General features: G+C 51.6%; 2 protein-coding genes and 1 long non-coding RNA gene across 6 annotated transcripts; 2 read left to right on the forward strand and 1 right to left on the reverse strand.

Annotated features, from left to right (window-relative positions):
• The first annotated feature begins 3,725 nt into the window (after positions 1-3,725).
• On the forward strand, positions 3,726-57,763 carry TRPM8 (transient receptor potential cation channel subfamily M member 8). Its single transcript, XM_037521939.1, has 25 exons — positions 3,726-3,842; positions 6,116-6,189; positions 7,561-7,717; positions 8,587-8,764; positions 11,142-11,314; positions 14,762-14,936; positions 16,153-16,220; positions 18,531-18,728; positions 21,365-21,467; positions 22,526-22,644; positions 25,524-25,814; positions 27,351-27,446; positions 28,220-28,349; positions 28,854-28,999; positions 30,283-30,395; positions 31,388-31,604; positions 35,933-36,024; positions 37,634-37,775; positions 38,808-38,979; positions 40,989-41,166; positions 49,131-49,321; positions 51,372-51,471; positions 52,478-52,511; positions 54,919-55,011; positions 57,713-57,763. The coding sequence occupies exons 1-24, from the start codon at positions 3,726-3,728 to the stop codon at positions 54,967-54,969; spliced, it is 3,315 nt and encodes a 1,104-aa protein (XP_037377836.1). The 3' UTR covers positions 54,970-55,011; positions 57,713-57,763.
• Positions 57,764-61,571: 3,808 nt separating this feature from the next.
• On the reverse strand, positions 61,572-63,048 carry LOC119254892 (uncharacterized). Of its 4 annotated transcripts, none has more exons than XR_008553688.1 (3): positions 62,863-63,048; positions 62,596-62,717; positions 61,572-62,504 (listed from the first exon to the last, which is right to left on the reverse strand). It is a non-coding gene; the product is annotated as an uncharacterized LOC119254892 (long non-coding RNA). The 4 variants fall into 4 exon arrangements; XR_005127406.2 differs by having other exon boundaries at positions 62,596-62,722; positions 62,846-63,048; XR_005127403.2 differs by having other exon boundaries at positions 61,572-62,290; positions 62,421-62,504; positions 62,596-63,048.
• Positions 63,049-69,922: 6,874 nt separating this feature from the next.
• SPP2 (secreted phosphoprotein 2) lies at positions 69,923-87,308 on the forward strand. Its single transcript, XM_037522169.1, has 7 exons — positions 69,923-69,989; positions 70,073-70,197; positions 76,201-76,323; positions 77,320-77,427; positions 82,511-82,565; positions 85,246-85,349; positions 87,255-87,308. Exons 1-7 carry the CDS (start codon positions 69,923-69,925, stop codon positions 87,306-87,308), a joined length of 636 nt encoding a protein of 211 aa, XP_037378066.1.
• The last annotated feature ends 54,095 nt before the right edge of the window (positions 87,309-141,403 follow it).

Consider the following 141,403-nt stretch of genomic DNA (forward strand, 5'->3'; position numbering starts at 1 on the left):
CCTGTGAAGACAATAGGGGTTCAGGGTTCCTAGGAGCCCCCACCTGCTCCTTATTTTAGGGGACTCTCAGCAGACTCTCCTGCCTGGAGTGGGGGTGGTGCACCAGCATGAATGACATCAGGAGCCTCCAAGGTTTTCACCATTTTCCCAGTTCTTCCCCTTCTAGTCAAACTTCAAAAATGTGGCAGTTAGGAAGCAGGAGCCTGCTGCTAACAGAGCAGGTGTCAGCTCAGGTTTGGCGTGAGCCTGGCTGCAGGCAGGGTACGCGTCGCCCCTGCAGGCGCGGTGGCTCTGGCACAGACCGTGGCCACGCTGCGCCAGCCCGGGAGTGGAGACTTCTCAGTATGGTGTCATTTGTCGTTGAAGAGCCTGCAAGTGTCACACTCACCATTATAGTGAATAATTGATGGGAACAAAGTGTGGAGCTGGCCGGGCTGGTGTGGCCCCCTCGGAGCAATTTCCTGAGGGTGAGAACAACTTAGTTCCCATCTCATCCAGGGTTGCACAGACAGAAAGTCACAGTTACTCTTTCTTTCTTCATTTCTTTCTCTCTCTTTCTTTTCCCCCCTCCCCCCATTTCACCACAAGAAGACTCATAAGTATTCACTCTGCTTGAACTTGATGTCTCAGGACTGGGTAGAACATGGTGACTAGCAGGTAAAACTGCCATTTTTAAAACACGCCACGCGCCACCCCGCGTCAGGACAGAACAGCCACGTCTTTGTAATTTTCTCTTCGTTCTTGCACCAGCTTACCGGTGCTGCCATCAGCTACTGTTAATGGGTGACTTCTAGATTATTTAAAATTATTCATGAGGGGCCTCTCAGGAGGCACAGGGGTTAAAGTCTCAGTGCTATTGCCATCAAGCTATTGCCAGCCTCTGCAGCCTGAGTTCGATCCCTGGCCAGGGAGCAACCCACATGGCACAGCAGACCCCTCCTGTCTCGCCCGCTGCTCCCCTCAGCAGTGGATTTCAGTGGATCTGTCTGTTCTGCTCCCCACTCTGTCTCTGGTGAATCCTTTCACCCTCCCACACCTCTGGCCTACACCCCTTCTTATATGCATAAATAAATAAATCTTTAAAAAAATAAAATTACTCATGAACATCAACAATAGGAATAATATTAAGCCTCTTCCCCAGTAAAATGAGGTCTGTCATCCTTCATTTCCATTTTGACAGTGTTCACATGTGAGAACGGCCATGTAGTTTTTCAGGGGCAGGGTGAACGTGGCACCAGGCAGCTGGCTGTGTGAGGACTGGCTCCCGGGCCGGGCTGCTGGGTTGGAGTCCCGTATCCTCACTGACCAGCTGTGTGACTTCGGGAAGTTGCTACATTTCTCGGCATCTGGGTCTCCTCATCCATGTAAGTGGTGAAAACAGTGATTCATGTCACTCACGGGGGGACTGAAAGCGTGGCCATGTGTGAGGACAGCAGCAGGCTGGCCAGGACAAGTGTCCCCGCGGACGTGCCGGGCACCCGCTGGCCCCTGAGCCTCATCCCGGCTGGTGAAGGTGTGTCCTGAGCCTCTTGCTCATAAATTCGCGTGTGACGCCCGAGGGCTGTGAAGCCAAAGTCAGCGTCGCGAGGGCTCTTAAGCATCTTGTCAATCACACGCTGTGTCCGAACAGGACTGACGCCAGGCTCCAGGAGGACGGGCGCGGCTTTCCAGGAGGTGCTCACGGGCGCCTTCTATAGCCCCAGGTTCACCCCCGGGCTGTCCACATGGGGTCCCCACAGCAGGGTCAGCAGCACCTGGGACCCACCTGGCGCTGCAGAGTGCGGGGTCCGCTCGGCTCAGCAGACTTGGAGCCACCGCTCTGATTCCAGCCAGGCCTCCGGGAGGCGGCCGGCTGAGAGAACGTGTCTTTCCCGGGTGGGAAGCCGGAGGAGCTGGCAGTCTTTAGCTTGCTATCTGGACATGCTTGGAAGTCCGTGTCCTCCCCAGCTAGCGTGACACTTGGAAAAGTGTGAATAGAGTTTCAGAGACATTTTGATTTTAACTTGTGCTGGTCCTCCTCTACTGTCCTTTCTTGAGGTTCCAGGGGCCTCTCCCCTCACTCACTGGCCCTCCCTGGGGCCCTCTTCTGCCCTGGGTCCTGGCCCAAGGTCCAGCCTGTGCTCACCTGTGTCCACACCAAGCCTTGCAACCCGATGTGTGTGGATGACCCACAGGGGGTGCCCCTGAAATACGCCCCCATGAGGCGTGAAGCACCCCCACCCTCGTTAGGCCACCACAGTGCCGCCCTGCCCAGAGAGCCACTGGGGCACGGTGCCCTCGGCCTGGGGCCAGCACCGGGCTCGTTGCACTGCTCAGGTGGTTTTCCCTTCACTTGCTTGACCGAAAGGTGATGAAAAAGCTAAAGGCCACTTTTCCATGGCAAGGAAATGTAGTTTTTCATTGCCAGGCAGATGAAATGCTTCCTGGCCAGTGCTGCCCTTTGAGGAGCGATTTGTTGCATGGAGCCCGCGGCCAGAACCTGGCAGGATGGGCCTGCGATTTGGTTTGTGATAGCGCAGGGGAAGCGCCTCTCTGTAACTGCCTGGGGAGAGGTGAAGCAGGCCTCTTTGCCTTAAAGAGCTGGGTTGGCTGCCCTGAGCGCTGAAGCAAGCCAGTGTGCCCCCAGCTGGAGCGGGTGGGGGTGCTGGGCACAGGCCACCCACACCCACCCCAACCTGGGCACGCCAGGCTGCTCCCCAAGGAAGGGCTGTGTAAGCCGAGGCCTGGAGGGTGAGAGCGGGCAGCCTCATGGAGAGGGTTTGGGGAAGAGGGTCCAGACCGGGGCTCTGGCAGACAGAAATGCTGGGGCCACGTGCGGAGCAGGACTCGGAGCGGGAGAGGGCGCTGTCAGGCCGGGGAAGCAGCAGGACCCCAGGGGCTCACTGGAGAAGCTGGAGAGGGTGGGGAACGGGGGGGTGTCACACGGGGGTGGTGGAGATGGGGTGGGAGGGGTGTCGCAGGCAGGTGGGGACCTCAGTGCTGGAGGAGACATAGAGAAGATGATGCTTTTCTTCTAGAAATAAAGAATTTATTGCGTCTGCCTGGCGCATGGGACGCGTGCGTGTGGGTGGTTTATGCTGTAGCTTGGGACAAGGGTGTGGGGACCAAGTGGGTGCTCCTGTCTTGTGGAAAGGGAGGGTCTGGCAGAGCAGGAGGGCTGCCGGGGGCATCTCCACGGCAGCTGGGCCTGCGTGGTGTGGGCTAACAGCCTGCTCCTGAGCCTGGGGTGAGGGCGGATCGCGGGTGTCCTTGGAGCCCACGTGCCAGCTCTGAGTCTCCCGGTGACTCAGAACACGGGGAACCTCAGGCCCAACTCACAGCCACGTTCGAGCTGGATTGGATCCGGGAGGGTCTCCTCTGTCCCGCCAGAGGGCTGCGTCTTGTAGCTCCCCAGGCTGTCAGGCTGCAGATACTCCGTGCGCTCCCTTTCCGCCAAGCCACCCACAGAAGCAGCCACTGAGCCCCTCCAAGGCGTGGCCCTCGGTGGCACGGCGAGGCGAGGAGCGCCCGGGCCCTGCGGGGCCGAGGGGCGAGGGCCGCTGTGCCGAAGGTGGAAACTGGAGCGGACCCTGCAGGACGCAGAGGCACGAGGGGGAGCCGGGCACGGCAGCCTGGGGGTGGGCGGGGCGCGCCGACGAGCAGGTGCGAGGAGCGGGCTGTGACCAGGTGAGCATGAAGCCCTTTCGCAGCTGAAGCCCGACCGCCCCGCCCCACCCGCAGGAGCCATGTCCTTCGACAGCGCGCGGCTCAGCATGCGGAGCCGGAGGAACGGCACCATGGACAGCACCCGGACGCTGTGCTCCAGCGCGTCCCGCAGCACCAGCGTGTCCTACAGCGAGAGCGTAAGTGCGCGGGCCTGGGCTGGCAGCCCCCCTCCACCTTCCCGCCCAGGACACCCCCCTCCACCTCCCCCCACACCCCTTTCGACGCAGCGCACCCCAGGCCGTGGACGCTGGCTGGCTTGGCGCAGCGCCTTTGCCTTCTGGTCGCCAAGAGGGCAGCGGTGACCTTAGCGGTCCAGGACCGCATTTCTTAATGGACTGTCATGAAAGTTAAATTCTGCGCTGCACGTGTTCGCGTCGTGTTTGTTGTTGGCGTCTTGCTTCCCGCCTTGTCAGAAGCCACTTGAACATTTGTTCCCCAGAGGACTCTGGTTTGCAGCATTAGACGCCGCGTGTGCACAGCCCTCTGTGTCCACACCTGTCCAGACCGCCCTGGTCGCCCCGCGAGCCCCCCGGGCCCCCCTGCCTGTCCTTCCACACAGGACCCCTCACCCCACACCCTCCCCTCCCCTCTGCGCTCGCAGCAGCGGTTCTTGCATCCAGGTCCTCAGCTGCACACCTGGGGCTCGGCTGGTTTCACTTTTTATTGTGCCGCAGCTTCTCGCTGTCTCTCCTCCCAATGCAACAACCACGTCTCCCTCCGGGCCTGAGACACACCCAGCCCCGCCTGCTGGACAAGCCAGACAGGGGCAGGGGCTTGAGGCTGGGGGATGTGGCATCAGGGGGATGGAGGACAGGGCGGGAGCACAGGCTGGGGAGTGTGGGATGCAGGACCAGGCAGGGGTGTGAGGCTGGAGGGTGTGGGGTTGGGGGGATGTAGGACCGGGCAGGGGCACAAGGCTCAGGGGTGCAGGACTGGGGCAGGGGTGTAGTTGGCTTAGGGGTCCTGACTGCAGTGGGGGAATGTGCCTGCTGAAGGCACTTTCCTGGTGCCTTGGTGCCTCCCACATCCCTGCTGAAACTGGGGTGCCCCACATGTTTTCTGCTCACTCTCAGGTCATTTTAAAAGATCCCCCATGAATGTGGTGTGAAAACTTGGGAGAGCGAATGGAAAGAAAAGGGATTTGGTCTGACGGGCTGGGTTGGTGGCACATCAGTGGGCTGAAAGGACAAACAGGCCGGCAAACCTCCCCAAAGGGGTGCCTGGTGGAGCAGCAAAGAGACACCAGACACACCGTGGGCTTTGCTGCAGGGGAGGGACTCCCCCTCCATTTCTTTTTTGTGGGTGCATGACTGGTGAGGGCTCTCGGGGGCCAAGGAGTCAAGACTGGCTTTGGTGTCAGCAGCCTGACTTGGGGGTCAGCAGCTTGAAAGGCCCCTGGTGACTTGAGGGAAGCGGATTTTCTGCTGGTGCTGCCTCCTGGGACAGGCCAGCCTCTAGTGCTGGGAGCCCATGGCCAGGCCCCTTAGCTTGCAGGTGGGCCCGGACACCCAGCGCCTCTCCACAGGGGCTATTTCCCAGGGCGTCGTTTTCTGGCAAAGGCGGCAGCTTTCTAGAGGGGGTGCGCTCATCCCCCAGAGCAGTCATGGGCTCTGCGGTCCCGCGTCAATTATCTTTTAATTTTTCCATCCTGGGTGTGGGTCGTGGGGTTTCTTTGTGGCTTTATTTTGCATGTGCCTCGCTGTGATGACTGTGGTTGCTTCTCCTGCACGATGGGCTACCTGTGTGTCCGCTTTCACCCCGGGCTGCCCCAGGAACATTCCCTAGTCCATCGCGCGGCCTGTTGTGTTCTCTGTGATTTATCATCCCTTGTATTCTCTGTTTACTGATCCTACGATGATGAACGCACACTGCCAGTATCTTCTGGGAGCCGAGGCACTTCCGAAACACTTTCCTTCTGTTTCCAAGTAGTTTGCTTCCCCAACTTTCAGGAAGCCTTGGGCTTAGCAGGGATTTGGGTTTGTCAGAATCAGGTGGCAGAAGTGCCTCACCACCTCACCTGTGGGGGACTTTTGGGGACATCTTTAGAGGAACCTGCTTAAGAGGAATGGAACTCTGCAGCAATACATTATTTATGCGAAACTGTCAACAAATGCTTATATTCCCTGGGCCGCGAGATGGGAACGCATGATTTATATGTGTATAATGACATTTATACAGGAAAACGCCAAGTAAATTGTAGAAAAAATTGCATTTAGTTATAAAAATGTTAACGCATGTCTCTTTTAAAGAACTTCATGTACTCTCAACGCTTAACAGATGCTGACTGCTATGAATACGTGGTAAATTCTTAACCCCCTTCAGCTGGTTTAGGTCATATTTAATATCCATTGACAATAGCAGGTGTTGTGAATAAATTAGTAACGGGTTGTCCAATGCTCTTTCTCCAAAGGACTTGGTGAATTTTATTCAAGCAAATTTTAAGAAACGGGAATGTGTCTTCTTTACCAAAGATTCCAAGGCCATGTAAGCAACTTTTTAATCTCTGTTTTTGCTTCTATGTTTGACAATAAATTATTAACAACCATTACAATAACAAAAATCAAATGTTCACTAGTTCATCATTAAAATTGTTTTCATCCTGCAATTCTCAGAAATGATGGGAAGCAGGAAGAATCTGGTATGTGGCCTGTAGCTGGTCCCTAGAGAAGTAGCATTTAGAGAATATTTTTAGCTCTGGTAACAGTTGGTAAAGGCACTGAGAGGTTGTTGCTCCCTCTTTATCTCCGAGAGCCTGGGGGTCCACCTAGTTGCCGTGGCAACAAGTGTTGCTGTCTGATGGTGGTTGGCAGGCAACACAGGTGTGCCCAGCTCCTCTGCCAGGCTGTCCTTCCCGGTAGCTGACTTTGGGTGTTCCCCAAATAAGATCTTCACCTGCTCAGAGTCTTCATGAGTTCGGGAACAGTAAGGCTGAGTCCCAAAGGCGTGGGGAGCCGGCACCAGCAGCTTAGATGTGGGAGATCCTGGTGGATGTTAGTCCTTGAGCACGTGAGGGTGTGGACCCGTGTGGAGCTGGGCCCCAGAGGATGCACCTAACAAGGTTCAGCTCTGTCACCCTGGCCTCTCTCTTGTTCTTCCTTGCCCTTCCTCTTTTGTCTGCTGGTGATGGGAGCACCAGGCCATTAACTGGGAGTTGTTGCCGTGGTTTATAATTAAAGCACCGATGCTGCATTGAATGGAGCAGGGAACCCAGGAGGAAGAACGGGCCGAGCAGGCAGGAGCACTGGAGTCAGCCCTGGACTCCCCCAGGGCTTGGGTGTCTGCTCGCTGCAAGACCTGGAGCCAACTACCCCCTTTTCTGAACCAAATTCTCTTCTCCTACAGCAAAGTGAATATCATAGATTTTTGTAAAGCTACAGTGGGGTAACATAAGCCCTCCTGCCCTAGAGCCTCAGAGCACTGGCGCTTCTCAGTAAATGGGCTTTCTTATTTTGTATGAATTTGAAAAGGAACATCAGAAAAACCAAGGGATTTCTATTTTGTCATTGGCATAAACTGCTTCATTCTGAGTTACTCTGAGGGCGTATCAACCCCGCGAGCAGTTACTTATCCCCACATGTTTCACTGGAAGAGCTTGTCATGACTCTGTTTGGTAGAAAACACAGTTTGGAGTCCCTCATGCAACAAATATTTAGGTGTTGACTGTGGCATGGGGGCATTAAATACCTGATTGCCAGTTCTGCGCGGGCCCCGCCAGGCAGCTCTCGTTATCATTTGCCGGACAAGCCACGTGAGGGCCGGGGGGAGGGGTGCTGGGCAGAGCTAAGAGCATGCTGGGGAGCGCGCTGTTCACTTGGCCTGATGGCGTCTCTTCCTCCCACCTCCCCACCGCGCCAGAGAGAACGTGTGCAAGTGTGGCTACGCGCAGAGCCAGCACATAGAGGGCACCCAGGTCAACCACAACGAGAAATGGAATTACAAGAAGCACACCAAGGAGTTTCCCACCGACGCCTTCGGGGATATTCAGTTCGAGAGTCTGGGGAAGAAAGGGAAGGTGAGCGACGCTCTCTGCGCTGACCAGCCCAGCCCCGTGCTCGCGGCTCTCAGGCCGCCTTGGGGTACCTTGAATTTGCCAGCAGAGGTGGGCAAGATGGCAGAGAGAGAGAGAGATCCTGGAAAAAGCAAAAGCTGTGATTAGATCACGTGCAACCAGAAGCTGGACAGTTAACCGTCTCTTGACCCAGCAGCCTTTGACAGAACAACTGCAGGCACTCACCCGGCATCCACCTCGGCCCGCCCTGCCGCACAGCCCCCCCCCCACCAAGCCTTTGTCCCCCTTAGTCTGGTGGGTGATTTTCCGGAGGATACTTATGGTGCTGAATGAGGAGTCTCGTCCCGCTACACACCACACTGCCCACTCCCCGCTGGCTTTTGCGAGGGTGCCTAATGATTGTGGGGAGCAGCTCCTGAATCCTGCTGTGTCCTGGGCCTCAGGGACCGAAGCGTCCTCAGGTGGTGGCACACCTGGGTCCTGCCTCATGTGCCCAGGCGGGTCCTGCAGCCCTGGAGGTGACCCAGCTCTGCTCTCTCTGCCCCGGGCCACCAGGATCTCTGGTCTCCCCACAGCTCTCCCCCCGCCCCCCTTGCTCAGGGCCTGTGGTCCACATGGCTGGAGGCCTCCCCAGATTGTAAATCCCAACCCTACCCCACAACGGCCCCCTTATGGACAAAGTCCCCAGTTGTCCAGCAGGCTCAGCCGCAATCTCAGGCCCCCCCACTCTCCTGCTTCCCTTCCCCTTCCCGACTGGGCCTGAACACAGCCGTGGGGGACCCTCCCCGGTGGCCATCTGCTCCCCTCGCCCTGCCACGGGAGCTGAAGGGCCCACATGTGACCCCGACCCCTGCCGCGCCCCTTCCCCGCAGTATCTCCGGCTGTCCTGTGACACGGATGCTGAGATCCTCTACGAGCTGCTGACCCAGCACTGGCACCTGAAGACCCCCAACCTGGTCATCTCGGTGACCGGGGGCGCCAAGAACTTCTCCCTGAAGCCGCGGATGCGCAAGATCTTCAGCCGGCTGATCTACATCGCACAGTCCAAAGGTGCGGCGGGCCCTGGGGTGCAGGGGGAGTTGCTGACGGGCCCTGGAGTGGCAGGGCGGGGAGTGGGGGGAAGCACCCAGCCCCCAAGTTATTCCCTTCCTGCGATGCAAGGTCTTCCCAGTCTGAATGAAATGCCCTTCCGCTGCCCATGCGTGGACTGCAGATGCTGCAGGGCCGGATGGTAAGTGCCAGGCAAGGTCCTTAGTGATGGACAGACGGGCGCTCTCGCTGGCGGCTGGGGTTTCACCAAGTGACTTGAAAATCAGTGCTAAGGGGTTTCCTTAATGGGTAATTTTATGGTTTTTTTTTTTTTAACTAAAGATTTTTTTTCTTCTTCTTCTGTTTTCGTTTTGTTATTTCTACCCATAAAATTTCACCCAGAATATTCTGGTGAATCGAAAGGGTAAGTTTTATTGGCTTACTTTGTAATTTTGAGATCAATGACTCACTTTCGGAAACAGCGATTGTCTGGGAGGCTGGAAGCACCACGGAGTGCTTGAGATCAAAACAGGTGTGGCTTTGGAACTTGGGGTATTCACCTAGCGTTCGTTTTGCTTTTAACTTCGTGGGATAAAACATTTTATACCTACAGAAAAGTTCTAAGAACAATCCAGGGAACATGTGCATACACTCGGATTTACCAACTGTTAACATTTCCCCCACGTTTGTCTTATGTGTTCCCACAAGGGTCGCGCACTGCGATCTGGGGTGGGGATCTCTTGAGAGTAAACAGCGGGTGTCATGACGCGTGGTCCCTAAGCGTGTCCTCCTGGGTCTGCTTGGAGCAGGGGTGGCCCGTGACCAGGACCGTTCTCAGCCACCAGGAGGCATCATTGGCCAACGCGTTATCTGCATCATCTGAAAAAGCGGTCCGCGCTTTCATTTTGCTATTTTCCCTACCATGGCCTTTACAGGAAAAAATATATTTTTTTTCCCACCTGGACTCCAAAATATTTAGCTTTTCATATCAAAACAAACTAAAAAGCTTTCTTTCATTGGAACTGCTGTTGAGTCTGTCTTCGGAAGACTTTTAAAAGCATAGGCAGATGTCCTTGTAGGCTGGCCCTCGGTGTGAGCCTGACTGTTGTTTCCTCAGCATGAGATGCAACTTATCGAACACTTGCATTTATTTTATCAGTTTATCTAAACTTAAGATTGAAAAACTTCTATATTAAGAAAATTAATTGGATCTCCCTGGTGGCGCAGCGGTTGAGCGCTGGGTTGCGAAGCTGCCGGCGCTCTCTGTGGCGCCAGTTCCATCCCCGGCTGCTCCCCGGCCACCGGAGGAGGGTCCCACATGGCGCGCAGACCTCTCCTGCCGCCCGCTGCTCCCCTCAGCAGTGTCCTCCGGTCCTTCTGCCTGCTCTGCTCCCCGCTCTGGCTCTGGTGAATTCTCTCCCCCTCCCGCGCTTCTGACTGTACCCAGTGCTTGTATAAACAAACAAACAAACAAACAAATAAATAAATAAATATAAAAAAAAGAAAATTAATTGGCTGGGGCCTCCCTGGTGGCGTAGGGGTTAAGTCTCAGTGCTGTCACCACTGCGGCCTGAGTTCAATCCCCGGCCAGGGAGCTACCCACATGGTGCAGCAGACCTCTCCTGTCTCCCCACTGCACCCCTCAGCAGTGTATTTCAGTAGATCCACCTGTTCTGTTCCCCACTCTGTCTCTGGGGAATCATCTCACCCTCCTGCACCTCTGGCCTGTACCCCAGTTCTACACACACACACACACACACACACACACACACACACACACACGAAAACCAGTTGGCTAAATAATGTCTTATTTTAAATATGAACTTTTCCTGAAGTTCAAGAAGTAACTGAGGTCCCCCCACCCCCGTGTATGCTTCTCCATTTCCTGACCAACCAGAGGTGGCCATTTTGAGGCCAACCAGAGGGCAGTTACTTTGTTATGAAACGGAGCAGCTCAGCTTCCTTAACACACATCCTTCATTCATTCAGCAGTTGCTTACTGCCGCGTACCTGCTGAGGCCTGGGACTGCTGTAGCCGCTCTGTTGGTGCAGGGGCAGCTGTCTTGGTGTCCCTGGGGCTCGCACAGCTGTCATGAAGCAGGAGAGCTGCTTCCGGCTGGCTTCTGCGTGGGTGGCCTGTCAGACTAAGGTCATTGCCAACTTTACAGTCTGTTATTTACTTGCATCAATTTGAAAAACTAAAACAGAATCCCTGCAAAACCTTTGAAATTGAGGAGATCGTCAAATATGAACCTTAGATCAACAGTGTGCAGTTTGTGTAATAGCAAAGCAATGGTGCATTGCAGGCACCAGGGTCACGTTGGGAAGATCCCACCTGGGGTCTGTGAGCATAGGTCCAGAACCTTGCTCAGGACCGACTCCTTTCCCCTGTTGGCAGGTGCTTGGATTTTCACCGGGGGCACCCACTATGGCCTGATGAAGAACATCGGGGAGGTGGTGAGAGATAACACCATCAGCAGGAACTCTGAGGAAAACATCGTGGCCATTGGCATAGCGGCTTGGGGGATGGTCTCCAACAGGGACAGCCTCATCAGGAACTGTGATGATGAGGTATGGGGTTGGGGGGGGTGGGGAAGGGGTCTCTGAGGACATGGGAGGAAGACCACAGCCCAAGCTGCAGCCTGAGCACAGGGCCTCTGGGATGGAGCCTGCTCCTGGGGAAGTTGGCCTGCCCAGGAATGCCTTTGGGACCTCAGAATGGAGACCAAGAACGCCATAATAGAGGAGCTCCTGAGAAGGAGTTGCCAATACAGGTGCTTGACATGTTAAAATTTGGTCCCAGCAATATCGTGTGAGAGCCAGGCTCTTTATTCTTCACAGCCATGCCTTGAATCCATCCCGAGATGGCTGAAGCCCTGCCTGCCATACCTTAGTTGCTTGGCCACACTTGTAGGAATTAAAATCACTGCAGTGATCCCTGGCATAGAAGAGGGCTTTGAGCACCCCCTGCTGCAGTAATCAACACATGCAAATGTTTGAAATAAAAGGTAGACTTATAGGGTAGACCTGTGGGGTAGACATGTGGGGGATTGTCTAGTTGAGTTGCATACCTCCTTAAGCAACAGTTGTTTTTTGCCCAGAACTTTGGACCAGATGCTTAGAAATCCCACTTTAATTTACACCTTCCACCTGGCGCTCCTTGAAGTTTAGATAACTGTTAAGGATCTGGGGATTACTGTGTTTCTTTTATTTTTAAAATGATTTTACTTTTGTGTCTGTTACCATTTTTGAGGTCTGTGAGGGGCAGGGAAGAGTGGGGAGGCATGACCTCTGGTCTCCAGAAGGCGGTGTGGCAGAGGGGGTGGAGGACAGGCTTTGGGAAATACTGGGGTTGAGTCATGCTCCTTTTCTATCTGCATGGTTGCGAGCGAGTTTCCTTCTCTGAATTTTAATAACTGCAAACTTGTATTATTGTGGGCAGATTGTGGCACAGGACGAATGGCAGCTTTTATTGACATCTGGATGCTCTGTCATGGATGGCAGAATGGTCTCACATCACATGCCAGCCTCAGGGGTGACAATGGCCTGGGGGTAGGATTCTGAGCAAGTGGCAAGTTGGGTGGGAAGGAATGTGCCTTTGTCTGTGAGAGGTGTTTGGCACAGGCATGAAAGTCATCGTCACTGTCGTGGGTACATTGTGCATATTAATTCATAGAATCACAAAACAACTCTGTAAAGTAGATATTTTTGCCCCTGAGTTGGAGAAACAACAAAAAGACTCGATTACATCCCAGGTGGAAAAATAAAGGGCTCATTCTAAGTCAACAAGTGAAACCTGAAATGAATATATAAAAATTTAACAGAAAACTTCAGTCACTTGGAAACTCAGAAGCAAATAAATTACCTTGTTAAATAACTATTGTTCAAAAACGAACTTTTAAAAATATAATCTCAGTTACTTTGAGAACAAGGAAAATGGAAACACTGTAAACTGTAGTGGGACTAATGAGGTGTGGTCAAAGCTGCACTCAGAGTGAAATGCATAGCCATTTACGTTTGTTAGTAAAAATAAAAATATAATTCAATAATATGAAAATAGCTAACATTTATTTAATGACACTTATGTACTAGGTGCTATTCTAAGTGTTTAACATATATTAACTCACTTATTCTTCACAATAGTCTAGGAGAGGAATAATACTCAAATTATAGAGCTAATTGTTACTCCTTTGTGTTTCTGTGAAGGGAAGTGCCAGGACCACCTCTAGCAGCTTTGTAGCAAACACATGATCTTGTGGTCTCTGCCCTCTTTCTTCTCGATCTTTTCAGAGCAAGTTGGTCTTTCACATAAGTTGAATGTGGTGATGGTTCATACTAACTCTGTTGGCCAACCTTCTTAAGTGGTTCCTATTTGGGGTCCCAAACCCCATCCCAGGACTGTCCTGGGACCCAGATTTATCTGACTTGAGCCACGACCACATTTCACCAACATTAAAGTTTTATGTGATTTTGAGTTCTTTTCTCCTCTTCCATCAGTTTTATTTTTCTGAAGTCAGGATTACATTGTTGCTCTACAACAGCATTAGCAGACACAGCCCAAGGCGCCCCTCCATTTCCTTATTATTTATGCTTTACATCCTTCCGTCCAGGCAAGACAAAACAATACAATAAACAAGACGAGGCAATGCAGTAAAAGTTCACACTTACTGAGTGGAACCTCATTAAAGCTATAGGCTGATGCAGAGAAAACTGCAAGGGTTAGACTGTCAAGTCCTCTCCAATGCCATGGTATGTCCGTGTCTCCCAATTTATGCAAGTCTGTGTTTTCAGGGAAGTTATTTAAGCCATGTGTTTTTCACACATCTATTTTCTGAAGATTTTACATTGTTATTATTGTTGTGAATGGGGCCTTTAGTCAAGGTAATTTTTGAAGTGGTTTTTGCTTGTCTAGATAAAAGCAGTGATTTGTCTGCTGCTCGGAATCACACTCTGCGAGCTCTTTCTCTTGTCACAGTAATTTTTCAGTAGATTCTCTGGGTGTCCTATGTTTGCAACCACATCTTTGATAAATAATGTTATTTTTTAAAATGGCTCTTTTATCGATGTACTCTGCGCTTTTTGCTCATCTGGTTGCCCAGTGTAATGTGAATTAACAGTGACGTTAGCAGCTACAGGCGTTCACGTACCACAGCTCGTGGGATTAGCCTCCCAGCTCAAGCTATTCAGAAGGATTTGGCTAACTGTTCAATAGATGTGCATAGTTTTAACAATATCATAGGGCATCATCCTTTTATTTCTAGCTTAAAATTTTTTAATTCAAGAATGAATACTGAGTATGAAATATATTTTTGCTTCTATACTGCTGTTATTTTTCTCCTGTGAGCCATAATGTAATGGACTGCAGCCTGGAAACAGCGCTAATTGCTCAGCAGTAATCCTGCTCGGTGTAGTATACAGACCGCATCTCCTTGGTCCACTCATCTCTCTTTAGACCCACTTTTTAACTCCAAGTCTTGGCAGATTCCAGGTGAATATGTGTGTCTAGGAATGTCTACCCCGCCTGTAGCCACCCAGTCACAAATACACACATGTATGTGTAAATACACACACACACACGTCTTTGTGTGTGTGAATATGTTTGTGTATATACTGTCCTTCCCTGAGTGCTCTCAGTTTTGATGAATTCACTGAACAGAGCCAAGGGAGATGAAATGAGACCTGGATTGGGAATCTGACCCTTACACTGTTGCTGGCCATTAGGGAGCTCGCTCTCCGGCTATTTTTTTCCTGAGTCTTTCCTCGTTAAGGTTTTGGAGTCAGCGCTCTGCAAGGGAATACAAGAAGTGGGAGTTATTTGTGACAATGGTCAAGTGGTCCTTGACCTTCATTTCTCCCTGTTGAAAGTGAAGGCCTGTACGTAAGAACTCTGCGACCCTTCTGAGCTGGGGAATCTGGGCGAGGCATCCATGGAGTTGAATCTGAAGCGTTTACCTTACTATGAACACGTGTCTTGGCCGACACATGGAGTCTCAAGGCCAGTTTCTCTGTGCTTTTCAGGAGTACTTTTCTGCCCAGTACATTATGGATGACTTCAAGAGGGACCCTCTGTACATCCTGGACAACAACCATACCCACCTGCTGCTCGTGGACAATGGCTGCCATGGGCACCCCACGGTTGAGGCGAAGCTCCGGAATCAGCTGGAGAAGTACATCTCCGAGCGCACTATTCAAGGTCAGTGTGTAGGACATGGCCGTTGCTCAAGCATGATGAGCCCACCTCATCGGCCCTGACGCCGAGGAGGGGCTGTTATTCCTCTTCTTTACGATAGCAGGAGTGTTCCCGCCAGGGTCCCTGAGCCCTTCCACCTGGGGGAGCGGTGCCTTGTCCCTCTCAGATTTGTCAGGTTAGAAATCCGTTGGCTCTTCTTAACAATAGTTAAGAACAAACCCACCCATGGAGCCAAATCTGGGCTCACGAGGGTAAGAAAGTATGAGAGCCAACACATGGTCTAACGGTTGGATGGTTCGCTTCTGTGAATCTTGTGTATCAGAGAAGCCCCCAGAACATCTGTTTCAAGGGGACAGTGCAGCATTCAGTGACAGCCTGACACTCTCTTCCTGTGTTCAAATGGTGTTGAGATGGGGCCTGTGTGGATCCAGAGTCTCTCATGCTCTCAGGAGGGGCTTGTTGGAGATGTTCTCAGCCTTTCCCTTCCACAATGGGATGTGTGTGTGTGTGTGTGTATGTGTGTGTAGATACAGATGCACAGATATTATACATGATTTATGTGTGCACACATGTGTACATGCGCAGATATCATGCATATGTGTGTGTACAATGATCTGCCTTGAGAGAACATGTACTCATGCTAATTTTTCATCCACGCAAGAAAGCTGGATTGTGCGGGCCTCCCCTGGTGGCGCAGTGGTTGATCACTGGGCTGCAAAGCTGCCCGCAGCCTCTGCAGCGCCGGTTCGATCCCTGGCCACCGGCGAGGGTCCCACATGCACACAGACCTCTTCTGCCGGACCCGCTGCTCCCCTCAGCAGTGTATTTCGTTGGTCGGCCTGTTCTGTTCCCCGCTCTGGCTCTGGTGAATTCTCTCACCCTCCCGTGCTTCTGACTGTATCCAGTGCTTGTACAAATAAATAAATAAGTCTTTAAAAAAAAAAGAAAGCGGGATTGCGCAATTGAGAAGGATAAACTGAACCTAACCTGAGGTATATTAGCCAAAGTAAATCATTCGCAGATTTCACTATGATTTGACCTGACTGGGCCATGCTGCTGCAGGGTTGGGGCACAGACATGCATCCTCTGTGGCCAGTGAGTAGACAGTCAGGACCCCACACCCTGGACTCTGGGCACAGAAGTTTCTGGCCCACCTCTTCCTTGTGGTAGGTGAGTATTTTGAATGAGCCCCCAACATTTTTTGCTTTATGTTTTCCAGATTCCAATTATGGCGGAAAAATCCCCATCGTGTGTTTTGCCCAAGGAGGTGGAAAAGAGACTTTGAAAGTGAGTCTTGGTTTTCTAGAGGCTCAGTTACCGTGTCTACTCCGCACACTTATATGTTCAGGGCTGTGGGGCTCACCTAACCTGGTCTGACTAGTTTCTTTCGATGAAGCAAATAGGGAACATTTTCTCACCCACCATCTTCCCTGACAGGCTGACGTGGGTGAGACCTTGCAGGGTCACGGCTCGCCTGTCCATTCGGTGTTGATGTTGGTCATCAGCCTGACCTTGAGACTTAACCAGCACATACTGGAAAACCATGGCACCCCACCTCTTGGAGAGGTGGTCGCACACTCAGGTTGCCCCCAAGTAGGGGTTCACAGCCCATCTGAGCCCCTCTGTGTGCTCTAGGGCACGCCCATGAAGGGGTGTCAGGCCCTACAGGATTCTGAGACTATGGAGAGTTCCTTGAGTGGTCTGTGCCTGCCATGGGTGACTGAGTGGGAGCTCAGCCTCCTGCCCACCCGCGGAGACTCTGGGGTCACTGAGCTCTCCCTGACATATCTGGGCTGTGGTTTGACTTGTTAAAAAAACCCCCTCGTGACTGCCTTCTGGCCTGATGTGAAGGCTTGAGTGTCACGTTCAAGATATCATTTTTCTAGGAATAAGACATTACTAGGCAGTGATTTTTAACTTTATCTTTTAACTAATTTCCATGTTGACTTGCAATCTCCCACCTCCACCCCCTGTGCCTTCTTAACTCGCAGTCCAGGGTCAGATTATAGGTACATTCCTGCTCATCGCCACTGACCAGCGCAACCCCCGAGTTCCCGGTAACTCCTGATAAAGTTCTGCGAGTCATACCCCAGCATTTCCCTTCACTTGTGCCTGGATCTACCAGGGGGCTCACCCCCTCCTCCACGCGCCGGGCATGTTCACCGAGCCCCTGCGCTGCGGTCTGTTCGGCTACTGTTAAACAGAAGTCATCTGGGGAAGTGAACGATTTTTAAAATGTGACATTGTCAGTGTGCAAAGGCTGGAAGAAACAGCCACGTCAACGAGGAGAGAAGGCGCGAAGCAGGTGGCGGTGGCTGCGTGTCAGCGCTGTCGCATCCTAACTGTAGAATTAGGGTTTCCAGAGAGCTGCGGCCGACCCGGGACTCGCGCCGACGGCATTTCCTGCAGACGTCTGTCCAGACACTTGCACCCGGGACGCGGGCGGAGGGGAGAGGGAGGAGGAGCAGCTGCCGGCCTGGTCTCCCGGCTCCCCGCGCCTCCCTTTGGTCCCCTCTCATCCCACCCCCGCTCCCACCCTGAGTGACCCACACGCACCTTAGTGCAGGTCGCAGGGTGTGGCTGGACCCCAGCACCGAGCCCTCCACTCCCCTGGGATGGCGGCCGCACCCTTGCTGGGGACACCCCCTCGAGAGCCTTTGCCCTGGGCCAGGAGGGAGGGCAGGGGGTTGGGAAGGGGCCTGATCTTGCTGTCAAGTGGCCAGAACTGTTCAAACCTGATTCCCCTCCACGGTGTCTGGTTTCTATGAAGGCAGCACAAGCGTGGGGGTGTTCACCCAGGAAGCAAATGTGTATTTATTTTCTTCCATGAAAGGAGGTTGAGAAGGGAAATGTGTGAGTCAGAGTAATGCAAAATAGGTGAGCGCTGCTCGGACTGTGTTTTCATGCCTCGAAAGCGCGAGCTGTTGACTTCCACCAGCTCTCAAGGCTGTTGAATGTGGCCTGAAGGGGAGTCACTCAAATCTGCAATGCCAGTATTTGGGGAATCGCTTTTATCCAGGGGGCTGGGTTTTTTTTTTTTTTTAAAGATTTATTTATTTATTTATTTATTTATACAAGAACCGGGGTACAGGCAAGATTCATGGGAGGGTGAGAGGATTCACCAGAGGCAGAGCGGGGAACAGAACAGGCAGACGGGCCGAAGACACTGCTGAGGGGAGCAGCGGGCATAACAGGAGAGGTCTGCGCGCCATGCTGGACCCTCGCCAGCCGGCTGGGATACATCCGGTGCTGCAGAGGCTGCGGACAGCTTCACAGCACGGTGCTCAACTGCCTGCGCCACCAGGGGAGGCCCCAGGGGGCTGTTTTAAAGCATTTATTTATGGAAAACCTAAGCTAGTCACATGTGTCCTTATTCTGGAAGGCGCTGCTAGCCCAGGATGCAGTGCCGCCGGCTTTCTCTTTCTAAGGCGGTGGCTAACATCTGGCTTGCTGCCGATTGAAGAGAAAAATGCACAGGAAGCAGAGCAGGGCCGTGTCCACGTGGCCTGGTCACCACTTGCTCGAGAGCCTGGTCCTGAGCCGGGTTCCGCGGGCCACCAGTGTCTCTTCCATCGCCCACTCTGTCCCCTTCTCCAGGCCATCAATACCTCCATCAAGAGCAAAATCCCGTGTGTGGTGGTGGAAGGCTCGGGCCAGATCGCTGACGTGATCGCCAGCCTGGTGGAGATGGAGGACGTCCTGACCTCGTCCATCGTCAAGGAGAAGCTGGTGCGCTTCCTGCCCCGAACGGTGTCCCGGCTGCCAGAGGAGGAGATTGAGAGCTGGATCAAGTGGGTGAGTCTGACGGGGGCCTGCAGGGCCCAGAAAACGCGCCAGGTGCAGGGGAGGGAGGACACCTCACAAGCGGACTCCACCAGCGCCTCTGCGTCTCCGGCATTTTCTTGACAACTTTGGGAGGGACTCACATGATGTTTCTCGCTGGAAACTGGAGCTCATGCATGTGAACTGATCTGCAGAGTCTCTGTCCCCCATAAGGGGCTGACGTGGGTTTAAACTCCCTCTGCCTGTTCGCAGAGCTGGTGTCCTTCTTTTGCACCGTAAGGTCCACCGTGTTTAGCTTCCGTGTTTTGCCTCTCAGGGGCGGATAGGAAGGAAGCCCTTGGTGATGATGATTCTAGTATCTTTAATGGAGAAACTGTTAGGACAGAATAATTGCTTTTCTGTTTTTCTTTTTGTGTGTGTAGAAGAACTGGGGCATAGCCAGAAGTGCGGGGGGCGGGTGGTGGTGAGAGGATTTCCTAGAGACAGAGCGGGGAACAGAACAGGCGGATCCACTGAAATCCACTGCTGAAGGGAGCAGCGGGGAGACAGGAGAGGTTTTTTTTTTAAGATTTATTTATTCATGCATACAAGAGCTGGGATGTAGGCCACAGGTGCAGGGGGTGAGAGGATTCCCCAGAGACAGAGTGGGGAGCAGAACAGGCAGGCTGACTGAAACACACTGCTGAGGGGAGCAGCGGGCGAGTCAGGAGAGGTCTGCTGCACCATGTGGGTTGCTCCCTGCTGGGGATGGAACTCAGGCTGCAGCGGTGATAACACTGAAACTTAGGCCACCAAGGAGGCCCAATAATTGCTTTGCTACGTTAACTGGCCTGTGATGCATTTGGAATCTCTCACCTTTCTCATTATTTTCTCACGAGATCATGTAAGCTTTTGCTTTTCTTGATATTCTGCAAGTGAGTGAAATCGTACTGCATGTGTCTTTCTCCTTTTGACTTATTTCACTTAGCATCTTCCCCTCAAGGCCCACCCATGTTGCTGGCAATGCCATAGCCAGTGTTCACTGAGCAACCTCCCAGGGCAGCTGTGGGCTGCCTCCCGGGTGAGGTGGGCAGCCCACCCCAAACTAGGCTCCCGGTTTCTCAACCTCTCCAGGCCATCCAGGCTCCTGCCGGGACCTGTGCTCTCCTGGTTACCCCCCTGAACCTACTTGTTCCTCAGCTTCTCAAGAAGCTGACCAAGCTACCAGCTAACCTAGAGACCATTCATTTCAAACTCTTTCATCTTTCCACTTACTCAGTTGCTATCTCGTGAGCACACGAGTAGGCTGGGTGCTGAGCAGGGGCTTCAGAAAGAGCAGTGCCACCACAGAAGATGTCCTTGTCCTCCCAGAGAAACCAGAAGCAATGGGAGAGTTCATGCTGAGTGACCACGATAGGACACATTGTAGAATTTCCAGCTGACATGGGTGTCGGGAGGAAAGGTGATGTGGGAACTGGAGGCCATGAGCCGGGGCAGCCTGGCCGGGGTGGGGACCTCTCAGAAGGGAGAAGAGAGATGGGATCCGTGGTCTGCAGGACGGGCTGAGATGGTGATGGTGGCAGCAGCATGTGCAAAGGCCCTGAGGTGTGAGGCAAATATGGCCCACAGGGCAGCGAGGGTCATTATGAACGGATGCTGAGGCTTCTGGAGGCAGCCCGGGAGACCCTCCAGTGCCATTTCAAGGTTTTGGTTTTGTTTAAATGCATTGGAAAACACGGCGAGAATGTAGTCAAATGTATGTTCCAGAAAGCTCTCACGGGCTGTGGAAGGGAGCGGCCTCAGGAGGCAAGTGTATGGGGGAGGAGAGACCGCCTGGGGTCCCCTGCCGTGTCTCTGGGCCCCCCAGTTGGCTGCGTACTCACTGTCTCCTTCTTCCTTTTCATTTCAAAGGAAATGATGTCTCACCCTCTCCCCACGCTGCCACCCCACGTGTGCCCCTGAACCTTGGCGCCTCGGCCCTCCCTGCCTGTCAGTTCCACCTGCATCTCTTTCCTTGTTTGAACCCAGGCTGCGGCTTGCTGAGGGAGGGACCTCCGTTCACACGGCCAGCCCCTCCACGCGCGCCGGCGGCCTCCCCAGCAATTTGATTTAAAAAGGTTTTTTTACATTCAACATTGCAGAACACATTACAGAGCGAAGCTTCACAGAAAAAGCACATGACGGGAAAATCTGAGGGCAACACATCCAAGTCCTCACTTCGCTGCCCTGTCACCAAATCCACTTATGTCCTGTTCACATGGAGCTTTTCCTTCCTTTTCTTCCTGTGGTTTTCTGTTGCCTGTTCTTCATTTACTCACTCATCCAACCACAGAGCACCCAGCACGTGCCAAGCTTTATTTCATGCATGCGTGTACACACACACACACACACACACACACACACACACACGTGTTCCCGGGCAGTGAGGCGCTCAGCTTTTTGGTCTGTGTCTCCTCTAACCAGTGCTTCACTCTCTTTGTGGCCAAGGACTCATGATTCCAATTTAGACATTAGACGTCACAAGTCCCGGCGCTGCGGGCGAGGGATGGTCTGGAGCAGCCCTCCGGGGGGCTTTTTAGATGTTGAAAGATTCAGCCCCCAAAGAGAAGTTTATGCTCCTCATGCCGAAAACCTGCAGACTGGTGACTTTGTTCTCTCGCTGTTGCCAGCTCAAAGAGATTCTCGAGAGTTCTCACCTCTTAACAGTTATTAAAATGGAAGAAGCCGGGGACGAGATCGTGAGCAACGCCATCTCCTTCGCGCTGTACAAAGGTGAGCGAGACCCCGGGGGCTGCTGGGCCTGCTGTCTGCGGGTTTAATGACCAGCATTTATTTTTTTCAACAGCTCCATCTATATCCAATCTTGCACTTAGTGTTGGTTTTCAGAGGTTAGAATGTCTGTTCTAAACCTGCTGGGTTAAGTCTTCTGGGCTGTGTATTTTTAATAGAAGATGAATTTTATGTCATTCCAAAGACTAATCAAATGTGATCAGTGATCTCTCCATGAACGGATGCCAATGCTGGTTCGAGGGGTGATGAAACAATGGACTCTTGTCCCAGAATTCCTCACGCACATTCACACGTGCGTGCCCACACACTCCACACATGTAAATAATTTGCATTCCATTTCAGGGACTTGGGGTCACCTGAAGCTTGTGAATGAGCGTCAGGTTGTCAGTTCCCATCTCTGATCTTTGCTGTCCCATCAGGGTGGCTGTTACCTGAAGAAAATAGATCCTTGGCAGAGGCTGGCCTCCAGAGCTGAGCTGCCAATCCGTGCATGTGAGGGTGCACTGAGGGGTGAAGCCCCAGCCAAGGTGGCTTAAGCATTATCTGTTTGTCAGACTCATTCTTACTGTGCTTGCCAGAAATTTGCATATAAAGATATTTATTAAATGGGATTCTATCTGTGAGCTACACAGAAGCAGGAAATATTAGCACTGGGAAGGGCCAGTGGAACATTGTTATCATGTGACTCTTATTTCATAGATTTAGGTGCAGTATCCATCAGATGAAATATAATATCGATAGATATAAATGTATTTATTTATCTGAATTATGGGAAAATGTCAACATACTGCAGTTACACTATAAAGAAATGAAAAGATACTATCATTGCTTGGATTTATCCTCATCCTGTCCTTTGGGACATCCAGAATCTGGGTAAGAATGGGTGAGAAATACAGTGACATGACAGTTCTGCGTGTTTGACTGCAAGAAGACATGTTAGAAACTCCTCGACCAATGGTTCTGCTAGTTGGCTACACCAATGGTTCTAACTCCTTATTTCTGGCTTTTAGGCGAGTTGACTTTTTCCTGATCTCTCACAGCCTTTAGCACCAACGAACAAGACAAAGATAACTGGAGTGGGCAGCTGAAGCTGCTGCTGGAGTGGAACCAGCTGGAGCTGGCCAGTGACGAGATTTTCACCAATGACCGCCGCTGGGAGGTAAATAAGAAGCCCTCCGGGCGATTTCAGTGCCTGGCTAGACAAGGGCTGGCCCATTTCTGGAGAGGTCTGCAGACTGAGTCGTGGAAGGACTGTCCCTTGTGCCCCTTGTCTGTTCCCTGGGGTTATAGCTTGGGTGGTTGGGTTGTTGTGAATAGAAATAAAAATAAGAGCACCCGTGTAAGTCCCTAGTCATCTACCACTGCCACCCAGAGCTGTAGTTCTTCAGCCTTGATGTAGGGGTGCACAGCTCCTCTGGGGAATGGACGGGCAGGAATTTGGGGGAAATGCATGCACCGCGATTGGAAGGAGGTTTGCAGAAACAGCCTGACCGAAAATCAAGACAGCAGTGCTCGTTTTTGCGTCCTGCCCCTTCTCCCGGGCAACGTCCCCATAACGGAATTGTCAGCAGTAGTGAGATTCATAAGGAAAAATGGGAGCAAGTTGATTGAAGACACACAATGAATGTCTTTGGCTAATAACCACGCTCCGGGTCATCTGAGCACCTCCGACATGGAAGCTATGTGTGCAGCTGGGCCGCGTCCTCTTGGGACACTGGCCTCGCTCACTTTCAGGTCGCATTTGTTAAAAAGCAGCATCCTCTTGGGCATGACTGAAGTGAGGTCGGCCTGAGCAGCTGTCTCGTGGGGGCAGCTACAGCTTGTCACACTCACTGGTACCTGCAAGGCCTCGTGCTTCTCTGTCCCTTCCTGGGCTGATTTCAGTCATGTGGGGGCAGCGAGACTTGGCTTCACCATGTGTGTCTGGAGCTAAATGCGTGTGTTGGTTGGAAAAACAGCAACTGTTGTCCTTCTGTGGTGCAGAAAACACTTCTGGCCCATTGTGCATAACGAAGGGCGAAGGCTTGATTTCTGTTCACATGGGATCAGTTTTAATAATAGAGGCAAATAAAGTAATGGCGGATGGATTTTTAAATTATTCATTCCTTTAGCAAATACTGACTTGTATTTGGTCTTTGCAGTGTAATGAGCCCGATTACACAGGCGAGCCTGCAGTGGGGAAGTAGAATTACAAGTAGATCTCGCTAATTGATTCGTAAGTGAATCCCTGTGCGAAGTGCTCTATCTAAGTGAGGTCAGACGGTGCAAATCGACGTGATCTCAGGCACATATTGAACATGCACTTAATTTTATGAACTCAGCTAGAGAGAGTTAAGGGTGAGGGCAGAATGGTTAAGAGTCTGGAGTCAGGTCAGCCCCTGCGTGTGATTTAACCTTGACAACCTACCTAAGCTTTCTCTGCCTCCATTCCTCATCTGGTTGTAGGGAGAGCTAACAGTGACATTTAAAGATGTTGTGAAATACAGTCATTACTTAAAATTAAATTATTTAGACTTAGAACTAAATCTAATTGATTAAAAACAGATAATAAGCAAGAATCATGACTTTCTAATTATTTTACTGCATTTATGATTAGATGCAGATAAATTATTTATTAGATTTAAATAAATTATTTACTAGATTCAAAGAAATTATTTATTTATTTATTTATTTTTAAAGATTTATTTATTTATGCATACAAGAGCTGGGGCACAGGCCAGAGATGTGGGGGACAAGAGGATCTACCAGAGACTGAGTGGGGAACAGAACAGGCAGATCGATGAAATACACTGCTGAGGGGAGCAGCGGGGAGACAGGAGAGGTCTGCTGCGCCATGTGGGTTTCTCCCTGGCCTGCCGGGGATTGAACTCGTGCTGCAGAAGCTTCGGTTTGCTTCATAGTGCGGTGCTTAACCCCTTGCGCCACCAGGGAGGTCTGAAAGGCAAAAAGATTTAGAAGGAAATGTGGAGCTCTGGGCACAAGACCCTTGCCTTTGGGACTGAGGAGAAGGTGCCCCCTTCCAGGACAGCCACCTCGTCCCCTCCCTTGCTCACCTGGAAGCCCTGGGTGGGAACTCAAGGCAGCCTTGACAATTCCCTCTCTAGGCGGTTGTGTGAGCCCATGAGCCTCGCTAGAAAGTGCTGCCGCTGTCCTGGAGGGCACATGCTCTGGAACCAGGCCCGGTGGGCAGCCGGGGGAGTGCAGGGACACTGGGGGCTGGACAGTTGGGCCCCAGAGCCGCTGCCTCTTGGTTCCCGCTGACGCTTCTTTGTGTTGTCAGAACAGCTGGTTTTCGTTTAAATCTGGATTTTAATGCTGGAAATGTTGATTTTATGAACTTCATCCATGTTGGCCACTGAAGCGTATTGTGAGCGCTGTAACAGGCTGTCGGCGTCGCTTGCAAGGAGCTCTGTTTAGAACGTATCCTAGAGCAGGCGGGGTCTGTAGGCTGCCGCATGGACGCCAGACGGTGTCTGCAGGACACTTGATTTTATTCAAATTCTCAATAAGCTTCTACGGATATGTTTTATTGGGAGCCTAGAAAGGAGATGAAGGTGAACAATAACTGGGGCGGAAGGTCCCGGGAATGTCAAGTAACACAACCTGGCATCTGCTTGGTGGCATGTGGCCTGAGGGCAGCAGGGGCCTGTGGCACAGAGGGGAGAGTTGGCCGGGGCCTGGTTCACATCGGTGCCTGCTGCAGGCCTCGAGAGCGGGCGCGGGCAGCAGGCCTCCCGCACGTGATTCTCCGCGCGGCGCGGGTCATCCCACACGGATGAGTAGCAGGAGAGCCCGTCACGCCCAAGCCCACATCCGACCAGCTTCAAAGAGTCTACCAGGTTGCTTCTGCCACCTAGAAGTTTGACCTACAATCCCACACCCCAGGGAAAGACATTTTCTTTCGAAGCAGAACCGAAGGAGCAGCTGAAGATGCTGTTGTCTTGGGGCTGGGGTGCGGATGTGATGTAGCTGAGAGGGAAACACCTGTGCTTGCTGCGCCGGCCTCGGGTGAGTCCTCTCTCTGCTCTTTCTCCCTAGTCCGCTGACCTCCAGGAGGTCATGTTCATGGCTCTCATCAAGGACCGGCCCAAGTTCGTCCGCCTCTTCCTGGAGAACGGCTTGAACCTGCGCAAGTTCCTCACCAACGACGTCCTCACGGAGCTCTTCTCCAACCACTTCAGCACCCTGGTGTACCGGAACCTGCAGATCGCCAAGAACTCCTACAACGACGCCCTGCTCACCTTCGTCTGGAAGCTGGTGGCGAACTTCCGCAGGGGCTTCCGGAAGGAAGACAGAAGCAGCAGGGAAGACTTGGACATAGAATTTCACGTAGGTACCGGGATAGCTGTCCCCCTAAACTCCCTGGTCTTTTGCGGGCGCTTTCAAAACATATCTCTGCCTCCATCTCGCCCTGCCCCTACCTTGTTGCTGTAAAGGAGCTAAGACGTTGGTTAAATTTTCCTGCTGCCTTTCCTTACACACGGTGAGAGGCCTACCCAGGGGCTTTCCTGATGTCTTGCTTTGTGCTCTGACGATCATTCAGACTAGTTTTGTGTTAACTGTAAAGCTTCCTGAAGGCATCGGACAGGGACAGAGGAACGGCTCACGTCTTAGCCTTTTGCACATGGCCTGCCGAGTGTTGTTCTCTGCTGTCGGGCAAAGCACAGAGAAGTGCCAGGCTTTTGAGGCTCAGAAGGGCAGTGAGTGTTTCCAAAGGAGAATCCAGGTTTGCATTTGAGAAGATGTAGCTACAGTGCCTGGATCTCAGGCCCTCGGCTGAGTCTAGGCTCGCCCAGGGCCCAGTCGCACGTATTTGCAGCCCTGCTAACCTCGTCTTGGCTCAGATCCCCGACGGCTGGAGTCTGCGAATACACACCCCAGCTGCCTCCCTCTTGAGGAGATGGTTCCGAGGTTTCTGTTCTCTCCTGGGCTGCAGAGGGTTGTGTTAAGCTCCAGTCACCCACCGTGACAATCGCTGATGCGGCCCCTTTCTGGGCTCTCTCTTTTGGGGTCTCATTCCCTCTCTTTTCTAGTGGCTTTTGTGGGATCACCTCTCACTAGAACTGCTTGCCTTGAATCCTTGACTCGGGATTGCTTCAAACTAGCTCATGGTCTTTCATCAATATGTGATTTACAGTGTGTGTGTGTGTGTGTGTGTGTGTGTGTGTGTGTGAGTGTGCACGCACGTTGCAAAAATCTCAATCAGCTAGATGCGGAAAGGGATTGGAAGTGTTTCGAAAACTTCTGCCTGACACTATTTATGTTAAAACCCTGGCAGTATCCAGAACTATGCCTGAAGCAGTTGGAGCTTGGTAAACGCTGTTGACATTTAAAAGGAATGTATACGTTGAATTCTTTTCTATCTGAGAAGCTTCCCCTGGAGGCTATGGGATGTGGACTGGGAGCTGGACTCTAATTGATTGAAGCTTCAAGTGACACTCCAAAGAAATAGGCCCAGACGTGTGTTGTGCTCACTGAACTTAATCTGCAAGAAAGTGAGAATTGGGGCTGTACGATTTTTCCAGATGAGACTCGGTTTTTGTGATGAGAAGAGATAGTTTTCTCTTTGGCCTGTTGGAAGGCATTCAGTTTTTAAATTGCTATCAGCACGTTTTTCACCCTTTATATCGCTCCATCTAATAGGACGTTGTCTTTTATGGCAGATGAAAGATTTTGTGTCAGATTGTACCACCTGGTGAGTCGCAGACATAAAAATCACTTCACTGTGTTGTTAAAATGGATCAGACCCCAAGTTGCTGAGTCCTGTGACCATGCGGTGCTCGCCCAGGGCATCTTGAACCCCATTTTCATTCCGAAAATATGGCTCCCTGGCACGCGCTGACCACAGTCTCTTCCTGCCCCCAGGACGTATCCCCGATTACCCGGCACCCCCTGCAAGCCCTCTTCATCTGGGCTGTCCTTCAGAACAAGAGGGAGCTCTCCAAGGTCATCTGGGAGCAGGTAAGCGGCCCAGTGTCGCCTTGTTGCAGGAGTTGCGACCTTCTCAAGACTGACACCTCCCCTGACACACCCCAGATAAAATGGAAGGCCTGGGACAGCCAGACGTGGCTGCTCCTCTGCCTCCACACCAACACAGGTGTGTTTGGGTGGGATTCCCTGGAAGGTGGCTGCCTGGTGTGCACCTGTAGGCACCAGTAGGTACCTGCTTCTCAGGTGTGTGATCATTTGCCAGGTGGATGGGGTTTCTGTGTTTCATTAAAAACAATGACTACCTGGCTCTGTTGCACATGAACAGACAGTAGGGCTTGTCCAAAATTCTTACTGAGATTTTTTCATGTGAATCATCACATAATGGTTTTGTCAGTGATCTATGTGGGTCCAAAGGAGGTGACATTTGCCATTTTTAGAGCATAAGGTTGGATGCTGGATATGGAGTTGGCACACCCGGCCTCACCGACTGGCTGCCAGGCCTCCCCCCTGGCACCCACCCCCGGCCCCGAGTCCTGGGCTCCCTGCGTTGCTGTCTGTTTCTCCTGGCATGTGTCTTGATGATCCCCTTTAATAAGCTGATTCCATGTCCAAGCCTGTGTGTGCGTACGTTCGGGTCCAAGACGGCTGGGGTGTACTGCAGACTTTGCTCTGAATCTTTGTGCGCTGCTCAGACTTGACCATTTCCTGCTTTCACCATGAATTTGTCCTTGACTGACATTAATGCTGATGCGACCGCTTCAAGGACGACTCATTGACCTTGACATTCTGCACCCCTCTGAAAGACCAAGGGCTGCACGCTGGCTGCCCTGGGGGCCAGCAAGCTCCTGAAGACGCTGGCCAAGGTGAAGAATGACATCAACGCTGCCGGGGAGTCCGAGGAGCTGGCAAATGAATACGAGACTCGTGCCGTTGGTGAGTTTCCTGGGAGGGAACCCCACGCGGGCACAGGTGGGTCAGGGGGTGCACAGGCTGGGTGGCAGGGGTCAGTGGCATGTCTGGGCTTCCCCCTGGCCTGATTGAGGCTGCAGCTGAGGCCGAGGGCCTCTGGGGTGGGCAATGCTAGAAAATATCAACATGCAAATAATGGTCAAAATAGTCAAGGCTTATGTTAGTGAATTCAATGATTGTACATGAGATTTTTAATATTTCATTTATATATATATTTTCTTGGGTGGTGAAGTACCACCGTGTTACATTCTTGTTAATACTGTGGGCTCCCCCCGCTGCGGTCCCCTGCAGTCCCCGAAGGTCTCCTGCCCCCAAAGTGCCCATAGTCCTCCACCTCAGTCCACTGTGCAGCCCCCTCCTCCCCCTCCCCCCCCAGTGCTCAGCTCTGGCTCAGCCTTCAAGGCCTCGGCGTGGGCCGGCCTGGGCGCCGGTGCCAGTGCCTCCTCCGCCCCTCTCTGGCGCCCGCAGAGCTGTTCACCGAGTGCTACAGCAATGACGAGGACCTGGCGGAGCAGCTGCTGGTCTACTCCTGCGAGGCCTGGGGCGGCAGCAACTGCCTGGAGCTGGCGGTGGAGGCAACGGACCAGCACTTCATCGCCCAGCCCGGGGTGCAGGTAACAGCGCCGCCCGCACGCCAGGCCAGCCGGGACACAGTGGCTGCCCAGCACCGAGTGCTCCGATACCAGAAACACGCCTCTTTGGGACGCGCCCGCAGGGGACGCGGGTGAGGTCACAGGGGTGGCGGCCTGTAGGCCTGGGCAGAGACGGCTTTAGGAGACAGTGCAGGAGAAAGAATGTTCTTTGAGTTTCTGCCAAGTAAGCAGTCCTGCGTGCAGTGATGCGCTGGGTCTCTGGCCCCTGGTGGGGTCTCCGCCCCGTCTCCATTGCCCTATCCTGTGGGCCTCATCCCACGTGAGTGCCAACCTTGGCTTCCTCAGCTGCATGGGGCATGTGGGGCCGCAGGGGTTGCTGTAGGACTCAGCGTAAGGAGAGGTGCCTGCCCTCCCATCAGCTCTTCCTGTTGCAGTTACTGCAGCAGCAAGAACCTTGAGAAACCGCAGGAATGGGCCAGGCCGGGCAGGGATTTTCTGCAGAGTTAGGTGACTCCATGGCATTTCAGGACCTTGCGGGGAGATCTCCACCGTGACCCCAGCTGGAGGTGGGGGCATCTGGATATGAAGGATGTTGGGGTTGGAGCGAGAGGGGCAGGTGCCCGCCATGGGTGGCCACACCCTTTATGAGGTAGTCACATTTCCTCTTCTCAGCTCACGAGGAGGACTCTGGAGCTCATGCAGGTTCTGGAACGTTCCTCAGGGTGCATTGTTAGGAAGCAGCAGTGCTGGTAACTGATCTCACTATGGCTGCCCGTCACAGGGACTTCCCTGTCATCCTGTGCAGCCAATAATTAGCCCAGTGCTTATGAAAACACTGTTTGATGCTGTAGCTCAGCTGGCTGGGAGGGATGGCCATCCCGGGCTAGGGCGCCTGGGCCTCGCTGTGCTCTGTGTTGGCCTCTGCACGGTGGCAGGATGGAGTGAGGTGGCCTGGGATGGGATGGCTGGGAGTCTAGGTGCCAAGCTCTGCTCACAGCTTCTTAGGCCCCTCAGCCCATCGGCTGGTCTCCCTGAGCTCTGGGTGCGGGGAGGCTTCCAAGGCTCCTGCCCACGTTCACCAGGCCTGGGGTGTCATCCAGATGCGGTTCATCAGCGCGCATGGAAAAATCTGTTTTCCAGATGTGTGGAATTTTAAGTTTTATCAAAGCCCCTCAGGTCCAGGGAATGAATCTAAATAGAGGACCTTTATTCAGAGAATTCCTTATTTGGGGAGGTGCGAGGGCTGGGAAGAAAGGCAGCACTCCCTCCCGAAATTCATTGTCCTTTGTCTCTGTTTTCCATAGAATTTTCTTTCCAAGCAATGGTATGGAGAGATTTCCCGAGACACCAAGAACTGGAAGATCATCCTGTGTCTGTTTATCATTCCTTTGGTGGGCTGCGGCTTTGTGTCATTTAGGTATGAAACTGAGGCACATACTGGTGTGCAAGTGTGTGCACATATCCCTATGTGTTTATGTGTGTGTACATCATCCTATGTATGTGTGTATACACAGAGCCATGTATGTGCATGTGTGTACATGCACCCTTGTGTGCGCACACATCTGTGTGTGCATGTGCCCCTGTGTGTGTGCATGCATCAGTGTGTGCATGTGTGTGCACATGCCCCTGTGTGCATACCCCCCTGTGTGTGCATAAACATCTGTATGTGATGTGTACATGTGCCCCTGTGTGTGCATGTGTGTACACACATCCCTGTTTGTGCACACGTCGGTGTGTGCATGCACCCCAGTGTGTGCACACATCTGTGTGTACATGTGTGTGCACTTGCCCCTGTGTGTGTGCACACATCTGGGTACTCCCACGTAAATTACTCTAGACCTGGGGCGCAGTTGGTTGGCTCTGTGCCCACACATCAGGTCTGGGCTCTCCTCTGGCTCCCCGAGGATTCGATTGCCGACAGGTAGAGGTGGGGGTGTACCCTCATTATCAGGACAGAATTCCCATCTATGGGGCCTCTCTGGTGGCACAAGCAGTTGAGCACAGTGCTGTGAAGCTGTCCGCAGCCTCTGCAGCTCCGGTTTGATCTGCGCTGGCTGGTGAGGGTCCCACATGGCACAGCAGACCTCCCCTGTCGCGCCCGCTGCTCCCTTCAGCAGTGTATTTCGTCAGTCTGGCTGTTCTGTTCCCCACTCTGTCTCTGGTGAATCCTCTCACCTTCCTGCACATCTGGCCAGTACCTCGGTTCTCATATAAAAATAAATAAATCTTAAAAAAAAAACCCAGAATTCCCATCTGTGGATCAAAACGCCGAAGGCTATGTTGGGCTGCCTGGACCACCCCCATCTCACCATCCCCCCGGGTGGGGCCCTGTTAGGTCTGCTAAGGAGGCGCTGCCCCCTTGAGTGCCGCTGGCAAGGTCGGCCATGGGGCTCTCTGCTCTTGGGGCAGGAAGAAGCCCGTGGACAAGCACAAGAAGCTCCTGTGGTACTACGTGGCCTTCTTCACCTCCCCGTTCGTGGTCTTCTCCTGGAACGTGGTCTTCTACATCGCCTTCCTGCTGCTCTTCGCCTACGTGCTACTCATGGACTTCCACGCCGTGCCGCACCCGCCCGAGCTGGTCCTCTATGTGCTGGTCTTCGTCCTGTTCTGTGACGAAGTGAGACAGGTGGGTCCCCCCCAGCATGGTGCCTCCCCGCCCCCTCCGAGGCCAGCATCCTCCTGAAGCCAAGGAGGAGCAGAAGCGGCTCTTGAAGTGTGGCCATTGGTTCCCTCCAGGCAGACGCCATGAAGTGGGCATCCCAGCTGAGTGAGAGCCCCCTGGGCACCAGGCTTGCGCTGGCTGGCTCCTAATTCTGTTCACTGCTGGGTGAGCTACTGGGGGTGTGTATCCAGAGAGCAGCAGACCTCAGCTGCACATCTGCCCAGTGCTCAGGCCTGGTTCCTGCCATCGCCACACCCAGGGAGAGGAGCCACAAGGGCCAGGGAGTTGGGAGGACTTGGGCGCTGAGAGCACCGTGGTGCCCGCCCGTCAGTGACAGCGTTGGGAAGTCGTTGGTGTCCCTATGGACTGCAGGGAGTCGGTGTGAATTATCCATGGTGTTTTTCTGCAGTTTCTTAGTGTCTGCATTTTAAAATGTCCTCCCCCACTACTGAACCAGCGCTCTAGCCCCAGCAAGGGAGCTTGTGCCGTGAGTCGTTGAACAACTGTGGGCGAAGGCAGTGCTGTCCCTAAGCTGTGAGGGAAAGTCGCCCCGGGAGTGGTCTCTGACTTGGTGGGTCACGGCTTTCTTGAGAACTACTGTGGCTGTCCTGCTGCTTCCCTCATGAGCCCAAACCACCAGCGCAGCACTTCCATCATGCGCTGGGCTGGCAGCTCGTGAGGCCTGTGCCCAGGGCACCGGGAGGCTCCAGGAGCAGGGAATGCCCTTCTTGACCTCAGAGAGCCACTGCCAAGTATAGGAATCCTAAGCTGGTCTCAACATCGTGCTGATTCTGGTAGCCCGTGTGTGGCAAGCCTAGGTTGAGAGAGATTCCGAGGCGCTGCCTGCTGTCTGTAGGAGGGAGTCTTGATCGATTAGTGATGCCGGCCCCGAGTGTGAGGGGCCGGAGGCGTCCTGGCCCCAGAGCCCTGAATCTACTTCCTTTGCCTAGGAGAGGGGAGGTCCCGCCAGGGGTGGGGGAGAATAGGACAGATGACGCGAGTCAGTGTTGAAGGTAGACCATGATCACAATTTCTGTCCATCAGCAACTCTTTCCCGGGCAGAGTCCTGTTGACATTTGAGAATTTCTGTGACTCCAGATCATAGAACCAATGGCCCTGCTCTGGCTCACAATCTGCCAGGCCATTAGCTTGATGGATTCTGCTGGGTTAGTTTGCTGGATTCCTCTAGATTAATTTGCTGGATTCTTCTGTGTTAATTTACTGGGTTCCTCTGGATGAATTTGCTTGAATCTTCTGGATTGGTTGGCTGGATTCTTCTGGATGGGTTTGCTAGGGCTCCCAAACAAAACATCTCCAGCTGGGGGGCTTAACAACAGAAGTTCATTGTCTCATGGAGACTGAAGTCCAAGATAAGGCGCTGGTAGATCTGGATGCTTCTGAGGCTGGGAAGGGAACCCTGTTCCAGACTCTCCCCAGCTTCTGGGGCCGTGCCAGTGATCTTTGCTTCAGCTCATAGGTGCGTCGCTCCCCCTGTCCTCATGCCCACGTGGTACTCTTCCATGTGCATGTCTTTTCTTCTTCTTGTACGGACACTAGTCACGTTGGATCAGGGCCCTCTACTCCGGTGTCACCTCATCTTGACTAGTTACATCAGCAATGACCTCATTTCCAAGCAAGGTCACATTCTGAGGTCCATGGGGTTTAGGACTTCAGTGTCAAGTTTGGGGGGGACACAATTCTACCTGTAGGCCCTCTACAGCTGCTATTTTTTTACTTGCTAGTTCTCTCTTTCTCTCTCTCTCTCTCTCTCTCCCCACTGCATGTCAGCAGCCACGGGTGAGAATATCCTGGGAAGCAGAGAAAGGCAGCAGGCTGTCAACCTTTAAACCAGGATGGGCCCCTCTCCTGAGAAAGAGAGGGAGCACAACTGTTTTCATGGCGCCTCCCTGGGCGTGTCTCAGGGGCTGGGCCCGCATGGGGTCCTACACGTCCCTTTCTCCTAAACTGGTCGTGTCTGGCCTCTGCACCCTCTCTCCCCTCCCCTGCAGGGTGGGCTGGCCACCTTTCAAAGGCACGTGTGAGGGCAAGCTTGCATTGCTTGGTTTAGGTGGGTATTAAGTCACACCAGGACTAGGGTCAGGGGGAGAGATGGGCTTGGGGTGTGGGTGAACTCAAGTTTAAGATTAGGGTTAGGGTTAGGGTTTGAGTTAGAGTTAGGGTGAGGGCTAGGGTTAGGGTTCGGGCTGGGTTAGGTTCTGTTCCATGAGCCAGCGCAGAACGCGGTCTCAGAGGTCCTTGTCATGACAAGAATTTGACACTTGGGGTCGCTGTTCCCCTTCTTGTGCGCAGACAGGCGCCTCTGGCGTCCTCCCTTTGGCTCCCGGGAAAGATCAATTCTGCGGCTGGTGCTGACCTCATTAACCCCATTGGCACTTGCCAAATCCAGCTAGCACGTCCCCTGTCTACGCTGTGTCCCGGTGTCGAGGAGGGTCTTCCTCCGCGTGTCCCTAAGGCCCCTCGCCCGGGGGCAGATGCTGGTTTGCTGAATTGGCATTTTTAACCCAGGCAGTCAATATGTGCAAATATAATTGTTAAAAACTCCTCGGTCCAGTAGACAGAGTGCGGATGCTTATTTCAAATACGTTGCGTCTCTTTCACGGAGAGCGCTGTTCAGTATGCAGGACCCTTGGGCCCCCGTGGCTGAGAGAGCTGATGAAATACGGTCTTGGTATATTATGACTTAGCCCATCCTGGGGCTTCCATTCAGAAAAGAGGCCCCTATTCATTAGGAAAGTGTTGGCTCACTGCTGTGGGGCCTCTGAAACTCAGAATTAATCGATTTCGAGTCCTCCCATCACGGGGGTCAGGCTTCTGGAAGTTTTGTGAGCAAAGAGCAAGCTGGGCTGGGCCTCCCCACGGGGCTTCAAAGGGGGGACGGCCGGCAGGCAGTTGGGTCCTGACCTCTTCTTCTTGCAAATGGCTCCCGCGGGGTGGTGGTCAGCATCCCAGGGACCACCCAAGTGGACTGACCTTGACTGCCTTTGGGTTCAGCGGATTGGAAGGGAGGCGCATCAGCCTGGGGGTGGTGCTTGGCCTCGCACTGGCGCCCCCACTCTGTCCTGGTTGCTGCTGGCTTTTGCTAGTGGGTGAAAGGAAATGCTTCTTGAAAAACCCATCATCCTTCGGGAATCCCTTCCGCATCGCAGATCGGAGGAGCTCTGCAGGATCTGAGTATAAAATACAGTCCTGGTGTATCATGTTTGATGGCGCGAGAGTGAAGAGTCAGAAACCTGAGACCTGGTCCTTGGGCAGTTTTTCACCCCCAAGCCTTGGCTTCAGGAAATACCAAGCTAGGAAATGTTACGTCATGTAGCGTCCGACGACTGGCCGGAGGGAGTCAGGCCGGTGAGGTCAGTTAGTGGAGCTGGGCAGCGCCACGTTCCTACTGGTTCTTCGTCCTCACCCTCCTGTCTTTCACGAGTTAGCCTGGAGGCCTCCTCACCTGCCCTCGGGTGTGCTTCGTCTGACTCCCCCAGCCCTTGTCAGGCTTCATCTTCCACACACACAGTCTCTCTCCATGGTCCTTGGGTCCCTGGAGAACCCGCATCGCCCGGGCTTGTGGTGTCCCGGCTCTCCGCACATGCGTTTTGAGAGGATGTGCAATTAGGGGTGGATGAGCCACCATCCCCCCCACCCCGTGTCGCCCAGATCTAGTAGATGTTCCAGAGAAGCTGGTCAGGAACAGCTCAGGAAATCCTGACTCGCTTTCTTCCCATTCTTTGTGCGACGGATACGTACAGAGCAAGGGGACGCCATCACGGAGGCTTGCCATTCCGGCCAGTCGTTTCTGTGACCCCGTCTGTCCTCACAGGTGCCGCATACAGCACCTATGGGCCATTTGAAAACAGAAAAACAGGTCCTTTTTGTTGAAATGTTTCACTGCCATCTACTGGAAAGATTTTTCAATGGATGCACAAATCTGTGATGGCATCAGTGTGGCTATCACCCTCCAGCGTTGTGCAGTGCGCAGCCTGCACCACCGCACACGGCGGCCTGGGGGCCATACGGCCCCCTCGATGGCCCTCTCTCTGCGGCTGCACCTTTAAAGAACAGTCAGGAGACACGAACCCTTTCTCTTGGTTTTGTCAGCAACACACAATAACAAGGGCAGCGTGAGGCTGCTTTCCCTTCTCCCTGGGGCCGCCTGGGTGGGGCTCACTTGCCCATCCTTGCTCAAAATGGATCCACAAAGAAACGTGTGAGCATTAAACAGCCCGGTGGTGCTGCCGCGGCGTGCAGCGGCTCACGGCCCCCCGCCCTCTGTGCTGCAGTGGTACATGAACGGGGTGAACTACTTCACCGACCTGTGGAACGTGATGGACACGCTTGGGCTTTTCTACTTCATCGCGGGCATCGTGTTCCGGTAAGTGGTCCTCAACCCCCTCCCCCGGGCTCAGGTGTCTGGGGATGCTTGGGCGAAAGAGTGAAGAAAAGACCTTTGATGTTTCTAGTCCAAGAGAAGCCCCTCCCTCCCCCTGAGAAACGGCCACAAAAGCCATGTGGACCCTGCCTCTTAGAGGCCCAGCTGGGCTGGCCGAGGGTGGTGACCCCTCGAGAAGTGTTGTGACCTGCCATCGAGAAGCGGGTCTTCATGGTGTTCCCCTTTGTGCGTCCTTGTAGACCTGGGGGAGATCAAGCAATCAAGGTGAGTACAGAAGGACGAGGGTGTTTCTCTTTTTTAACAAACCGAAGTTTTCTTTGTTTCTTCAAACAGGAACATGATGCTCATGTAAAATAGACAGAAACAGGCAAGAATCAAAACACAGTGCACAAAACACAACATGCAGGACCGTGCACACCCTCCCCAGCCCACTCCCCCCCAGGGATCCGACCCTCACGCAGACCCCCCAGCTGAGCCAGCACTAGCAGGGAGCCCCAGCACTGAGCCAGGAGAGAGAGAGAGGACAGGGGACGTCTCTGAAAAGTCTGTGCACAGGCCGTGGCGGGAGACGGACGTGCATTTCCCTTCAATGTCAAAAGCGTCCTGTCAAAGGTTTCCAGTGATTGCCACCGGTTCTAGAATCCCACCCCATGCCTGCTGGTCCCCTGCCTGGGGGATGGTAGTGTTTAATATTGCATTGTACTTCATCTTGGGCCTTGTGACCTCCTCAAATACCTTAACTCACACATGGTGCGGCTTGGAGCCTGCCCTCCCAGTTTCGAGCCCCTCCACCCCAGGTTCTATGTGACTCACTAGAAAAGGCCATCTGAGTCACAGCTGAGGTGAAAGGGGACATGCAGACCAGGTGATAGAGAAACTGAGGCAAGCCCCAGGCCCGGACTGATGCCTCATAGCTCTGCGTGCTCACAGCCGCCTCCCCACGTGGCTCTGGGGTGAGGCAGGGGTTCTGGTGAGCCCAGTTCCTTGGCAGAGGCCCGGAGGTCCAGGACTGTATCTCCTGGGGATGGGGTGGTTCTCAGTGAGTGCTCCCTTATGGCTGGAAGGTTGTAGGACTCCGTTCCCTCCTCGATTGCCCCCTTTTCTGCTTGGGTTAAAGCCCAGCCTCTGATTCAGAGTGGGCTGGCCTTCCAGAGCATTCCAGGCAGGCAGTGCATCTGGCTTCAGTTAGCACCTTAGCAGGTGGCTAGTTCATCTGCTGAGCTGGTGTGAGCCAGGTAAGTGATGGGCCTCCTGGAGTGGTCAAGCTCCCAGCGGGACCAGGGTCATTTCAGAATCGTGAGCCAGGACGTTTCGAGACTGGGATTGGGTCCCCGCATAGCGTTTGAGGGAAAGCAGAGGGAGCCCCCGAAAGCTCAGTTTTGTGTGACTTGCTTGTCTCTCCCCGAGACCACGAGGGCAGACATCCATGACCTTCGACCATCAACGATGCAGGGGTGGGATGTCTCCCTGCCTGGTCCGCTCACGCTCGGGTCCTCAGCTCTCTGTTTCTTCACACTGGTGATTTTTAAAACAAGAAACTTTGAAAGCCTCTGGCCACAGCTCACGCCTGCTGCTTCCTTTCTTCGCATAGGCTCCGCCATTCTGACAAAACCTCCTTGTATTCCGGACGCGTCATCTTTTGCTTGGATTACATTATATTCACGCTGAGGCTCATCCACATCTTCACTGTGAGCAGAAACCTGGGCCCCAAGATTATAATGCTGCAGAGGATGGTAAGGACACGGGCGCTGAGCCGCGCGCTTCTGCCCCGGCCCCTCCCCGCGCGCGCAGGCCTGAGGCGGATGGACGGTTGCGTTGCACAATCAGCGAGGTTTGCTTTCCTAGCTGTGCTTCCATCAGGGGCCTCTCCCAGGTTAACATTTGACGCAGGATGACCGCGAGGCGCCGGCAGTAACTCGGGGCCCGCTGATAAGAACCCGTGTAATAAAGGCCCTTATCAGCCCACTCAGAGTTTGCCCTGCGCTGGGGCTTTCCCCTGAGTCCTAACAGCCCACTCCGAGCGGGGCAGGAGAGGGGCGTCAGGCCCGTTTCTGAGATGAGGACAGTCAGGCCCAAGGGGGTCAGTGCTTTTCTAGAGACTCCGGGGAGCCAGGAGCAGACGAGGATTGGGGGGGTGTCAACCTTGTAGCCTCAACGCGGTGACGGGAGACACTTCCCCACTGTGTTGTAGAGGCGTTTAACAGAAAGATGGTTACACGTGGACAACGTGGCTTTCCTCAGCTCACTTTCCAGACGGCCAACCCCAGCGCCGCGTCTGCGTCAGCCGCATGTGGACGCGCTCGGGGGCGGCCCGTGCCACGCGTGTGCTTTTCATTCAAAGCATGTTGAGGCACAGGTCCCGTGAAGTCATGCAAAATCCAAACAAGTCAGACTCTGCCCTCGCGTCTACTAAGCTCCTATTTTCCTTAAAAAAGAGAGAAGGAAATAATCTCAGGCTTTGGAGTGGGCATCCTGACCGGGGAGTGGGGTGCCCTCCTGTGAGTCCTTCCAGGACTGCCCTTCCTCGCTCCCAGGCAGGCAGACCTTGTGGTGAGGCGTCCTCCCGAGGTTGCTGCGCTGGCCTGGGGCCTGCAAGCAGGAGTGCCCGCCAGTCTTAATTCTGGAAGATGGAGCGTAGACCCGGGGGCTGGTGATGGCCTTATTAAGAATCAGCCCACGAGTGCGGGTGACTCTGGCCCTGCCCGACCCCGCCGTCTCCGGCCAGCCCGGCGCAGAGCTGACCCCGCCTGGTGTCCCCTGCACAGCTGATCGACGTCTTCTTCTTCCTGTTCCTGTTCGCCGTGTGGATGGTGGCCTTCGGCGTGGCCCGGCAGGGCATCCTCCGGCAGAACGAGCATCGCTGGACGTGGATTTTCCGCTCGGTCATCTACGAGCCCTACCTAGCCATGTTCGGCCAGGTGCCCAGCGACGTGGACAGTAAGCCTGGCGTGGCCCTGGGTGGAGGCAGCGCAGGAGGACGTAGTCTAGGACCAGCCCCCAGGGTCCCTGCTCTGTCCCGCGGGTGACCCCGGGGTCCCAGGGAGCAAACACACCCCCTCCAAACCTTTCCTTCACTCCCGAGCAGGGTTTTCCGCCTGCCCTGCCATGCCAGCCTGCAGCCTGCAGTTTTGGAAGCTTTTTAATGTTTCTCATCTTTTCAACAGCAACAAGCTGTGGACAGAGTAGGCCCTGTCCTATGTGCACTCGGTGTGCGCTTGTTAAAAAAGAGCATTACTGAGGATTTTCCACCGGAACCTGGAACTTACAATCCCGGGGGTGGCCACCACCTGTGCTTTCAGACGCAGCTCCTGGGGCACAGGTGGGGTTCATCTGCCCTTGCCCAGTTTCCAGGAGGAAGGTGGGGCGTGTGCAGACTGTGTGTTCTCAAGTGAGCAACCGCAGCATCTTTATGATACGGAGGGTGTCCTGGGCTGTGTGTCCTATCCTGCCTCGAGAAAATGATCACAGTGTTTTCTCTGCCCCGTGGGACCATTCGTCAGCTCCCTAGTGTTTTCTGGATCGTTCTCCCATCTTCTGCGGTCCCCCTGGTGCTCCTGCTGCAGCTTCTCCCACCATTGTAGAGACAGCGCCTCTGCCGCAGCCTTGGGTGGCACCTGGTCCTTACCGCTCCGGCCTGCGGGCCTGCCCTTGTGCAGGGGGTGCCTTCGCCCCATGGCAGCCCGGCATGGAGCCATGTTAGTCCCACAGGAGCAGCTCCCGAGGCCTGAGTTGTGGCAGGCGGTGCAGGAAGGCGCCGTGTGCCCTGGGAGGCGCTGACTCGTGTGCGCTCTGTCCTGTGTCAGAGAAACCAGGTGCACGTCAGCCGCCCAGGTAAGCCCAGGGCAGGCACTTACACCCCTGCCTTCCCCTGGCCGGAGACGCCATCCTCTGGGCTCCATTTCTTCCCAGACCCTCCACTCTGGGAATTGCGTGCTGTTTACTTGTTTATTTTTAGAATTCCCGCCCACACCGTGCCTGACACCCCACCCCTTCCTCTCGACCACAGAGCCCTCATGGTGCTTACAATGTCCCCTAGTTTTTCTCAGTATTTTACTTTATCAAATTATCGGCTGTGAAAATGTTCAATATTTGTCATTCTGACTTGTCTTCCTGTGTATAATTCTCTTGAACTTCCTCCATTTTGGTGTCATCGGCAACCTTCCATCTTGCTTTGTGACCGAGCAGCATCCTGTGGTGTGGACACAGCATCTTGGTCCCGTCCTCTGTCAGCGGGCGCTTAGGGTGCTGCCATCTCCGTGGCTCTGCATTGTAGCCTCCACATGGTGCCCCCTCTGGCTCCTTGTGACCTGTGCTGTGGCCAGAGCGATCTTTCCATAAAGAGGCTCTGCTGTGGCATTCTTCTGCTGGAAACAGTCTACCCCCATACCCACTGGTTTTAATAAAAAGATAAAAAAAATTAGCATGTGGTTACCACTCACCTTATACGCCACAGATGTTTCCTATCCTCCTACCACGGGGCCTTTGCATGTGCTGTTCCTTCTCTGGATGGCTGGGCACCATCTTGCCCCACTTCTCATTTTTTTTTTTTTTTCAGTTTCCTTCTGGGGAAGCTGTTCCTGGATTAACTTCAGCTTCTGCCCATGGCGCACAGACTGTGTGTATCCTTAGTGCTTCTCAGGTGCTGAAATCATACACTTGTGTGGTTGATTGTCTTCCTACCCAAAGATACTGGAAGCTTCTTGAGGACAGTGACCATGTCTACCTTGCCCTTCCTTTCAGCTCTCATCCCACTGAGGCCCCCGCTCACAGTAGCTGCTCAATAAATACCTATCGAGCAGGTAATTCCCCAGCTATCGTGTGTTAGGATGCAGTGCCGTGGACCAGCATCCACACATGGCGTGGCCAATGGCCATTGTCTAGTGTCTCCCCGGGGTGCCCAGACAGCCCTCCCGGGATGCCTCACGCTGGGCTTTCTATATCTGCAGGTACCACCTACGACTTCTCCCACTGCACCTTCACTGGGAATGAGTCCAAGCCCCTGTGCGTGGAGCTGGATGAGCACAACCTTCCCCGCTTCCCCGAGTGGATCACCATCCCGCTCGTGTGCATCTACATGCTCTCCACCAACATCCTGCTGGTCAACCTGCTGGTCGCCATGTTTGGGTACGTGCTTGGTCACAGCTCGCTGGGCGGCTGCTGTGTGGACCCCACGCCCTGTGGGGCTGGAGGGGCTGGAGCAGAGCGGCAGAGGTCCACCTGGGAGGCGCTGGTGTCGGGAGTCTTTTGGGGCCTGGAGGCCTGGAGGGGCGGAACCGTACAGGGTCCAAATTCAAAGTACTAATATCAGCTGTGTGTCAGTTCACTTGTCACCGAAGACAAGTTCCTGGAAGGCCCTCAGGACACTTGGCTGCACAGTGTGCACCCACTAGGCCTCTCCAGGCCCCGTGAAGGTGGCTGGCGGCAGCTGCCTTGCCCTTGAGCGCATTGCTAGGACTTGTTTTCCATGGGACTTGGTGGGATGGGTTTGAGGACTTAAAGGACTCAGAAAAGTTAATTGAATGTTTCAGTTTAAATACAAATCACAAGGGCAGAGTGAGGAGAGTGTATTTCCTCTGGGCTCACGCCTAGCGAGGTGGGAGGATAGGGTGGCAGCTAATGTATCTTTATTGCCTTTGACAGTTCTCTTTAGTACACTCAGAACATCATGTTTATCACCCCCCACACACCGTCATCTTTCTTAGGGGGGTTTCAAACACCCACTGGGTGGTTTTAGTGGGGACACCCTCGCTTATGCTGTTCCTTTCAGAGAGGTGGTCACTGCAAGTCCGGGAATGCCGGCACAGACAGACAACACTAGAGACAAAAGACAAATTGACAACAATGGGGCATGGAAGAGAAACCCTGCATCAAAAACCAGAAACCCAGAAACCATGACAGACGAAATAAACACATTTGCTATCACAAAACAAATGCTTAAGACAAAGGGTCCCTCCGGTGATGTCACATGACACACGATAGAAGGGGTGGGTATTTGCATCTGAGAAACAAAGGCTTTGCATTCCAAACACAGAAAGGGACACATTGAGGAGGATGGCCTGAGAGGAAACTGGCAGAAGAGTGGACGAGGCAGTCTGGAGAAGGGGCGTTCACGTGGCCAAAAACCAAACAAAAAGAGCTTCAGCCTGTGGACTGGAAAGGCTCTGTGAAAACTACAAGCAGGTGTGGTTCAGGACCCACATTTGTGGGACGTGGGATGTGGGGCGAACACCTGGAGGAGGAGCCCCTTGTGTTGAGGAGGGTGCAGGGACGGCGAAGGCCTCTTACTCTTTAGAAAGAGATAAGAAATTAGATTGTAAGAGAAAAAACACACAAACCTTTGACCCAACGCTCTCCCATGTGGGACTCTACCCTGAAGATGTGTGCACGAAGACACGTTGGATCATAGAGTGACGCCTACCATTAGGGGAATGGCTGAATAAAGCGTATTATAGCCAGATTGTGGACTATGACGCAGCTCTTAAAAAGAAAAGTTAGCTCTGCTTTTGTTGATTTGGATGGATGATCACACATCACTTGCATATTTTAGGGAAGAAAATAAGAAAAAGACAGTTGTCCCATAGAGCCTGAGTTTCCAAGAATGACGAGGATTGTAGAGGAGGGCCATTTGTCGGCCAGAGGCTTCCCTTGTGCAGGATTGGGTGAGGACACAGGCCCCTGAGAATGTCACCACCCTAGGGGCTGAGCGGCGAGTCATGAGGTTGTCTTGTGGTGTCCAGAGATGTCCTCCCCTGTCCCACAATGCTGTGGCTAGTGTGAAGTTTCTGAAGTGAATTCACTGTTCTGCTTAAGCTTCTGGAAGGTTCAGATTCTCCCCATTGTGTTCAGGGTAAATTTCAGGCTCCTCCACTTCCCCACAAGGTCATCTGTGTCCTGCTTTGATCACACCTTCAGGCTTAGCCCCGGCGACTGGCGTCCAGCCGCCACCCACGTATCTGTTGCTGAACGGGTTGCTCTGTCATGCCTGTTCCATCCTGACCTTCACCTGCCTCATTCCTACTATCATTTCAAGGAGCCAAGCATCACCCTCACCCAGGTGGTCCCCATGTCCCCCCCACTTTGCATAGAGGCTCCTGGGATCCGTACATAGTGATCTGACCATCTGTCTTTCAGGACAGTAATCTCCAGAGGGCGCTGCGTCTGTCTCAGCATCTGGCACTTGCCGGGTTTGTTTGATGAGTGAAAGAACAGGTTCTTTCCCATTGTTAGTTCCTTATTCAGTTACTGGTTAGGCGCTTTGTTCCTGGTGTTACGTCATTTACTGAGAAGCATCAGTGGGGAATAACAGATAAGCGGGGGCTTATCACTGAGACTCATCATGTGCTCTATGCGGGGCCTGGGCCCAAGGGATCAGGTGGTTGTTGGTCTAGGGGACCTTACAGGTGGAGCCTGCCATCCTCTGACCCACTTGAACAGGTGGCCAGGGCAGGATTCAGGGATCAGGGAGCTGAACAACACCATGCCACCAGCGGTCGCCAGTCTGAGTCTGCAGAGAGAGGTGTGTGGGGAGCTAGGGGGATGTGGCCATGTGATGGCGAGAAGGGAGCACAGTCTCCGAGTTAAAGCAGGTGGGGAAGAACTGGAATGATTTCGGTTCTAGCTCATGGTGATGACACATCCATCAAGCTTTACATCCATCAAGCTTTACAGCCAGCCATGCTAAACCACACACGCCTGTGACCAGTCATATCACTGGACCAGAACTGCAATGTTTATGTCCACTTCCTGGCAATAACCGATCACTAATATACTTGCTACAGAAACCGAGCAAAGAGGCTGACGGCCCCCAACGCCATGATCTTTGAACTAGTTCAGTATATCTGGGCGAGACCAAGAGCGGAAAAGGACTGGGGCCTGCCCGAGGCATGTGCTGGGAGCTGTTCCCAGAGCCCTTCTTCAGGACCACGGCACAGTGGGGATCCCTCCTCTGTGTCTTTCTTATGACCTGATGGAATCCGAGCCCGGGGGCCTGGGCCAGCCTGTCACTGTCAGGTTCGGGATATGAAAGTCTGGCAGCTCAGTTTTGGTGGCCCTGGTCACATGCGGTCTGGCCTGCCAGTGTCCATTCGAGGCTTGGATACAGGTCTCCTCCCCATGAGGCCCTGGCCATGGCGCCCACCCTGCCACCCTATTCAGTGAGTGAGCATCACAACTTGGGAACATGCCTTCCCTGGGGGAGTTTTCCAGAAGATTCTTTGCTCATGTCAGTGGCCCCTTGCTATCCTCAGGCTAAACTGGTTCTGACAGTTGTTCTAGATGTCCTCGGTCAGCCCTGGAGCTGGAGCCTCAGTGTGACCCTGTCTGGCTCCACATCAAAATACTCAGGTAGAGGCCTCACCACACACATCAGAGGCCTCATCACACACAACGGAGCCTCACCAGACACACCCTAGCTTCATGCACTGCTGCACAGTGTACACTGGGGATTTTGATGCACCAGCAGAGTGCTGTCAGGATGGCATGCAGCAGGAGAGGAAGTAGATGCATATACACCTGCGATTGTTCAACATTTATGGTGCTGATCACGGGCCAGCGTGCTTGTCAGTAAGTGACTCTGGGTCGTCCTAACATGGAGCCACTTCCTGAAGATAATCCACCCTCTGCCCTTTGGAAAAGAACTCCTCCAAAGCCCCCATCTAGGACTATTTCTAAGAATCAAATGTTGTTTCAACCTTAGGAACAATGTGTGCTTATTATGAGTATGCAGCAAAGTAGAATAAAGGTCATCATCACCTGATACAGCCCACAGATTTGGGTGTTGCTGCAACTGTCTACAGGAAGTGATTGAAATAACAGGCAGAGAGTAGTTAATAGAATACTAACAGTTACTATAATAATCATTGACGCTTTTCCTTGTGAGGCACACCCAGTACTTTCCTCGTGTCCCCTCATTTAGTTATTAATCATGTTTGGGTGGGGAAGTCTTTATTATTATTATCATTTACAAGTCAGGAGTTGGAGGCAGAGACGTCAAGAAGGGAGATGGGCATATAAACATATTAATATAATAATAATATGATATGTGTTATAACTACATATATATGTACACATTAATGAAATTATTCTTTTCCTAATTGATCAAAATAATTCTATTACATATAGAATTGTAATAAAACAGGTGACACTGTAATACAATCAGCATGAAAGGCTCTTTATAAAGGGCCATGGTGCACAGAGTGGGGGGTTATTGTGACTGAGTGTTGGGGTGGGGTCAGGATCTGCAGCAGCCAGTGGAGGTGACATGGGTCCCCTGGACCCCAAGTTTGAGGTCCGAGCCTGACCAGGATGAGAAGTGGGAGAGCTCGAGCTGTTCTGGGGAGACTCCTGAGTGCAGGGGGGCGCTCGGGTCGGCAGGGGCCAGCCTGGGAGTCTTTCATGCCAAACTTGAGATGCCTGCATCTTCCTGTGGGGGCAGAAGGTGTGGGGGCCTTGCCTCGAGGTGAGGCACCATCTTTGTTGAGTTCTCTGGTGGGTCCGACTCAGCTGAGCTGTCCCGTGATGGAGACTGCGTGGGGCTGGCCGGTCGACGGTGTCGCTGGTCATCTCTGACTCTGGCTTTGGGCTTGCTGTTTGGATGCTGGGAACATTTGAACAAGACTGCTGGGCTACTTGGGGGCAGAGAGTCAGGAGCCAGGGGTCATGGGGGTATAGGCAACGGCCGGTGTGCTGGGGAGGGACTCACAGTGGGAAAAGCATGGAATCTGTGAGCAGCCTCGAGCTCGTGCTTCCCGATTCAAATCTGGCAGCTAAGTTCCAAGTATTTTCCGTTAATTCTAAAATTTTGCCATTGTTTTAGCATCTTCTTTGTGAGTTTTTTGCAGACTTTTCATTCTGTTCTGTTGATGGGTCTTTTTCTATTTTGGTTTTTACTACCAAATGGCTTTAATTACTGATTTTTTTTTTTTTTTTATCGTGTGAACATCTGCTGCATGAGTCTCCTCATGATTCTGATTCAAAACTTTCCAGGCTTTTCTTGTAGATTTAATCACAGGGAGGGGTCCAGGGCTCATCTTCTGAAATCCTTTATTTTCCCCCTCGCCTCCCCCCATAAATCTCGTGAATCTTGTGAATTTTATTGTGATGATGTTAACTTTGTGGAGCCATTTAGGGGAAGCCAGCAGCCTAAAAAAAGAGTCATCTCAACACGCGGAAGATGATGTGATTCATAAATCTATATCGTCCCTCAGTGAACTTTTATGGCTTTATTCACACGGAGCTGGCAGGCCTCTTTTATATTTTTTTCCAGCCACTGGTGGTTGTGAGTGAGCGGGTTTGTCTACGATGCGTTTTATTAACTGCTGTTTGCTATGCAGAGACACTCGTCAAGGTTTTCTCAGTTACTTTGGAACAAGTTTCCCTCCTGGACTCTCTTTTCCCCTCTTTTGTGTCTCTCACATCTTGGAAGGGTCCTCCTATTATTTATGAAGCTGTTTCTTCTTTTTCTAATCAAAAAAGGATGTTGAGTGTTGCCAGACTTTCTCAAATGATTGAAGTGATATTTTCCCTTTTGATCTGTGATGTGAGGGCGATGACTCAGCACGCCGCCCTTCTGCTCTTCGGCCCTGCGTCCGCGCTGCTGTTGTCTGTCGTTCAGGCGCGAGGAAGCTGAGCCCAAACATCCGTGATCTCTTGGCAGCATCTCCAAGTTCAGCAAATTTCTTGAAGTCTCTCTCGGGAGGGGGGTGCTCCAACGCCTAGCAAGTTCCTCTCCTGTCCCCCCCCCGCCCCCAGGGTGCCCAGGCGGCCTTGGCAGCCCAGGTCACCACCATAAAATTCATAAGCTTCACCAGTGACCGCTGCAAGTTCCCCGCCCGCTGGGTGGCTGCAGGGCAAGTCCTCTAGGGACACGATCGCTGGATCTGCAGCGTCCATCGCGGGGAGGGGAACACTGCAAACTCCCCCAGGGGCGATTCTATAGATGGATGGGAGTCTCGGGGGTGAGTGTGGGTGGAGAGAGGGTCTCTGAGCTGCCCAGGTTTTGGGTTTGCCGAGGGATGTCTGTGCCCTTCTCTGCAGAACTCAGCCTCTTCTTGACCGAAATGGAAAGCTGTCTAGAGAACATAAAAATTATTTTGCAAAGTGGTCCGAGGCAGCGCTCGATGACCAGCCTTTCCTGGATAACCATTTGGCTAAGTCCAGACTGATTTGAGAGATAAAGAACAATTTGGAAGCTGTTGTGGGGAAGGTGGCTCAGTAAAGGAAGCGTTGGGGCGTTGATGATCAGTATCAGCCCGATCCCCACCTGCCCGGGATGTTTGCCCAGGAAGGCACGACTGCTGGCTGGGTCTACCTGCGCCCTAGGTGGAGAGGAAGAGGGGAGGGAGCCTGTGGCAACCAGATTGTCCTGAAGAACCCCCGGGGCAGCGCTTGGAGGCAGGGTTGTGGAAAACACAGGCAGGTACGAGCACCAGCCCTTGTTGACAAGCACTGGTCTAAACAGCCAGATACACCATCTTCTCTTGGCTCAAGAGGGTCAAGCCTTTAATCGCAAAGTGCCAAGAACAAGCCTGACATCTCAAAACAAACACGTCCAGTTTCTCTGCTGGGCCACCTCTTCTGACCTCTATACGATTTCAGAGTTTGGAGAATTGAACGCATCCCCACTTAGGATTTGCTTACAGGAGACTTCAAAGGGCTCCCTGCTGCTTCTTCGGCTCCCCAAGGGCTGTTTTGCTCTTAGTGAGTCCAGGGTCTTGGCTGGCTGAGCTTCACAGAGGGTGAAGTGCTTGGTAGTTGTTTTTTACTAAGTAGCCAACCAAATCTTCCAAAATACAGCAGAGCTGGAAGCATTCCACACTCTGCTCTGCGAAGTGCTGGTGGGTAGTGGCAAGCAAGGCGATGCTGGGGGGGGGGTGCGTTGGGCTTCACCCCTTTCTGGTTGGGGGACTTGGACAAATATATTTGTCCTTGCTGTGCCTCAGTTTCCTACCTGTTCATTGCAGATGACAATGGGACTTGCATTCTACTGAGAGTTGTTTTCAGAGTTAATTATTATAAGTTGACTGCTTACAACAGTGTCTGCTGTATAATAAGTGTTAGCTCTCTCACAGGCTTGGTTTAATTGGTAACGGATAAATCAGCAGTATATAATTGGACATTTTCCCAATCGATAAGCATTTTTCTAATTATGTAAGTCATTCATGTTCGTTGCACAATGTTTGGGAAACAAATAGAAAAATGACTAAGGGGGGGCCGTGGCGTGAGGCCAGAGGGCCCTCGGAGGACGGGCGTCTTCCCCACGAGTTGTGATTGACACAGCGCCATTGTCTTCTAAGTATGCGTGTGAGCCTAATTATTTTCACTTAACATCTATTATAAGAATGTTCCCTAACATATAAAAATTAGTCATAAATGTAATTTTTAATGGCTGAATAACATAATCATATCGATTAGCTATAATATGGGATCCATTTTCTCAACGTTGAATATTTTGGTTATTCTATTCTGTTGGGGTGGACGTGAGGGCTGCTGTCAGGGTGCTGTAGTGAACGTGTGTGTGTGTGTGTGTGTGTGTGTGTGTGTGTACATCCAAGTACTTTCTCTCCTCAGTACTTCCTCAGTCTTAGGTTAAATTTCCAGAAGTCACCATTGATAGTCAAAGGGATGAACATTTTTAAGGCCCTTGATAAATATCAACAAACTACTTTTCCAGCCCGATTCCAATCCAGCTCCCCCCTCCGCCCCCCAAGTATGCATGAGGGAAAAATTCTTCTTGAGAGTGGACGTCTTGGGCCTCTTTGTATTTAACACAATAACAGATTAATGAAAAAAGAGAACCCTTGAAAGGTCTTGGAATGAAAATGCTAAAGTTCCTTGGATTGTGTGTGTGTGTGTGTGTGTGTGTGTGCGCGCGCGCGTATGTGTGTGACACGTGAAAACAACAACCACATGAACACATGAAATGAAAGCCAGTCCGGTGTGGACCCAGCCTGGGGTGAAGTCCCGGGCTGGGTGCTCCTGGCCTGGTGTCAGGGGTGGCTCCCCTTCCCCTAGCGGGGCCCCATTACTAGCTTAGCACTGATGCGGTCGCGCTGGTGACGAGCGACGCGCTGGGCTTCTCTCCCTGCCAGCTACACGGTGGGCATCGTGCAGGAGAACAATGACCAGGTCTGGAAGTTCCAGCGGTACTTCCTGGTGCAGGAGTACTGCAACCGCCTCAACATCCCCTTCCCCTTCGTGGTCTTCGCTTACTTCTACATGGTGGTGAAGAAGTTCTTTGACTGCTGCTGCACCAAGACGGACACGGAGTCCTCGGCCTGCTGTGAGTGGCTCTCATCGTGCCCAGCCCGATGCCCCGAGGCCCCCTCCTAGTGGCCCCCTTAGGTGCCTGGGCCCCAGGCCCTGAGGATGTCAGGGGAAGGCGTGTGGTCCTGTCCCGACAGGGCGGGCTTGGGTGACTTCACTCACCACTCCCGTCTGTGTGTCGGGCTCAAGAGAAAGGGAAGATGCAGCGAGTGTTGTCGGGGGGCCTGGGGAGCCTTGTTCTGGGCAGAGCTTCTGGCTGATGTGGCAATAACGTAAATGAGATGTGGAACAAGCAGGACTGGGGGGCGGGGTCAGAACAGGCCTTTGGCTGCCCTCATTGCTTCATTCATTCGTTCGATTCATTCCGAAGACGGCGGCTGACTCCAGAGGGCCTGTGGGTGGTTCCTAGGAAAACAGAAAACCATGCCAGGACCCTGCTGGGCGCAAGTCTCAATTTAGAAACTGGGGCGTGTGGTTCGTATATTAACCAGCCCACCCACCATCACTCAGACGGGAGACCCCACTTCGTGTGCTCCCCCTCAGACAGGAGGCTCCCCAGGCAGGCGGGCCGCTTCCCCCCCTCACTTTCTTCCTGCCTCTGCCCACTCGCCAGCTACTGCTACTGACCCTCCATGGGCTGGTGCACAGGGAGGAAGGCGGGACAGAGTATAAGGTCCTTTCTAGAAGCCGAGGCATTGTCCTGAGCTGGCTCCATGCCCCCTGGCCTGGCGCCTGTGAACTGGGCCTTCACGGACTGGACGCTCGGTGGGGCTTTCAGTGAGGGGCTCTCCGGCTGACGCCTCTAAACACAGCTCCCAGGACCGGGCAAGGATTTCTCTGGTGGCTGATTGATAGGTTTTTTCCCAGTAAATGGGAAGCCTGTTGACCCGCACTTTGCCAGCATAAGAGCTGGTGGTTATTGTAGACCCTGCTCGTTTCCCACTTTCGTTGGTGAGCATGCTGTGCCGTCCTTTCAGCCAGCTTGCCCGGGCCGTGCAGAGGGTGAGCGCTGTTCTCGTCTCTTGTCAAGCTTGCCTTTGCCCCTCTGTGCTCAGGAGTGTCTGTTCTTTCCTGGTTGGCTCTCGGGACGCCGACGGGACGTCTGCGGACATTTTAGTTTGAAGAAAAGTCGTTGCAACTGACTTTAGTAGGAACAATGAAAGGAAAGAATTCCAGTTATTGTTTCCGAAAGTGCACGGCCGCCATTTAAAAATTCATCCAGATTTGCTTCAATTCCACCACTTGCCTGTTGGCCCTGTCTTTGTCCTCCAATGAATTCTTTTGAGATCCAAGATGATCGTAGCCCTGTTCTTGAACTCTAACATGCCGGTGAGCACATTTGCAAGTCAGAGCACATTTCAAATCCCGAGTGGACACCTGCACCACATCTGGGCATCTCTTTCCTTGTGAATTTGCGCAGGGGATTGTTCTCTGGCTTGCTTGCCTTCTGAAGGCGAAGGCACTGTACAAAACCCAAATGAAGACTCTTGCAGGAACATGCGGCCCACCACGTTAGCATCGAGTCCTGATGTGGGTGAGAGGAAAAGATTAGGTGTAAACATTTACCTCGAGGGCCACCCCCAGGCTGGAAACGTCGGGAGGGCAGGAGGGATGGAAGTCCAGAGCACCTTTCCTGTGGTCTGCTCCTCCAAAGCTCCCGCCCCAGCTTCGGGTTGCGGGTCGGCAGTCCGCCTGTTGGGACACAGCCGAGCGGCTGGCTGAGCGTTCTGCTGTCTTCACAATGGAAGGGGAAGACCCGTGAAATGTGAGAACCGAATTCATTAGTGAGATGATTTGGCTAAGCCGCGGAACACGCGGGCAGGCTTAGGATGGAAATCTGCTCAGAATGCAGATTGCACGCCTGTTTCACGCAGGCAGCTCCGATTCCACGTGGGTTTCCAGATGTGCATTAATATTCCCTCTCCCTGCGGCCCCATGGTGGGGTCTGGGGTCAGATCAGGCCACTCTCCTGGCCCCAGAGCCTCACTGAATACCTGGCAGGGGCTGACTTAGGACGAGGGGCAAGTGAAATAGTGTGATCGCTTGTCTTTGTTTTCTTGCTCAAGGTTTCAGGACTGAAGATAAGGAGACGCTGGCGTGGGAGGGTGTCATGAAGGAGAATTACCTTGTCAAGATCAACACGAAATCCAACGACACCTCAGAGGAGTATGTCAGCCCTTCATTTCTGCTTTGCCGGGACCCCCAGCCCCGACCCTGGACCCACAACCCGGCAGAGTGTAGCAGCTTATCTGAGCAAACTCCCTACAGAGGTTTCACAGCAGGGAACCACGGCAGCAAAAGGCAGCCTTCCCAGAGGGCAGAAACCGCCCACCCGCCGCCCCCTTAGTCCTTCCAGACCCTGGGGGAGACAGAGGGGTTTGATGCTTGCAGTGCAGGCCTGGGAAACAGGTGAAGGTGCCCGGCCCCGCCAACGCTGCGAGGCGGGTTCCAGGAAGCCCTGTGGCTCGCTGGCTCCGGCTGGTGCAGGTACAACTCACCTGTCTCTGTGATTAGGAAGTAGAGTGATCTGGCGAAACCTTTGGTTGATCTGTTCTAGACCCTTCCTGCGAGGCCCTCCCCATCATGTGTGAATTGCACGGGATTGTCCAAAACATCCCACTGAACCAGAATAATCCACTAGAGCCTCGGTCCTGCCAGCCACGTGGACTGGACTTGGGGGGCACGTCCTTCCTACCCTGGGGGCCCACATGGTTGGTCAGCTGTGAGGCAGGCAGGGCCCCCAGCACGACTCACAGGTCACGCCAACGAAGGAAGAGTAAATACAGGCACAGCAGGTGCCCCCCACCCCCAGGCCCTGCATGTCAGAGAACACTGGGCGGCTCCTTCTCTTGAAGTAACGAGACAGCCCCGAAGACCCCTGGGTGCTGGGCGCTGAGATCCCGGCTGGGAGGGAGGGATGGGCCTTCCAGGTTGTGTCCACCACCCTGGCAGCGGAGGTAGCCTCTGTTTGCTGCACTTCTACCTGCTAAGATGGACTCTGTCCCGTTAGGAAGGAAGCAGAGGTGCCCACAGCTGGTGCTAATTTAGGTGACAATGAAAATGATCTGTATTTTGTTCTTTCAAAGACTGTAAAATCGACTTAATAGCCGTCGCTGAGCGCCTCTCCCTCTCTCTCTCTCTCTCTCTCTCTCTCTCTCTCTTTCTCTTTCAGAATGAGGGTTCGATTCAGACAACTGGATACAAAGGTACAGTTCTGACTATAGATTGGAAACATTTTTTAAGTCCCTTTATATTATCTTTGAGTTTTCAGCCAGTGTTTGTGATCTAAAAATAACAGAAGTTTATTATTTTCTTAAAAAGATATATTCCGTTCCATGTTCAGCGTCTCCATTCCTGGACCACCAGGAGGGCGCCAAGGGAGCCCGACAAGTCGCTCTGACTTGTTCCCTGCTTACTTTGAAGGGCGCAGGGATGCATGCAACACGTGGGCACCGTGCAGAGCGTGTGCCCACCTCCACCGAGCCAGGCAGCCAGACCATGACGAGGTCTGGCAGAAACTGTCATTGACTCACAAGTGCCAGATACCTGTTAGGCTCTGAGGAGGAGATGGTATCTGACATTTTACCTTGGCATCTCCGGGATGGCACCCTGGACACTGGCATTCATGTTCCCTGCTGCTGTGCTGTTTGATAGCTACACAACACCCCATTGGCATGGTGGATCGCTGGCACCAAGGAGCTTGCCCACAGTAGGGGCTCAGCGAATGTTTGTTGAATGAATCCGTGAACAATAGGAGCCCCATGTGGGGTTCTTCCGTGAGAAGGTGCCCATGTCGTAATCTTTAGTAGATTTATTCGTGTGTTATTTCCTGCCAACATTAAAACAAAATTGAGACCATGTTTTTCAGACTTGAAAAACACTGGACGCTGGTCCTGGACACTGGTCCTGCGCAGGACGATGGTTCGGTGCCTGGCACTTCCTGCCCAGGAGCAGCTCTCTCCTTCCCAGTCTCCCCACCTTGCCTCTCCAAGGGACCTGCCCTCCCTGCTCCCCACGCTGGCATTTTCAGTGCTGACAAAGGAATGTTTTAGTGACAATTTGCTCTAGCTCCCTGCTGCTGTGTAACAAAGGGCCCCCCTACTTCAGTGGTTCCAAGCAACCTGTCTAGTGATCTCTTGATTTGGGGAGTCAGGAGGGGGCGGGCTCGGCTGGACAGTTCTTCTGCTCACGTTTTCTCAGCTTTACAAGGCTCAGTTGACTGGGCTGGTTCAGTGGTGGCGGGGCCAGGACCTGGCACTTGGCGCTCCCATGTGATCTCTTGTTCATATCGCGCAAGCTGGTCACAGCGTGGTGGTCTTGGGCAGTCCCCCTTCCTGCATAGTGCTGGCTTTCACAGGCGAGGAGGCAGAGCCCACCAGTGCTCAGAAAAGCCGGGCCAGGATCTGACACCGTGCAGCTGCCCGATTCTATGGGTTCAGCCAGTCCAGCGCCAGCCTCCTTCAGGTGTGGAGGCCGTAGATGCCACTTCTTGATGTGCAGGTGGGAGAAAGAGGTGGTGACAGCCACGCTAGGAGACTCGCTATCACACAATAGAACTGCTTGGCACCTCTGCTCTCAGAGGTCACGGTGAGGTTGCTGTTTTCTAACGAAGAGGCTGGAAGACCCTCTGTTAGTGGAGCTGAGTCAGGAACATGGATGACTGTGCTAGGATCCATAGAATGATTAAGGTTAGTGGAAGGAAAAGAAATGTGTGGGGTATTTTTAAAGATTAGAGAAAATTTAAGGAATATTAAGAATGTAGGAAAGCAACAAGGGATGGTATTGTAAGGTTGGCTATTATACTAGATGCATAATATATAATATATAACCTACTTGATAAACTCACTTTTCTCATGTCGCAGATTTGTGTGTAGATGTAGTGTCTGCTGTGCTGACAGCTGGGGCTCTGCAGCATGTACTGTTTACTGAGTCCAGCAAGCTGGACAGAACGTGCCCAGTGCCCACGAGTGTTTGTCAAGGATACCAAGAGGCAGGTCATTTAAGATGAGCCTCATGCCTCTTGTAATAAACTTGCAAAGGATGCCAGAGTCAGAATAATTTTATTGTGCTTTTACTTAAATGGCTTCACTATTCTGTTTCCAGGATTCTGAGACAGAATTGACATAAGTGACACTTAAATTTAAGGGGTACTACATAATTGTTTTGCTTATCTATGTGGATTTTTGTTGCAGGAGACACTTTATTTAAAAAACTTGATTTGTGGGTATCATATTTTATTTTTATTTGTATTATATTTTCTTCAAAGCAAAATTATATTGGTATCTTACAAGTTTGTTCCTATTAATTACATGGAACATTATTATTTCTATAGATTATTTCTTGGTGTTGTTAAATTCTATCATTTCTATGTGGGAGCCACTGGTGATCTGCACTGGAAGAAAGTAATACTTAGCAGCGCTAATGATCTATTGCTAGTGATATGATTTTAGAAAGTCAGCAAGGGCAAGTCTGGCAATTGCATGGATCACTGATTCCACCCTGTTCCTTCTTCACATAGATGTCTGTTTCATAAAAAAGCCATAGAGTGTGAATTTCCAATTCACAGTTGAAAAATTTATCTTAAGTCCAGCTCTATTCTTTCTCCTTTGCAAGCTCAATGATCTGAAAGGTCTTCTGAAAGAGATCGCTAATAAAATCAAGTAAGACCTCACGAGCTCCAGTGGAGAAAAATCTAATTACAGCAAGGTAAGTGATGCTAATGGATTTCTTCTGCACTGAAAATCTGCCTATTTCGAGACTAATTGAAGATGGTGATCTTTTCCTCAGTTATTCTGCTGTCACATATCACCAGCCCGGAATGTCATGCATGTGCAAACACTTCCCCTGCAGCAGAGGGATAGGAAGGAACCCATGGGAGCTTCTCCTTGCCTTACCTTACCCACCGCTTCCTCCCGAGCCAGAGGTCAGCCCCTCAGCCGGAGTGTGCAGCTGCCCTTTGACTCTCTGAAAAGCACCTGCAACCTGTACCATTTGGGCAGTCGCTGACTCAAGACGCCGCTGTCCCAAGACTTGGTGTTTTCATTCCTACACAACTCTGTGTCACGCATGTCTTTACAGATCAGTGTCTGAAGCACGCATCTTGCCCTCGTCATGCATCATTTCATTATTCCTGCTCTTTGCCGTGGATGCACAGAGGCGTGTTGGTCATCTTGCCACGACCACTGCTGTTTTAGTGGCGCAGCTAAGGTTTTAGCGACAGCTCACTTGCACAGTAAAAATGTAATTCAGTTACTGCAAGACTGAACCCGGGGCTTTGCGTGATGAACTTGCCATCCGCTTTAATTGCCCGTCCTGGGATCAAACGTTAAAATGTCACTAGGATCTGCAGAGCTACTAAAAACCAGCAATGGGCACCGCGTCCCCTGGACTTTTCAAGAAAGTGATCTGCAGGGAAAGGAAACAAAATTCTTCTCCCTCTCTTGCCTCTCCCACTCTCTCCCGCTTCCTCCCCTCCCCTGCCTCCCTCCGCCTCTCCCCTTCCACCCCTTCCTCTCGACTTCTCCCTCCTCCTGCCTCCCTCTGCCCCCAGGCCCTCCTCCACTCTCCCTCCTTCCCCCCTTGCCTTGAATAACTCCATATCGCACATGCACTTACAGATCAATGCTTCCTTCCCTGCCCTTCATTATTGAGTTATTATTAATCTTTGGGGGCTCACTAGGTGCTGAGAGCTCTGCCCTGGGAGCTTGGAGGGGAGGCGTGGATCGCTGCCTGTGCGTTAAAGACTCACACTGGAGTGTCTACTCATGAGTGATTGTGCTTTCAGACTCACCTTGTTGCACTGGGTTTCTTTTACTTTGGTAACGCTATACCCTTTTTTGGGCAATTATAGATCCTATTAAAACCCCTCCATCATGGAGGACTTTGTTAAAGCAAGATTGATGCAGAGTTTACATAACCTGAAAGGCAAGTACAGCCTCCCCATGAGCTCAAGAAGATGAACCTTGCATAGTTAGGAAGAATGTATTTCACTTCTTTCATGTTTAATGAAAAAAAAATTCAACCTTGCAAAAATTAAAATTTGAGTTTTGAAACACTGCCATTGTGTTTAATTTATGAGCTGCAATATAGGAAAAAACAAGCAGGAAGAGATGAAACAATTAAAGTAATTTTAAAAAAAACCATAAAGGTGTAATAATCAGAAAAGAATCAAAATGAGATGTGCACATTCACTTCTTAAAGCTCTAATCTCATTTCTCATTCTTTTCCCAGTGTATTGACTTACACTTAAACTTTTATTAATCTATGGTGAATTAATTAATTGGTGAGTGAAAATGGAATGGGAGAAGGTCATACTTTGTTTCTGCATGGGTCATCCATGAGGAAGGAGAGTTAGAGCACATCAGACAACAGGTGTTTCATAAATTCTTAACCTCTTTTGTGTTTAGAAACAATGAATTCAGTATGTCCAATTTTTTTTTGGTATAATTTTTTACTGCTGGATTTAAAATGCAATTTCTTTTTTTTTTGATGGTGGTTGTCTGGCATATCCTTAAGAAATTCACCAAAAATGTGATTTTATAGGAAACCAGGTACTTGCTGTTAAAACATTTTTCTTCTAGTGCTTCACTAATACATCTTTCCCTGAGGGGTGAGGGTGATCTTTCCTGGAGGTAAGGGGACGGAAAGAGAATGCCAACCCCAGGTGGGTGTGAACAAGCACCACTGGAGGTAGGGCAGGAACTGGCATTAGGGGCAGGTTATTAATTTATTAATTTATAATTAATTTGCCCATCTGGGCTTTTCATCTCTGAATTAGTCTTCCATCCACTAATAGGGATGAACTTATCAGAGGAGTGTTGTATATTTTTCTGTTTCTCACACAAAGGTTGGAAGGCGGTAAGGACCAGAATGAGAATAGAGCCATTTGTTTGTTCAATTTTCACACTTAGGAGTTTGAATCTCCCCGGAGGACCATGGGAAAAGAAGGGTACTGGAAATTGGTTGATCTGTACATAGTATTTAGTCTTGTATTTGCTGCACTTAAATTCTAGTTCAGTAAAGGATTGGAAGTTCCTTTGGGAGTCATCATGACAATTCATCTCAATTAATTATTGCAGCTTTTAACTTTGCTATCCACTCTTCAATTTATGCAGAACCCAAACCCACTCAACATAGAAAGCATGCACCAACTTTTTGGGTCTCAAGCTAGATTGAATGAGGTGAGCCTTGACCATTCAGCTTTAGTCATTCAGTTCAAATTGGCAAACCCTCAGAAGCCACATATTGAAGAGAAACAATTCCGAGCCTCTTCAATACCACAAGCAAACCTCTCAGTTCAGAATATCTGGGTCCATTATTTGTATATTATCAAATTCTGAAGTAAATCACATCCTGAGAATGAAAGGAGGGAAATCCATTCTTTACATAATGTTCTTTATTTTCACAGGTGATATTAGACATGAAGATGGAAAAGACTCCAGGAACTCTGAGGAACACTTTTGGAACTTACTACTAAGTTAGAATGGTCAGATCCCTGTGTGCACAGAGGATGGTTTTAATCATCCCATGTGTGTGCAGATCTGACAATAAAATGAGTGATGGAGTTCACATGAGCAGGTGGATAGAAAGGAGGCCTGTTTCCCACAATGTGCTTCCCCCACGCCTGTCCTATTACTTTCTGAGTCTCCGTGGCTAGGCCTTGGTGTTGACACCAGCTTTGGTGTTGGCACACTGCAGTCCCTTTTCCTTCACTTCTTTTATTTTTTGACCCTTGCGTATTATGGAACATCTCCCTTAGGAATAAGAATGGTCATGCTTTTTCCCCTTGTATTGTTATTTTGTTTCTGTCTTACTGATTCTTTACTATTTCCTTTTTTTTTTTTTTTTTTTTTTTTTTTTGCATTATGTGACAGATGCATCAGGCTTATTGTTAAAAGTCTCCTAAATCAAAAATGAGAGTCTAACACATGTCCTAGCAAAAAGACCCTACCATTTTCAGGAGAAACTGTTTTCATTTTTCATGATGCCTTTTATTCTGAAAGGGGGTGAAAAAGCAGCATATTTCCCTCTCGCTCTTCCAGGAACTCCAATCCTATCAATGTGAAACATCATCCCAAAGTGGAGCCTTGAGGTGGCAGAGGCTTTGTTTTCATTCGGTGCTTCTCTTTAGTCTCTTTGTTATTTTCCCATTGAAGATAATTCATGGATATCATTAAAAATGTAGACTACATCAGAATGTAAGAATATAAATAGTCCTACCGTCTGAAGATAGTTAACATTTCAGGATGTTTTTCCAAATCTATTTTTTTCTAGGCATGCTTTACTTCCCTTTTAAATTTTTACATGATGTCAGCATGCCACATTTACAATTTTGTATAAGCTTTTTCACTTAGGACTTTATCAAAGATGTCCTATTTATATTCACGATCTTCTTAAACATTAGGTTAGTGTTTGCATCATCAATCCACCTGCTAATGACGTCATCATGCTGGGCCTAAAATGTTGCTTGTGATTGGTCAGCGGAATGAGCATCTTTGCACATGAATCTGCTTCAGCATTTGGGGACATTTCCCGTGGCTTGCTTCCTGGGAATACCCACTGATTACCAACCCATTTATACGGCTTTTCCATAAATATCTAGCAAATAAGAATTATTATCCTGAGCATAAGCTAGGAGATACACGAACTTAGAACTCTTACTATAAGACATTCTATTTAATCCTTAGTTTTAGAATGAAGCCAAGATACTCATTTAAATAAGGATGGTGGAGGCAACAGCATAGAGCTGGAGAGGTTACCTTATTGAACCCCCTAGTCCCTACTTTCTCTGGAACTGGTGGTAGGTATCTTTACCCAAAAGAGATGTGCTGGACATATCTTAGGCAATTTCAATGTCCATAATTGGTCTTTTCAGCTTTGAATAGACTATAAACTCAGTGGTTAAAGAAGGAAATCTTAGAAGGGAGCTATTAAAAGATTGTTTAACTAGGAAATCTGTAAAGGCATGAACTAAAAAAGGACGTTTAAAATTTTGTCTCGGAAGTAGTTAAAATGACTCCCCACCACATTCACAACGTTTGCAGAGAAGGCACACAGACAAAAGGTGTCTTCCTACTTACATCCCAGTCATGACCTAAAATGAAATTTTACTCAATAGGGTCAATCAACTCATAGTTTTGGATGCTGAGAGTAGGTGGGCTAAAATTTATACATCAAAAATTGTCAATGAATGAAATTTTCAAAATATCGTGAAAGAATGTCATTTTCATTCACCATGGCAACGAGACTCTCTGCCTTTTTGAAACCACCAGGAAGAGGCTCATGTCTACCATGCTCACGGGAAGAAATCGAGTGTGTGGGACTGTCCCTAAGACTGTAGAAAGACAAGCACCAATCCCAACCTCTTACCCTCAATTCAAGCGGGGCATTTGAGTGAAATCAGGACAAAATCTAGCTCAACTCTTCCCCACCCCCTTATGTTTGTCCATAGACTGTATTTCCACCGACTGTGCTTTTCATTCAGGGCCTCGGCTCAGTCAGACCCAGGATTCATTTGGACGAGAGGGGACTGTCAAGTGTTTTCCACTCAGCTTGTCTGGCCGTGTTTTCGCGTAGTCCCTCTCTGTGGTTTTTGCAAATGCAAAGTCATCCCTTTTGGTGTAGATTATGAACTAGCACGCGTATCGAGCATACCTCCAATCAAAGGTGCTACGGCTTTGTGTCTGGTACTAAATGTGTCCTCGGAACGTGGACGCCACCGTGGTACTCCTGCAGCTTGCTTTAACTGGGTGTGCTAATGCGTTAAACAATGAGGAGGAATTGCCATGTGTTGCTTTTGTCACACTATTGAGACTGAAAAAAATAAAATTTCTTGGCTCAGAGTCATGTCTATAAGGATTTAGTTCCCAGAGTAACAGGAGCTGATTCTCTAAGCAGAAGACGAAAACATTTGCATGAATGCTAGCCGAATGTCCCCACGGTTCTGGTTCTTGCTGGCAAGCCCACCTTTGGACCCCCCCCATAAAAACACCCATCTGGAGCCCCGTGTCCAGATGACTCAGAGCCACCGTGTATATCACCGTCCCTCAGGCAAGCCTCACCGTATCTAAGGTGACAGTCTCCTGTGAGTTCGCACCAGTGCTCAGGGTCTGTCTTGGGACCGACACAGGCACCCTTTGTGCTCAGACCCACATGTGACGGCCTCAGTGCATCCTGGGACTTGAACTCCTTGCTGAGGGCACGTCCTGCTGGTCCAAAGCTTCCTCTGTCTCAGGGAGACCTGGGGAGGTGCATCTACCCCACACCATGTCTTTCCCATCCTCCTGGGGCCTCAGCTGTGTGGTTGTCATGGACACAGCCCATGCCTGCAGCCTCTGTCTCAGCAGTTGGCCCTGGATCGAACTGGACTGGATGTCAGAAACGAACATCCCACAGAAGCAAACATCCCCCCTGCTGCCCCAGCCGGCGTGCGTGGACAGGCTTCTGTCCTCCTCAGGATGGAAGTGCTCAGGGGGAAGCTATTCTGAACCACAGTTTGATTAGGATCAAGTTGGGACTTTGCAGCCTCAATTTTTAAAATCAAATACTGCCCGTCCATAGCCGTCTTGTCTGACTAGGAGAAATGTCTCTCATTCCCTTGTGTGTGCAACATGTCATCATTAGTGTCCACTGCACGGGTTGGGTAATGAGGACCCTGTGCCTTCCACCTTTCCTCACCCATTTGGGAAACAAGGAGTTACCCTCCAGGCACCAGGCAGAGGTGAGGCTGCAGGGTGCAGTCTGAGGGTTATTGACTGGGGACCGGGGTTCTGTGAACAGTGCAGGAGAAAACTCCCTGGAAATCCTCTCAAGGACCCCTTCTTGTGTCTGTAGGGTGGAAACGCTCTGAGAAGCTCCCTGGGATAGGGAGTGAGGCCCAGGTGGCGATAGTGGGTCAGTAATGGTTATGCACCAGCAGGGCAAATGCACCAGAATTTGCTGGGGAAACTGAGGAGGATGCATGGAGAAGGAGTACAGCAAAGAGGGGCAGGCTGTGGGGCATGTTAAAGAGGGGCAAGCTGTGGGGCGTGTTAAGAGCACCCCACTGCATTTTGGAACCCTCCTGGGATGGTGCAAGTCACGAGGCCATCATGGCAGTAGGTCATGTGAGGTTGTAGACTGCCAGTCGCGCCATGCCCCCAGGGCCCCGTCACTCTGGGCTCCAGCAGCAACCTTCAGATGTGTATTTCCATGAGGGCTCTTGTTACTGAACAGGGTCCACTGCCTGACTGGCCTAGAAGCCAATACTATGACCTTGACCTTGAGAAAAGAGAGTTTTATTTCCAGGTGAACGGAGCAGGAGACAGAGCCCGGGTTCACATCCGGGCTGAAAGGTGCCGGCCCTTGAAGCATCCTAACCAGAGTTATGGACAAGGAAGGGTGGCAAGTGGCGAATTATGATGGTTAGTCCTTCAGTGGAGATCTGGGTCCTTTCTCTGGACTTTCCTCATCCTTGCCCCCTTTGATTTCAAAAGGACCTGAGGATTTGCCCTCCAGGGTCTCGCTATTATCAAGCTGATCTTGAGGATTTGCCCTCCAGAGGCCCTCTGAGGACAGGGGTCAGCACTCTGCACTTGCTTAACTTGCAGTTTCGCTTTGCTGCCTTCGTGGAAAGCCTCGAAAGGGTAGTAGGAAAGTTGGACCATGACAACTACTTGTACGGCCCAGGGGTCTGAGGGAAAATTGACCCTGCTTTCTCTCTCACCTCCCCTCTGGATCCTGGCCATGCTCTCAGAGTTATTTTCCCGATGCTCAGGACAGCGCGTGCCAGGTGAAGAGTCTTCAGTGCCTCCCTGCTTACCAAGTCCGGCCCAAGACCGAGGCCGTGATGGCGCAGGCTGGCCTCACCCACCTCTGCAGACACGTGGTGGCTCCTTGGCTCGTTCCCACAATCCGGACTCTGAGCCACTGTCCACACGGCCCTCCCGGCTTGAGCGAGGCGTCCCCTCCGAGCCTGTTGCTCTCCACTGACCATTCAGCCTTCCACCTCCCAGGAAAACATAGTGCTTGTGGGGTCCCCCCACCCCACCTCCTCCCCAGCATTGTTCAATGTCTCCGTGGATTTCCTGACAGGGCGTGGCATAGTGCTATAGTTTTGAACAACGGGACAATCATACCTGGTTGTAATCCTGGCTTCCCTGCCTGCTGGCTGTGTGACTGTGGGAAGACTACTTCAGCCCCGGTCTTGCTGAGCTCACCTTCTCCTCAGAACATTGAGATGAAATGAGATCCCTTGAAAGGGTCATAACTGCTCAGGGAATAGGTTCTCTGTATTATTACACTCTCAGATACCTCTTTGTCCAAGGTCTCCTCTACCTTTCTGGTGGGCTCTGACTCTCAGGCCCCAACTCAGGAATCGCCTCCTCCAGAAAGCCCACCGTGATCGTCCACTCCCAGAACAGCTTCTGGCAGCTCTGTCCTCTCAGGGCACAGTTAGGAAATAGAATTACCTGTGGGTCCCCCGGGTGCTAGAGGAGGCCTTCCAGGGGCCACCGACCCTGACCAGACCCCGCCCAGCGGCCTAGCACCGGAGGATCCGCACCAGGGCACACTGGTAACCTGTTTCTCACTGGGCATCCTGATCAGGCAGTTGTGCTGCTCAAGTCCATGAGTGTCTTTTATGTGTCTCCCTCTTTCCTCACTGCGGAGTCCTTCAGGGAGGGGCTTGTCCTGCCTTTGTTGTAGTCACGGCAACGAGAGGCAGCTGGTCACTAGGAATTTCTATACTTGAACTGAATCTTCACTGTTCTCCGGCGCGCCCTGTGGTCTTGCCATGCATCCTTTCCCTTCTTCCATCCCCACTGGTTAAAATACCGTCTACCCCTGATCGAGCACAGCCCGTCTCCTGTACCTGGGAACGGGTCTCCATCTGTCCCCTGGGAGTCCGGAGCGCCCTTTATGAGCTCGGCTGTCTACGGTGCCATGGTCCTGGAGGGGGTCTTCTCCCCATGGGAAGAGGAGCTGCCGCGGGGCCAGAGAGCTGGTCCCTGCCATCCTGCCGTTAACTCACCGTGGGCACCCCGACGCGTGCGCCCCCCCTGCCTGCACCATGCCGAGCCCCGTGCTCAGAACCTGCAGCCTTAGGGAGAGGCGAGTCCAAGACCAGGGGCCTGGGTGGGGCCAGAACAGCCTCGAAGTCGGTTCCAGGAAGGCGGGTGGGGGTGCCCCCCCCACCCAGCTCTGAGGAGGGCCGGCCTTTGAGGTGGTGGGAACACAGGGCGGCTGGTGGGAGCACAGACCTGCCCCCTCGGCCTGGGCTCCACTCCGGCCCTGACGTAGGCCCTGACCTCGACTGGCCAGCAGTGGAGACTCCGCCGAGTTAGCGACCGTATCTCAGCCACTTCCTGTAGGTTCTGTGTTCTGGGCTAAAGGTTTCACCACACGGCTCCTCGGCGGGGTTTAGCCCCTTGTGTCAGGAAAGATTTTTTTCAGGAAAGACACCAGAGCCAGCGTCTTCGGGGCACTAGACCTCTGGAGACAGAGGACGGGGTTCCTGAGGGCACAGGGTGCCCGTGCATGAAGTGGGGGGCCGGGGTGCATCTTTAATGTACTTCTCTTTCCTCAGCCGAAAGTGCCTTCTTCACCCAGGGGAGGCTTTTGCAAAAAAAGAGTAAACAAAAAAGAGGCATTTCCCGAATCATGACCTTTAGTGGCTTTTTATTTTTAAGCATTCTCAGTAATTTTGCGCAGGTAAAAGTACAACTTCACGTGCTCCTTTTGCCCTCCTGCTTGTCAGCATCAGGAGAGCAAGGGCATCTCCCAAACCCTGGCTCTCTAGGACTGTGGGCTCCCACTGGCTCGAGGGCCCATAGGCGGTGTCGGCCCTTCTCCCGGGGCCCTGGACTCCGCCCAGACTCCCTCCTCCTGCTCACTGTCTCGCTCCTTCCACGCAGCCCTGGCAAAGGGCTCTGACGTCTAGCCAGTTTTCCTCTGAAATTGTTATAGAGCAGCCCCGATATTGAACTGGTTCCTGGCTGTGGGTCCTCACCAGCGCTTACAAGGGACTTATGAATACTCCACTACAGGCACACACAGAAGCTTAATAAAAGGTTTATTTACAAGGGAAAGGGAAATGAGGAAAATGTACAACTCAGGGAGAAAATAGGGAAATAAAGTCTTTAATGCTTCCTACCCGATCCGCCTACCTGGAAACCCAAAGGCACTCTCAGAGCTGGCCGGACGCTGCGAGCTGGCGGGGAGCCAAAATGGGGGACCCCATTTGTCCCCACGTGTCTGGCTTTATCCCCACCTGGATGCTTAACCCCACCCTCAGGCCCCAGCCACCTTCCATTGGGTGGGGATGGGATGTGGAGTTCCCAGTGTCTTTGGCTTTGGCCTGAGGTGGGGGTGGAGTCCACAAAGCCTGTATGGAATCAGCTTTAGGACAGCCTTTTCCCCTAACAAAATGAGCGAAGAAGAAAAGAAAGCCCCCTTCTAGGTTGCTGGAGGGGACTTATCTTCCAGTTCCACTTCTGTCCTGGGGCTAGCCCCCCTGAGAGACACAAGAGCCGCAAAATGGAACCCGGCTCTGCTCTGCCAGGAGTCGGCCCTAAAGCTGCGGCCTTTCAGGTTATCCCAGAGATGATTGCGATAGCTTCTTTGAGGTGGATCAGATGATTTACACTGATTCAGGGATGAGGCAGGGGCTTCAGCACCCCAAGAGATTCCCTAGTAGCCCTCCTCACAGGGAGAGCCCAGGGAGGATGCCTTGAGCGTCCTCTGGCCCCGAGCAACTCCCCACCTCTACCCATCAGCCTGCAAGCCCAGCAAAGGCCGGGCTATGACCCCGCCATCCTTGGGGTGTCAGCAAGCAGGGAACTCATCACATGACAACTGTTTCAGGTCAGTTTCCTCGCACTCCTGAGAGCACCGTGCCCTCCAGCTCCAGGGCCCTGGAGTCACTTGACCGCAGACCCACCTCTTCTTCTCGGTAGCACCTGTTCACATTCTGCGTGACCTGCTGCTGAGGAGCGCCAGGCAAAGGCCAGCCTCTGAGTTTTATTCATGACGTCACGCAGCCCATAGACCGAGGCCATCACCACTAGCAAATGACCGGGAAGCCAGGGCTGCTGATCAAGTTTCCCTCCTTTCCCCAGAGTCTCAAACTGGTACCACTGATGTTCGGGATGGGACAGTGCTTGGGCGTAGCTAGTGCCACCTCTGGATTTTCCTGTGAGATGGGTGCCCAGTAGCACTCTCTGCTAGTCTTTGACAATCAAAAATGTTCCTGGACACTGCCGGTTTGATGGCAGAGACAGTGTCCTCAGGGGCGAGGCCACCAGGCTGAGCGCGTTACTCTACTCCCTGGCTTGCATGTTGCCCGTACGTGGGGCCCCTGAAGGTCTCCGAAGGCTGGTCCTGGACCCCTGGGGACTTCCTGATGTGGTAGGTCGGGGTGGGGACCACACTTTGAGAACCTCTGATCTTCACTGTTTTTCTTGCCCTGTTAAAAACACCATTCATGAAATACTGACATTTCCAGACATGGAAAGTCTGCGTCCGGGCGAGTGTGCTGCTCCTGTCCAGGAGTTGGCAGCAGACACGCGCTGGTGAAACTGGGAAATAGTCATGCAATAAGAGGTTTACGGATCAGATGAAGAATTGGTTTGCATTTCTCTAAATTTAGTGACTTCACACAAACAGTATTACCATAGAGATAACCGAAATGAAATGATCTCAAGAGCAACAAAGCAGACGACATCAATGAGCCCCGTGTTCTGTGACAACAACGGCCATCCGCCTTTACTCGACCTCCTCCCAACAACTCCTGCTCCCAATGCTGAATTTTATACACATTTCCAGGGGCTGGATAAGCAAAGCCATAGGCGCTGTCCACTGAGCACCGTGTTTTTGAACCCCTTCACTAATAACTCTTGTGGAAGCAGCAGGCAGATGCTGGAATGGATGCCGCACACATCCTGAAGTCCTCGCAGCCTGGATTTCCGTGTAGGGCCAAGATGGAACCTCGAGGTTTATCAGATGTGATGGGACCTGCAGAGGCATTTTTTAGATCATTGCCTTGGAGCTCTGCTCAGCGCCTGCTCGAGCACCGGGTGCAAGTATTCATGGCAGCCGGTGAATCTGAGCAATAGAAGATTCTAGGCTCGCCCCAGCAAGCTACACAAAATCAATAGCCCTGAGCTGGCAACATCATTTTACTGCTGTCTCCTTAATCTCCTCTACTCTTCAGCAATTCCTTTTATTATTACTGTTCATCGTAATGAGACCCGGGAGTTGGGAGCCAGATGGCGCCGTTAGTTAAATCTGAAAGATTCTAATGGAATTGGGTGCAAGGCAGGTGAAGAGTAACAGCATTACAAATCTTAGGGATCATCACCCCGTAACACTGCTCTGTGTGCCTTTCACACACCGCCAGTGAGTACAGGCGCCAGCGAGACTCCCAGGGGCTCCAGCCAGGTGTGCTCACTCGCCACCCACTTGCGTGACCCGCCGGCACTTGCGTGTGCCCATCTGGTGTCTCAGCAGAGTGTAAACCAGACTGACGTGGTCCCTCCTCATGGAGCCTGCTAGAGACAACTCAAACGTGCAAATCACACTCTTGGTGCAAAGCAGTGGGAGGAGGGAGCAGAGAGTTGATGTGGGGTAGCCGGCCCTGGGGGGTGGGCAGAAGACACGACACGGCTGCGGACAGCCTGGGAAGCTCAAGGGGGTGCTGTTTAACCTGAGGCCTGAGTGATGGGGGGTGCTGCCTGGGGGAAGTGGGAGGTGGTTGTCCTGGCTCTTTGGAAAAAATAGCAGGTGGAGGGCCCCAGGCTGCTCGGTGTCCCCGAGCAGCTGTCAGGACCCCTGTGCGGCTGGACCTAGTGGGGGGGGGGGTCGGAGGAGAAGAAGGAAGATGCTGAACCGGAGATGTGGCGTGGGGTGAGCCATCGGGCTTGCTGCTCCCGTGCCTTGGAGCTGGTGTGCCGACAGGGGAGGCGTTTGCCTCGAGGAGGTCCATATTCACGTGCAGTCGTCAGAGGCTGATTTGACCGTTGTTAGCTCCGTGCAGGGGGCGGCAGAGGGAGGCGATATCTGGATGAACAGAGTTGCCTTCCAGTGCTGCAGGAATTCACGATTTGCATCATTGCGGCTCACGCCGGTCACAGCTGTCGCGTGGAATCTACCAGCGCCTGTCTCTCCCTTCCTCCCCTCCCTTCGCTCCTTGTCGGCAGGGAGCCTGGCGGCCTCTGCAGACACCCCTACGCCCATGGACCTTGGGGTCAGGCTGCTGTCCCGCCACGGTTTCCTTTCTGCTCGTTCCTCCTTCTCTCCGCTGGAGGCTCCTGCGTCTGTCCAGGCCCACGTCCAGAGACGCACCCCTGGGAGGCGCAGTCGGAGGGAGAAAGCGGCCACGCTCCCCGCCGGTCAGGGAAGCCTCTCTGAGCGCCTCCGGGTCCTGCTGTGATGGCTGTTTCCTCGGCTGGCGCTCACATCTGCCTCGTTCAGGCAGGTGGCCGGATTGCTCCAGAGCTCATCGCGATGGTCTCAGCATCCTGTCTTCCACGGGGCGGGCGCGGCCATGTGCAGGGAGTGGAGTTGGGACGGATGACCGCTGTCCACTGAGGAGGCGATTCGCCAAGTGCTGTCCGAGGCTTTGTGACTGACTCGCGGTTGTTGGTGTCATGTGTCAATTTAACTTTGGTGCAGAGAGTTGATCCAACATCACTCTGCATATTTCTGTGTTGCTCATGTTTCCATCAGGAGACTCTGAGCAAAGCAGATGACATTCCATCGTGTGGGCGGACCTCATCTGACCGGTTGAAGCCCTTTCTAGACAGGCCTGGCTTCCCTGAGCCAGCAGGTATCCCGGCCCTTGAACTGCAGCCTTCCAGGTTGCCAGGTGCCGCCCACCCTGCAGCCTCCACCTTGGTGTGCCAGTTCCTTAAAGAAATCTCTCTCCTACCATGACCGATAATTTATTTATATACATATATACACATATAAAGTGCTTTTAAAGATATATATAAGCTATTTATCCCCACTGTCTATACTAGGAGGTGGTTCAGAGTGGGGCCCACGCCCACGGGCAGGCGGCTGACCAGTGTGAGACCAGGGCTCCCGGTCAGGTGTATTTTTTCCACACCAACCTCCTTTGTACCCCATTGGCCCCTCCCCCCCCCTTTAATTTCAGAGGCCTCACTTGGCTGGTCAGCGTCCACTAGTTTCTTAAGCATTTTGCATGGCTGAGTGTCTGCTGTTTGTCCAGTACTTGCTTTGTCCTTTTGACCTGCTTTGCTGCATGTCATTCCCTCGAGCACCTTCATTTTGCTGTCAGTGGCGTTTCATCTTTCTTCATGGCTCGACAGTCTTCCACGAGGTGGATAAATCACGTCTCCCTCACCCAACCTCCAGCCGGAGGCGCGGAGGCTGCGTCCCCATCCTGGCTGTCCTGAGGGGGGCTGTGACAGATGCTGAGCACAGAGGCTGTGACTTGGGTTTCGTGGCCTCGGAGGCAGGTCCTCCTGAGTCACGGCGGCAGGGCGGCTTCCCGCGTGGGCCCTGGGAGGATAATCTCAGTGACTGGCTCGCAACTCCACGCGTCTGCATCCACGCTGAAAGGAACCTCTCTCTCCCACCATGTCTGATGATTTATCTACGTATACAGATACGTTTAAATTTATATTTACATATAAATACATTTATATACAAATATTTTTTACAAGGACTCGCGACTCTGGGGGGTCTGGTGTCCCTGAGAATCACTGGCCTGCGAGCCCCTTAGTCTCCCAGGACGGCACCCGGTAGCAGGGAGCAGGGAAGGCTGGCGACAGGGCCCTGCTTCTCGGGGGTTGTGTCCTTTCTTGGCCTACTGAAGGCCTACATATTAAAAGACCTCGGTTACGGCCCTAATTTCCAGAAAGACCTTGAAATAACCACTCAACTTCCATAAACAGCAAGTGCAAGGGCTTCTGGGGCAGGAGACGGGATTTGGCAGATGGGCGTTTAAACTGAGCTGTTCGGTTGAAAATAAGGTTACTCTCCCCTGCCCCAGAGATTAAAATATAAAGAAGTCAGCAGTGCGTGTGGATGAAATGAAAACACAGAGGGCCTCCCTGGTGGTGCAAGGGGTTAAGCCTGAGCACTATGAAGCTATCCGCAGCCTCTGCAGCACGAGTTTGATTGATCCCCGGCCAGGGAGCTACCCACATGGCGCAGCAGACCTCTCCTGCCTCACCCGCTGCCGCCTCAGCAGTGGACTTCAGTAGACCCACCTGTTCTGCTCCCCACTCTCTCTGGGGAATCCTCTCACCCTCTGCATCTCTGGCCTGTACCCCAGTTCTTGTATGCATAAATAAATAAATCTTTTTTAAAAAAGAAATCACAGAAACCAAACAGCACACACAGAGGCCCTGGGCCTCTGGACGTCTTTGTGGGCTAAAGTCCCCTGCCGAGGTCAAAACTGCAAAAGTGGCCTCCAGCTGGAACCTTTCCCGAGGGAAGGCGGAGGTGAACTCTGACCTCGGGGGCAATTGTTTCTGGTTCAGCTCCAGGCGCTTCAACCGGTGAGAGCAACCAGGTCCCATTTGCTCAAGATCCGCTCCCAGGGGGCCCTGTCACCCCCAGACACGCAGAGCGACAACCTCCCTGGCTCAGATTTGAGGAGATTCTCGCCGGGATGGAGCAGATGGTGGTGCAGATACTGATTCTATTTGCTCTTGGGGCGAGCGCCCCACTTTGTGCAGGTAGGAGCTCGGGGGACCCAGGCCAGCGGGGCCTGTCCCGGCCCCGTCCTGTCTCACTGTGTCCCCGTGTGCCCTGCGCCCAGGCTTCCCCGTGTACGACTACGAGCCGTCCTCCCTGAGGGAAGCCCTCGCGGCCTCTGTGGCAAAAGTGAATTCCCAGTCGCTGAGTCCGTACCTGTTCCGGGCGTTCCGAGGCTCCGTCAGAAGAGTGAGTTCTTCTTATTCCTCTTTACTCTGCTTCCCGCGCTTTCTTCCTTGTGTCAGGCTGGGGGGACTCTCTTTCCTTTTCCAGCAGAAGAAGGTAACAGCTAGTTTTCTCGTTCCACGGCTTTTGCTAGAGAAAGGACCGTGTTCATCTTCCAGCTACTTGGGACGCCCCGTTCTTCTGCGGCTTCTTCCCTCTGGCCTCGTTTCCTGCTTCCAGATGTCCTCTCCATGCATCCTGCCCTTGAATCCAGAGCCCCCGGCTCCTCTTGGGAGGTTTTACTAAAAACTGCTTGTCTGTTAGAAATGAGGCTGATCCACACTCAGCACCGCGCCTCGCACTTCCTCTGTCGACTTGGTTCTAGTGTGTTTCCTGTTGGCCTCTTGGCCTCGGAAATAGGCAAAGAAGAAGCCCTTGGGCTTGCAAGGACTGAGCCTGGGCAGGCAGAGATGGCCTTCAAGGGCAGGGACGAAACTGGAGAGCAGTCACCTCCCTCCTCCAGGATTCCCAGGCAATGGCACGGCCCGGTGGGGCCACCGAGCGAGGAGGAACAGAACGGCTCTCGAGGTAGCTCAGGTTGAGACAGCAGAAGGGGGGTCCACAGAGCCCTGAGCCCTGGGATGAGACTCCGTGCCCGGTCACAGGGGAACTGGATGGAGGCCTGAACAGGACTCCAGGGTGGCGATTGGCACAGGTCATGAGGGTGAGGGCTATGCTTTATTAGGTGCCCAACCCGGAAGGTGTCTCAGCCAGCGCGGGGTCACGTGGCTTGGACGCCATGGATGGAGGCGCTGCCAGAGACGCGTGTCCGGCTGTCAGGTCAAAGGGGAATCCTTTTGGAAGCATAGTGGACAGTACTGGGCCGGCACACACTGGTTGCTTTGGTTTCTATCTGTTGCCTTTAATGAAATCCCCTTGCAGTGTGGAGGCGCCCACGTCCTCTTGCCAAGCTGACAGATGAGCCATTGAAATTACTTGTAATCTAGCTAGTGCTCACTGCAGAAGAAAGTTAGCAGCTAATTAAATGAATGAGAACATGAGGACAAGTCCGGAGAGAACCAATTACTGGGACCATGGAAATCTGGCCTGGTATGAGGCATGGCCACCAGCACATTCTGGCAGAGCACTGTATTGGTACCGTAGAGCTGAGTCCAGAGACATGTGCACCTGCAAATAAGCACACGTATGAGTATGTGTGATCCTTAATGAGTCCGTAAATAACAGATGTCCCTTGTAAACTGCTATTCTTTCTGGAAGTTTGCCTGTTCTTTCTCCTCCCCACACTCTTCTGACTGATTCAGATTCATTGGTCAGCCACATTCACCATGCCCCCCAAAACAATGCCATTTCTTCTCCCACTAGAAGGGAGACCCTCCTCCTTTGCTCTCTCTCACTATATTCCTCTCTTCTTAGGGATGGTTCACATTTTGCCCTATTGTGCGAGTTAGTCATGCTTTCTGTAAATGCCCTATGGAAGGTTCCAAGTATTCCGCCTCCTTCCATGCTAGCAGACGCGAGAGATACACTCGGGCCAGCAAAGTCCTCGGGAACGAGATGAAGCAACAGTTCACGGCACTGAGGCTACAAACATCCTCAAAAGAAGGAGTAGAAATGAGTCTGAAACATTTGGAAAAATATTCATGCTCTCTGATAGGCGAAGGAAAAAAAATTGAATTAAAACAAGCAAAAAGAAAGACTAACAAGGTGAAAAGGAAGACTCAGATGCTGCTGCAGAGAGTATAGATTGTTAAAAATTATCTTTGGAAAGAAACTTGGAAATATGTGTACAGCATATCTGCAAGCAAATTGAACTTAAAAAATAGCAAATATTTATAACTCTTGACTTATATTTCACTTCCAGGAATATGTCCAAAGGAAATAAGAGGTTGGGTCATGTTTATACATGTGTGGGTGTTTGGGGCTAGAGTTCAGGAGACTTGGGGCAGAGGGTCAAGCCCAGCTACTTTATCCTGAGTTTGCTTCATAAACCTGGGGCGACCCCAGTTGCACATCAGCATCACCTGGCAGCCTGAAACATTCCTGATGTCCAGGAGGGTTGGTGTTCTGATTACACCCCAGTATCTGGGGTTGGGGCTCATGTTCTCATAGGTTCTGCTGGTCATTGTTCTGCGCAACTAGAGTTAAGAGCCACTGGATGTGGGTCAAGGCTCTTGCTACTGATTTAAAAGTGTGACCTGAGCTCCAGGATGAAAGGAGGGTGGGAGAAGATGGCCGTGACGTCAGCAATGATGGTTTCCTCCATCCAGCGTTGACATTGGGTTCACACACTTTCCCTCAGAGGACACAGCTGGAGGAAAGAAAGGTGGGCACAGATCTTGTTCTGGGGACCAGGGAAGAAGAGGATGGATGGAGCTGTGATTCCAGAGATCTCAGGGTCTTCTGGGGAGAGTGGGAGAGGAGGGAGGGAAGCAATAAGAAAGGGTGCACAATCACATAAATAAAGTGGAGTCAATTTTTGGGAGTGGAGTGTACTATGGGGAAAACCAAGCAGGTGGATGGATGACTAGCCTGGGCTGGGCTGGACTGCTGACCGAGGGAGCAAAGGTCTGGTGGCGGTGGCCGTATTTGAGCAGGATGCACTCGGTGCCCAGGTCCAGTCATGGAGAAACCAGGGGGAAGCCCTTGAGGGAGAGTCTGACTAGACCCAAGAAGCAGGTGAGGTCAGAGGGGTGGGAACTGCTGGGTCAGGCTTTTGAGGAGTTTGGGGTCTGTTATAAGGACAATGGGCGGCCTCTGGGGTGGGGAGGGCCTGAAGACCTTTGCCATTGTCGGAAATCTCTCCACTGTGAAGTGGGGTGTGGCAGAGGGGCTGAGAGAGCAACTGTAGGAAGCAGACATGACAGATGGCAGCTGAGCCTCCTGAGAGGTACAGGGAGTGGATGGAGTCTAGGACATTTGGGGGCCATGTCACGCACAGGTTGGGGCTTCTTTATGTACCTGTGGCCCTTTCTGTCCATTTTTACCTTTCATCTTTTTTTGTTGTTGTTGTTTGCATTTTTGCTTTCTAAGCCTTTCTTAGCCAACTGTACCAAATATTTACTTTTTGTCCAATAATAGGGGATTACTTTGAAAAAACTAACAGAGAGAGAAATGAAGAGAAGGAGAGGGAGAACTGGTTCATGCTATTGTGGAGGTTTGCTAAATTCAAAATCTCCCGGGCAGGACACTAGGCTGGAGGGCCAGGGAGGAGTTGCAGTATGAGTCCTCCCAAAATATTATTTCTTCATCCGGGGGAGGTCTATCTAGTGTATTCAGGCCTTCAACTGATTGGGTGAGGCCCACCCCACACGGGAGGGCAACCTGCTTTCTCAGAGTTCATCAATGTTTCTGTTAGTCACAGAAACATCTGGAATAACACTAGACTCAATAGCAGGATGCTGTGGCCCAGCCAAGTTGACACTTAAACGAACCATTCCAACTGCCAAAAGTTGTTATGGGCTTTTGTTATTAATACAGTTTGATATCTTTTTGAAATTAAAAAACCCAATATGCTCAATTAAAAAAGTCAGGAAATACAAGAAAGGGAAACCAGAAAGGAAGGCCCATTGCTCATTCCCCTGAGGTCCCGCTATGGACATGTGGGGGGGAGATCTTTTGGGACCTCTTTCTCTTCATATCCGTGCACAAAATATTTTTTTATTATTAAAATATTGTTATTATCAACATTCTCTTTATGTATTTTAAGGCTTTTTTTGTGAGGTTGCATTCATTGAGGTAATGTTGATTGGCATCACAGTACATGTCTTAAAATATATTTTTTAAAAGAGATAAAGGCCCGGACGATAATGCTGAGTATAAGTTTATTCCAGCCGCAACGCTGGCTTCTGGATTTCTCCACTTGACTTCTTCGTGTTGTGTGTCCGCTTGTCCTGCCTTTTTCAAACTACACAGAGAGGACATCACCAGCTGAGAGTGTGCTCAAATTAAAAAGCAAAACCGCTTTTCTCCAAATGCTGGAAAAAGCGCAGAAACGTGCTAAGAGGGGTGAAAAAGATTGCAACCTCATCTCATAGCTCAAAAAAAATTATCAGGACTCAAAACACCCCCACGTTTTCATCCTTTAACTGAGCTTTTGTGCTGCCAGTTTGGTTTCATCAAGCTGCTTTAAGGGAAGTGGCTGAAGCTCCTGCCCCAGGGACAGGAGGGCAGAGCTGACGGAAGAGCTTTAATTTCTCTATGAGACTCAGATTTCATATCTAAAGTTTAAAAATTATAAATAAAAGAGGTAGTGAATAATGATGTGGTTGAATGTTTAGTCCAGTTGTTTCCAGAAAACTCTACCGTGTCAGCACTCCTCATCCCGTGTGGGAGACACGAAGACCCAGATCTGAGCTTGGCGTCTGCCACTTGCATCTGGGACAAATGGGGTACCTGTGCCTATGCGTGGTTTTCGCTCTCAGAGTGTTCCCCCCCCGTTGACAGAATGTGCTATTGACTCAGTTTGCCATGGGAGGGGCTCCAGAACTGGAGGGAAGAGCTCCATGGAGCCTGGGGGTGTTGTTGGCTACTGGGCGGCGGTGGGTGCCCATCTGGCTGCCCTGCTGCCATCTTGTTCCTGCCCCAGCGTGTCTTTTCTCTTCACACAGCCCCAGTGATTCAGAGCTTCTGTCTTAAATCCTTGAGGAACTTCTGGCTGCAACAGCAATGACCCCTAAACACCTCCCCATGGGCTCCAAGGCCAAAGATTAGGTGACATACCCCATCTCTGAAGCATCATGGTGAATGTTCTCCTGCTCATTTTGCTCCAGTGACAGCCAGACTTGTGCTGCCCGAGGACGCCAATGGCTTCTCCCCCAGCCTTTCCAGCCTTCAGCTGAACAATCCCTTCCTGGGGGGGATTTCTCTGGCATGTACTTTAAAGTAGCTGCTTCCTCCCTCCACCTTGCCACCACCTTGTTTTCCGTCATGCATTGCACCATCTGGTTTCCTTTAATGTGTATGCTCTGTGGCGCCCCACTGGACCCCAAAGTTTAGTGGACTCTTCCCCACTCTGCCTCTGGTGCTGGCACACTGTGGACACTCAATAAGTTGGGGGGAGGGAGGGCTTCATGTCATCAGGACGTCACAGAGTCATCAGGAGATTAGGAAGCTCCTCTCAGTATCGCACCCTTGGTGGAAAGGATTAGAAAATTGTGTGAATTCACTCACAGGTCAGGGCTGGTGGCCAGAAGAGGGCTGGATTACCCGCTACAGCAGAGGGTCCTGGGAATTACTGAGAAGTTCTGGAGCATTCTTTTAGTTGTAGTTTTCTGTCCAGTAGTTTTGTGGACCCCTCAATACGTAGCTGTTTCGGGTTAAAGACACCTTATTACATTGTTGATTTGTTGACGTCCTCATGGCCAGCAACACTGTAACTCATGCCTGGAGGACATGTGACATAATTGCCCTCAAGGATGCTAGACAGCATCCCAACACTATGCTTGGAAGCCATTTTAAATAGCAAACTCACCCAAAAAAAGCACAAAAATGCACCAAAAAAAAGTGACACAGAGTAGACCATGAACATGACAGTTGTTCACGGGGTGAGCACTGGCTCAGGGAGCCAGAGGTCCCCTTATTTGACCTCATGTGGGGACACATGCATCTGGAGTCTCAAAGCTTTGGCCGTCCTGCCCATGTCTGGGATGGTGGTGAACGGACCTTGCATTTTGATTTCGAGGTAGAAAATAAACCTTAGTGAGCAAGAAAATTTGCAAACAGAATCTGCAAATAACACGGATCACTTGGAAATGTGGGTCATGGAAACGACACTCACTCAGTGTTAGGAGTCGAGTGCTGCCTCCTGTGTCCCCATGTGCCATGTTCCTGGGCACGGTTCTTCCTTCTCTGGTCTGCAGAGTGAGTGTGGGTCTAGCTGGCCACTGAGATGCCTGCAGCGTGAATGGTGGGGGAGTCTGTGACTTTTGCTAGTGGTACGGGGAGAAACGTCTAACACTGAACTTGAGAAACACGTCGATGGCTGCTTGACGCCTTGTCTCTGTGCAGGTCAGTGTCTTGGATGATGACAGCTTGAGCATGGACATAGAGTTCAGCATTCGAGAGACAACATGCAGGAGAGATTCCGGAGGAGATCCAGCCACCTGTGACTTCCAAAGGCGCTACTACGTGGTAAGTGGAGGCAGGCAGATTCCAGAAACTAACTCGCGGAGAGTCTCATCTTACCCAGGACCACAGCTGGGGGTCGTAGGGACCCCAGCTGGAGGCCCCTCAGCTGGAGGCCCCCCTGTGTACCCCTACATGCCTGAGAGGGGGAGCCCCCAGCGATGAGGACTCGGGCTCTTGTGAGCATGGTCCTGGTAGACTATCTATCACCCGTGCCCCAGTTTCCGAGATCTTTAGAAAGGGGATAATGATCATCCCAGCAAAGTGACTGTCCAGAGAAAAATCCCAGAGACATTTGCAATTCCACGAAGCGACTCCGCAGTTCCACAGTCAGTGTTGAACATGGCTGACTCCTCAGCCCGGGCTCTGCGGAGTCTGGACTGTGACGGGTTCACTTTTGTATCTCCAGTGACCAGAACATGGTCCAAATTTTGATCAGCAGCTAGGGGTGGGAGTCCAGCACCATCGACCCCAAATTTGGTTTCCTAGGTGCTTGTGTTCCCCATCTACAAGGTTTTGGGGTTTGTTACTTGATCAGCTTGATTCTGTCAGGATCGCCTGATGTAACCTCTGAAGTGGGCCCTTTGCTGAGTTACTCATTTCCCGAGATCTTTCTCTGAGACTCTGCTTTACAAAGGACCCCAACCCAGGCGCCCCAGGCCCCCAACATCTGTTTCTCAGGAAATCTGTGAATGAAGGAAAAGAGCAAAGTTGTTTAGGGGTCTGTCACATTTCTTTGGACTGGGGGGATTGGAGGCTGCCAGTTTGGGGTTCATGAAGGGAAGGTCTGCTTTCTGTCACACACCGAAGAGGTATTTAAATGTTTCATTGGTTTCTGCTTAGGTCTTGAGAAATGTTCCTTTTGGACAAACAAAATGCTTTTATGACTGCGTCCTTTCAGTCCACGTCCTCTGCCAAGCCCTGCATGATTGCCCGGTGTTGTGAATAGGCTTCACCCTTCCAATGAGCCGTGGCGCCCTAACTCTTGCTTTGCCTCCTCAGCCAGCAGCCCGGTGCAGGAGCTCCGTGCACATGTCTGCCGAGCGGGTGCAGGGCGTCTGGGTTCGCTGCAGCTGGGCCTCCAGTTCCGAGTCAAGCAGCAGCGAAGAGGTATGGCCAGGGGCTGGGGATCTCGGAGACAGAGCTCCAGCGTCTGTGGGGCTCTGTGACCAGCAGATGGAGTGTCAGAGCAGCGGGCACTGCACCCAGGTGTGCTCAAGCAGAGCTCCGCTCGCCCATCTGGATGCTCCCTTTTCCCCTAGAGTCTCGTTCTCAGCACCCCTTCCTCTTCCGGCCCCCCACCCCCGCTCCGGGCATCTGTTTCCTGGAGACCCTCCTGGCCAAGAGCTGACATCAGCAAGCAGCACCCCCTGCCCCCTGCAGGTGCAGGTGTAGGCCCGTGGCTCCCCAACACCGTGGCTAAACGGAATGAAGAGGGGCCTTTGGGTTGGGCCAGTCCTCAAAACTGTTTCCGACTCTGTCGTCTAGGTCAGAGAACTCCCCCTTCATGCTCGCAGCTTCTTCCTCCCTGCGACGCGGGGATAAAGACGAGCTGATGGGTTGTTGAGAGAATCGAGGCAGTTGACAGCATGGAAGTTAGTAATCCGCACATTTCTGCCTGGGGGTTTGTCTGCTTAGTGACTGCTTTCTTGCTGGAAAGTGTGTCTCGAGAGGGCAGGGGAGTCTTGTCCCGTCAGCCCAAGGCTGTGTTCGAGACCAGTCACTGCTCAGTACACAGTGGAATGCGCCGAGGGAGAAACAGTGACGCGTGTGACAGGAACAGGCAGCCCCTGGACACTAACTGGGAATAGAAACGTGCCTGGTGGCTGATGCTGCTGCTGGGGACGGGCCTGCGTCCTGCTGCCCCCGTCGCTACTGAAAGCCAGGAGCAGGGACAGGAGTGGAACCTAGAACCGCTTTTATTTTCTAGCTTGCTGGCCGTGGACCTGGGAGAGCAGTGGCACAGCCCCTGAGGAGACCGTTCTCTCGTGGTCGTTGAGCAGAGAGGACAGAGACGGCTCCGCCCTCCTGGCCGAGGCTGGCCTGTTAGAGTCGGTTGGTCAGAGACGGCCGTGAGCAGACAGCCCGCACAGCTGGTGCTCCTGGTGTCCGGCACGTTCAGTCTCAGACCTTGTCGTCAGCCTCGGCCACCTTGACCTGGGTCATCTCTGGCGTCAGTGTCCGGCCTCATCCGGGCATCCTGGGCAGGACTCTCAGCTCCAAGCAAGAGCTTTAGTTGAAAGAAAACAGGGCAGTGGTCCTGGTGTGCCCGGCAGCTCGTGCTGGGCGTGCAGGGCCCCGCGCTAAGCGTGGCCTCCCCGGCCTCCCGGCCACCTGTCAGTTTCCTTATTCATAATGGGGCACCTGCTTGAGAGGTATTTTCAAAATGTCATTTAAAAGTAAAAAAGCTGAATCCACCCAAGAGCATCTTTGTCTACTCTTATTTAATTAACTTTTCAACATTTAATTCTGTAGTGAAAATTATATTCCAAAATTTCAACCTCAAGAATTACCTATGGAAGCTAATGTTGTCTTGCTATTGGCATCTCCACGCCTTAAATACTGTGCGTGGACGTCCATTTTAGGGCCAAGAGATAATGAAATGCATAACGCAGGAGCCTCTGTAATGGGGTTGTGACTGGCGCCAGGAGACTGTCTGGGCTGTCAGAACCTTGGCTTGACCTCTCTGACCTGACCAGCGTGGAGGCCCCTCCCAGTGGGTTTCTGGCTAGGACCGGAGCCACAGTTGAGGCTCCTAGTTCTGGTGCCCGGGCAGGTATAAGCGCTGCCTGTCCTAGACTCCCCCAGAGGCCTGATGCGTCCCACGGCGAACCCCCTGGCACGCCCTGCCAAGCCAACCCAGAAATGGTGAGGGCCGGGCCATAAAGATTTTGTCTTACTGATTTTGTGATTTATATGGGAAAAACCAGGAGACACTCAGGAGCAAGCCCCGACCAGCCCTGGAGGTGTCCATGAAGCAGGGGTCAGGGGTTGTTGTGTGGCATAGCGTGAGCTTCCCCAGGAACGGACGCCGGACCCCAGAGCTGGAGGGTGGGTGCGCGTAAGGGTCCCCGCTGGGGAGGGAGGGGCCCTAGGCACAGCGCGGCGCACGATGCAGTTCCCTCACGCGTGGAGCAAGCTGGTGGGTTGAAATGGAAAGAAGCTCATTATGGCTGAGATAAGCAGGATGTGGGGGGCAGGAGAGTTGTGGGGTGCAGCTGGGGAGGGGCGGCCACAAGACGAGATGGACCTCGCCTCATGCCAGGGTTCCCGGCCGATCCGAGAGGGGCTATTGGAGGGTCATGATAGGGAGGCCACAGGATCAGACGAGGAACAGACTGGACCGGCTGTAAGTGGGGGGCTGGCAGGACAGGAGGAGAGGACTCTGCTGGGGTGATGGGTTCTGCTCCATCCTGTCACTTCCCCACAGGGGAGGCTCACGTCAGGAATGGCCCCCTAACGCAGCCCCTTCCACGTCTGCCTGGGGAGCTGATTCAAGCGTTTGCACACCCCTGGGTCTGCCCCAGCTTTCTCACTGCGGGGTGAAGACCGCCCGCTTTTCCTCCAATCCCGAGTTTTGCAAGAAGACTCTGACATGAAGTTAAATTAGCCCCAGACACGAGCAGGATGTTAAAATAGGCTCCCAGGTTGCTTTTCTCACAGATGAGGGTGTCGTAAAGAATTACGGCTGAATTAAATTTTTTTTTAATTAAAAAATTCTGCACTTCAAACGAGAGAGAAGAAAACAGATGGAAATTTAAGGTAATTCCTGGAAACTCTGAAGTTCGCTTCCTACATAGGACAGAGAAAAACTAGAAAACAGCTGCTAACCATTTTCAGTGAAATAAATGGTGATATTACAAGCATGAAAGAGAATAGACCGGGATGAATTTAGGCTTAGAACAAATAAATCATGGCTGGAAGTAGGAAATAGGAGAAATAAAACTGAAAAAAAATCTCAGAGTAATGAAAATAAAGATCACTTGAAAACCATCTGCAGAACGCGGAATTCCCAGAGAAAGGAAGGAGCGGGAAGGAATACGGGTGCCTTGGAGAATGAGGCCAAAAATCCAAATTATGACTGAACCGGGCTTGGAACCAATGGAAAAGGCCTGGGAAGGCCATCATGGGAGACACTGTCCTATCTAGAAGTCCGGAGTTTTCAAAGGTAAAAAAGCTGTAAAGAAATTTGAGAGACCGCACCCTGCATGTGCTGATATTCTCGTCTCCCCAGCCGCAGAGATGTTTGGATTCTGGTAGTTTCCATTGTTATTTTTTCTCTTTCAAAGAGAAAGAACGGGCTGATGCTGGACTCAGCTGTCCGAAGGGGCGGGGAGGAGACGTGGCAGGGTCCAGCGAGGAGACCCAGAGAGTCCAAAGAGGGGACGACCGGACGGGTCTGAGCTGCAGCCAGGACGCAGGCGCTCGCGGTGTGGCGCGTCCTCCGTGTCAGGAGAGAGACTCAGCCAGAAGCGCGTGAGCCAGGGTGGCGTGGTTCCCCGGACCTGGCTCCCAGAGAGGGAAGGGTGGGCTTGGCCGCCCACAGCTCTGTTTAGGGGGTTTAGGGACCCCGACACTACCTGGGCCACGTGCATGTGTCCCTGTTCCTCCCGCGCCTCCTCCCAGGCCTCCTCTGGCCCCTGTACACGCTCTTCCCCTCCCCGCCCCTCCCGGCCCTCTCTCCCCCCTTCTCCTTCTGTTCTTCCCCGCCTTCCCCAAGTCCCCCCACTTTCCCTCCCTCCCCCCCATGCCCGTTCCTTCTCCAGCCTCCCCTCTCCCTCCCTCCCTTGTCACAGCTGAGCTTTCTCCTCACCCCAAAAGCTGCTCCAGACCCATCGCCTGGGAACTGAGGAGGAAACGGGCATTTCCCTCTCGCTCCGGCTCAAGACCCCTTGTGACGCTGGTGCCATTAGCCCAGCTCACGTCAGGCCACCTTCTTGACGCGACCCCTTTCTTGAGACGTTATCCACGTGAAGGGCCATCGGCCCCTTTCATGTGCACAGCTGGGTGGTTCTCGGGGACCCAATGGTTGCCCTGCCGGCCCCGCTCTCCAAGTCCAGGCCCCCTCCCGCAGCACAGGAGCCTCACGGCCGTCAGCATTCACCCTCTGGTGCTTCCCTGCTCCCACCCCCGCTCCAGCAGCCGCTCGTGCCCTTCCTGTGTTCATGGACTTGCCTGCTCTGCTTCCCGAGAAATGGAGTCGTGTGGCAGGAGTGTTGTGGTTTCCCTTCCTGCGCGTGAGGTTTTGAAGGCCCCTGTCTGCTGTAGCACACACGTCAGCACTTCTGTCCTTTTCATGATTGAGTAATATTCCACCCCAACCCTCCTCCCTACTATTGAAATCAATGAAGCTTTGAGCATTGATGAGCGAGCTTTTGTGTGGACATAGGTTTTTGTGTGGACTTTTGTTAGGCGCCACCCCAAAAGAGTGTGTCCTTTGCCCTTTGGGAAATAATTCACCAGAGAGCACCGGGTGAAGTGGAACCAGGTGAGGTTTCAGGAGACACTCACCTGAGGGAGACGGTGCGGGAAGGATAATTAGCCTGGCTCCTTGAAGCGGATGTTTCAGGGGCAGGTCCCTGGGTGAGGCAGAGGAGAGCAGAGCATACCTGGAGCTGGTTCTGGGCCTCGTTCCTCCAGGACGCTGTGAGGTCCTCGTGGGTCAGGACCTGACACTTTGATCTGTCACCGTGCCTCGTGGCCAGTGGGGCGGCCACACTGCTGGGAAGGACTCGCCTGCTCATGGTCTGGTCCACCTGGTCAGACAGGACTTGGGGCCACTCTTACCCTCCTGGCTTGCATTTCCTTTACGTCGCCACCTCACTTTCCTTCTGGCTCATGCCTCCTCCTAGCTGAACAGGGCGGGAGGGCCTCGTAGAAAAGAAACACCACAATGTGGCTGCAAAGCGGTGTCCTTGCAGATTCGTATCGCCACGTTTCCTGTTTCTGGTCCCCAATGTTTGGAAGTACTTCTGAGTTGGCCGGAAAGCTCTATAGAAAATGTAAACACTGAGTTGGCTACTCTTACGTGCCTTCTTACGCGTGTGCTCCTACCCGACAAAGCTGTTGCATGGAGTACGTCACCTTGTCCATCGCGAGCGGGGTCTGCGGTGCCCCCAAGCCTGCCTGTCCTGTCTGCATTTCCACGGTAGCTTTCCTTCCTCTGTCTTGTGCTGGTGCCTAATCTACCCAGGGGATTTTCGGGCGCTTATTGGGATCCTCTAAATGGAGAAACAATTATCAGTTTGGTAAGTTGAGATCTGTTCTTTTAAATGTCACTTTCTTGCAACAATGTTCATTTCGAAGCTCTCCCTCAGTGAGTCATCTAAAAAGAAATATTGCATGATTATGGAAATTACAGAAAATAAACATTTCCCTTGGCTCTTGCTCCTTTCTTCACGCCAGGCAATGCTGAGACAACTCTGCATTCAGGTGTCCCATCATAATTGTAGAGCGCTTTCCTGTATCTGATTCTCCCTGGTGACCCCGGCGTCTGTGTCAGGCAGGCAGGTGCTGGTTAAGGGGATCCCCTAACTAAACTTGCACACGTGTGTTCCCTCCTGGGTGCGTGGCCTAAGGTATCGGCTGTCTCTGCAGTAATCTGTAGCTGGTCTGGTCTGGGCTAACCCTCACCTGACTGGCTGGCGCTAGTCTGTCACCCTCCAGCTCTGGGACCAGAGCTGACCAGCTCTTGAAGAGCCTTGCTTGGGGGGACGGAGGACACCCCCTTGTTGCCTTCCTGTAAGACTGTCCGTTTGATGTGGGGTCGGGTTGGTGTGCTCTACAGTCCACTGACCATTCTGCCCGTGCATGGGTTTTCCCCACCGGTGCTGCTGGTAGCCAGACTCAGGCCGCCTCCCGTTGCTTCCTCCACAAGAGACATGGCTGTGGCATCAATAATAAAACCATAGAACGTTCTGGAAGTGGGAAGAGGGGGTTGTGCTTTATCACTGTGTTTCAGGTCTGCTTCCTGACCAGTCCAGAGTGAACGATTTTATGAACGGTCCCAGGGTAGGTGGGCCCTTCTTTCTTCCTCAGAGACCTTTTCTGACCAATCTAGACTCTGCAGAAGGCATTCCAGGGAGACATCCTGAAATAACACAAAGCTTTTAAGTGGAGATGGAAAGAGCAGCCCTGGATCAGACTTGCCTTGCAAACTCTTAGATAACCAGGAGGCCAGAGCTCACTAAAGTTCCCGGAGTGGAGCTAGGGGAGCTGGCCGGGACGTCAGCCCTGCCTGCTCTCTGCGCACAGTGGGCATTTGTAGGGAAACCCAGACTCTCCATCTCTGCTTTGCCCCCTGCCCTCGTGGGCTTTGCTGTAAGTGGACGAGAGGAACAGTCCTTAGTCCCTCCTCGCCACGGATGAGTTTTCTCACCCGTCTCCACGAGGCCCTGGAAACCAGGTGCAGCGCCTGCTTACGCGGTGGAGATGGACTGTGACGCCCAGGGCTCTGCAGACGCAGACCCAGACTCGGCAGGCCCCCAGCACCATTTCCCTTCAGCCTGGCAGCTACCTGCGAGGCAGCTCCGGGTCCTTCCCAGTTTGTGGATGAGCACCCGAGGCCTAGTGTGTGTGCAACAGCACAGCCCTCGGACCTGGAAGGACATGGGGCTGGGGGCGGCACAGACTCGAGTTTGACATGGATCGTCAGACCTAAAGCCTCGCACTCTGGAAGAGCTGTGAAATCCACCCAATGTCCCAAGTCCTCCCATCAGAGGAGTAACGCACAGTGCTATTTTATGGATCTGTGTCTGATCCCAGCAGGCATATTCTGGTGAATTCTGAAGCGCTAAGACTCACAGTCTGAAGCATGACTTAAGACACCAAGCACACGCCTCCCGCAAGTTGTCACTCTGAGAGAGAGACAGTCATCCCAACGGCATAACCACCACCGAAAACATGTTTTCGACATTTCCTTTGGAATGGCTTTCAGAATCTGGCCCATTCTTTCAAATCTCTGTTGTGGTAGAAAATATTTGTCTTTGGATTCAATTTTGGAAATAGCCAGAAGCCATCTGGAGAGAGACGAGAGCGATGGGATTGACAGCCGGCTTGGGTGCATTTCTGCTGTCACCGTGTGCTCAGACTCTCACACTCGGCAGCAGGACACACACTTACTCTGTTAGTCTGTGGGATCAGGAACGCAGAAGCCACTTCTCCAGGGTCAGGTGCGGGGTCTCGGCACCTGCCAGGCTGTAGACGAGGTGCCAAGTGAGGCCCCAGGATCCCTTCCGAGGCCACTGGGGTGGTTGGCGGACCCCCTCCTCCCTGTTGGACCAAGGCATCAGTCCCACACCATCTGCCTTTCATTGGGCTGCTTGGAGGCCTCAAAATGAGACAGCTGTCTTCCCCAGAGGAAGTGACGAGGGGGACGGAGGGAGAGACTGTGCACGTCACAGACACCCAAGACGGAAGACACCGCCTCTCATGCCTGACCTCAGAAGTGTGCGCGATGGGGCCTGCTGCTTCACTCATCACCACACACCCCCGGCCCGCGTGGAAGGGGGATGCCCAAGGTGTGAGGACTGGGGGGCCGTCTTGGAAGCTGCCTGCCTCACTGGGGAAATGCCTTAGGGACTGAAAACACGTGGCTATAAATTACTGTGACTGGTGACTTTTACCTGCCTCAGACGGTCCTGCCAGAGCTGAAGTCCGACACCACTTTGGCCCTGGGGACATCACGATGTGCCCCATCTCTGAGGCCGCTTTGGACAATTTGGTGCAAATCAGCAAATGTGTCTGGCAGGCACCAGGCTGATCCTGGGGTGGGGGAGGAAGGATTTGTGGGCAGCCCCTGCCCTGGGGCCCCAGTGCAGGTTCAGCTGTGACGCGGAGGAGAGCCCGAGGCGGGGAGGAGGCTGTGGTCTCGGGGACCCCCCTGGTTCTGCTCGTCATAATCTGCATCCCTCGTCTGCGCTGTCTTAGATCTTGAGCTGACGGAGCGCCTGTACATTCTCTTTCTATCTTTAGAGATCACAAGAAGGATCTCTGCCCCTGGAAATAGAAGTTTCCGGAACCAGTGGCCCCGAGTGAGAATAAACGGGGATTATGAGTAACAGCCTGAGGTAAGGCGCAGTTAAAAAAGCATGTCCAGAAACTGCAGATTCAGCCTCAAGGCCTCCCCTCCCGCTCTGCCCACCCTCAGCCTCCACCAGCCTGGCCTCTCGTGCCCCTGCCGGCTTTCCTGCAGCTTTGCATTTACTGCCATGGACAGGATCGGGTCTCTCTGCTTTCAGAGCAGCCAAACAGACAACAACCACACCCAAGAGCCTCTGCTTCCACCAGTCCCCCATCCCTGCGCCCATCTCCTCCCCTCCGCTGTGGTCCTGCAGGGCTGCTGCCCCCCTCCCCGACACCCATTCACTTTTCTGCTTTCTGCAAACTGGATTCAAGTCCATGAAATCTGATCTGCTCCTTTTCCTGACCAATAAACACGCGAGCCGTTTGCATTCCCCCTTCAGCGTCGTCTTCTTCGTTTTCTGGATTCCTTGGTCGTCTCTGCTGCTGCTTGACTTTGTCACCCACGTGCAGTTACTCCCAAGAATTCCCATGCGCTGGCAGAACCCGGTCCTCATGTCAACTGCCCGCTGGGCATGGCTGTTAGGGGTACCCCTGAGCTCCCGAACTCACCCTGCCTCTTCCCCAGCTCCCCCTCTCCCTTTCTTCACCTTATTTGCTCAAGCTCCGGGTTCAGAGCATCATGGCTCTCCCTCACCGTCATCTTCTCCAACACCCACCGGGCCCGTCTTGTGAGGGTGCCCCACATCTCCGGCCTGGCCCCACCATCTCACCACTTGCCTCCGTGGTGACCCCTGCCTGCTCTGCACGCTGCTCTCGGCCTGGTCTGCAGTCACAGAGGAGATTCTGATCCAATCCCTGAAATCTCACCTACTTGGGGAGCAAAGCTGAGACGTGCAAAAGACAGACCCTGGGCCAAGCGAAGAACAGTTGATGGGCCCCCGGGGCTGAGGGAGACGGAGCCCGGCTTGATCAGATCAGCACTGAGCATCCTTGAGTCTCGTGGGTGCGTCAGCCCCAGCTGCTAGGGACAAGCCATGGGCGCTTTGTATTTTGAAATATCCCAAGTCCTAGAGCGACAGCCTGAGGGCACACTTGAAAGGAATCTTCAGGTGCAATTCTTGCCAGGGGTTCAGTGTGTTTCAGTTTTACACACACACACACACACACACACACACACACACACATACACACACACACGTTAATAATAAAACTTGAGCCTCCACAGGCTTCACGGTTTGTATAGTGCAACATGCCTCCAGGATCTAGTCCTGGCCCCCGTATGTGCCTCACAGTCTTCAGGGGCTGACCTCATATCCGGTCACCCCCAGCCCACTGCCCCTCAGCACCTGCTGTGCTCAAGCACCTCCTGCTGCGACCCTATTGGACCCGCCTGGCTCACCTTCCTGGCTGACCCACCTGGCTGACCCCTTTGGTCCTCAGCCCTCAGCTCATGTCTCTCCCTTTGGGGGCTCTGCCCTGAGCTGGTCCCCACATCTATTAAATATCACGAACTACACCTTGGTCTAGGACAGGATACCGAGAAAGTCAGGATGGCTGTTTCAAGGGACAGAAGATGAGGTTGCGGTCGGGAGCGTGGGGCGGGAGCCCGCGGCAGGGCACCCTCCTGGGAGAGGCCTTGGCTCGGGCCACATGGGCTCCTCAGAGCCTGCTAAGTGTCTGGAATTAAACAGCAGGCAAGTATTTGTATGAGCTAGCCAATGCTGCGCCCAGATTCTTTCAGGGAGCTGGAAAATCCTTTCATCGGTAGGAGTGGTGGTGAAAGGTGATGTTTAAGCAAAGAGCTCTGGCAACTGTATCTGCTGCTCTAAAACAGGAACGAGGGCAAATCAGGTCCGGAGTCTCTTGGTGAAAGGAGACCGTCTGAGAGTCGTGTGCTTTCTTGGTCTTTGCAGCTGGAACAGTATGGCCAGGGGCCACACGAGTGCACCCAGACCACGGCAGTGTGAGCCACACTGTTATGTGGTAGCATCCGCCAGTGTGGCCTTCTCAGGGGTCTCTGTCAACACCTGTGTGCTGCGAAGAGTCAGCCTCTCAAGACTTGATCAATTTGTTCAAACGTTCGCTGGTGTCTGGACTGTCTTAGATTCTTCTTGACCAGGGCTGGGATACCCTGTGTCTCCAGAACAAGACTGAAACGCACACCCAGGGGTCTAACCCTGCTCTTCTTTCTCTTTTTTCAACAGCAAAATGCACTGGAAGAAACCAACGTTCCAGGGAAGAACGATGCTCTACAGATAGTGTCATTTTTCGTTTGATCAGTTCCAGTCCAGAATAAATGTGCTGTTTTTTCCTTTCATGTGTGACCTGATTTTTTTTTAATAGGAAAGTCTATCGGAATTTTAGTTGAGAAGCTAATGGCAGGAGGTGTTTGGTATTAGCTTATGGAGATAAGAGTTGAGGACTCATGGCGTGGCTGTATTTAGCTTAATAAATGTGCATTTTATAACAATATATGATGATTGTAAACTACTTACTCATAAAAAGACAATCAGTCCCAGGCGGCTCAGCGTCAATAGAGTGCTTTTCCTTTTGTGGGTGATTTAATTTTTAAACAGAAATGATCTGTGGTTGAAGAATAGGAGTCCTCACTCCCCTTCCTACCACCAAAATACCTTCTTAATTTCTTTTCCTTCAGATTTTTCAACCCAGGGATCAACAGCAAAGCCAGTTTTCTGTCAAAGCAGGTGTCACCAGGGAAGGACTGAGGTATGTGTCCCCAAGTCACTTACTTAGAAATGCACTCCTCTGGGGGCCATACCCGGAGCCAGGTCTACCTTCTGCCTGCTAGGGGCTGATCAGGCAACTAGAGAATTGGAAGGTGTGAAAATCCCCAGACCTGAATGTGGCCCCTCACTAGCAAGATGAAACCCATGTCAGTTCCTGCACTTTCAATGGAGACCTCAGGAGTCCCTGACAACTTTTCAGGGCAGATGACTCACAAAGACATTATTGGTCCTTCACATCTAGATTTATATGTGACTGTCCATTCCTACTCCACAGCAAACTGCTCTATTTAGTAACATAATTGTCTGGCAAGGTCAGCCCCGCCCTCACCCCTAATCTTCTATATTCCAGAACTTTGTTGAATGTTCTCATATGCTTTACTTTATTTTGACTTTAAAATTAGTTTGTCAAGTTATGAAAAAAAAATTGTTGTTGTTTAAACATTTTTAAAAATTACCTCATATGTGTAGATTAATCTAGAAAACACTTTTATGTTTAGATTTTTGAGTCTTGCTCTACAAAAATAAGACACAAGTCTCATTCACTGAAGTCTTCTTTTATGTCTCTTAATAGAGTTTAAGAGGTTTTTTCTCTGTGTGTGTGTATTTCTTTTAAAATTTACTTATTGGTATTATTTTCTGTTGTTATTGTGAGATCTTTTATTATTATACTTATAAAATTGACTGATATGTATTAGGCTTTTGGCTTGTATGCCTAATGAATTCTCATATCGTTTTTAATAGGTTTTCAGTTTATATTTAAGAGTGTTCTATGTTGCACATACTATTATTTTTGACTTTTTCATTTTTCAAATGTCACTTCTTTCTTTTTCCTATTTTCTTCCATGATTACATTTCCAAAGGATTAGATAACAGTGCCACACATGCATTCTTTTGCTCCTTACATTGATAGTGTTCTAGGTGTTTTTAGTGCTTCTCTACTAAGCACAATGGTGGCTTCTGGTTTGGTGTAGGGGTGTCTATATTTATAGCAATATTAAGGTTTTATCTGTCTGTCCACTGCTGAAGAGTTAAGATAAATGTGTGTAAAACTTTATCAAGTGTCTTTTAAAATTCATCTTTTTTGAATATGAATTTTGAAAATTTTCCTTCCTCTTTGCTAGTGAATTATGCTAATATATTGCTTATATTGAACCATCTTTGCATTCCTGGAACAATTCCATTGAGTCATGATTTATTTACAATCCTTTGAATATGCAGCCAGATTCTAGTTGCTAGTTTTATTTTAAATGTTTGTATCAACATTCCTAAGTGAAAGTGATCTGTGGCTTATTTTTGTGCTGCTTTTTCTGGGTCTGGTATCAACGTCACAAAACACCTTTAATCTTTACCCTCTCTACAAGGTGCCTCCCCCTTCCTACCCACTTCCCATACACTGCGCTAACAAAGGATCTCATCCCTGAATATCTGTGGGGGCAGGTGTGAGACCTTTAATGGGTCAAAAGTAATATTCAGTGCATATTAAGTAATATATGTTTGTGTAGATGATCAATCTCTGGAGTCACAGCCTTTCCCAAGCACTTTTGCCATCACGTGTCTCCCTCATTCTTCTGGAGGGAGAGACTAGTCATAAGCTGCTGCAGATAGGACAGCCGATGAAGTTCTCTGCCTTTAACGAAGACTTGGAGTCTAAATGAATTTACAGCAGGGGGAGCCTGGGGAGAGCCATCAAGAGCAGCTCTACCTTTCACTCTCCCAGTCCAAGCTTTCATTACAGATATGAACAAAGGAACAAGAAAATAGCACACAATTGTGTTTTTCTTATACGGATGAATAAGTTACTGCTGAAAACAAGTTTTCCTGGTTAGAAGGGAACATGCGCAGAAGCCAGTACATCCTCAGAGAACAGGAGTCAATTCTGGGAAGAAGTTCTGTTTGCAGAAATTCTAACATCCTGGAACTCCATATGCAGAGTAAACAGGTATTCTCCCAAAATTCCAGCTCCCTTTAGGGCAGCAGCCTCCCAACAATAAGCAAATCCTAGGCCAGCAGTATTCCAGCCTTGCTTAGCAGCCACCCTGGCCCCAGGCTGGGAGTCTGCTGGGTTGCCTGTCTAGCAGAGTTGCTGCTGATGTGTTTGGGACCGTGTGAGCCAATGTTCTCTTGGAGTGTGGTCTCCAGGCTCTCCCCCAATCATGCTTTCCCCAAACACTGCTCTTCCTGGGGCATTAACTGGTCATCAGGAAAAGAATCTCCCTTTACAGAGAAAATGGATGCTGTTGGCAGCAACAGAGACAGCAGGAAAGATGAGAGTCTGACCCCACAACTCCGTCCCACAGCCAGGGCTGTTTTTAAGAACAAACAAGATCAGATTCCTTCAGGCCAGAATCCAGGTGAGTGATTTTCTATAAACAAAGAGACCCTGTGTCTCTCCTCTGAATGGTGCACACCTGTCCTCAGCCTCCCCTCCCAGCACTCACCTCTACAGAAATCTGGGTACAAGACAAACAGCCATAAACCGGCTGCTCCATAACAGTGTCATTGTCCTGCTCGGAGGTTTACAACAGAACAATCTGGCCTCTTTCCAGAGGCAGGTGCGACGGAGCCAACCTGTCTGGAATCACATTTTTACTAGGGAGTCAGCAGTGTCCAAGAGCATAACGATGTTGCCTTTCCGGGGCTCCACGAGTGTGACACTCCCCACGCAGGGACTGTGCTCATCTGCCTGGTCTCCTCCCAGCTTGGATTAAAAATTTCCCAGCATTCGGATATTGAATGTTCTTCCTTATTTTCCATCCTGCAGTACCTGTGAGGCCTGTCACACACCCTGTCGCGCTTCCCGCCCAGGGGCATGAGGCAGGAACGCTGCAGCGTCAGCGCTCACCTTTGGGGTGCACGAGGGGAGGTCCACTGTGTCCTTGATTGGGGCAGCTTCCTCAGGGTGTTCTGTCTTGCTCTGTTTTCCTTTCCCAGTTGCGGCAAGGGATTGCACTTGATCGTGGGGTGACTTCTGTGCTCGTTTCACGGTGTGGGCTCTGATTTCCTCAGTGGCTCCGGGGGTCAGTGAGGAGAGGTGGGGAAGGGGCCAGCAGGGTCAGCCGCCACCGAGAGGCCCTGCAGCCTGTATGTCTGGGCTGGGCTCTCCCTTTGCCTGAGTGTGCTCTGAGGAAATGGTGTGAGACATCTTCACACAGAGGCGGTTCTTGTGGTCAAGCCTGCTCATCTGAGCACAATAAGCCAGAATAGCAGCTCCAGAGCACCCGCTGTTGGCCTGGGGACTTTAAGTTCATTGAAAAAATACAAAGGAAAGAACCACCTCACAGCGCAGGCCCTGCTGCGAGATTCAGGTTCAGGTTTCTTAAAATGAGGTGCAGATTCGCCGACACGGGCCTTCCTGAACTGCCTCTTTCTCCTTTCTCCAATTCCTGCGTCCAGCCCCACCTCCTTCCCTGGACTGTGATGTGGTCGGTGCTTCAGCAACCCGAGAAGGCCGAGCTGAGGGCATCCCGTCATGTCCCGTGAGACGAGCTCTATCGCGTGTGACTAGTACCCTGGGGCAGCGTGCGGGGCGCACAGTGGATGAGTGTGCTTGGGGTGAGCCCGAGCACCCCAGAGGGTGTGAAGAACTGAGTGGGGCTGTAGCTGCAGCGGGTGGGGGAGAGAACCCGGCGGGCATGGGAAGGGGCTTGGGATACAAGGGACTTGGGGTGCAAGGGGCTAGGATGCAATTGAAGCTGGAGTCAGTCCTCTCAGAGGACACAAAACAGAGGTGGGCCACACTGACTTGGTGGCTGCTGAGGCCACGCTGCTCCTTCTGCCCCACTGGGGTCCCCCCCTTAGTCAGCGTGGACCCTGGGTCCACGCAGGTGGGGGTTGGGTAGTAGACCCCCTCCCAGAGCACCCCGTGAAACACTCGCTCCAGACTGAAGTCCCACCTCCTCGGCTGTGCAGGCTGTCCCTCGCCGTGACCCCGACATTCTTTCTCTCGTATCCAAACAGACACTCCCTTGGCGAGCACTCAACAGAAAACTGGCGTTCCCGCGAAGCCAGACAAAGCCTCTGAAGGAAAAACAAAATTAATGAACAAATAAGACAGGCGAGCCTTTTCTCAGGCTGGGGGTGCTGGGGGGTGGGGGTAATGGAGTGTGAACAGAGCAGGGAGGAGGGAAGGCAAACAGGCGTCTCCCCGGGCCCCCCTGCTTGGGGCCTCGGGGACACTAGGGGCAGAGCGTGCTCGGCGCAGGGGCTGGCAGGGAGGAGGGCAGCTGGTGCGCCCCCAAGTCCCCGTAAGGGGGTCACCGTTAGGGGGAAGAGTGTGTGGCGGGAGCAGAGGGCAGGTCTCGGTCAGAGCAGGAGCTGGCCGCTCCTCGCCACCCCTGGTCCCCTTCCTCCCTTGCCTGTGCCCCCTCGCAGGGCTGGGGCCGTCCCCCAGGTCAGCTTCTGGTGGCCAGGAGGGTGGCCCTGGGAATGTCCGGTCAGGGTCACCCCAGTCTCGCCTCCCACAGTTACCTGCTGTGGTTGCAAAGAAGCTTCCATGCTGAGAAAATGCAGTGCAATAAAATCCTCCCCAGATCCAGCCTCTTACGTTTGTGTCTTGCTCCCCCGTTACCACCTACGGTGGAGACATGTCTGTCTCGGCAGAGAGCGCGCCCGGGCCCCTGGCACTGCCAGACAACAGAAAGCTCTCGGCCCATTTGGCCCCGACACTGGCTCTTCAGCCGGAGCAGCGCGTCAGCAGAGCAGCAGAGCAGGTGCGTGTGCAGCGGGCGCCGGCGGCCACGACTCTAGGCCCGGGGCTGAGCCTGCAGCAGGCAAGGGTGATGGGTCACCCCTGCAAGCAGAGACGGGGCTGGACAGGTCTTGGGGGGCCTGTGACCTGGCACATGATAAAGCTGGGATGACGTTCCGCTCAGGGCTCCTCGGGAAGGCCGCGGCCTTCCCCCACCCGGCCCCCGCCCCCAGTCCGGGTCCTGTGGAAAGAGGCTCTCCGCGGGAGGAATGAGAGATGAGGTCCCCCGGAGCAGGGGCCTCACCCAGTGACTGCGTCCTTGGACGAAGAGACAAGACTCAGGGAGGGAGGACCCTGCCGTGGGGCCATGGAGGCAGAGCTGGGGGCTCACGCCTGCGGGCAGGGCACAGGCAGGTTCAGCGCCTCTTGGGGTCCAGAAGGAGGCAGCCTGCTGACACTCCCAGCGCTGCGAGGATGCGTGTCTCTTGCCCTAAGCCACGTGCACGGTTCCTCCCGGCAGCCCCAGGAAAAGAACACCCTCACTTTCTCCAGGCTAGCCCACGCCTGCTCCCCGGCATGGTTTGCCCCCCCCAAGTCTTGGAGAACAAGCCTGTCCCCGAAGGCAGCCCCCGCCTGTCTCTAAGGCCCTCGGTCTGCTCTCCTGTGCCCCCCAGCTCCTGCTGCCAGTGGAACCCCCACCCAAGGCCCATCTCCCCTCCTCAGTGGTGGGCCAGACACCAGTCCTCAGTGTCATCCAGCCTCGGGGTGACCCTCTCCCCAAGCCCCGCCTGGGGTTGGTCACTAGCCCCGCCCCCACGAGGGAGCAGAGCAAGGCACTGCCGGCTCCACAGACTCTCAGCATCCCCGCCTGGCCGCTTCGGCTCCCTTTGCACTTTGGGTCTTGCTCAGAGGTCCCGGCCCCGGGCCACAGGCTCTCCTTTGTTCTCTTTAAGATTCTGTTTGTGGGGTTTTTTCACACTCATTTTGGTTCTCCAGTCGCACCCCAGCTTGCTGCTACAGGGGTGTGTCTAGTGATACCCTGTGGATGGCCCGAGTGCACGTCTTTTGAGACTTACACTGCTGGGGTGCAGCTACTGGAGTGTCCTCGCTGCTGTTCTGATGAAATGTGGGGGCCTGAAAGATGGGAGACGTTCTCCTTCTCACCTCTGGTCCTCCCGGAGCCCACGAAGTGGTCTCATTTAGAAAGAGATCCTTCCCAATAGATTTCATTTCAGGATCTTGAATTTAGGGTGGGCTCTAAATCCAGTAGCAGGTGTCATGAGAAGAGGGGGACAGGCACCCACAGGGGAAGGCGCCATGAAGACAGCAGCCAAGATGGCGGTCCCCCGTCGCAGGCCCTGGCACGAGTTGGGATTTCTAACCTTCACGAGAGTGAGAATCAATTTCCGTTGTCTTGAACCACCCCGTCGTGGAAATGGGCGATGCCAGCCCTGTCCAACGAGCACACTAATTACATTGTGAACATTTCCCCCAGCGAGTAGACATTTTGGTAATTATTTCTAATGATAGCACACTCTTCTGGATATGAGGAAGCCAATCAATCCTCGATTGTAAAATATTTAATATTTGAAAGTTGAGCTAAGTGAATAATAAGGAGTGAAGCACACTTGACCCCCTCCCGCTCCCCAGCCCCAAGCACTTGCTTCTGGAAGGCAGGAAGGCGGGTCAAAGGGCATCTGCTGTCCCTGCCCCTCCCCTACACGCACCTGTCACTCAGAGCCTTGATGCTGGGAAATCTTATTTTACCCTGGGGGGGCCGGACACACATCACAGCTGCGACTCCTGTAAAAATGTCCTCACGAGCATGAAAGGCAGCCTCCAAATGCCAGGCGTGACAGGGAGCCTCACCTGTCTGGGTTCGCCATGGGATGTATTTCAGTCACAATGAGCTCACGTCCCTCAATTTTGGTCCCAGATGGGTATGAAAATGTGTCTTTGAGCCTTTTCTTTTATTGGACTCGACTCTAAAAGAAAAGGCTGAAATACAGCAAACCCTCCTTAAATGCCAAGAACAAACGCGGCCTGACCCAGCTCTCCCCTCAGCCCCTCAGACCCCACGCGTGCTTTAGCCCCTGGGATGGTGCCAGCCACAAATTCTCTGCACGTCTTTGTTCCGAAGGAGCTGCACAGGAAAATCACTAACAACTTATTTGGCGGGATCAGCTTGTGTTTTGCTAGTGTCTAGTTATTTTTTCCTTGGGGGTGTTTGCGTGTGTTACTTAACCTTGGCGACGTGTCCCGGGCTAAGAGGTAGTGGGTTAAAAACTCTAAGATTTCCAAGATTCTATTCCACACTGATGTCTGTGTGGCCCATGTAAAGTTCATCAGTGTGTTCATTTTTTTTTTTTTTTTTTGGCCCGGTCATTTTTAAGTATTGGGGCAAATGTGTCAGACTCACATCAGGTCTTTCCATGCACAGCTCCTTAAGACAGTGTCTAAAGTCAAGACCTTGCCAAACAACAAACAGATCACTGTGAAATCAAACCAACGCAACTGGATTAGTCAGGAAGATACCTCACTTTTCTGCTGAATAAAACCTTTGGTTGTTATATGAACTACTCTCTTCATCCACATAGATATAATTGAGATGGTGAAATAGGTCATGATGTCGGGCCTCTCTGGTGGTGCGAGGCGTTAAGTCTCAGCACTATGGAAACTACTGATAGCCACTGCAGCATGAGTTCAGTCCTGGCCAGGGAGCTGCCCACATGGTGCAGCAGACCTCTCCTGACTCCCCGCTGCTCCCCTCAGCCGTGTATTTCAGCCTGTTCTGCTCCCCACTCTGTCTCTGGTGAATCCCACTGCTCTGGCCTACACCCCAGCTCTTGCATGCATAAATAAATAAAACTTAAAAAAAAAAGTTCATAATGTCATCACTTAACCAGCTGTGAGGTCTCATTTGTAGGTTTATAAGAATTTGTGGTTTGTTATCAACTTATAGAAGTGCCTATGTGATTTTAACCTGAAATTTAAAATTTATTTTAGGAAGAAGCTGATTAGCACAATCAATTAGGAGGTTCACTACTAGTTTGGCCAGTACCTACCTACCGGCTAACTTTCTTACTTGACTCCAAGAAAGAAATACGATGTACACGCTCCTCTCTCATGTGTGCCGAGACAGGCACAGGTGCACCCTGCATGTATTTATACACCCTTAAAAATATTTATTTAGCATCTTCTATATGCCAGGTGCAGTGGCACTGTGGATGCAAGTGTTTTCCACTGGACTTTTTTTTAATTTATATATATTTTATATCACTCTTCATTTTGTACAATGTGTGCTTTCTCCTCTCAAAATTCCCACCACCAATTCAGCCACACCCCATCGCCATAGCCCCTGTGCCTTTCCCTCCTGTTTTGATCCTTCTCTGTCCCCCTCCCCTGCAGAATGTCACTGATTTGTAGTTCCTGTTTATTTTGTTTTTTTTAATTTATTACAATTTTTCCCCCAGTCCCTTATTTGGTTCCCTTACATTCCTCCTATAAGTGAAACCATCCGATATTTTTCTTTTTCCTTCTGGTTTATTTCATTTTCCATTGGCCTTTAAAGGGCATAAGCAATCCTGTCCCCTGTTCTCAGGGTCCTGAATAGTTGCACTCAGAGATGCAAGTGTAGACTATGAATCAGAATTCCCATTTTGTTGCTGATGGATTGGAAACTTCAGCTTCATCTTGAGTCCACAGTTACCTGATTTGTCTAGGGGAGTATAGCGCGGCCCCGGCCAGCGTTCCTGCACTGACAGCAGAGAGGAGGCTCGTTGCAGTCTGGAGGGGGAACAGGGGAGAGAGGCGTGGTGGGGGAGAGAAAAGATGGGGGAAAGAGGAGAGTCTCGCTTCCAGTGTCTCCCTAACCCCCTCCAGGGAGCAGGGGAGACCTGTGTCAATGTGGGTCCTGGCTAACACCTCGAAGAGACGTGTCTGTGGAGGCGAGGGCTTCTGCTGCGTTCCTCTCGAGGGGCACTTCTTAGCCTCCTCTGGGGCAAAGAGCTTGGACCAGGGAGCCCTAGAGCTGAATGTGGCTCAACAGCTGAAGGTGCTCGCCTCGGGTAAAGCATTCATCCCCACGGAACCTCAGTGTGCCTCCCTCAGGGTGCTGGTGGGTTGGAAACTGCAGCTTGATCTTGAGGCCAAAATTCTGGACTCAGACTGGAGGGTGAACTATCCCCACAGGCCGATAATCATTGTGATCGAAACTTCTGGTAAGAACTAAGAAAGCAACCTTGATGAAGTCATGAGATCTTGTAAAAAATAAGTTCTTTATAAAACCAAGTCAGGCTCTGAGCAAGGCGGGATAAGGCAAGAGGACGAGGCAAAGCACGCACTGGGAGAAATGTTTCTTGCTTGGATCCCGGGATGTCCAGAACAGGCTTTTCCAGCATGCGTCCCCTCGGCACAGGAACCGCTTCCAGCTCAGGCCAACGGAGGCCCTGAGGGCTTCAAGAGGAGCCCCCTTCCTTCCCGGAGCCACCCGGAGAGTGAGGGATCCTTAGCTCTAGGTCATCCCCAGAGGCAGCCTCTGTACGGGTTGACCTTCTCTAGGCAGGGCCAGCTTTCGTGGGCAGAGCTCTGGGTTGTTGTCACCTGAGTCACCTTTCTCTTTCCACGACATCCAGGCCCCTCTCCCCCCAACAGCTCAGGGGTAAACCCTCCCTCTGTCCTGTTCATCTGGGGTTTACAGCCACTGACCGCTGCGCACGTGGGCACGCCGTGGGCTGCTTGTCTCCTACGAGTCTGCCTGAGGTTAATTTATCTGTAGGACCCACCAGAGAAGAACCTAGAAGGATGGGGGAAGTTTCTCCTCTGCCCTTGCGGCTGAAAGGGGTGGGAGGGGATAGAGGCACGGCGGAGGGGACAGCCTAAGTGGACGCGGGCAGTGCAGGGGGAGCACAGCACGGGAAACTCTGGGGGACCCAGAAGGACATTTAAGTTTCTTTCATAGTACAAAGGAAAAAGGAAAAGAACTTGTAGGGGTGAAGATGGCATTTTAAAGCTGAGCCAGCCTGGGGTCTTTCCAGTGGAGTTGTAAATAGGACTTCTAATATTTTGTGACGTATTTTTATGTTTAGTAAAGAATTTATTTTTATAAAGATCTAAAAATATTCACTAAAAACTAAAATATTTAGTTTCCGTGAGTCACAGCATGACCTGGGCGCATCCAACAATCACCCACCAGCGGTGGCACCACAGAAGACCAAGCGGTGCTACTTTTTCTGGGATTTTAATGGCCGGTGACTGGAGTGGGTTTCTGAGTGCCGGCCTGTAACTGTGAATGCCATGCTGGGTCTTCCTTGCACCCGTGAAGCCACACTCTGGACAACCAGGAATGTCTTGGCCTGGAGGAGTTTATTCCAGATGGCCATCAAGGAAATTGGTGGGGCAGGCACCCCCAAACAACTGGGACCTTGGAAGGGCCAAAGGAGGGTGTGGGAAGTTGGGGTTCACATTCCAGGCCCAGGGTGCCCAGCAGTCTAGGCGATGTGAGTCCAGGTGCTGGACTTTGCCAGGAGGGTGTTTTGTCAGTGGTCAGTAGGTGATTGTTTCTGATGCCACAATCATGCCCGGGACATGGGGAAGTTTTTTAGGACTGTAACCCCAGCAGTTTTTCAAGTTCCCAGGAATGCGGGTGGAGCCAGTTAATGGTTAACCAGTGAGGAGGGGGTAGGGAGAAGAGAGGACAAAGAGTGGAAAGAATTTAATTCCCCCTTATTCCAGGTCTTAGTCTTGGGGACCAAAAATGGAGGGGAGTTGGCTACATGACGTGTCAACGCTGATGGGCAGCCCAGGCTGGCAGGACGGACGTAGGGAGAGCTCGCCTGAGGGTCAGTGATCCTGACGACTGTGGACAAAGGCTGGACAACTCCGACCACAGTCTGGCCCCTGGAGCAACGTAGAACTTCTCACAAGAATCACAAATCCTGATTGCCAAGCCAACCTAGGCCTGGGAAACCGGCCCCTGGGGGCATAAGCCTGGGGTAAAACTCCTCCAGTGATTCCCTGGTGCAGCCGAGTTGAGGACCAAAGACGGGGTTCACTCCAGGCAGTGGCAGGAAGAGCACAGAATTCCAGCAAGCACCTGTTCCTCACAGGCTCGCTAATCGATCTTCCGTAGGATAAAGGGGTCTGGATTCAAGTACGTCTGGGAGACATGAGGTTAAAAAAGGCAAAGCAGTTGCCTTTACTTGAGGATTTCTAGGAGAATTAACATACTAATATGAGCTGAAATTTCTAAGATAGAGAGAGGGTATATAAGGTTTTGAAAGGTACCAAAATATGCTATCCCCAAAATAGGCCTCTTTGGCACAGGACTATTTTTCGAGGCAGCAGGCACAGAGTAATGGAGTAGAAGTTACTTCTGGAAAAATCCATTTACATGAATGAAGGAAATCTCCACTGTGTGCGCAGGAGGACTCAAAATCACAAAACACCCCTCTGTGGAGAAGGCTGGGAGAGCTGCAAGACTGCACTCCCAGCCACGCCAGGCTTTCTCAGCACCCTCCCCCAGAGTGGCTGCCTCCACACCCTACATCCCTTGCTTCCTTTTGTTTTAAAGGAAAGGTGGCATTTAAACCCCCACCTCCCCTGGGCATCTCCCATGCACACAAGAGGAATCCTGTTATTGAAGCACAACAGTTCGAGATTCTCGTGTTCATCTGCTCCTTATTATTGGGGCCAAAGAGCTCAGAAGGGCAGTGGGACATTATTTTTCCTCCCCTACAATTTCTTAAGTTTATATGACCATAAACTCCTCCCCCACCCTTTTTGGAGCGAAGCTTCCAGAGGGATGCTGGGATGCTTTGGGAAGTGCCAACCTAGAGTTCTATGTTACTAAATAAAATTTAAACCCACTACAGTTGCTGATTCTGGCTCTTGGGTTGAGAAGATGAGCTTTTGGCATTGCAACTTGGAATTCAGAATTCATTTTCCATGAGACAATGTAGCTCTGATGTAGCTGAAATGGTTGGATTAAAACTGTGCTCTGGGTGTCTGTGGGTGAGACAAGCTTTGGTGACCAGGCTGAAAAGCAAAAAGCAGGGAGAGAGTGTCCCCAGGGAGAACACACTCAGGGTTGAAAGCATCTTAGAAACGCACTTGCAGAATTCTACCTGAGCTTAACTGGGAAGTTGAGGTTGGAATTCTCAAAGCAAAGCTCTTTATCGTTAAAAATATGTACCCACTTTTTGAATGAATGGACCTACTGTGAATGGTTCCTACTTATTGCCAACTGGTGGGCCTTGAAATTCTGAGATGTTCTTTCATGTTGCATGTTTCTCAAGAATCAAAAAAAAAAAAAAAATGCATCCTGAATAATGTCTTACAATCACAATCAACTTTGATTACTTGTTGCTATGGAATTTTGCTCAGTGAAAAATTCTTCATCTGCTGCTCCTAATTCAGTTCAAGTTTCAGCACCTAAAAAGACATTCTGACTCGAATGAGGGACAGAACATCAAATCTTTAATAGTTTTAGTCTTCACTCTAGCCATGCCTAGCTAAGGACTGCTAAGAAAAGGAAAAAAAAAAAGAGAGAAAGAATAATATTTCCTAAGCACTCCAATGCAGGTCTGAGAGAAGAACTATCTGGAAGGCTTTCGTTTTCAGGATGGAAATTTTGTCGTAACAGCTTGAGAAGGAGAGAAAAAGCCATTTGTCAAGAATCATTTTAAAACTCAAGCTGTTGGTTGGGAAGCAACTCCCCATTAGAAATTTCATGTTAACTTGTTTTTCCCAAAGAAAACAAAAGTTCAGTGCTTGTCAAAAAGATCCTAGTGATCTTCTGCTATGTTTGGTGGAGAAAAAGGAAAAAAAATCCACCTGACCAGATGAAGTCAGCAAACCCTTCTTTAAAAAGGCAGAGGCTGCATTAGCTGTGACGGCACAGACTCGCCTCAGATGCTGAAATCCCCACGACTCAAGAGAATGAACATTTGTATTGTCAGTTCCCCGGTGGCTCTTCTCTACTGCCGTTCAAGAATGGAACTGAGATGAAAGTCGAAATAATTAGAGGTGGAATGGAGAGATTTTTGAAACGGTGGCTTCGTGATGTCCATCTGTTTCCCAGAATTTCTGTTCCTCTAAGTTTCTGGTTAGGATGGGCCACAAAAGATGTTCTCAGGGATGTTTTGAGGATGGGAAGACACAGCAGCCATTTTGTAGGTGTGGAGAGTGATCATGAGCTGTGGGCTCTCCCCCACCTGGCATCACCATCACCTGTGCCTACAACCACTCACCTTCCCCCGATCAACTGGTCAACTCCTGAACTGGGCGTATGGGTGGCTCAGGAGGGGGAGCCCTGGTTCCTACAGGACATCTGTTTCATTAAGATGGGCAGTGGTGAGCATGGCTGAGCCTGCCACGCTTTCCCCGGAGGCTTCCGCAGCAACCTGAAGGCCTGTCCATTCTTGAGGGCCTCCAACCTGGTCTCCTCCAGTTTATGTCCATCTTTCCCTCTAACTCCCTCTCTGCGGACTTCAAACTCCAGCACCAGACACGATGAGAATGGCCTCATGGGTGCGTTGGAGCAACTACAGAGAGGCACAGCCGTCGAGCACACAGGGGCTGCCCTCTGGGGAGCTCTAGCCGCTGTCAATGGAAATATAACTCACCTTGATAATCTGTGAATTTATACTTGATATTGAAAGAGAGAAATCAAGTGTAATCAACCACTGATGAGTTTCAGAGATGTGATTAAGTTAGAGAGCTCGAGAAGATTCAACCTGAGGTAGGGAATCAGTAGGAAACGTACACAGTGAGAGGTTTATGGCGTGGATTTGGCTTACGTGAGTGTGGGGGTTTGCTGGGTGAGTCTGACATTATGGGGGGTCTCAGGAAGGGCCGGCCAGGATTCGAAGGCACAAGATGAAGCTGCTGCTACTGGCAGAATCTTTTCTTCAACAAGAACGACTCAGCTTAGCCCTCTGGGGCCTTTCAGTGGATTCAGTCAGCCTTCCATACTCTGAATAAACAAGTCGCCTCATTTATCAACAATCCACTGGTTATGGACTTCAGTCAAGTCTCCAAAACACAGTGACACCTGCATTTAACAATTATAACCTCCTAGAAAGAAAGAAAAAGACACAATTATAACCACAGGAGCAACCTTGGAGTTCTGGTTTACATCTCTAACTTTAATTGACAATAACTGGAGTATAAAATTCTCACAGGGAAATTAAGTCAATAAACCCATCACCTTTCCTCGACTTTAACTACCTTATATGGCCCCAGCAGTGAGTCCTTCAGGCTGTGTGACTCTGGTTACAATTTCCACTTGATAGAATCTGTGTCAGGTCAGGAGCTCCAGCCTCTTGAGCTATGGAAACGTATTTTTAGGCAACTTAGAATTGAAAATGAGTCCTCTGCCCCTGCTGAAGTGACTGGACAGATCAACCCCAAATCTAGACAGGCTGACAGTCTAGTAACTGTCTTTTGAAGCCCATGTACGAAGCAGTCAAGATTATTGAGATAGATAACAACAGAGAGGTGATTTGAGAGTTCCAAGTATATTGAATTTCTGGGGTTGGGTTTCCCAATGAATCTATAAAATCCTCACATACATTTGAGTTTTCATTCCTTACATAATGGCTCCTTTCAGTTAAATTTAATTCCAATTTTCTTTCATTTTTCTGGCACCTTTATCTAAATATGAAATTTTAGTTTGATAGCATCCAAACATTCGTAATAGAGAATGATTTCTTACTGTTCTTGTAAGTCCATCAACCACGATCATCATTCTTTCACGCTCCTTACCTCTGAAATGTCCAATCCCTTTGAAAGGGAAGGTTTTTTTGACTTCAAAATTCATCGGAAATGAATTTTGTCACTAATCTTTTGTTCCTTCTAAGTTACTTTAAAAAATTCACCATTTCTCAAATCGAAAGTGTAATATTCCTTTTCCTGTTGAGAAAAATGATCTCTCCTTTCACTCTGAAGCTTAGTTTTAAAGCTCTGCAACACTCAGCATTCCACAGTCATGACAATCTAAATTCATAGCAACGTCGACAAGCCCCTCGGCCCACTGCCTGCTTGTATCATTGAAGAAGTGTCTAACAAATTCCCCAAATTTCAACTATTTAAGAATTTCCTCAATCTCTATTAGAATGACAAGTAACCCTAAACTTTTGGGGTTCTTCGGTAACTTCCTGTGTGGCTTATTTTTGTTGCTGCTTTTAACTTGTCAATTTCTTCTGTAAATGCGTGAATCATACCTTATAAAATTGATTCTCCTGTCTTTTCTCAGAAAAATCAGAGTGATAATCCTGATTTTAGCCACTTAGAATAAAGGCTACATTTTCTGACTGTCCGTGCTGGTTTACACACACCAGCTCTTACTGTGAGTAAGTGCTGGCCAATGTGATTGCAGCAGAAACATGGAAGTGGGGGCTTCCAAGAACCCCCTGAGAGTCAGCAGCCTTCCCCGGGAGATCAGCCCCTTCTGTTTCTGCTGGTTCTTCTGCTTCTTCCTTAGTCCTGGAATCCAGTCTGCGAGCGCTGGGAGTCATCCACCTTGGGCTGCAAAGCAAACCCAAGAATGGAAACCAGGTGATAGGCAGGTAAATCAGGGAGGAGCCTGGGTCTTTGGTGGTCCTGGAGCAGCTAGGCCAGCCCCGGGGCTGGGGTGTGCGCTCTTCGGAAGAGGACAAAACCTACCATTTTGTTTAAGCTGCTGTATTTGTACATTCTGCTGAAAAGAACAGAAACTCATCTCGATTAATATGGAATATAATATAGTTTTGAAAATTATTAAATTCCTCACAAAATTCAAAAGAAATAGCTATAGGAGGATATATATTTTTAGGGAAGATACAGGTGCACATGTAGTTGTACAGTGATTTACACACGCAGTGATTAGCTTCAGGAAGGGTGTTACGACTCCTCTCTGATTGCACGATCCAGCCTCCCGTTGGTGCGTTATCACAGGCCATGCCACCATTTTATCACAACCAGTTTTGATTTTTTTTTTGTAGAAACACTTTTATAACTGGTGTGTGTTGCTTCCAGTTACCCCTTTGTTAATGAAGAAAAGCCAAACAACAGCAACTGCTTTTAACTAACTGTCCATAACATCTATAAGTCACTAGATTGGCCGTTGTTCTTTCACAGGATCCAAAAATATGCTGTGTGGTATCCTCTATTCTTAGACATTGATGGCCTCACCATGATGGCCTCACCCTGTTCTTCAGTCATCACCAGGCTCCAAGGCGGCCACAATGAGCCTCCTCGCCCCACTGCGTTCTCATGTGTTCTCACCTGCATGGATCAGGGCTGGCCCTTGTGCCGATGGACTATGGTGGAAATGATAATGCAGGACACATGAGGCCAGGTCATGAAAGCTATTTCAGCTTCCACTTTGGTCTCTTGCATCACTTACTCCCGGAGAAGCTAGTGCTGTGTCGTGAAGGCGGCCTTTCGGCTCTAGCCAGGTGGAGAGGGAACCTCTCGTCACCCCAAGCAGCCTGCACAGAGGGGACCTCCCGCAGTGGGCTCTGCTGCCCGGCCAAGCCCGGGGACGTCAGCAGCCCTGGCCAGCCCCTCGGCCCAGTGAATGAGAGACGGGTCGGGACCACCTAACCCAGCTGTCCTGGGGTCCCGATGCGCAGAATCTTGCAGAGGTAGATCCTGAAGAGCGTTCTTTCGAGCCACTCTGTTTTGTGGTGATTGTTTAAATGTAACAACAGTGAACAATAAATATGCTAGTGATTTATTGTAGAAATTTGCCCATTTTATAGAAACCAAACTGAATTCATTACTTTTGTTCTTAGGTTAATTTCTAATAATTCACCAAAGGTTTTTTTTTTAATAATTAACTATTTATTTTCTTACATCATTGTTCATTTTTGCGCGGTGTTCGATTTCTCCCCTCGGGGTGGTCTCTGTCCTTCTCTCACCACCGTAGCACCCGAATCCACCAGAGGGTTTTTTTCTTTTTTTTTCCCCCAGAAAAACAAAAACTCAATACTGGAAAACACAGATGTCTGATAAATATATTCAACTGTAAATTTCAGTTACATTTATTCTTTTTCTCAACTTGTTTTGGGTGATTAGATGGTAATTTATCAGCTCTTCTTTGTTTAAAATTCTTAATTTTCAAAAAGTATATCTACTCCAAAATCATTGTTATTCCAGTTATATTTCATTTCAAATTCATTGAAAATTTCTGGAACAATTTCCCCAGATAAAAATGTCTTGTGTTATAAGTGAATTTTTTTGCATTACTGATTTTCTTATTGGCATAACAGTTGGCATGAGTAAAACATTGAAGTGCTGCACCCTTAGTTACTATATTCAAAGTACGAAATCACAAATTCAAGGCTCTTTGATATTTTACAGTTGGCCTGGAATTTTTTTTTTTTTTAATATTCTGAAGGACGATTTAATTGTTATCCATGACCCAAATACCCTGTGTCTTCATGTTATAATGTCTAGATTGGGGGTCTATGTTCTGGTTTTAATCCTCTAAATCACATCTACAGAGTATGGTCTTTGCCTTTCTCCAGTATATGGATTCCCAGCAGCCAGGTCTTTCCAGACCGCCTGGGCCTTGCAATTTTACTAGGCCCACCCAGAGGCCCTGGGGGGTCTTATGGAAGCCATCATAGAAGACAAGAGGCAAGAACTACTTCAAAGTCTCAAGGAAACACTAAGCTCTCTATAGAGTGGTAGTGAATGTAGGCAGAGGGGGGCATGGTAGCTCCCCCTTACTCTCCATGGCAAGAAGTCCCAAGTCTACCCTTCTTTGGTTACATAGAGCAAAGGTTTCAAAATGCTGAGAGGTTTTGATAAGATCTAGTTGACCAGGCAGATGGAAGACAATCCTTTCCCATGAAGCACCTGGAATTCTGGACAAGGAGGAAGAACAGAAGGCACAGGTGGGTCTGTGATATTTCTTACCAAGTTGAGAAAAATAACCTCCCTTCTGGGGGTAGACTTGAACCTGAGCAGCTAACTTTGAAGACAGGCGCCTTGTTAAGGGAGCCTGCTTGAGGGAACTGCCTCGCGGCTGGAGGAGGAACATGGAGGAGCATGGACATGGCAGGCATGGCTCACGGCCTGCACCACATGGTGTTGGTGGTTCTGCCTGTGTGCGCTGAGACCTCCTGGCTCCGAGTGTCGGAGACCTGGGGTTTGATCCTGGTCACCAATGAGGACCCTTTGGAAAAGTTTACCCAGACTCATTAGATCCTAGTCTTCCCATCAATAAAATCAGGATATAAAACTTCTTCCAAAGAGCTGTTGTCAGGACTGGATGCAGAGGAGAGCCTCTTCTTCCCTCTGGGCTCTGCTTGGGCTGATTGAGTAATCAAAAGAACATCAGGCAGATTAATAGGAGAAAAGAAGCAAATTTAATTACAAACATATGGGGAATCTACATATATATGGATTCTGAAGACAATTAGGCAAAATGGGGATGTATATCCTGAGCTAAGGAATGTGGGGGGTGGGCTGGGACTTCAAGGAAAGGGGAGGGAAATTCATAGAGGGAGTGGAGATAGTAAGATTATTTCTGGCAAAACCCCCAAATCTGGGTAATACCCCCAATTTTCATTTTTTTCTGGGTAATTAGGGGACAATAAAGGTTTCTCATGAGTCTGCAGGACCTTGACTGAACCCAGGTCAAAATAACCCACAGCCCAACATGCTTTGGGGAGGCCTGCTCAGTGCTTCATGCAATGCTGGCTGAGCGCTCAGTATCTGCTAGCAAATGTGCTCACCACCGGGCAGCTATGGGTGTGTTCACCATGCAGGTGACAGGAGGGCTTGCCTACTCAGCTGCTCTGACAATTACCAGACTGGGTGACTTGTTGTTTAACAAATACTCACCTGCACAGTCTTGGAGGCGGAACACCTGAGAACAGGTGCTGGCAGCTCCTGCATCTGGGGTGAGCTCACTTCCAGGCTTACAAAGACCTTCTCATTGTGTCCTCGCAGGGCAGAGGAGAGAGAGAAAGAGAGAGTGAGAGAAAGAGAGAGCCCATGTCTCTTGCTCTTTTATAAGGGCACGAATCTAGTTCATGGAGGCACCACCCTTATGAGCTAATCACCTTCCAAAGCCCCCCCTCCAAATACCATCACATAGAGTTTCAGGCTTAGCACAGGGATCTGGGGAGAAGGCTCAGAGGTCCAGCCGCAGCACAGCTGGGATGTGAACTCTCCTCTCTCCTCCTTGGCCCCCCAGTCACCCCCGGCTACACCAAAGCCGAGACAAAGACTTGACAGAAGACGTCTAAGCCCAAAGCCCTGGGTTCTTGTATAGTGAGCTTTTCCGCTCACAAGGACTAGAGAGGTCAGGAGGCAGAGGGGAGTTAGCTGGAAAGGGCTCACTGGGTAGGAGGAGGAAGGTGCGTTGGGTGGTCCGGAGGATAGAGTGGAGGAGCCCGTGACCATGCTGTGTCCTGTTGCGTGGCCTTGCTGCCACATCTTCCAGGGACACCCGCTGCCCTACAGGCCAGACACTTGTAACCTGCCTCCGAGTCGGGGCTGGGGACCAGGCACCCTGTCCCAGGGAAGGGTGTGAAGCGGAAACCTTGACCCTGACCAGACGGTGGTGGTGAAGGACCAGCTGAGAACACACACCCGTGCCCTGCCCAACCCCCACCACCCTCTTCACCACCCACTGTGGGGCCCGGGCTGGTGCTCACTCACACACCAGGGGAACGCAACGCGGCTCACACATGCTCGGACAGCGGGACCGTAGAAGCTCATTCTACGGAGTTCACGTGGCTATCAAATTCTGGTTTAAAAAATGATGCTAAAAGAAGGTTGTTTCTTTCAGCATCACCAAAGTACCAAAGAAAGGACACGCCAGCCTCAGGAGGGTGCAGTCACAATGGGGCGTCCGCAGGATGCTGGGTTTGGCTTGCTGCTTCATTAACTGGCCCGACCCTTTCTTCTGGGTCAGTGGAACCTGCTAGTGGCGAGAGTGGGGGTGCCCCAGGCTCTGCTGCACCGTCCCCACATGCCCTGGAGACACCCTGTAAGTCTGACCCTCGGCCTGCCTCCAGCGGGGCTGCCGGGCCACCGCACCCCCGGGAGAGTGGGGCGCACACGCCAGCTGACAGTTGTCCTCAGGACAAAGCAGCTCACACTCGGCCTATGTCCGGACTTGAAAAAGGGGTTGGAAATGGAGGTCATGTTGTTCCACGTTATTTTCACTCTAATATTTTAACCATCCAACCGCGACGCGGTCCCAGGAATGGCCCTACTCCGCCAGCGCGCGGCCATCCCTGTGCCAGCCGTGGGCACTGCCGCCAGCCCCCGAGAGCACACTTTCTAGACCATGTCTTACAATGGCTGGGGGTGAGCCAGGTGAGGGCCCGGGCCACACCAGCGTAGGCACCCATTGCTCCTGGCCCGGGCCCCCAGCTCAGCAGACGCTGCCCAGCCCCGCGGCCTGGAGGAGAACCGAGCCTGCCTGTGCACTCAGGAGGCTAATCCGACCTGGATCTTTTGCACTGGCCCCGCCCCCGAGTCCCTGTGGGGAGGCAGAGGTGAGTCTACCCAGCCCTGCCCTGGCAGCCCAAGGTGGGCGTCTGCCACCCAGGGCGTCTTGTCCTGGGGATGGGGCCCTGGGGATGGGTCCTGGGTCGGGATCACGTCTGTCCACGCTGCTGGTTGTTGGCTTCTGCCCAGACGCTGGCCCGACTCCACCCCTCGTTCTGCCCACTTGTCTTGGTTGTGGTGTATACAAGGGCATTAGACCAGGTCGTGTGTTCTTCCTCTGCACGTATCCAAAAGAAATAGAGTGAAAACAAGGCTTTAGAGATTTGCAGCTCAAGGAAAGGGTTCGGAGCGGACATGCTGTCAAATTCCCACCTATGCGACAGGTTCTTGGGATTGGAACTTTAAGCAAGACGAGGGATGAGAAACTGACTTGGCCGCAGGCTAATTAATATAAGCAAGAGTTAAGTTCCTACGGCAGATTTTTGCTCACAAAAAAAAAAATTATCAACAAACTTCTGAATACAGACCCAAAGCACCTCTACTACTCAGCAGTCATTTGTATTCATTCATTCATTCATTCATTCATCCGTCTTCCCATCCCGCATTCTAGTTCCAGCCTCCGGTAACCAGAGCCTCTCCTGGTAGCTCGGGGCTCAAGTCAGGACCCCGCCTGGACCGGGTGTCCTCCCACCCCAGGGCGCATCCTGCACCCCCCACTCACTCTGACTGGGACAGGGGGGACTCACGGGTGAATCTTCCCCATGCATCTCTGTCTTTGGGGTGAGGGAGGAAACCCACACAGATGGGCAGACTCCACGCAGGCAGAGGCCCTGTCCAGAATAGATTCTATTTTTCTCATAGACCCTGCAGTGTCCCCTTTCACTGCCCCTGGTTTCCCTGAGGCATATTCTGCAGGACCCCAGCACCAGCACCCCGGGACACACTGTCTGAAGGAGGCAGACCATGAGCCAGGGAAGGGAGAAAGCGGTAACACCAGAGCTGCTTGCGGGGAGGGAGGGCAAGGTGGCTGCAGGGAGACCAGGGCGAGAACAGGGGTCAAGGACCAGAGGGTCTCCCGGCTGAGCGCCTTCCCGCAGAGCGGAGGGATCTGAGCCCGCCAAGGTGAAATGGGCGACTCTCTCAGCAGGAGTCACAGCCTCATCCGGCAGGCAGTGGGGACAGATGCTGATGGTGGTGTGAAGAGTGACAGTGTCCTCATCAGGCAAAGTCATCTCCAGATCGCAGGGAGCTGATTTCTGAGGAGCGTGTGTGCATAAATAAATGGCCCAGAAATGAGATTCTTAGAGACTTGGCGGGAAGTAATTTGCGAACAAACCTTTCGGCAGCTCGGGATGCGAATGGCATCTCTGGGAGAGGCCGTCAGTGTCTCCAACACATTTTCTAATTACTAATGCTAATTACTTGCATCATCATTTGCATACCATTATGAGACAGACGCTGTGGAGGACCGAGCTGCTTTTTTCCACCTTCCCATTCATGCAGGAAGGAGGAGCGTTCTACCCCGGCTAATCATTTGCCTGTGGACAGGACATCTGGGGCAGCATTGCCCCCTCCATGCCTTCTGGGAGGCTGATAGCTTCCCCTTATTGTACCTAGGACTAGGTCTGTATCTACACCTACACCGAGTCATTATCAAATCATTATATACCTCCACCCGTCCATCCATCCTCCAGCCATCTATCCAGCCATCTACCCATCTTCCATCCCGCCCCATCTATCCCTCTGCCCAATCTGGCATCTATGCTCCTCTCCAGTTTGCAAAGCCTTAGCTCCCACTTCAGTGATCAGGAGTCCCAGCCCTGGGGTGAGACCCCCCCACTCAGCCAGATGAGCTGCAGGTCTGGAGCGAGCCTCAGTGAGGTGAACTCTGATGACTGCGAACGTGGGGCTAACAGTGACTTCTGCTCAGCTCCATCCATCATTTTATGTTCCCTCCCTAAGCTGGTGGTGAGGCGAAGGCCGTGGTTCTCTCACAGGCATGGTGGGTGTCTGGGCTTCCCATGCGGGCTGACTCCCAGCTCACAGCCACCTTGCTGACATCACAGACGGCAGCGACCTGAGCACAACCCCCTCCCGCAGCCCCTCACGCGAGGGCTGTCGCCTGTGAACGGAGTGTGGAGAGCAGGGATGGAGGCCGGACCGGGGTCAGGAAGATGGCTGTGACCTTTTAATTCAGGGGACAGTGTCCACGGAACAGTCCGGCGGCGACCTAGCTTTTTGCTTGTTTAAAAAAATGGCAGCAGAATATGGCAGAGAATCAAATTTATTTCTTTTTTTCTTTTAGGTTCAGAAGATAAAGCAGCCATGTCTCAGTCCACCTACACAGTCTGTATACTACTATGGCAGGAATTTCACCGCGAAACTAACCCCTGTGTTTTCCTCTCTCTACCTGTGTTTATGGATTTTTAAAACGAAAAGTGGGGAGAAGTCATTTAAAATATAGCTCATCTATTTGTGTTATTCTAACTGTGAGGTCTAAGTGTTATTTCTTTAAAAGAAATGAAGAAAGAAAAGGAAGTAAAATGGGAAACTTCTCTTGCTAAAATAAAAAGCAATTATAGTTACATTGTAAATAATGTAGAGCAGTGATTTGAGATGTGAAACATGGAGTTTTATTAACAAACGAGAGAATCAAAATGTCTTTGCAACTTGCTAAATTAAGCCTTGCTGAGTGGTGACGTGCTTGAAATGACATGTATGAAGACTAGTACAAAGTCCCCAAATGAAATTGGTTGCATTTAATTATATGTTGTTCAATGAACACAGTATGCGGCACTTGACAATTGTTTTCTAATTCCTTTTTCTGCAGGTATAATAATGGTCTTTGCATTCTGGGATATATTCAAGCACAGATAAATGCTAATCATCACACAACTCACGCATCAGTCTGTCATGCAGTGCCACTCCAGATTACTTTTCTGTTGTGTCTATCAAGTCATTGCATTCCTGTCCTCCACAGCTCCGTGGGTCAGGACCCTTGACATGCTCAGCTGAGGCCTCTGCTCAGGTCCCACCAGGACGCCATCATCAAGATGTTGGCCGGGTGTGTTCTCATCTGGCGGTTCGACTGGAGAAGAATCTGCTTCCAAGCAACGCTCTCTGCGGGGGAGAGCTGATCTGGTGACTGTAGGTATCTGCATCCTTGCTGCTGTCATCAGGAAGGGGACTGCTCCCAGAGAAGCCCCCCACAACCCCCCACCATGTGCCCCTCTCCATCCCAGCTCACGATTCAATTTCTACTTTTCCTGTTTGCCGGGGAGAGGGAAGGTGTCAATCCCAGGAGCAGAGATTGCATCTTAGAGTTCTGCCAACCCCAGCCCACTTAGTTGTGTCTCCAGTCCAGTGCTGTGGGGATACCTAGGGGGCTGCTGACTTGTTTTGAGGGGCAGGGGAGAATGGAATTTTATTCTCACTTTAATTGAGAGAATTTGAGAAATGTCCCGCCTTTTTTTTTATTATTATTCAGGTATTTTGGGGAATAGTAGAACCTACTAGATTCTTTGTTCTATTCCCAGTGCTGACTAATACAAGGTGTATGGATGCTCACCCCCCCTGCCCCCAGCTCTTGTGATTCTATGGAAACAGCCCTGTCCCCCCACCCCTGGATTAAGCTGTGTCTAGAATTTAGCTGAGCCCCCCTTCTTGCTTTGCTCCTCTCTCTCCCTCTCTTCTTCCCTCCCCCCTTACAGAGGAACCCTAAAGATGATGCTCTGAATACAGCACTTGTACTTGAACCCTGACTCAGGCTCTGCCCCCAGGGGCCCCCGAGATGCTGCCTGCATACTTCCTTACTGAGCCTCCCTAAGACTCAGTTTTCCAGTCAATAAAGTGGACATAATGAGGGGAAGAAGACCAAAGAGAAAGGATTATAAACACAGAAAGGCGCCTGAGACACTTGACAGCTCTTATCAATTCTTACAAGACAAGGAGCACGGGGGTCAGTCTATCAGGGGAGGATGTTCACTGCAGTGCAGCCCTGCTCAGACGCTCCCTTCACTTCGGAAGCAATTGCACAAGCCTCTGGGCAGCAGCCCTGGTCTGTTTTGATGCTCATGGCCGTGATCTCCCCTTGGGACTTGGCCTCTTGCAGGTGCTGCCCCAGGACACGGACCCCATGGCAGGCTGGCTGCTCTCGCTGGCAGCCCAAAGCCGGGGCTGTGAGCCCAGCTTCCCTGCGGGACCAGGAGCCAGGCCTTCGAATTCTTCAGCAACTTGCTCGGCTTCACTTTTTGAAACGAATCCGTCTCGGCTTCATTGCTTCGGTTCCTTGGCCCACTCGTCGCTCAGAGCAGCCACTTAAAGCTCAGGTCACGGAGCTCCTTCCTCAGAAGGTGTGGTGCTGGGGTGGGCAGGTAGCAGGGAGAAGACGGATAAATACTTACCTGGCCCATCTCATGTTATTCCTGCTCCATTATGGATGACCTTAAAGTCCACGGTAAGGAATTTGAGTTTTACTCTAGGCCATGGGGAGTCACTAAAACATTTTAAGCAGAGAAATGACACGAGAGGATTTGCATTATAGATTCTCTGGCTGTGTGGGGAGTGGAGGGGGAGAGGCAGGCCGCGGGAGCCACCCCCCGCCCTTGTGGTTATTCAAGAGAAAGGCGACGGGGCCAGCCTGCCTCGTGCGGCGGTCGGAAGGGCGGGGAGGTGGACCAGACCGGAGAGATCTGGAGAGCAGACCAGCGGGCTGTGGTGATCGAGTCCATGTGGGGGGACTTGAGGGGGGAGACGGGCCGCGGGCTCTGTGCTGGGAACTGGGGTGATGGTGGGAGAAGCAGGCTCGGGAGCAGATGTGCTATGAGGACCCTGCTGAGTTGAGCGAGGACACAGGGGGGCATCTGCTAGGCAGCTGGGGACAGCGTAGAAAGAGCAATGGCCCTGGAGTGGCAGTGGACAGAGAGTCCAGGGGTGCAGGGGGGCCACCAGTTTCCACTGGAGGACCCTGGGGGAGCACCGCCTTGGTAAAGCAAGGATGGAAGGGGACCATCTGGTGAAGAGTTTCATGATCTCCATGGCCTGGTCATCCAGGACATCCCCCACCTTGGAGGACAGGGACACACTTGGGTAGTAGGGGGCGGGGTGCGGTGAGGGGAGGAGGGACGAGACTGTGGTGGGACCAGATGACCACAGGTGTGTCCTGCTCCACGGGTCCAAGAAAAAGGGGTGCACAGCAAGAGGGCTCAGCCACTGCCGGCCTCCAGAATGACCGGGGTGGTGGACCTGAGGCCACGCAGCCAGTTCCTCTGCCTCCCGCCTGCATCCTCAGACCTGCCCAGACACAGGCCCGCACACTTCTGCTGGCTGCCGGGTCATGGCCTGCGGGACACACGACTCAGGTGAGCGCGCAGAGCATGGCCGGTGCTTAAACACGGAGAAACCGGAAAGTAAAACGGGGGCTTAAATAGGGACTCTCCGCCGGCCATGCCGTGCCGAGGCCCCCGCCATCCCCAACCCCGCTGTTCATGTGGAAACTTGGGGTAAAACGGCAAGTTACACAGTGAAGACCAGCACCCCGACTAGGGAGAATTAAGAGTTGTCCAAAACGCAGCCGGGGTCCCCGTGTTGTGGGGTTTCAAGCAGGGCCAGATCTGGGAGTGGGTGTCTGGATGGCTGGTCCCCTGGATCCAGCGCCTGGTGGACGCCCCAGGCTGCGGCCGAGGGGCGGCTGTTGCTCCTCTCGGGCACTAGGTGGCGGCCTGGCGTCAGCAAGTCCAACCTGCCAGCTGCGGCCTGGGCCTGGGCTTGGCAGGTCTCACCCACGGTGACCCCCAGAAGCGGGCATGGTCATCGTGCCCCCCCCCCGGTGGGGCCAAGGATGTGGCCTAAGGACCCACCGTTGCAAATGCCCCTCTCATGACCACAACCACATGCTTCCCTCTGGCCCCAGCTGGGCTGGGGGCACAGCCAGTGGGCATGGCCATGGGCAGGGGCGCTGTGCCCAGCGGGGCGAGGAGCAGGCCTCGGCTGCCGGGGTCGGTCCCCGCCTGGGAGGGGAGGGGGGCCAGGACGCCAGAGCCCTGGGGTCCTTTGGGCACCTTTGCAGTGAGCTCCCCTGTTGAGCTCCCCCCAGCCAGGCACTGCTCCGGCACTTGCTGTGCGCATGCCAGTGCAGCCTCCACAGGCCCGGGTGGGCGCCCGTCCTCACTGTACGGCGAGGGGCCGGGGCAGCCTTGGGGTGGTGACACAGCTGGGATTTGGGCGGGTGTCATCACTCTCCATTGTTTTGTGTGGCCTTTGAAATGCTCTCTCTGGAAGGACATATTCGCTTCTGTCCGCATATGGCCAGAGGCCTCCTCCGCGGCCTGAGGTCACAGAGTCACTCCGAAGGGAAACGGCTTGACTCTCAGCCATGCTCTCAATGGCAGGCGCCTCTGGCCAGCTTGGTCCCTTTCCACAGGCCCAGGAGCCTCAGCAACACCCCAGCTCCTCCCAGGAGCTGGCCCACCGGGCGTCTGTGTTAGATGCTGCCTTCTGGGGGTGGCGGGGGAAGGTCTGCCGGCACCTCCCATCCCGCCTAAACCTCTGCCTCCTGGGCTGGATGTGTACAAGCTCCTTCCACGAACAGAGCTGAACACCGTGGTCCTTTAGTGACCTGCCGCTGCATCTGGGCAGGGGAGTTATTGACTGTGCCAAAGAGCCGGGACTCCCGGAAGATTAAAGGCACTTCTTTGGCAGCTCTGAGTTGTCGATTAAAAAGACCAAAAGTGAGCGCGTCGAGGGCCATCGTGTGGATCCGCCGTCTTAGGAGAGCTCACAGGCAGCAGAGCTTAGCTTCAGGGCAGCGGAAACAGCAGCGCTGCAATTGATTATTTCAGCAATGGCCTCGCTGAAGGTTGCTTGGGTGATAGTCACGGCGTTTTGCCATGGCGGCTACTCCAGAGTCCTCCCGACTGCCCGACTGGGCTCCTGGGCGGGCAGCCCCTGACACATCCTCCCAGTGTCCTACTGAAGCTCCTGCCGCAGAACCTGCGGTCAGCGATGTGGACCTGGGCTGGCTGGACGCGGCCCTGGGAGGAGGGACGGCTGAGCCTGCCCCGGGAGGGGAGGGGCCGCTTCTTATGCTGCGTATTTCCCGTGGCTGCTGTAACAGACGCCACAGCTGAGTGACTTAAGGCAGCGTGCGCGCTCCGTCGTGGCTGGAGGGTCGCATTCCTGCCTGTCCGCGGGGCTGCGCTTCCCCTGCCGTCCACAGCAGAATCTGTTCCTCGTCTTTTCGCTTCTGGGGCCACTTGGCTCATGACCCCTTCCCCACCTTGAAAACCAGCAGCTTAACATCTTCAGGTACCTTTCCCTCCCTCTCTCTCCCTCCCTCTCCCCTCCCCCCTCCCCCTTCCCTCCCTGCCTGTCCCTCTGTCTCTGGCTCCCCTCTCCAGCCTCTGCTTACAAAGACCCTGTGACGAGGACGTTGTTCTCACCCTAACAATCCAGGCCCATGTCTCCATCTCCAAATCCTTGACTGAATCAGATCAGCTCAGTGCCATTTAAGGTGACATAGTCACAGGTTTGGGGGACTAGATGTGGATGTTTTGGGGTGACACTGTTCAGCCCACTACACATAGGTTCAGCTCTGATGTCCTGGGAAGTGCCAGGGTGTCTTGGGAATGGGGTTCTCTGAGGCCCAGCCCCCTGGAGAGCATCCCAGGCCCGAGACAGACGTGGCCCCTCTGCCTGCACCCTCACCCAGCGCTGGCCCGCTGGCCTGCCTTCAGCTCACAGCCTGTTCTGTGCCTCCATGTCCAGTGGGGGCCGTTCCCTCCCTGACATGACTCCTCTGCCCCGATGGACCCCACTCTAGAATCTGACTTTATGCCCCAGCCCTGCACAGGTCTTGGCAATGGGGAGCCGATGTCATGATAAAAAAGAGTTCAAGCGGCGTCTTGCTCTCATTAACAATCCCCCTGTCTCATCAAAGTCGCCCATAAAATTTGTGTAATTGTTTCGGGCCACATTAAACACTTTCTGTGACCTCTTGCGAGTCATTCCCATTGCCAGCCTCCTGTTTTGATTTCAAATGCATAAAGGAATTTAATAAAGGGCCCGAGAGCGCGCCGCTGCCGACCCAGGCACCCGGGGCAGCTCCGTGCTGACGGCCGGTGGCTCCCCGAAGCCTGGGTGGCTGGTTATTAAATCAGCGTTTATCAAAAGCATTTCTAAATTGCCTCCTGGCTCAAAGACTCTCAGAGGAGCCTGGGTCACTAAATGGCAGAGCCCTCGTACTGCAGCAGGCTCGTTCCAGGCCGTGATGAAGTGTGGGCTGCCGTCCAAGGCCAGGGTGAGGGCTGCAGGCGGAGCCAGGCGTCACCGAGAGACCCCGGCCGCTCTCAGGGTGCTGAGAAGACGCTCTCCCAAAGAGGACCCAGGATGGCCCACAGGGATGGGGTCCCCGATCTCAGGGAAATGTAAATCACAATCACGATCAGAGGCCACCTCGCCGCTGTGAGAATGGAAGAGACTAGAAACTAGTGACAGCGAGCATGTGGGGAGAGGAGCCCTCGCTCCCGCCGGGGGCTGTGACCTGGTGCCGCTGCCGTGGGAAGTGGTGGGGAGATTCCTTCATACGTGCAGCTGGAATGGCACCTCGGCAGCGCTGCACCTGAGTCTTTATCTAAGAACATGAAAACACTGTATGAAGAGACGTGGCCTCGTGTCCATAGTAGCTTCAGACACGACAGCCCAGTCGTGGGACCAGCCTCAGTGCCCACCAACAGGCGTGGGCGCTGGAGAAGGAGGACGTGAGCAAATACTTCCTGAATACTATGCAGCTATTAAAAGGTCAAAATTACGTCTGTGACAGTATTGAGAGAACTCGAGGCGACGACATTAAGTGACGTCAAGTCAGAAAGCAAAAGACAATGATGGTTTTGCGCGTTTGTGGAAAATAAACAACCAAAGAGAACAAGCTGGACACATCCACCAGAATACCTGTGAGACCCTGCAACGTGGGGGTTACAGAGGGCAGGGGTGAGGCAGGGGGATGAGTAGCCCGGGGTGGCTGGGGAGCGCTTGTGGGGGTGAGCCATGCACGTGCACGTATTGGGGTGTGAATCTATGCCCCCGACATCCCATAGTTTCATAAACAAATGGTCAACAATACAATTCAGTTAAGTAATGAAGTGAATAAAGTTTTAAGGACCTGAATTAGTTTCCTAATTGTCATAACACACCACAGACCAGGCCTTGGGTGCCTGGGTGACGGGGCTGCCTTCCTCACTTTCGGGAGGCTGGGGGTCGGAGGTCACGGTGCCTGCCGGCTGGCTTCATGCTCCTCTTCATGTTGCCTTTCCCCTGTGAGTGACCCCAGGGTCTCCTTGGGCGTCCTAGTCTCTTTCTATGAGGACACCAGTCATGTTGAGTGGCGCCGCCCTGAAGGCCTTGTTACAACTTAATCGGGAATTTAAAGGCCCCATTCCAAGCACTGTCACATGTTGAGGTGCTTGGGGTGGGGACTTCAATTCAGTCCATTGGGGGGTGAGGGTACAATTCAGCCCATCACAGAACCCACACAAGTCCAGCGTGATGGGAGGGACCTGCAGAGGCAAAGAGGTCCACAGAAGTTCTCGAAGGACCCTCATGGCTGCAGGTTAACTTGGTTTTCCCAGGAAGGAGGATGAGCATGGAGATCCTGGCAGTCGGGAGGCACCCGGGACAACGGAGCTGACCAGACAGGCTTCCAGGGCGCTAGCAGCAGCATCTCCATCACCACCGCTTGGCCATTCTGTTGTCTGAAGCTCAGAGGACGCAGACTCTACAGGGCATGTCACAACAATTCCCATTTAACTTTCTTCTTAAGAGATGTGACTACTTGCCAGGCCACTATAAAAAGAGAATTTTTACATTTGGGACTCATTGGCCAAATGCTGATTTCATTTCCAAAGAGCTGTGGTAGGCCCTGGGCTGAACTTCTGGAAGGAAATGATCGATGTGTCTTCCATGTCCCGTCACTGACAAGAAGCAGGAGGAAGTGGCCTGGTGACTCAGGAGAGGCTCGGGGCCCAGACCTGACTAACTCAGGAGGGGAGAGACCACATCCTGCCTCCCACTTCTGCTTCTCGTTAGCCGGAGGCCATGAGCTCTGCAGACATCAATCACTCCGACCAGCACCGAGGGGACTGACTCACAGGGGCGCATGTGCTGTCCCTGGCTCAGCTGACATCCTCCAAACAGTCCAAGTGAGAGGAGGAGGAGGTCACAAGATGGTCCCAGCGTCAGCCTGGGCAGGGAAGGGGCCTCACGGCCTCCACGAGAGCAAACGCTCCCCCAACACCCAGGGTCGTCCTTGGTCCTCCGTGGCACTGATCCAGGTGCCGGCTTTGACCTCCTGTGGGGCCAGGCCTCAGCCCGCTGGTCATGCCATAAAACCAGTTGGGTCCACAGCACGATGTGGTTGTCCTGCCTGAGGGGACTGGCTGAGGTGCTGCCGCGAGGCCACCGGGGGGAACTCTCACCAGAGGCTGGAGGTGGAAGGGGGGAGCTCTGCCACGGCTGAGTGGCCAGACATCCCAGATGCAGCCAGAAGTCTCGGGGGGTGACCAGCAAAGAGCTCACGTGTCCTCCTTCCCAGGCTGGCTCTGTGGGAACAGAGGCTTGAGCCAGCCCCGGGCTCCAAGGTGGCCGTGACCTCCCACAAACAAACTGCTAAAGAAGAATCTCTGAGACTAGTAAATAGTTAACGTGGGTGTGTGAGAGGCTCACCGGAGCGTTTCAGGGCACCCCAGCACGACAGCCCATGTTGGTGGCACCATGAGGTCATAGACTCAGACAATGAGATCAAATGGACCAGAACCCTCGGTGCTGTCCTTCAGGCAGGCGAGGCTGGGACAGTCTGACTCCTCAGAAGTGTTTCCAGGGCGCCCCGCGGGCTAGGCAGGGAGGGAGGGCTCCGGCAGGGTGGCGGCAGGGCCGGGGCCTGGGCCGGTACCTGTGTACAGGGCTGCGTGTTCTCTCTGGAAGCTGAAGTCAAACTCCACTGCCCGTCCATCGTCAAACAGAGCGATTCTCAGCTTCATGCAGGACCTGGTGTGCGCGCCTGTGCGCAAACGGGAAGCTGGGACAGAAAAGGGCGGCCCCCTCGTTTCCCGAACACCCCACTCGAGCCCAGCTCCCTGAACGCTGTGACTCCGGAGTCCGGCGATCCTGCGGCTTCCAGGCGCTTCACACTTCCTGCCTTTTCTCTGACCAGGTTTCAGGGTTGGCTCCCAGGAGGGTCCCCAGCCCAGGACTCTGCCCTACGGAGCCGATTCCACACCCAGCCCCTCACGGGCGAGCTCGTGGGAAGAGAGGGAGGAGAATGTGTTTCCTCCTGTCACTCTGGGAGGCAGAGCCAGACCCCCAGTGCCCAGGCCAGTCCTGAGCCTCCTCTTGTGCAGCTCGGAGACTGTGGCTGTGTGACCTGCTCTGGCTGACTCATGGTGGGGGTGTCCGATTGTTTTTATAATAATAGCTAAAATCTAGGGCCTCCGTGGTGGCGCAGTGGGTTGAGCACCCTGCTGTGAAGCTGTCCACAGCCTCTGCAGTGCAGGTTTGATTCCCGGCCGGCCAGGGAGGTTCCACATGGCGCAGCAGACCTCTCCTGGCTCGCCCGCTGCTCCCCTCAGCAGTGGATTTCAGTCTGCCTGTTCTGCTCCCTGCTCTGTCTCTGGTGAATCCTCTCACCCTGCCACACCTCTGGCCTATACCCCAGCTATTGGATAAATAAAAAATAAATCTTTAAAAAAAAATAGCTAAAGTCTACTGATGACGGCTAACCTTATTAGGCTTCCTACATGATGTCACGGGACAAGGTGTAGTATTTGGAGTCCGATGAGCCTCTTTGCTCCTTTGCTGGTTCATTTAGAAGATCTATTTGTGGCTATCAGAAGTGGGGTTCACACACCCGTTCATCTTCATGCCCCTTCCCAGGGGTGCATTGCCTCATTGTAAAGACTGGGGAATACAGCCAATTATTACTTTATCTTTGTATTGCTTATGTGCATAGGTCATGGGATAGATAAATGGATGATGGACAGATGATGATGGTGGATGATGATGGGTGGATGGACAGATAGATGATGGATGGACAGACAGGTGATGGATGGATGTCTAGATATAGATTCAGAGACAGACACAGAAATAGGTGTTTATATAGTTTGTGTGTGTGTGTGTGTGTGTGCAGATAGCTACAGTTAGGGTTAGAACTATCTATAATCATCAATGTTAAATTTTAAGATCAATTTCAGTGAGGTTTCTTTTTTCATTTTTGAATTTTGAGAGCACATTGGGTTCCCTGATTATATTTGAGAGCTATACTAGTATTACTAGGAAAATACTCCTCTTATCTTAGCCCCAAATTATGAAGGGAACCCAGTGGCAACTATCCATGAACCCACTGCAATTCTGAGTATTTAAAGATCTCCTGTTTTCTCCTAAGAAGAAAGTGATGGTATTTTCTCAGGATCTTCTGTGACTCAGTTTGGGATTTTCTTTTAACAACAGAACAAAGTGTTTTCTATTTATTTTTCTAGCGTAACATGGACTATCTCAACAGATGGTGTTCATGAAATTGTCTTCATTGATAAAATTTTATTAATAACGAGGAGAGAAGTGACTCATCGCCCCTTTTAGTTAGCTTAAATTAACATATTTTCCTTAATTGTATTTAGTTAATCTGTTTTATGCCTCGTTGTACCGCAGTAGGTTACTCATCCTCACTTTGATATTTAAACACTCCCTTTGCCACACATAGTGACAAGGGTAAATTAAAATGCACACAGGGAAAACGCAAACCATTTCGAAAGCCTGAGTTTTCCATGAGTGGATTCACATCGGATGCAAGTTTCCTATAAATGAATGACCATTTACCTTCTCCTCTGCACTCTGGCGAGCCTTCATTGGGGACCCAGGGTGGGCTAAAGGTCAAACCTTGATAGAGACCTGATCCTTAACCCTGAAATTGCTCTTCCTGCATATCCTGGAGGACTTTCTGTCCCTCCTCCCAGTGATGGTTTCCATTTGTGTAGCCCACATCCAGGGGCTGGGAGCCTCCTGAAGAGGTGACTCTGAACCCTAGATGGAGGGACGAGGGAGGCTTGTAGATGCATGAGAGAGACTATAAAATCGCCAAACAAAGATCGCAAGGACATTGAGCTTCAGTTGAGTATTATGGGAAGCCATGGAGCAGCGCCTTCATATTTCCAGCTTCCGACCTGTGCACCCAAACTCAGACTCTAGTTTTGAATTAATCTGAAAAATTGCTCAGTTTAATTATTTATCTGGCAACAAAGTTGTACTTGAGCTTCCAGAGTTATTGCTGGCTTCAGCACCTTTGGTAAGGTCCTTGAACTTCAATACTGCCTGTGTACATTAAAAACAGACACACACAAAAGCTTTTGAGGGCTTCCGCATCTCACTCATCAATCTGTCAGTGTCACTCTCTGGAAGAGTACCTTGGCGGGATCTCAGGGGAAAACCTCTTGGGGAAGCCACTTAACTCACAAATTCTGCAAATGCCTTGCCCACGCCCCCTTGGGGAGCACAGGCTACAACCCAGGTGGTTTCGTGAGCCCCACAGCAGAGTCCTGCGCACAGTGAGTGCTCAACAAATGTCTGAAAAATCCCACTCCTAGGATGAGCCTTCTGGAGCTGCCAGTGTGCAGCTACTTTTCTACCCACAGTTGATGATTTCTCATGGTCCAAGTGATGTTAGGGGCAGTAATTTTCATCTCACTCAAATTGTAACATCCATTTTTCTTACCAGTTCTCAGAAATCTTGTTCCTAAGATAAAACAGGGTTATCCAAAAATTTGAGACTTGGTCTCTGCTTGGAGCCCTTTCATTGTTTTCCTGAATGATCTGAAGGATCCTGAATGGTCTGAATGATGCTGAAGAGTGTGCCACGTGTGTTTAGTAAACCGTGTAACCTCCTTCAATGCAACACTCGATGCCTTTCTTGCTCTAAAACTGTAAACAGCTCAAAAGAACCACTGATGTTTCATTTCATCAGATTTCCATGCTAACATCACAGGGCACCGCCTTCGACGCCTCACTCACACGGCTGTGAACACAGCCAACACCGAGCCCGCTGCAAAGGGGGATGCTGAGAGCCACAGACATGCCAGTGCCGCCATCCTGGAGGAACTGACCTCAATTATCACACAAAACAGAGCTGAGTAAAACCAAATAGCAACCGAGTGAGGCGGTTCTGGGGAGTCCGCTGATGGTGTGCCCAGACTTTGCCTGAACAAAATGAGGACGGCTTTTTAAAAATCACTCTATCGCCTTGAGGGCTGCAGCCTCTTCTCCCCACCAACAGTGATCTCTACTCTTCCCAGGGGGTGGTGATGGAAGGCAAGATGGTGGATGGAAGATGAGCAGCGTATTTTGGGAGTTAAAGGTAGGCTGGAAGAGGAGCAATGCATTTCATCACTGGGGACTTGTAGTCCCCAGGAGCCTAGAATACTAACAATGATTGCCAATATCTGTGGAGCTCTGACTATTCATCAGGCATTACATTAAGTTGCATGAATGACGGAGGAAAATTCTATTAAATCTCCACTTTACAGCAGATTCCACTTAATTAATTTCACTGCTTTACTTTTAGGAGTTACTTGGATTTCCTCCACCCTCCCCCATGCTCCTCCAATCTAAATAGTTCCTGTGCATCTTTCTAGATAATTCTACAAGTCCTTGAAAATTATAGTACAATAGTATAGCAATCCCCAGCAGGTATGAGCTGTTTTTGCCATAAGATCTCTTTCTACAGTGGAATGAAGCAAGAACTGAGTGCTACAGGGTGTTCAGGTGAAAATGTACCTGGGCATCTAGAAGTCAAGAGGTATTTGTGTTAATCATGATCTATTTTAAGTGTTTTTCAAAAGCTATTTTGTTTTCATCTTGCATATTTAGCTTTTAACCCAATTCTGCAAGGCTAAGTCTACAAAACTGAAAATAGTTGTGTAATTAAGGGGAAAATATTTCAAAAGTATTCTCCTTTTTAAAAAGATTTATTTATTTATACAAGAGCTGGGGTATAGGTCATAGGCATGGGAGGGTGAGAGGATTCACCAGAGACAGAGTGGGGAGCAGAACAGGCAGAAGGACTGAAAGCACTGCTGAGGGGAGCAGCGGGAGAGACAGGAGAGGTCTGCTGCGCCATGTGGGTAGCTCCCTGGCTGGCCGGGAATCAAACCCGCACTGCCAAGGCTGCAGACAGCTTCACAGTGTGATGCTCAACCCGCTGCGCCGCAGGGGAAGCCCATTCTCTCTCTTTTTTTTTTTTTTTTTTTAAAGACCCTACTTTGTTTTTGTAAAAAGTATGTTTACTTAAAGAAAAAAATTCAAGTAGGGAGAAATATATCAAAAAGGAACGTTAAAGGAAACAATCACTCATGTTTCTGCCCCTGAGAAATAGCCATTCTCCATGCAGAGAGAATACGAGCCCAGCAAAAGATTCTTAATAACCCCAGACATCTAAGCAAAAAGGATTTGCAAAACATACTGCCCATGAATTATTTCTGGAGTTTGTGTTTTGATTAGAACTGCCTGCAGAGGGGGGCTTGAGATCTCTTTGCTGAAACACCATTCACCCCCTTCCCCTCCCCCAGAGATTGCTCAGGCTCCCAAGCTGCTGCTGACGTGGGGGTCCTCAGATTCTGGCCTCGACATGAGGGAGCTGACCCTGACTGTCATGGGGACCCCTCCACACTTCCCATCCTGTGGGCATCCTTCCTTGTGCAAATGGAAACTCACCTAAGAGAGCCTGGTGGTCGGGCTGGAAGCAGGGAGCTCTGGGGTTGGGGCAGGATGACCAGTGGGGCCCCTGGGCCCCTGGAACCCTCGTCAGAGGAGACGCGGCTATCGGGGGCAGAGACGACAGGAGAGAAGGGCCCAAATTTAGGACATTTCATTCCTTCCACAATTTGACTTGGATGGACGTAAATGTTACTGTCTCTCTCTTGGGTCGCCAGTACATTGAAACTACTAGCTGTGTGGGCACGGAAAGCCTGAAATTAAAAGAAAAATTCCACATTAGTGATGGGTCTTTAAACTACACCCAGGTTGCCCGCATTCCTTGTCCTGGTTGGTTTCATGTCATTAACCAGTGGAAAGAGAGGGACGGGTCAGAACAAATTGATGCAAGTGTCCAGGAAAAGAAAGCGCAGCCGGGGAGAGGGCGGAGCTTCACCCAGCAGAAAACATGCAAAGTTCACGCGGCCCTCCATGGAGGGGAATTCCGTGACCTCACACGTAGCTCTCCCAGGTCCAATCTTGTAAGGTGGCATGATTTCCAGGAACCCGGAGGCTGGCACGGTGAGGAAGCACGTTCTGGAGTAACCACCTGAGCCAAAGGCTTAAGTCCTGGGGATGTCTGTTTCGTGCCCGTGGGCCTGCCCCCTGAAACGGAGGCTCCCAGCAGCCAGGGCCTGGTGGGCTTAGCCCCTGGTCTGTCTGGTTGGATCAGCGCCTGGTTCATCTGCACAAGACGCATCCCTTGGAGACGGGCTTCCTGCTGGGGAGAAATGATTCACAACAGCCAGAAAATCCTTCCATATTCCTGCTCCACACGCAGAGGTGAAGATAAGGAAAGATCCTCCCACATCACGACAGAAAGAGAATATCCTGACAACCTTCCTGAGTTGGTCTGAACCCAGTTTATTTAAGAAAATAAAGGTGTGGATTCCACTTACCTGTCGCGTAGTAACAGATCACCCGGCATTACTGGCATGAAACAGCTACATCTGTATTAAGCTTCCAGGTTGTGTGAGTCGGGAACTTGGACAGGGATGACTTGCCTCTGCCCGTCTGTGTCTGGGGCCACCACTGGGGAGATTTGAAGGTGGGGGAGGGGCTGGAAACTTCTGGAAGTTTTTCAGTCACAGGCCTACCCGCCCAGGTGAAATCCCCATGTTCTTGGGCTTCTGTGCTGGGTGCTGGGGTTCCAGATGGCGCTCCCTGAGGGCCAGTGTTCCAGAGAGCAGGTGGGGCCGCTCCCAGGCACACGGCCTCTCTCCCATCTTGTCCGTGGCCACAGCTGCCTGGCTCTGAGGCTGTGCCCCTGCCTCTCCAGGAAGGGAGCCCGAGGGACCCATGTTCACGTCTAACACTGCCAGTGTTCCCACGCATGTCTACAGGGACACAAAGGACACAGGATTCTGCGCTGGGAGCACTGGTTCCCAGGACATCCGGTCATGTTTTCCACAGCTATTTACTGCCTCCTCAGTGCCCTGGAATGTCTCCCGCGCCAACCACTTGCAGGAATGTGGCTACAGCATGGAGCAAAGTGGACAAACTATGTGTCTTCAAGTAGTTCGCGTTCCCCAGGGACGAGACGGGCAAACAGATGGCGTGCAAGTAGATGGCGATTGCTCACGTTGGATCTGCTGTGTCGTGCCATCCACTAGGTGGTGAGACGTGGTCAGGGCTCAGCAGAGTCGGGTGTGGAGGGAGGGATGGCAATGACCTAAAAGCAAGGTCAGGCCTCAGTAAAAGGTGATGTTGAGCCCAAAGATGTGACGGAGGTGGGGGTGATGGCCCCAAGTCTTTGGACTCTTCCCTTTGAGACGTGGGGTCCATGTCTTCCCAGCTCCGCCCTGGCATCTAGGTGTGTTTCCTGGTTGCTTTGACAGGTGGAACATGGAGGAAGTGACCTGGCACTACTGGTGAAGGCTTTAGGAGACCAGCAGCTCCCATTTCCTATCTCAGGGAGGATTTGGAGTTCAAGTCAGCCTGAAGTCCCAGCTTCGAGAGTCCTGCTGGAGCGATCACGGCATGGAGAGCCCGGTGCACAAAAAGAGGGACTGGCCTCCCAGGGCCTGGCCCTGACATGTGAAGTGGTCAGCTAGTGATGCCCAGTCCCTAAGACGATCAAGATGAGTTTTTGATTAAAGCAATTCAGAAAACTTGCCCCTGGGGGTCAGGATGTTAGCAGTGATGGTGTGGCCCCTTTGTGGAGCACTGGCTGGTGGGGAGCACAGGGGGCTCCTCAGGAGCCTGCTTCGCTCCTACTGCCATCTGTGGAGAGGTGGAGGCGCCTCTTCCAGGTCCATGGTGCTGAGAGAGAAAAATCCGAGTTTTCTCTGACTCCTGACCTGCTGCAGCTGCGTGTACCTACACATTGTCCCACTGTCTCCTTGAGCGGGCTGAGGTAACTTGTCTGGGTCCAGACTTTACACGCTCTTGGTCACCAGGAAAGATGCCTCCCTCTGTGTTCAGGAAACAATGTGCTCACACCAGTGTGGAGGGGCTCTCAGTCCCACCCGACCCCACCCAACAGGTGTGCAGACACCAGTGAGGGACAGCCAAGAGCACATGACTATGACCCCCACAGGCAAATGTGGAAAGGAACTACATATTCCATCTTCTGTGTACATCGAGTTGCTCTTTATTAATTTTTTATTAATTTTAATGAAATACCATTGTTTTGCATCCATGTTACTATTTTGACAGGAGAGGATTTCTCCCCTCAGTTGTGGTCACTGTAGCTCTGTCACCACCAAGGCACCCACTGACCATGGTGCTCTCCCCTTAGTTATTTTATTTTTTTTAATTGAGGTAATAATTGATTGACAACACCGTGTGAGTGTCGGGGGGGACAACTCCTCACCTCCTCAAATGCATGATACCACATGTTGCTGCCCCAACGGACTTGAAGCAGCCCTTCACCAACATGCAGCCGGCTCCCTCCTGGAGGCCATCTGCCCTGTCATCTTCCCCTCTGGTAACCACTATTTTATAGTCAGAAGCTTAGGTTTGTCTTTGTTTGATTCAGTTGTTTGCTTCATTTCTTTTTATTCCACGTAAGAGTGAAATCATTTGATATTTGTCTTTTCTTAGCTTATTTTGCTCAGCAGTATCACCTCATGTCCCCACCATGTTGTCACATCTTTTTTTTCATAGCTCAGTGGTATTTCATTGTGTATCTAGACCATATCTCTGTTATCAATCACCCAACAAAATAGGCAACCAATTGATTGGAAGATATTTGCAAATCACACATCTGACAAAGAAGTAATATCCAAAGTATAAAACGACTCATACAACTCAGCAACCAAACGACAACCCAATGGAAACATGGGCAGAGGATCTGAAGAGATTCTTCTGCGAAGAAGTCCCGCAGGTGGCCGGCAGGCATGTGGAAACATGCTCCTCATCACTTACTATGAGGGAAAAGCAAATCTAAACCTCAATGAGATATCACCTCACACCTGCGAAAGTGGCTTATAACAAAAAGACAAGAAAGAACAAGTGTGGGGGGTGTGGAGAAAAAGGTTCCCTCGCCCACCGTTGGCGGGAGTGTAACCAGCGCAGCCCCTGTGGAAAATGGCACAGAGGTTCCTCAAATAAATGAAAGCTACGTCTGCATGTGATCCAGCAGCTCCACCTCTAGCCAAAGCATCTGGCAACACTCGTTTGAACAGACAGGCGTGCACCCCTGTGTTCACAGCAGCATTCACCAAACCCGACTTGGAGGTGGCATAAGTGGCCTTGGGGGGTGACAGCCCTGCTCTCTAATCAGTGATTCATTGTGGTACAATCGAAGGCCCAGAGACAAGGATGAGGGGCGTTGTACTTGGGGAGAGGGTCGCTGCTCAGACTGCCCAAATCTCTCGAGACTGTTGTCTCCACTATTCAGAGCGACAAGTCTGGCATGACCTTCTCACACCCCAGGTGCAGACGGGACCAGGTGCACAGCTGCCCGATGGTGCATCAGCCCCGCGGACTTGATGACTTTGTTGACTTACAAGACAGGGTGACTCACGGCAGCTTCCAGGTCACAATCAGGCGAAGGAGCCACGAGGGATCAGGACACTTCACCAGCCTGGAGAGCACAGAGATGAGTGTGTGTGTTGTGGTGGGATGTGTTGTAGGATGTGAGTGTGTGTTGTATGTGTGGTGAGTATGAGTGGAATCTGTGTGTTCTAAGTGTGTGTTGTATTGTGCTTTGGTGGTAGTGTGTATTGTAGGAGTATGTTTTGTGTTGTGGAGTTGGATGTGTATTATGGATGCATGTGTGTTGTCCATGTTTTGGATGTTGTTTGTGTGTGTTGTGGGTGGGTATTGTGTATGCTCTGTGTTTTATGTTGTATTGTGAGTATTTCTTTCATGTTGTATTATATGTGCTCTGTGTGTGTTGTGTGTGTTACAGGTGTCGTCTGTGTCTGTGCTTTGGGGATTTTGTAGGTGTGTTGTGTATATGTGCTTTGTGTATATATTGTGTGTACACTGTATGCACATGCACACATTTGTCTGCTTTTATGAGGAAAAACAGGTTCAGTTACCTGGGCTCAAGGTCAGGAGAAGGTGGCCCAGACAGGTGGAAGGTGAATAGGTGAATTTGAGCCAGCCAGGGGGTCCGGAAAGTGCAGGAAGCAGGTGGGTCAAGAGCTCAGCCCCAGAGGTGGGCCAGCTCTGTCCTGGGGAGGGCGACTGCAGCCAGCTGGCGGGGTGGCTGAAAAGTAGACATCTGTCTGGGGATCCCCACGGAATAACTGGCAATGGGGCCAGCCCCAGGGGATCTGGTGGCAGGGAGAGAGGCCTGAAGTCAAGCTTCTGTGTCTCTCCCTTGGAGAACTGGAATCCAACACGATTACACGCAGCATCATAGATCGTGTCCCGTCTCCCTGGATCTGAGCTATAATTTTCCCCTGAAGCCTTCTGTGTCTCGTGAGTCCAGACATTTCCATTTGTCTTTGAGTAACTATTTACATTTGCATCTGCTTATCCCTAAATAGTTTCTCCTTCTTTTTCCTTGACATCTTAAGCTCTTTGTCTCGCAAATGACAATCACACACACAAGGAATGCCAGCTTTGAGCTCTCAGTTGGCTTTATTATGAATTCTGCTCTGCAGCCATGTTTATGAATTCCAAGGTTCTTACTAAAACTAGGATTCATTAGGATTAGAGGGAAAAATGTTCATTTATTTCGCATAAATAATGCAAGTGGCAAAGGCTTGAGGCTGCGTCTTCCCTCTTTCAGGTAGAACCTCCAGCCTCTGATCACAGTGGCCACCTAACCCGAAGTCACCCTGGGAACCCTGGAGTCTCGGGGGAGAGGGGACATGGACTGAAGGGGGCAGGACAGTGCAGCACAGGGTCTAGAGAGAGGAGGGGACACACGTGGGCCCCAACCCCGCCCAGAAATGGGACCAGCTACGAGCCAGAGCTTGGTCTCCAACGAGGAATGCACTGAGGCTCCCCAAGGTGACCTGCGTGGCCATGGCCTTGCCCTGGGGGAGGTCTGTGAGTTTCTCCACTGGAGGTGGGTGTACAGGGCCCCAGAGCCTGGGACCTGCAGGCCCATTGGGACGCTGCACCCTGTTGTGGCTCTCAGCGGGATGGTGTCTGAGGCTTTCCCCCCATCAAGAAGCAAACCTCAGGCTCCAGCAGGGCTCAAGAGTCCAGCGCTCAATCCCGACACCACCCACACCAAGAGTCGCAGGCCTCGAGCTCAGCGTCCCCAGACCAGGCTCCAGGCACGACACACCCAAGCTTCCGTGTATTAAGTACTGTCTTTTGTGTGTGTCCGTGCAATCAGACCTGCAACAGATAATCTCTCGTGTAAGAATGTCCTAAATATCATGTGGGATATACTCGCACTAAAAAACGGAATCACTGTTTCTATAAAATTCAAACCTAACAGGATTCCTATATTTGGCTCTGCCAGCCCTGACGGGAGGTGGCCAGCTTCGGGCAGGAAGGGCAGGAGTGAGTCTGGACTTGCTGTGGTGGAGATGGCTGAGGTCACCCGCGTAGAGGCGGTGTGGCCGGTGGAATGGGTGAGGGCCTGGCATGGGGGGGCCACAACGCGGAATTCTCCAGAGAACAGCCAGCACCTGCAAGCAGGCTGCGAGTGCTGGCCCCCGAGACTGCCCGGCGGCTGCTCCCCGGGAGGCTGTTCTCAGTGTGGGTGGTGACGTGGGGCCGCGGCCACCTGCACAGCCCTCGTGCCCCAAAGAGTGTTTGCAGGGACACTCAGCGGCGCGGCCCCGCCATCTAAATGAGGCTTAATTATTGAGACCATATCGGAACCCAGGGCTCAGCTGGGCTTCCGCCAATTCTGTAAGGTATTTACTCCCTGCTTGTAAGCGATGAAGTTAATCCATAGCTCATTAGGAGAAGGCCAGGGAGTGGCCAGCTGGAGGGACAGCCCAGCCAGCTCCTCCACGCCTCCCTCCCATACAAAGTCACCCACGTTCCCTCCCCGTACAAGCCTTCTGCAGAGAACAGCAACTCTGCAATGTCGGGGGGCGGGGGCGGTAGATGGAACACCCACTCTGCCAAATGCCGTCCCATCTTACTTTGACTCTTAAAAAAGGCCGAGGTGCCATCTTGTCTAGACTGGACCAGGACGGCAGCAGCTGGCCAGCACCGTCCAGGCCCAGGGCAGGGCACCGCAGCAGCCAGGGGTTCTGCCCCGGCCTGATGAAGAAGCGGGGTCCAGAGCAGCATCCCCAGCACCACAGCCTGTTTCTCGGGAACTTAGAGACAGACCGAGCCGCGCTGGAGGGCTCCTGTCTGCCCGGGGACACCTGTGGTGGGAGCTTTTGAAGAGCGACACAGACGACGCTGCCTTAAATAGCTGACAGCTTCGTGCGTCCTCCCTGGGGCGGCGCAGCCACCGACTCACGCCATCCTCCCAGAGTCAGTTTCTGAGAAGAGACTATTTCGGAGCCACCATGACTTGGCGTGTCGGTCTTTCCAAAGTTAAGACAAAGTGCAAATATTCACATTGACAGCATGGACGACCCCGTCAACCTCCCGCCCTTCTCTGCTGCGCTCAGCGTGGGCGCCCTCGGAGGGGGCGCTTGCCGGCTCTCCCGGTGTTGTCGGGCAAGAGCAAAAGCAGCTCCCCACGCGTGCCCACGGGCACGGCCGCCGCAGGCCGAGCTGCCTCTTGGGGAAGGCGTGTTCGCTGGGCTCGGGGTGGTCCCCGCGCGTTGCCTCCTGACGTGCAGTGCTGTGGTTCCGCCTGTGCTCCCGGGGCCATCTGGTTTACCAATAAAAGTTTGAGCTTTTTAAGGAAAGAATCAGGACACGATGGAGCTGAAGATGTTTCCCTGTGAAAAGAGAAGGCGTGTGTGCTCCTGACTTGGACATGGGGTTCAATGAGCATTTGAGGTGCCAGGGTGAAGATCGGGACCTTCTGAAGACATGTGGCGGCCTGCACCTGCCCTCCACGGAGACAGTCTGTGACGACAGGAAGGCAGATTTTGGTTAAATATAGAAAAGAATGTTCTAGCAACGAGTGCTATAAACAAACGGAATGGATTACTTCCTGATGCCTAGTGTCTTCTGCTCCTAGGAAGGCTGGAGCTGAGACTCCTATGTCCGTCTTGGTTGTCCGTGACTGTGTGAGAAATGACCCCAGGACCTTGTGGCTCCAGTGACTGACCATTTGCCCACGATACTGCGGCCTGGACAAGGCTCTGCAGGGACAGTTAACGGGCATCTTCTGGGGGACTCAAGGGTCCACTTTGATGATGGTCTCTGTCAGGGCTGGCGGGGCAGCTGCAAGTTCAGACGCTCAGTCCTCCTTCCTGGCCTGCACCCTGGCTGTCGTGTCCCACCTGGCTCTTTGCAGCCTGGCTCTTTATATGACCAGCAAGACGCGGCCGGGTCTTGTTAAGGTTAGGGCTGCAACTGGGCTAGCATATCCCCCTCCACCTTCCAGTGGACACAGGCCACTGGGCCAGAGAGAAAGGGAGCGACATAAGGATGTGAGGCCATCACAAGCCTCACGGGAGCCACCAAGGTCATGTTGGTCACGAGACCAGCTGCTTGTACTGGGTTCATGCTCCGGGGAGCATGTGGGGCTGGATGAGCTCCGATTCTTCTTGGAACCCTGGGATGCTCTGGGTCACCTGCTCAGCCTCCCATCTCTAGTACAGTACTCGGCACCCTGTGAGCATGAAAGCAGGGCTGCTGGTCAACTGATTTCATGCACCTTATTTTTCCAGCTGGGGTGGACCCTGGGCTTGTCTTTCCCAGGAACAAACTTCGAGACGCGGTGTCTTCTCAAGGCCACAGGTGGTTCCTCCTCACGCTGCAGACGTCACACACTTTGAAGAACCATTTATAAATGCTCTATGCTCAAATCTGCAGAGAATGGTGGGTGAGGTGGGCTGAACCGACGAGTACATTTTCGCTATCTGAATTGTAAAGATTTGGTTTATTAAAAATGCAGCGCACACTCACTACAGCAAATGTTTATGGGGAAAAAGCAAACAAAAAAGAAAAAATCAGAGCGTGGCCAGTAGGAACTTCTTCAGCCTTCTAAAAAATAGATTTGAATATAAATTAATAAGATTATGTTATTATTTCACTTCCTGCCATTTTTCACTCTCTTATTTTCTAAGATCTTAAAAAATTTATGTAATCAGAATAACATATTGTGTCATAATGTTCAATAATAATATCAAAAAAATTACATGTGTTTTTAATGACTAATTCTGCCAGATGGGTGCATCATAATTTAATTATTATATTAATCAGGACTTGAAATTGTTTAAAAAATGTTAACATTAAATACCATATATTTTAAAATATGAAATATTTTTCCATACAAATACACTCTTAAAATATATTTCAAAGAGATGTTTTAACATTTACTTATTTCATTCCACAAACATTTACTGAGCACCAACTGTGCTTCAGTTACCTTGCCAGGCTAATAAAAGCACCTGTATGCTGATTGCGTGCCTAATACTTCCAGGTACTAAGCTAAGCCCATCTGTGTCTCAGCCCTGTGGCACCTGCGGGGTGGCTGCTCAGCAGGGTTAATTCTCGCAGTCCAACAGGCTAGAAGTTGGAGATCAAGGTGAGGGCAGAGCAGTGCTCCCCCCAAACCCTCTGGGAAAGACTCCTCCCTTGCCTCTCCCCGGCTTCTGCAGGGCGTCAGCGATCCTTGGCATTCCTGGCCCCTATGTCTTTTTATAAGACACCAGTCTTCAGACCGTGCCTCCTTTCACACAGCACAACCTCACCTCAGCCTGAGCAGAGCAGCAAAGACCCTATTTCCAGGCGGGCTCACACTCCCAGACTCCGGGTGGGCGAGGATGTTTGCAGGACACCAGTCGGTCCAGCGGCAGTTCACGTGCAATCACCTCTGTCCTCCCGGTTGACCATCGGAGAACTCTGTCGATTGTTCTGAGGCTTGGAGACTTTGCCATCTCTTCTGGGGTCACGCGGGGAGGCAGCCATGAAGCAGGAGGGAAGAAGAGACGCTGCGCTGATTCCTTGGCGCTCTGGGCGGGAGGCGGGGATGGCCCACCGAGGAGAGCAGCCCAGGTGTGCCGGGACAGGTGACGCGCAGGACACAGTGAGGAGCCGCCACCCGCCCGCCCCGCCTAAGGATGGTGCTTCCCTCTGCTGAGGACGCGCGAATTGGCTTAAAAATAGCATCCACGGAGCCGCCCTGGCCCCATCACTTCCACTGCCACGTCCCCAACGAGCGCCTTTAAATTTGGAGCTGACAAAAGGCTGCCGAAAGATTTCCTCTCAGAAAATAATGGGCTTAATGGGCCTTTTGACAAATGGTTGAGGTTTCATTTTCTACTGCCCCTTGCTTTGAACTATTTGCCGTTTTTTTAAAGCAGGTGCCATGTTCATCTTGGTTTCCAATAATTGGATCTGAGTTGAAAGGAACAGCCTCTGCGGAATGAGTTTCCTGTGAAAATCAGATCTTAATCTTCTGAAATGAAATAGAGTAGGCGCCGTCTGTTTAAGGAAGTGCTTTGTGAGAAGACAGTCTCCCCCGCACTGCTGTCAAAAAGGTCAGCCGGGAGGGAGTGCCGTCGGGGGGTGGGTGGCGATGGGGTTAGCCAGTCCTGCTCCTTCCAGCAGCTTCCGTGCTACTCCCTGGACTGGGGGCGCAGGGTCCTGCGGGGCTCGCCGCTGGGCCCCTCACTATTTAGACATGTCTGTGACGGAGCTTTCTTGTTCTGTTCTCGCCTTAGCCAGAGCAAAGAAAACTCCCTTTCAGTAGAACACTGGAAGCTTCTCGGTTAAAATGGTGAGCGGAGAATATGAGTTTATCTTCCTCCCTCCATCACAATTTTAAATGAAGAGAGTCATCCGGAAGAGAAGTGCATTCGCCCTGGGAAGCAGGAAGGTGCATCTCAGCACCTTGCCGGACACCTCCTGGGATGTCCACAAAACACTTCTCTGGAAGCAGCCGGATCCCAGGGCATGTGGCCAAGACCTCTGGGGAAGGCCACGGCAGGCCCATCTCTGTCTCACAGCCTGGCCCGTCCTGCAGAGACGAGAGCCGGGGGGCCTGGGCAGTGATGGGCCCCTCCTTCCTGGTGAGAGTGTTGAGCTGGCGGCCAGAGCGGGTGGCACTGGGCGGCAGTGTCTCCAGGTGCGGGGAGGGGCTCCCTGGCCCCTGTGGGTGCTGCCACTCCCCCACCCTCCACCGCTCACAAGAGACTTATGGCAGCTGCAGGAGGGCAGAGCCCCTGCCTGGGTCAGCAAATAGACTCCCCAGAGCTGAGGCGCCCCCTCTAGGGAACACGGCCTCTAACCTACCGGGGCAGAAGGCCTGGCAGGCCCTGGCTGTCCTCCCTCGCTTCCCTGGCCTGGACACTTTCAGAGGCCTCCCCCACTCTCCCAGAAGCCAGCTCCGCTGCCAGGCCCCCCCATGGAGTCCGAATCCCTCTGCCTGACAAGCGAGGTGAGAAGAATAACCGGACATTTGAACGGAAATGAGTGTTCCCAAGGGTTAATCCAGGCCCACCTCCCCTGCCTCCTCCTTCCTGGGCTGGAGCGGGCTTTGGAGAGTGCCCGGTCTGGTTCCCGTGGATGTTGGATTGTGAACAGAGAATGATGATGAGGCCGGGAAAGAAGGTTTTCGGGTGGAAAGTACAAGTCCTGGGTCAGGGGGAGCCAGTGGAGACAGGGAAGTTGAGATGTGACACCGGGGATCCTCGGGAAGCCTGCACAGGTTGGTGAGCGACGCAGAGTTGAGTGGGTGAGGGAGTGAGAGACAGAGACAGATCAGTGGCAGGGCGGACGCTCGGGAGACGCTCGGGAGAGTCACAGCTACTATGACCAGAATGGAAACCGCAGCCAAGGGCAGCGAGCGCTGTGACGGGGGGACTTCTCTGGAATAGACGACATTTCAGACCTTTGTAACCTCAAACGGTCTCCCCCAGTGTGCTTCTGGTCCTCTGACGTGGGCTATGTTCTGCATTTGCGCCTCATCTCCTTTTTCTTGGTTCGCCTTGGAAAGGTTGAGCACATGAAGGCTTCCTGAAGGCACCTTTTACAGGAATCACCTGGAGTTTCTGCTGAGCCTGCAGATTCCAGGGCTTCTCCTCAAGCTGAATTGGGGCGTGTGGGGGTCCTGGGAAATTTATTGCTCTCAAACACCAAACATCATCTTGTGATCCTCTAAGTTGGGGAACAGGCAAATTGTCGTGGACTTCTCGAGTAAACTTTTGGCTTTTTTTAAAATTCATCAATTTCTGGCTTTGTTTTCATTATTTTCCCCTCAATGTTTTGCTTTTACTTCCCCCCTCCACTTCTAGAAACTTAAGATAAATATTTTTCTTCTTTTGGCCAAGTGATAACAACTTTTAAAACATAAAAATTTTAAAACTTTTCATCTGGAGATAGCTTTGTCCAAATTCCATGGTGTTTGATAAGCTGTGTTTGCAAGGGTATTATTACCTAAAAAGATTGAATTGCAAGTTAATCCTCTTATTAACCAAAGCATCATTCAAGTTCTTTTCCTCTTGGCTTTTGTTTAATTTTTATCATTTACAAAAATCAGTGTTGGTAAAGACCTTCAGTGCTACAACCCATTAAATGAATACAGTTGACACGGAAGCACAAACGTGAAGTTAAAAGTGTAGGTGCATAAATTTGGGGACGAACGAGCTAGTACTAAACAGCAATGTCAGAACACACCAATTTAGAGCAAGATTTCTAAAACTTGACCCTTTTGACAACTTGGACCATTAGTATGAGTAGATGAATTTGGGGATAAAAGAGGCATCTTTAGGGCCTCCCCGGTGGCCCAGCGGGTTGAGTGCAGCGCTGTGGAGCTGTCCACAGTCTCTGCAGCACCGGTTCGATTCCCAGCCGGCCAGGGAGATGCCCACAGGGTGCAGCAGACCCTCCTGCCTCGCCCGCTGTTCCCCTCAGCAGTGTTTTCAGTCCCTCCACCTGTTCTGCTCCCCGCTCTGTCTCTGGGGAATCCGCTCGCCCTCCTGTGCCTCTGGCCTGTGCCCCAGCTCTTGTATAGATAAATAAATCTTTAAAAAAAAAAAAAAGAAAAAGAGACATCTTTATGCTAAGATGTTAGAATACATCAATTTAGAGCAAGATTTCTCAGCCTTGAGACTATTGACAATTGGAATCAGATAATTGTGGTGGGGGTTGCCCTGTGCATTACAGGACATTCAGCAGTACCCCAAGACTCTTCCCACTAGATACCAATGTCAGTACCACCCCCCAAAACTGTCTTCTGGTGGGGGAAATCGCACCAGTTGAAATCACTGAGTTAGAGTGACCTTTTCCCTGCTCAAGGATGATTGAAAACCTGCAGGTCTGAAGCCCACCGTCTTTATTTTTTCTCCCGAAATCCTTTCTCCAGCACAGGTTTATTCCTCCGGGCTTAGCAGGGGAGAGAGGAAGAGGAATGAGCCGCTTTGAAAGCACACGGTAATGTGATTTAATCAATGTATTGATTCTCTTTTTCAGTCCAGCAGAGCTCACAGCCCTTATCCCTCTCCATCCTTGGCAACAGTTTCTCAAGTGAGTATTATTAAGTTACCAACAAAAACAGCTGGAACAATGCCTGCCAGACAGTCATACAGTAGGTCCTTAATATGTGTTAATATTAATTAATATTAATTAATATGTGTTAATATTAATATTAAATGGTGGGCATTTTAATTTCTCTTTTGCAGTCAATCAATTGAGGCTCCTGGGAGTTGAGTAAATGGCCCAACGTTATGCATGTTCTGCAGAAGTCGCTGCACACTCCCGTGTCAATGCTCTGATTTCTTATCATGGAAGTCTTATTTGCCTCATCATTCTGATTCTGAAAAAAATTGCCCCGAAAGTTCCTAAAACTACACTATTCTGCAAAATAAGAGTAGCAACCCACAACTTGCCAAGCAGTGTGAGGAGTTTTCCCAGATATCAGTTTACCAGCTCTCCTCGATATGTTCTATTTTATTTCATTAAGTTTGTATTTCATGATATGAAAAGTAGGAAAGCAAGGAGGGTCAGAAAATGTTCGTGCCACTTGATCCACTAAATCTGCTGAGAGCAATCTCTCCTAATGGAATGCAAGTAAGAGCTATTTTGTGATAAAATATTTGGTGTAGGGATATATAGGTTTTATATATATAGCCTAAATACAAGTTTGCACTTTCTGATCCCCATCACCTATTGTGCCCACCCCATGCCCACCTCTGGCAATCACTCATATGTTCTTTATATCTGAGGGTTTGTTTTTTTTTTTTTAGATCACTCACATAAGTATTTGTCTTTCCATCTCTGACTTATATCACTTTGTGTAATGCCTTCAAGATTCATCCATGTTGTTGCAAATGGCAGGATTGCTTTCTTTTTTTGTGACTAAGTGATAGTCCACTGGGCATGTATACATGCAACATATGCATATGTGGACGTGTGTGTGTGTGTGTGTGTGTGGACACGCATTCATGTATGTGTAGGCATCACCATCTTTATTCCCTCATGCCCCTGTGGGTTCCTAGGTTGTTCCGTAATTGGCTATTGTGAACAACGCTGCAGTGAACATGAGGGTACAGGTGTCTTTTCAAGATAGTTATGTGAATTTCTTTGGATAAATACCCAGAAGTGAGATTGCTGAATAATATGGTAGTTCTATTTTTACTTCTTTGGAATCTCCATGTCATTTTCCCAGCAACTGAAACAAATTCATTCCTACCAACTGTGCACACAGGCACCATTTTCTCCACGTCCTGGCTACATTTGCTATCTCTTGGTCCTTTTAATGACAGCCCTTCTGACGGGTGTGGTTTGGATTGGCATTTCCTGATGATTAGTGATGTTGAGCATCTTTTCCTGAATCTCAATGTCTTCTCTGGAAAAAAAATCTATTCATTTCCTTTGCCCAGTTTTATATCTTTAATTTGTTGTCTTACACCATTGTTAATGTTTGTACAGCATTTGATTTCTCCCCTCGGGTGTGGTCTCCAGAGTTCTCCCACCAGCACAGCACCCTGATCCATCCCCACAGCCCCCCCCTTGTGCTCTTCTCTCCCTGGTTCTGAACCCCTTTCTTTCCCTTCTGCTGCTGGATGCCCCAGCAGGTTTTGTCTTCTTTCTGATCCTTTGTTGGGTTTCTCTATATTCCATGTATAAGTGAAACCATTTGATATTTATCTTTTTTCCTGCTGACTTCTTTCTTTTTTTTTTTAAAGAGGCATGTATTTTTATTTATTTATGATTTATTTATTTGTTTGTTTGTTTTGTTTTTGTTTGTACAAGCACTGGGTACAGTCAGAAGCTTGGGAGGGTGAGAGAATTCACCAGAGCCAGAGCGGGGAGCAGAGCAGGCAGAAGGACCGAAGGACACTGCTGAGGGGAGCAGCGGGCGGCAGGAGAGGTCTGCGCGCCATGCGGGACCCTCCTCCGGTGGCCGGGGAGCAGCCGGGGATCGAACCGGCGCTGCAGAGGCTGCGGGCAGCTTCGCAACCCAGCACTCAACTGCTGCGCCACCGGGGAGGCCCAGTTTCTTGTTTTTTTCAATACAGGACATTCTCACAGGTGTGCCGTGGTATCCATTTTGGTTTTGCGTTTCCCTGATAAAAAGTGACGGTGAACATTTTTTTCATGTGCCTGATGCCATTTCCTCTGCCCAGTTTTTAATTAGCTTTTTTTCTTGTTTTGCTATTAAGTTGTGTGAACTATTTATTTATTTGGATGTTAATCCCTTATCAGATATGTGATTCACAAATACTGTCTCCCATTCCTAGGATCCTTTTCATTCTGTTGATGTTTCCTTTGCTGCGAAGCTTTTTTATTTGACGTAGCCCATTTATTTACTTCAATTTATGTTGCTTTTGCTTTCAATGCCAAATCTAAAAAAAATATTGCCAAGGTTGTCAAGGAGACTACCCCCTGTGTTTATACCTTGGAGTAAGGCTTCAGGTCTTAAATTCAAGTCCTTAACCCATTTTGAGTTGATTTTTGTGTGTCATGTAAGACAGGGGCCTAATTTCATTCTTTTGAATGTGGCTGTTTAGTTTTCCCTGGAGAGATCATCCTTCCCCTATTTCCATTGTCACAAATTCATTAACCATACACATGTGAGTTTATTTCTGGGATTTCTATTTTGTCCCATTGATTATGGTTCTGTGTTTTTATACCAACTGGATGATTTTTATTTCTTTTTCTTGTCTAATTGTTCTGTCTGGGACTTCCAGAACTATGACAGATACAAGCAGTGAGGGTAGAAATCCTTGTCTTGTTCCTTAACTGAGTGTGATGCAAGCACTTCAAATTAATTACCCTCTTGTGACTGACTCCTTATGTCATTTAATTTTATTGCAAGTGTTTGTATATTAACTCATTATTTGCCAGCTAGGTTGCAAGCCTTTTATCTTTCCTGGAGATTTTTCTTTCAACTTTCTCATCACTTTTCTTCACCAAGAAGTTGATGTATATGCAGTCAATTTTTATGATTTACGTAAAGGTTTTTTTGTCTTATGCTTGAAAACATTTTCTCCTTCAAAATCATGAATATTCTTCAAAGATATATCTAGTGGTTTTCTGTTTTTAATTTTTGATACTTAGATTTTTTTATAACGGGATCTTATTTTGGCATAAGGAGAGATTTCTAGCAATCAAATTTTATTTTCTCTTTCAACTGCTTCATGAATTGTCCCAATGATAACCCCATGGACTTGAAATTGTGCAGATTTTGATGACACAGGCACATGTTAACATGAGGCTACCTGAGAAGGGCTGATAAGATAAGATTACAGTAGATAGAAGGAGCCTCTCCCTTAAGCAAATGCATCTATAGAAAAATTTTGCAAGGAATTATATCATACTGATTTGGGGGGAATGTTTTTTACCTTCATACTTTTATATGTCTTTTACAATTTCTACAGTGTATTATGTTGGGTTATATTCAGGGAAAATACTTCATTTTAAACTACTGTGTTCTAGAACAAAGCAAGGAGAAGGGCCTATAAATTCAGCTTATTTTCCCTATAGAATTATTTTCCTTGCCTGCACTATACTGTTCAAAGTTCTCTAAATTCTGGCAACACAACTTGTTAATTTTCTGCTATATAGTGCCTCCATATCTCAAATTCATCACCCCATAAACTTTGCCAGCTTGGGAATAAATATGAGTTTTCTCAAGTGAGGAATTACAGTGCATCTTTAGTGGGAAAAAAAAAAGATCTTAGGAACACAGCAGAGTTTTGCAGAGTGAGATAAAGTGGAAATTTGCTGTGCTGAAACTGAACTCACCCTCCTGCTATTTAATGATTTTCTTTTTCCTTTTGCTTCTGTTTGCAATAGATTTTGGAAAGACCTTGGCTTCCCCCCGACCTTTTTTTTTTTTTTTTTTTTTTTTTACCACTTTGAGAAGTTATGTTACTTTCCTCTGAGGGCATCGCGACAACATTGACAAATGTCAACCCTTATGATTCACAATAAGATGCTCACAGCAGTTAAAGTGATGAGATTGACCCTGTTGTGGATCTATTCCTGCAAGTATGTGCGTGCGTATTCATTTGTTTGTGATGGATTTCATAAATCTGATTTATGCAATTGCATAAAACATAAACTTTGGCAAAAACATCAGCAGATTTCTGAGCATTCTATCCAGCAAGACACTACTTTATTAATTTATCAATTTTTATAAAGTTTAAACTCTGAAAAACAGTGGTCTGTACTGTTTAGGGGTAATACGGGAGCCCGGGAGGGTGAGAGCTGCCCATTTGTGCTCACGTGGGGGTTGCAGCAGTGAAATTGGGGACGTTCATTTGGGAGGGAGGAGCGATCCTGAGATCCTTGAGCTGAATCTCTGTGGAGAGTGAGAGCGGAGTAGGGGGAGATGAGGATGACGCGGGGTTGTCAGCGGGGGAGGCTGGGTGGGGGGGGACATTGCCCCAGGGCTGGAATGTAGGGTGAGGCTGATGTCCTCTCCTCTCCCCTCTTC

Source organism: Talpa occidentalis, unplaced genomic scaffold (genome assembly GCF_014898055.3).
Source record: "Talpa occidentalis isolate TD23 unplaced genomic scaffold, MPIMG_talOcc4v2.1 talOcc4.3, whole genome shotgun sequence".
Taxonomy (NCBI): Eukaryota; Metazoa; Chordata; class Mammalia; order Eulipotyphla; family Talpidae; genus Talpa; species Talpa occidentalis.

Excerpts from the sequence above, each read along its gene's own strand:
- TRPM8 (XM_037521939.1), top strand. The coding sequence starts at position 3,726 with ATGTCCTTCGACAGCGCGCGGCTCAGCATGCGGAGCCGGAGGAACGGC. Across the intron at positions 29,000-30,282 it reads TCGCCCAGCCCGGGGTGCAG|AATTTTCTTTCCAAGCAATG; the intron begins GTAACAGCGCCG and ends TGTTTTCCATAG. Across the intron at positions 52,512-54,918 it reads TCAGACAACTGGATACAAAG|CTCAATGATCTGAAAGGTCT; the intron begins GTACAGTTCTGA and ends CTCCTTTGCAAG.
- SPP2 (XM_037522169.1), top strand. The coding sequence starts at position 69,923 with ATGGAGCAGATGGTGGTGCAGATACTGATTCTATTTGCTCTTGGGGCG. Across the intron at positions 77,428-82,510 it reads AGTCAAGCAGCAGCGAAGAG|GGGATTTTCGGGCGCTTATT; the intron begins GTATGGCCAGGG and ends TAATCTACCCAG. Across the intron at positions 85,350-87,254 it reads TCCGGAACCAGTGGCCCCGA|CTGGAACAGTATGGCCAGGG; the intron begins GTGAGAATAAAC and ends TGGTCTTTGCAG.